This window comes from Nicotiana tomentosiformis, chromosome 12, assembly GCF_000390325.3.
Source record: "Nicotiana tomentosiformis chromosome 12, ASM39032v3, whole genome shotgun sequence".
Lineage (NCBI taxonomy): Eukaryota > Viridiplantae > Streptophyta > Magnoliopsida > Solanales > Solanaceae > Nicotiana > Nicotiana tomentosiformis.
In genome coordinates this window covers 131,939,858-132,084,036 of record NC_090823.1, presented here as the reverse complement: position 1 = coordinate 132,084,036, position 144,179 = coordinate 131,939,858, and the positions used below count along the sequence as shown (strand labels likewise).

Here is a 144,179-nt window from a genome sequence, read left to right as displayed (position 1 = left end):
GAAAAGTTTTATGTGAAAAATAGATTAAAATGTGAATTAGAGCTTTAAAACTCAACTGAAATGACTTTGGTCAATATTTTGAGAAAACGGACTCAGATATGTGTTTTGACAGTTTCAGTAGGTCCGTATCTTGATTTGGGACTTGGGCGTATACCCGGAATCAAATTCCGAGGTCCCTGGCCCGAGATATGGAATTTTGATGAAATATTAAACGTTTTAAAAGCTTAAGTCAAATAGTGACCGGATGTTGAATTATGTGCAAACGATCGGAATAGAATTTTGATGAGTCCAACAGCTCCGTATGGTGATTTTGGACTTAAAAGAATGATCGAAATTTTATTTGGAAGTCCGTAGTGAAATTAGGCTTGAAATGGCTAAAACATGAATTTAAGTTTGGAAGTTTGACCGAGGAGTTGACTTTTGATATCGGAGTCGGAATCCAGTTCCGAAAGATTTTATAGCTCTGTTATGTCATTTATGACTTGTGTGCAAAATTTGAGGTCAATCGGACTTGATTTGGTAGGTTTCGACATCGAATGTAGAAGTTGGAAATTCTAAGTTTCATTAAGCTTGAATTGGAGCATGATTCGTGATTTTAGCGTCGTTTTATGTGATTTGAGGTATTAAATAAGTTCATACGATGTTTTGGGACTAGTTTGGCATATTTGGTTGAGGTCCCGAGTGCCTCGGTTGAGTTTCGAATTGTTAACGGATCAAAAATTAGACTTAAAAAGTTGCTGCAATTTCTCTCTTCTGTTGAATATTCTGGGATGTGATCGAGCCCAGATATCGAGCCCAGGGTCGACGGCCAGGGTCGAAGCCAGAGACGACGCTCAGGATCGATGCCATGATCGAGGCCATGATCGAAGGCCCAGGCTCGATGCCATGATCGAAGGACCAGGCTCGATGCCATAATCGAAGCAATGACCGAGGTCCAGGCTCGAGCCTGTTATCGAAGCCATGATTTAGGCCTAGGCTCGAGGGCCATGATCGAAGCCACGATCGAGGCCCAGTTCTGAAGGCTGCCTGGGTAGATTTATTAAAGAGGGAATTCGTACCATTCGCCATTTTTCACAAACTGGAGCTTGAGCATAGACGATTTTTGATAGATTTTCAAAGAAAGACATTGGGGTAAGTGATTCTAACTCGGATTTGGTCAATATACACGAATATATCATTGTTATCACCATTTAATTAGGGTAATGGGATTGAAATTTGGGAAATTTTTGGAATCTCATAGAAACGAATTTTTGAGATTTCGGTATCGATTCAGAGTCGGATTTGAGTGAAACTGGTATGGTTGGACTCGTAATTGAATGGGCTGTCGGATTTTGTGAGTTTCGCCGGATTTCGAGACGTGGGCCCCATGAGAGATTTTTGAGCTAATTTCGGATTTTATTGAAAAATATAGTATTTTCTTATGAAATTGATCCTATAATTTTTGTTGACTGTATCGAATTAATTATGACTAGATTCGAGTCGACTGGAGTCGGAAAATCGAGGAAAAAACATACTACTTGGTTAAATTGGAGCAAGTCGAAGTAAGTGACTTGTCTAACCTTGTGTAGGAGAAAGCTCCCCTAGGATTGGTATTGAAGTGATAAATTGTAATGTATTGAAAGTCGTGTACACGAGGTGACGAGTGTGTACACGGGCTAAATATGAAAGATTATATTTTTAAATTGTGTAGATAACTGTTGCGCATTAATTAAACTATTTTATTCTGATATATTCTTCATCATTGATTTAATGTTTATATTTTAAAGTTGTTTGACCTTTTCCTGCTAAATGTTTTACCTGTTTAGTTGAAACTTGGTTTCTTTTATTCTGTGCATTATTTAAAGTTGATTTTCTTTAAATTAAATATTATTAATATGAAGTATTTTATATTTTTAAATTTGGTATTGAAGCAACATATTAAAGATTATGAAATATTATTTTGTTGAATTATTTATTCCTGAATATTTTTGTAAGATTTTCGTACTCATTGTGATGGAGCCGTGAGCTCTTTATTGTAGAAAAATATTATTGATGATTTATGTTGGCATGAGCCGTGAGCTATTTATTGTGAAAAATTATTATTGATGATTTATATTGGCATGAGTCGTGAGCTCTTAATTGTGAAAAAATATTGTTGTTGAAGTATTTTAGCAAGTTAAATTATTTGAGCACTTGAGGTGCAAATTGTGATATATTGTGATGTTGATACGCATGCGGTGGTATAAGGTCTGGGTATTGAAACACATACGGTGAGATAAGGGTAGCTTGATACGCGTGACTAGTAGGGGAACTACTAGAAGTCATGCGGTGTGATAAGGATGGTTAAAACGCGGGATGCTATTTCGGGGAAAATATTTTCTTTAAAATAAATTATGAAGGCTCCCACGGTGACATACGAAAATGAGATATTGTGAATTTATTTATGATTTGGGACTACGAGGCGGTACCTCGGGAGTGCCCTTGTTGATATTGATTTATAGCCGCAGTTGTCTTTGATTATTTGTTGTGATTTTTTTTAAAGTTGAAAGGAATTCTGTTTCGATTCCACGAGATATTATTTGCCATTATTTTGTGTAATTAAATGGTGACATGCTACTTGATTCATTTCCATTGTCATTTTATTTTATTATATTGTTAAACATTTTACCATGCAATTATTATTTTCCAGTAGGGCCTGACCTGACCTCGTCACTACTCTACCGAGGTTAGACTTGGCACTTACTGGGTGCCGCTGTGGTGTACTCATACTATGCTTCTGCACATCTTTTTTGTGCAGATCCTGGTACTCCTTACCAGCCCCGACATCAGTGAGTTACCTGTATACGGAGACTTCGAGGTATATCTGCCAGCGTCCGCAGACTCCAGAGTCCCCTTCTATCATTTTTATTTTGCTTCCTTATTTTCTTTAGACCTTAATATATATAAAGACATTGAGGATAAAATTTCTAGAAGCTTGTGACTTATTTCTACCAGGTTTTGGGAGTTGCAATTATTTAAAGTTTCAGATTTCTATTTTTATTCCGCATTGATAGGCTTACCTAGTCTTAGAGACTAGGTGTCATCACGACATCCTACGGAGGAAATTTGGGGTCGTGACAATATCAAAGGTGAATATGGGTTCATTCACCTTCCATGTGTACCACATAAGATGCATCTATGAGATGGTTACATGTACGATTATTATTAACCCGCAACATGGTGTTTGCCAGATAATTTACTCAATAATTTAATTTAGAGGATATTCCATATTATCTATTCAAGACAGTTCATCTTGATAAGTTGGTTTTACATCAGAGTTGGTTTAGCAAAATGATTTATTGAGTGCCTCCACTTAATATCTAAATTATTGCCTATGAGAATAAAGTTATCTATATCAGTTTGATATACGTTATATACAAAAGTATGTTACATTTTTCACTCATAGGTTAGGAACCAAATAATTCCATCTTATTATTATTGATGTGCGGTGTATATTTTGATTAACACCATAACGCACAAAGGTGGATTTCCAAAGTTGAGGAAGCAAGTTAGTTTTTCTAACTTGAGGGGGAGATAGGATAAACAGTCGAAAAAAAGTTACATGGAATGAATTATCATTTGAACCACTAGATCCTCGAATAAGATAATATGAACTTTAAGTTCATAAAAGATAATTTATCTGCAATTATTTCGAAGCATGCCAAACGCATTTGCTGACCCAAAGAAAGTAACTATATTCTCACTGCAAATGCTCCTATTAGAATAAGTTCTGGAAGGACAAAGTATTTGGAACACTTAAAGCGTATAGACAAATTGGTTTCATATAAAATTCTTGATAAACAAGATGAGAAAATTATCAAAATGATCATAATAAGGAGGCAAGTGATCTATAAAATCACATACATAACACTTCATAAAATCTCATGAGAGGTTCAGGTACCTGAAAATATAAATGAAGATATCTCTATGTTATATCTTTATGAAAAATAAGGAGGTTGGAACCGATATAAAATATTTGTCGACGACATCTATGATAACGCTAAATATATATATGAGGATCTTAAGTTTAGAGAAACAATTCAAGTAGAATTAGTTTCATATAAAAGACATGTTGTTTTGGACCTGCAGTTCAAACACTTGAAAGTATAAAGTCAATGGTATGTGCAATCACTTTTATTTATCTTATATGTCTAGCATGACATGAAAACTTGATGTAAATCTAAAGTCTATTTATATGACTTATTTGACTATACTTATATGACAATCCATGAAAGATTTAAAATGTTCATAGCATATACAATTCTTGAAGTCCTGAATTACCATATCCTAAGTGCAATTTGCGCACATATGTATCTTCCTATAACTATAAGCATGGTAATACGATAGTAAGAGTCTTTACCCCTATGTGAAGATATTGAAATGATGATTCCAATAGGATCATATGAAGACAATACATCTCTATCAGGAATGATGATTTCAAGGTAAAACAAATTCATTCAAGTTAATATGGATGATTTGTTTATCAATATTCTACTAACGATCTTTTGAAGATGGTGCACAAGATTAGAATACAAAAGCTCAAAGATGTCAATTTATTATCTCATCTGGAGAGTTAAAACACACTGTACACTTTTTTTCCTTATAAGGTTTTGTCCCACTAGGTTTTTCTTGTCAGGTTTTTAACGAGGGAACCAAAAGGCATATTGTTAGATATGTGTACTATTTTTCTTTCACAAGAATTATTTTTCACTGAGTTTTATTTTAGTTAAGGTTTTAATGAGGCACATTATATATTGAATAGACATTCAGCGGGAGTGTTAAAAATAGAATTGTATTTAAGGTAAATGTCTATATTTTAGAGAGATTTTAGGGTTCGTTACTATTTACCATTAAAACGGTACAGTTGAATTTATACGTGGTTTCTAGACAAGTGAATTAATTTGATCCTAAAAAAATAAAATAATTAAAAATTTATAAAATACTTAGCCTTAAGATGTAGACAAAACAATAGAAGCAGCAGTTCTGGGAACAAGGTTTCCGGGCACAACAACAACGAAATCAAAAACACAAGAAGATAAAATTGTATTAAGCTTTGTATAGAATGTAGCATAAGTTTGCCAGAAAATTCGTGTCCCCTTAAAATAATGAATGAGCTCACTATTTATAGCTATGTCTAGGGAATGAAGTCCTAGGATCGTGCTTTTCTTTAATGTCAATTATGAGGGTCATTGATGAAAATGTAACAGTGAACATAAATGCCATATTCCCTGTAACGGGTAATCGCTCTTACTGCCATGGAATATTCTCTATTAATTGCTAGTGGGCGAAGAGTATTTATCACATCTTTATGAGCGTTATTCTTTCTGGTGACAAACGTAACAATTGCCTCTGGTCTTTGGCCATCCCCCCATCTTGGGTTCCATGTGTCTCGTTTTTGGACGACCACGTGTCATAGAATATTTTACCCTATACAGATAGTTCCCCTACTTTTCGGTGATAAAACTTTGTGTTACCGGAAAGTTGGTAGAAGCACTTTTTTGGCATGAATTACTATAATTCTCTCTGAAGGCTTATGACGGTTGATTAGACGCACGTCTCTCCGCATTTAATGCCCCGAACACGCGTCATCCCTTGATTCAACACAACTTATGCGGATTATCGAAGTAATTATGGCCATGAATTTAGCCATCAAAACTTTTACTTATACGCATCAACCTTTTTCCTTATACTCCATAATTTTTCAAAATTCCCTTATCTGACTTGCATCTTGCTTTTCCTCTTTTCTCTAATTCTCTTCAAACAAAAACCTTCACCTTCTTCCATACAATGGCTTCTTCCTCAAAGCGTACTGGTTTTTCAAAGAACAAGAACAAGGCCGAGGACTCTGCTCCTCCAACAGTGGGATCCATCATTCCTAGAAGTCTTATTACCACAAAAGACTTCGAAGAGAAATTCCCTAGTGCTAACTCTCGTACATGGGCCATCAGTAGGTATCATTCTTCCATCCGTCCTTCTAGCATCTCTGCTATGAAGGAAGACTACCGCTGACATGACTTGGATATTACTGCTCTTGGTCTATCGGGGCGAGTGACCCTACCCAAGGAAGGTTTTACATAATTTTACACGTATCCCTTTACTTTGGGTGTGCTCTCTTTGAGCATAGAGCTTGACTCCATGATTTCGGAGTTTTGCCTCCGCTACCAAGTGTGTTTGGTACAAGTAAGACCTTCTATGTGGAGGACAGTTTCTTGCCTTTGACATTTGTGCTAGGACACTGGAGAAGAGCTAACCTTAACTCATATGATGAATCTCTATTCTCCCAAGTTCTTCTGCAGGGGAATGATAAACCTCTGCGAGCGTGGCCACCATGCTTTGTTATCTAGCATGGATGAATGACAACAACCATGGGTGGATGGAACAGTTCGTTGCAGTTGCCACCAACGACATCATTTACAATGGCTTCATCCTTTTCGATCGCTTTAAACCGCACTCATAAGCTCTTTGTTTTATATTTCCTTTTACTAAATATTCTTCTATAGCCGTATTGATCCTCCATCCTTTGCATGTTTCAGCAACTCGATGGATACCACCGGTGGTTGAAGGTTTGGACTGGTGGGTCCAGAAGATCTTGGACGTTACGACGCTTGAAGCTTCCTTGTGGAAAGAACTGACCCCTAAATATGGGTGGAAGGCCAAAAATCATGGTAATTCAAACTCACCTTATTTCAACTTTTCATGTCAAGAACTTGATTGATCTCTACTAACTTGTCTATGAAATTAGGTCCACCCGCGAGCTATGTTGCTGTTCCCGAGGAGGACGTCTTGGTTGATCCTGTTGATGTAGCGAGGCTACTTAAGGAGGCGCTTACTCGAACAGATGTCTCCGGGCCTGCTTCGGGCACAAATGTTTCTTTATGGAGTCCCCGGCCAGAGGACAAACAACCAAAGAGAAGACGCTCATCTGCGGCAGGGGAAAAGAATAAAAGGGCAAACACTGATGCCCCCGAGTCATCTCCGGTAGTGATGGTGACTGGACCTCCTTCTGGGACGGTCATAGACACCGTGATGATTGACGATGATGAAAAAGCTAGTAATGAGGGAGCTTCTCTACATAGAAGATGACGATCCTCATTATCTCAACAGGATGCTCGACCTATTGAGATAGTTACACCAACCGAGGACGATGCCTCAGCACTTTGGGGAGATTTTGATTTGGTAGTTAATGTCAACTCCCATTTCCAGGCCCCAATTGTTGTGCCTGGTACTGCGAGGCTAAGTACCGGGTCCATGCCGTCTTTGATTGGCAAGCATCCAACAACCAGTACTACATTTCATCCAGCTTGCTTGTAATGATTTGGCTGGTCATTTTGAGTATTATAGCCTAGTTCCCCCACTCACTGCTCATTTTGTGATTTACAATTGTTATGTGACTTGCTGGGATAGTTGGTTCGGGTCCGGTGAGATTTTGGAATGAATTGAAACACTTAGTCTCATGGATGAAAATTTAAGTTGAAAAGGGTAACCGGATATTGACTTATGTGTAAACGACTCCGGAATAGAGTTTTTATGATTTCAATAGCTCCGTATGGTAATTTTAGACTTAGGAGTGTATCTGAATAATTGTTTGGAAGTCCATTGTTGATTTCCTCTTGAAAAGGCAAAATTAGGAAATTGAAGGTTTGGAAGTTTGACCAGGAGCTGACTTTATTGATATCGGGGTCGGAATCCAGCTATGAAAATTTTCATAGGTTTGATATGTCATTTATGACTTGTGTGCAAAATTTGAGGTCAATCGGACTAGATTTGATAGGTTTCGGCATCGAATGTAGAAGTTGGAATTTGTTAGTTTTCATTAAGCTTGAATTGGGATGTGATTCGTATTTTTAGTGTTGTTTAATGTAATTTGAGGCATCAAATAAGTCTGTATGATGTTTTAGGACTTGTGGATGTATTTGGATGAGGTCCCGCAGGCCTCGGGTGAGTTTCGGATGGCTAACAAATCGAAATTTGGATTTAGAACAAAGCTGAAACTTTCAGCCTTCTGATGCAATCGCACCGGCGGAATATGGCTCGCAGGTGCGAGCTTGTAGAAGCGAGCATGGCAGCGTAAATGAGGAAAAGGGAGAGTGGAGCAGTAGCCGCAGGTGCGGGGGAAAATTCCACATCTGCATGACTACAAATGCGGACGACGAATCGCAGGTGCGCTGGTGACCGCAGAAGCGGGAGGCAATGGAGCCTTGGCGAACCACAAAAGAGGTAGAGTTTTCGCAAAAGCGGAACCGCAGATGCGGTTAAATGTTCTGCATAAGCGAAAACAGTGGACATGCTACAAAAACAGAAGGGTGCGACATATTTGTCATTTTGGAGTTCAAAAACACGGTTTGGGGTGCTTTTTCAAAGAGAATTCAGGGGGAATTTTGAGGTTAGTCACTTGTGACCATTTTTAATCGATAATATTGAATTATCATAGAGTATTTCGACTAAATTACGTGTTTTTGAGGTGTAATTCGAGAAATTCGGCCTAGGGATTTCAAAATAAGAATTTAAGATTTAGAGGTCGAGTTGAGGTCGGAATTTGGTAAATTTGGACTCGTGGTTGAATGGGCGTTCATATTTTGTAACTTTGTCGGGTTCCGATACGTGGGTCCCACTGTTGAATTTTGGGTGGATTTTCGAATTTAATTGGGAAATTTAGTATTTTCATATGGAATTGATTCCTATAATTTGTGTTGATTGTATCGAATTAATTGTAACTAGATTCGAGGCGTTCGGAGGCCGATTAGCGAGGCAATGGAATATTGGAATAGAGAATTTGCATGATTTGAGGTAAGTAACAGTTCTAAACTTGATTCTGAGGGTTTGAACCCCTGAATCATGTGTTATATGAATTGCTTGGAGGTGACGCACATGCTAGGTGACGGACATATGGGCGTGCACCATAGAAATTATGACTTAATTGTTTTCGTGGAGTTGCATAATCAAATAATGATGTCATTATCCACATATCCCCGACGTGTTAGAGAAATTTAAGCTCATACTCGTATTAAAGATCATATTTTGGTTATGTGCCAATATTTTAGGACTTACAGGGATTTCTGTTGAATTAATTATTTTAAAAATGTAAATTTCATACTCAGTCATGTTCATCCATTTGCAAAGATATTTATGGGATCGGGCTGCACGCCACAGCAGACCATATTGGCTTTATATATATTTATTATTATATAGATCGGGTTGCACGCCGCAGCAGACCTTATAGGTTTTATTATTATATGGATCGGGTTGCACGCCGCAATAAGCCTTATAGGCGTTGTTGTTATGGGATTGGGTTGCATGCCGCAGAAGGCCTAAATGGCGTATTATAGCGCTTGAGCTGAAGGAGCCCCTCCGGAGTCTGCACCTCCCCCCCCTCCCCCCAATGAATGTAGTTGATATTATGTAGAGTACAAGAGATTTTCATTATGTTGCATCATGTATGACATATACATTGGCATGTAGATGTAGAGATGTCATATTCCTCATATCATTCGGACTTAATCTACTTTTCTTGTATTGAGTTTAACTGTTGAACTTGAAAGCTTGCCTACATTTCTGTACTTTTATTTTCTATGATTGGACTGTAATTATTGAGCTCGTCACTACTTTCAGCCCAAAGGTTAGTCTTGTTACTTATTGAGTACATTGGGTCGGTTGTACTCATACTACACTCTGCACTTTGTGTGCAGATTCATGTACTTTCGGATACAGCAATTGCTAGATTTTGGAAATTTAATCTGTTGGAGACTATCGAGGTAGCTACTTGGCATCCACAGACCTTGTCTCTGTTCCCTTTCAGTTATTTGTGTTGTTTTATATTTTTAGACAGTATGTTTTTTATCAGTCAGATTGTGTTTTCATTTAGATGCTCATGTACTTAGTGACACCGGATTTTGGGAGTATATTGTATAAAGACAGTATTTTGTATCAAATATTTGTGAGATTTTACTCTTAAGTTTATTTATTGTGTTTTCAAACTTAAAGGAATTTGTGGCTTTTCGAGGTTGTCGGTTTGCCTAGTATTAAGATAGGCGCCATCACGACAGGTGAGATTTTGGGTCGTGAAAAGTTGGTATCAGAGCCTAGGTTACATAGGTCTCATGAGTCATGATCAGGTTTAGTAGAGTCTTGTAGAACGGTGCAGAGATGTATGCACTTATCTTTGAGAGGCTACCGAACCCTTAGGAACATTTCACTTTCTTGTATTCTGTCGTGCGAATTTGTTGATTTGGGAAACTAAATTTCTATTATTTTATTCTCTCACAGATGGTGAGGACACGTACTACCGGATCGGATGACCAGCCACTAGTGCCACCAGTTAGGGCCACGGGAGGTCAGGGTCGTGGTAGAGGTCAAGGTATAACTCGTATAGTAGTTAGAGTAGCACATGTAGAACCACCAGTTGCTCCGGCTCAGGAGAAGGTTCCAGATATAATTGAGCCGGCGGGACCAGCTCAAGCACCAGCTACGCCTATTCTGATTTCGGACCTTCAGGAGGCTTTGGCCCTGATATTGACTGTTTACACTGGCCTTGCTCAGGTGGTTTCAGCTTAGGCCATACCAGCCACTTCTCAGGGCGGGGGAGGTACTCATACCCCTATCACCCGTACTCCAGAGCAAGTAGTGCAGGGACTTCAGATACCGGGGACACTACCAGTCTAGCCGGTTGTAGCTGCTTAGGACTATGTGGGTCCTATTATGAATAACGAGGAGCACAAGAGACTAGAGAGATTTGAGAGACTTTGACCTCCATCATTCAGTGGAACTGAGTCAGAGGATGCTCAGGATTTCTTGGACAGATGCAGCAGATTCTTCGTACAATGGGTATTCTAGAGACCAGTGGGGTCTCATTTACTACTTTTCAACTGACCGGGGCAGCCTTCAGATGGTGGGAGACTTATGAGAAGAGTAGACCAGTTGGTGAAGCACCACTTTCATGGCATGAGTTCTCCGTATTATTCTTGGAGAAGTTTAAGCCACAGATTCATAGGGAGGAGCTGCGCACGCAGTTCGAACATCTACGTTAGGAACCCTTATCTATGACCCAGTATGAGATGTGGTTTTCATAATTCGCTAGTCATGTAGTTTGGTTGGTTCCCACTGAGAGGGAGAATATCAAAAGGTTCATTAATGGCCTCAAACAGCAATTCCGTTTTGTTATGACTCTGGGAATATAGAAGGTGATAAATTCGATGAGGTGGTTGATAGTGCTCGGTGACTAGAGATGGTCTGTATTGAGGAGCGTGAGGAGAGGGAGGCCAAGAGGTCTAGTGTCCTGGGTAATTCCAGCGGTGTTTCTTCTAGGGGACAGCCCTATTACAATAGGGTCGTCCTTATAGGCCCGCTCACATGGCTCGTCGAGCTCATCATGGTGCATCAGCTAGCCATGGTTCATACAGAGCTCAATCGGGTCAGTCTTCTCTTAGTGCACTTCCAGCTCAGAGTTTATCTCGTGCACTATTAATTTAGGGTTTATTTGTACCAGGTTCTTCTAGTAGTTATTCTGGTTCTTGAGGTCTGCCTCAAAACTTGCTGCCATTATCTAGGTCATGTGAAGATATTGTCCCCGCCTTTTGCAATGTCAGCAGAGAAGTCAGGCTACGACTCCTGCACCAGCTGCTACACCACCCGCCCAGCCAGGACGGGGTGGGGCTCAGGCAGCCAAAGGTCGCCCTAGAGGGGAAGGTCGATCAGGTAGCAGTCAGGCTCAATTCTATGTTATTCCTGCCACTCCAGATATCGTTGCTTCAAATGCAGTGATCACAAGTATTGTCTCAGTGTACCACATGGAGGCTTCTATATTATTTGACCCTGGTTTCACATATTCGTATGTATCATCATATTTTGCTTGTTATTAGGATATGCCCCGTGAGTCATTAGGATCACCTGTTCATGTATCTACGCAGGTGAGTGATATTATTGTTGTGGACCATGTATATCGGTCATGTGTAGTGACTATTAGGGGATTGGACACTCGATTTGATCTCTTATTGCTTAGTATGGTTGATTTCGATGTAATCTTGGGTATGGATTAGTTGTCTCCATGTCATGCTATTCTGGACTGTCACCCAAAAACCGTGATGTTGGCGATACCGGGGTTGCCGAGGATCGAGTGGAGAGGTTCTCTAGATTATGTTCCCAGCAGGGTAATTTCTTATTTGAAGGCCCAATGGATGGTTGGCACGGAGTGTTTATCATATTTAGCCTTTGTGAGAGATGTTGATGATAACACTCCTACTATTAATTTTGTACCAGTAGTGCGAGACTTTATGGATGTATTTCCTGTAGACCTACCGGGTATGCCACCGGACATGGATATTGCCTTTGGTATTGACTTGGTGCCGGGTACTCAACCCATTTCTATTCCTCCGAATCATATGGAACCGACAGAGTTGAAGGAATTGAAAGAGCAACTTCAGGAACTTCTTGATAAGGGGTTTTTTAGGCCTAGTGTGTCGCCTTGGGGTGCACCAATTCAATTTATGAAAAAGAAATATGGTACTACGCGGATGTGCTTCGACTACAGGCAATTGAACAAAGTTAGAATCAAGAAAAAGTATCATTTGCCACGTATTGATGATTTATTTGATCAACTTTAGAGAGCGAGGGTATTTTCTAAGATTGATTTGAGGTCTGGGTATCACCAGTTAAAGATTCGAGATTCAGATATTTTAAAGACGGCATTCAGGACCCGCTATGGTGACTATGAATTTCTCGTGATGTTTTTTGGGTTGGCCAACGCCCCAACAACGTTCATGCACTTGATGAACAAGATATACCAGCCATATCTTGATTCATTCGTCGTAGTATTAATTGATGATATCCCGGTGTACTCACGTAGCCAGGAGGAGCATGCACAACACTTGAGTATTGTATTACAGAGGTTGATGGAGGATAAACTTTATGCCGAATTCTCCAAGTGTGAGTTTTGGCTTAGTTCGGGGCGTTCGTAAGGCACGTGGTATCCACTGAGGGGATTCAGGTAGATCCGAAGAAGATAGAGGCAGTTCAGAGTTAGCCCATGCCATCTTCAGCTACTAAGATTCGGAGTTTTCTCAGCTTGGCTGGGTATTATCATCGCTTTTGGAGGGCATCTCATCTATTGCATCACCTATGACTAAATTTACCCAGAAAGATGCTCCTTTCAAGTGGTTGGATGACTGCGAGGAGAGCTTTCAGAAGGTCAAGACTGCCTTGATCACAACTTCTATTCTAGTTTTGCCTTCAACTTTAGGCTCTTATACAGTATATTGTGATGCTTCTCGAATCGGTATTGGGTGTGTCTTAATGCAGGAGGGTAGAGTGGTTGCTTATGCTTTGCGCCAGTTGAAGCCACATAAAAAAGAACTACCTTGTTCATGATCTAGAGTTGACATCCATTATTCATGCATTAATGATTTGGAGGAACTATCTCTACAGTGTGGCTTGTGAAGTATTTTTGGATCATCGGAGTCTTTAGCACTTTGTAAAAGGTTAAATTGATTCAGGATCGACTTCGCACGGCACAGTCTAGATAGAAGAGCTAATGTCGACCGGAAGGTTCGCGATATTGCTTACATGGAAGGAGAGAGGTTACTACTCTGAGTTTCGCCTATGAAGGGTGTTATGAGGTTTAGGAAGAAGGGAAAGTTGAGCCATTGGTATATTGGGCCTTTTGAAATACTTAAAAGGATTGGAGAAGTGTTTTATAAACTCGCATTGCCGCCTAGTTTATCGGATGTTCATCCAGTGTTTCATGTATCCATGATCCGGAAGTATGTTGGAGATCCGTCTCATGTTTTGGATTTCAGTACGATTCAGTTGGATGGTAATTTGACCTATGATGTGGAGTTGGTGGCCATTTTGGACCGGTAGGTTCGAAAGTTGAGATCAAAGAATATAGCTTCAGTGAAAGTGCAGTGGAGAGGCCAACCAGTCGGAGACGTTACCTAGGAGACTCAGCTTGAGATATGGAGCAAATATTCACACCTATTTGAGACTCCATGTATGATTCTAAACTCGTTCGAGAACGAATAACTATTTAAGAGGGGGAATGTAACGACCCGACCGGCCGTTTTGAGTAGTACATCCCCGTCCCCTTACTAACTACTCATTTTGTGTTTTAAAGTGGTTATGTGACTTGTCGGGGAAGTTGGTTCGGGTCCGGTGAGGTTTCAGAATAAATTGAGACACTTAGTCTCAAGGATGAAAACTTAAGTTGAAAAGGGTGACGGGATGTTGACTTATGTGTAAACAACTCTGGAATAGAGTTTTGATGATTCCAATAGCTCCTTATGGTAATTTTAGACTTAAGAGTGTGTCCGGATAATTATTTGGAAGTCCGTAGTTGATTTTGGCTTGAAATGACAAAATTAGGAAACTGAAGTATTGGAAGTTTGACTGAGAGTTGACTTTATTGATATCGGGGTCGGAATCTAGTTATAAAACTTTTTATAGGTTCGTTATGTCATTTATGACTTGTGTGCAAAATTTGAGGTCAATCGGACTAGATTTAATAGGTATCGACATCGAATGTAGAAGTTGAAATTTGTTAGTTTTCATTAAGCTTGAATTGGGGTGGGGTGTGAATCATGTTTTTAGTGTTGTTTAATGTAATTTGAGGCATCGACTAAGTTCGTATGATGTTTTAGGACTTGTTGGTGTATTTGGTTGAGGTCCTGAGGGCCTCGGATGAGTTTCAGATGGCTAACAGATCGAAATTTGGGCTTAGAACAAAGATGGAAACTTTCTGGCTTCTGATGCAATCACACCTATGGAATTTGGCTCAAAGAAGCGAGCATGGCAGCACAGAAGCGCAAAAGGGAGAGTGGAGTAGTGGACGCAGGTGCAGGGGAGAGTTCTGCATCTGCTTGACCGCAGATGCGAACGAGGAATCGCAGGTGCACTGGTAACCGCAGAAGCGGAAGCACAATCGCATAAGCGAGTCCGCAAAAACGGACGCACAATTGCATAAGCGAGAGGCAATGGAGCCTTGGCAAACCGCAGAAGTGGTAGATTTTCCGCAAAAGCAGAACCGTAGATGCGGTTAAATGTTCCGCAAAAGCAAACACACTGGACAGACTACAAAAACAGAAGTGTCCGACATTTTTGTCATTTTGGAGTTCAAACACACGGTTTGGGGCGATTTGTCCGAGAGAATTCACGAGAAAACATGAGGTTAGTCACTTGTGACCATTTTTAGTCGATAATATTGAATTATCATCGAGTATTCCAACTAAAATACGTGCTTTTCCTAAAAATTTCAAAATAAGAATTTAAGATTTGGAGATCGAGTTGATGTCGGAATTTGGTAAATTTGGTATGGTTGGACTCGTGGTTGAATGGGCGTTCATGTTTTGTAATTATTGTTGGGTGGATTTTTGGATTTAATTGGGATATTTAGTATTATCATATGGAATTGATTCCTATAATTTGTGTTAACTATATCAAATTAATTGTGACTAGATTCGAGGCGTTCGAAGGCCGATTCGCGAGGCAAGGGCATATTAGAATAGAGAATTTGCACGGTTTGAGGTAAGTAATACTTCTAAATTTGGTTCTAAGGGTATGAACTCCTGAATTACGTGTTATATGAATTGTTTGGAGAGTGACGCATATGCTAGGTGATGGGCGTATGGGTGTGCACCATAGAAATTATGACTTAATTGTTTATGTGGAGTTGTATAATCAAATAATGATGTCATTATCCAGATATCCCCTACGTGTTAGATAAATTTGAGCTGAGACTCGTATTAAAGTGCCAATATTTTAGGACCCACAAGGGTCGTATTGTTGTTGAATCAATTGTTTTAAAAATATAAATTTCATACTCAGTCATGTTCATCCATTTGTGAGGATATTTATGAGATCAGGTTGCACGCCGCAACATGCCATATTGGCTTTATATATATTTATTATTATATGGATCGGGTTGCATGTCGGAGCAGGCCTTATAGGCTTTATTATTATTATATAGATCGGGTTGCACGTCGCAGCAAGCCTTATAGGCTTTATTGTTTTGGGATCGGGCTGAAGGAGCCCCTCCAGAGTCTGCACCCCCACAGTGAGCGCAGTTGATATTATGTTAAGTACGAGAGATTATCATTATGTTGCATCACATATGACATGTACATTGGCATGTAGCCATAGAGATGTCAAATTCCTCATATCGTTCGGACTTAATATACTTTTCATGAATTGAGTTTAACTATTGAACTTGAAAGTATGCCTACATTTCTGTATTATTATTTTCTATGGCTGGACTGTAATTATTGAGCTTGTCACTACTTTCAGCCCAAAGGTTAGTCTTGTTACTTATTGAGTACATTGGATCAATTGTACTCATACTACACTCTACACTTCGTATGCAGATCGAGGTACTTTCGAATACGACGGTTGCTAGATTTTGGAGATTTATCTGTTGGAGACTATCGAGGTAGTTTCTTGGCATCCGCAGACCTTGACTCTCTTCCCTTTCAGTTATTTGTGATGTTCTATATTTTCATACAGTATTTTTTCTTATCAGTCAGACTATGTTGTTATTTATATGCTCATGTACTTAGTGACACCGGATTTTGGGTGTGTATTGTATAAAGACAGTATTTTGTATCAAATATTTGTGAGATTTTACTATTAAATTTATTTATTATTTTTTCAAACATAAAAGAATTTGTGGTTTATCGACGTTGTTGACTTGCCTAGTATTAAGATAGGCGCCATCACGACATGTGAGATTATAGGTCGTGACACTGCTTCTCACTCTTCAACACCATCAGATTCTTCTCCATCTTCACCAACACCAGCAACTGCTACATCACTTCCATCTTTATCCACTCTTCCACCAGCAACTGCTACATCATTTTCACCTTCATCTACTCTTCCGTCAGCAACTGCTACATTATCTTCTGTCACGGCCCGAAATTTCCACCTTAGGGACCGTGATGGTGCCTAACACTCCACTTGCTAGGCAAGCCAACGTTAGAATAATTTTAACCATTTTTAACAATTCAATTTAATTAAATAGTAAAGAAACCAAACAATTGGAGTAATGTCTGAATTAAAGTGAACAAACCTAATAAAAATGATGTCGAAATACCATCCCAGAACTGGTGTCACAAGTGCACGAGCTTCTAGAATAATACAAACACGGGTCTGAATAAAAATAAAATTGTCTGAAAGAAAGCACACAGCTAAGATAAAGTAGAAGGGGACTTCAGAGTTGCGAACGTCGTGCAGCTATACCTCAAGTCTCCTCTGATAGTTGAATCCGAGCAAGTCTACAGTACGCCATTGGGACCAACTCCGGTATCAGCACAAGAAGTACATAATGTAGAATGAGTACAACCGACCCCATGTACTTTGTATGTGTCGAGTCTAACCTCGACGAAATAGTAACGAGGCTAAGGCAGGTCACTTACATTAACCTGTACGCAATAATAATAATAATAATAATAATAATAATAATAATAATAATAATAATAATAATAATAATAATAATAATAATAATAATAATAATAATAATAATAATAACAACAACAACAACAACAACAACAATAACAATAATAATAATAATAATAATAATAATAATAATAATAATAATAATAATAATAATAATAATAATAACAACAACAATAACAAGAATAACAAGAATAATAATAATAACAAGAATAACAAGAATAACAAGAATAATAATAATAACAATAATAATAACAATAATAATAATAATAATAATAATAATAATAATAATAATAATAATAATAATAATAAATCATATCAATAATTGAAGTCAATCTAGCTGTCACAAACAATTATTTCTTTTAGCATTCTGTTGCGGCATGCAACCCGTTCCCACAATATAATCCTTTAATTAAATTCCGTTGTGGTGTGCAACCCGCTCCAACAATATAAACTTAAAATATAATCCGTTACTGCGTGCAACCCGATCCAATAATATAATCTTTCAAATAAATTTCGTTGCAGCGTGCAACCCGCTCCAACAATATAATTTAACAATACTTATATGTAAAACTACTTCAATAAATACCCCAATTAATAGGAAATTATTAGGCAACAAGGTATAAAACAACTATAAATTATGTAGGAAACAAATAAGGGCAATTAACAATTAAATGTAGAATCAGGGAGAAGAAATGCAATTTTAACATATAAAATACTAATTATCAAATAACAATTATAGCACAAAAATCACATAAGCAGGTAGCAATTAAGAAATTAAATCAAGGCATAATAGTTGGCAATAAAAATAAGATAATCAATTAATATAAAAATTAAGTCATGAAATAAGGTAATTAATGAAATACGTAAAAACATGGAAACAGGAAATTTGACGACGTATAGACACTCGTCACCTCGTCTATACGCCGCTACACATGAAATTCACGTAGCACATAATTCAAGAGTTCTATTCCCTCAAGTCAAGGTTAACCACGATACTTACCTTACTTCCCAATTCAAGTGATCACTCGACCACAACTTTTCCTTTCGAATTAGTCTCCAACCCAATCATACCTATCAATTTATTGGCCAACAATTCAATTGGAGCTTTAGAAATTATTCACAATTCGAAAGAGACTTAATTTAAGTCATTTTTGAAAAAGTCAATGGAAAGTCAATGTGGGGCCCACTTTTCGAAACCCGACAAAAATTCACGAAAACCGAACACTCGTTCCGATACGAGTTCAACCATACAAAAATTATCGAATTCCGACATTAAATCGTCTTTCAAATCATTATTTTTTATTTATAAAAGATTTTACAAAACCCCCCATTTTCTTCAATTAAACTCACGGATTCATGATGTAAATAACTATGGAATCATGAAATATAAAAGATTTAGGATAAAGAACACTTGCCCAGCTCAAACTTGTGAAAATCGTCTTCGGTACATTGATCGTACCTTTATGTACAAATGTCCAAATAATGAATGGTTTATCTTTCTGGAAACTAGATTCAAAGAGCTACAACTTTCATGTTTTGATCATCTCCAAATTCCTTATAGAATGCGAGATATAAGCTTCTAAAGTCAGTCATGTGAAGCAGAAATTTCTGCGATGCACATTGCTGTAGCAAAAAAACCAGCAGTTAGAAATGGCTAGAAATGGTCTGAAACGCACCCGAGCCCCTCGGGACCCCGTCCGAACAAATCAACAAGTCTCAAGATATATTACGGACCTACTCAAGGTCTCAAATCCCACATAACAACGGCAAAACTACAAATCGCGCATCGATTCGGACTTGTGAGTTTATGAAATTTTCAATTCTATAACTCGTGCCGAAACATGTCAAATCAATTCGGAATGAACTCAAATTTTACGTACAAGTTCCAAATGACATAACGAAGCTACTGAAATTTCCGGAACCATAATCCAAACCCGATATCATCAAAGTCAACTATTGGTCAAACTTATAAATTCAAGCTTTATAAAATCAGGCCTTTTATTTTTTTTCAAAAACTAACGGAAAACGTGCCTACGCACCTCAGAATAACTTCAAATTTTGTACACAAGTCATAAATATTGTTACAAAGCTAATCAAACTCTTGGAATCCAAATCAGGGCCTGGTATCAACAAAAATCCAATTATGGTCAATTTAGGAATTCTTTAACCCTTTAAATTTCTAGTTTTCATCAAATGACGATAATTCGAGCTATGAACTTCCGAATTTGATTTCGGGCATACGCCCAAGTCTAAAATCACGATACGGACCCATCAGAACCGTTAAAATACTGATCCAGGTCCGTTTGCTCAAAAAATTGATTGAAGTCAACTTAAGAGTGAGTTTTAAAGTACTATTTTATATTTTTATCAATGTTTCACATAAAGGCTTTCCAGAAAAATATATGGACTGCGCACGCAAGTCAAGAAATTTTGAATTGTACTATTCGAGGTCTCGGAGCACAAAATTAATTATTAAATTTAAATATGACCTATCGGGTCATAACATCTCTACCGGCCACACCTGACCACGAAGTAGGTGTTCCTCTTCCCCAATCTCTAGTTCATGGGAATTTGGGGCAATATTATACTGCCCCTTCTGAAGATCCACAAAGGAGGAGGAATGTTACTCTTTCAGTCTCTATCAGATACAACTTGCTATCCTGGCTGGTAGAGCTTGCTAATTATCTGAATCCTTTGGCTTCAGAGAAAGATTGGGAAAAGATTCATGCAATCTCGGGAGAATATTTGTTGAACAACGCCATGCACAACGCAACAGCGGTACGTTTCTTTCTTTCTTTATTACTTCTTCTATTTTTTGTATGAACATACCTTGAATTTTACCCTTCTTTTTCTTTGTAGGCCAACTTTATTGCTTCTGATGGCCTCAGAGGTTGATTCATGAAAAAGAATAGATTACCTCCGCACGGGATCAGCTTTTGGCAGAGCATGAGCAAAATGTCGCTCGCCTTTCGGAATTGGCAGCCAAACCTGCTGAGGTTGTTGTATTGTAGGCTTGTTTGTAGCAAATCGAGAAAGAAGTGGTAACCCTTAGCCAAGAAATTGGCCTGCTGAGGGTTAAATTTGATGAAGCTAGGTCCAAATGGGTTGAAGTCCATAACACTGCTCTTGCTGCAACCGAACGCTAGGCTGCCTCCGTTGAAAGAGTGACCAACTTAGAGGTAGCCTTGAAATCCAAAATTAAAGAGCTTGCTGCTGCGGGGGAGAATCATGCCCAGTCGGAAGAGAAGTACAGGAAAACTATCGAGCATAATAGGCTCTTTAGTTCAACTGTCTGTGACCTTGATGTTAGCCTCAAATCTGCTAGGTCCGTCAGTAAAACCTTTCAGCCGAGGTAACCCAACTCAAAGAAGAACTTAAGTGCTGAGTGGCTTCCCTCGTTGTTGAGAAAACTTACGCTATGTACAACATGAGGAGAAAAACCTTGGAAGAGGCCAAAACAGGTGACATTGATTTTGATGCCGAAATTGCTAAGGCCCATGAGCTTGAATTATCTGCTAAAAGTGGACTCCCAGCGAGGTCTGATGCACTTGGTCCTTCAGGTTCTGAGTTCTCGGGTACTGAAGAAGAATCGGAGGATGATGATGCTGAACGCCAAACTGGTGAAAATGTTGAGCCATCGGTGGGTCCATCTACTTCTCCCGGGGGCGTGGACACTTCACTACCTCCTGGTTCCGGAGATACTGAAGTTTAGCTTTTCTTTTCTTTTTCCAATTCTTGTACTTGTGTCGTTTTGGCATGTTTTTGTTAAAAACGTCTTTTGCTCAAGTATTGTTTGAGTCTTACTTTCATTTGAATATTCATGCAAGTTTTTAATCTTTGCATTTTCTTCCTTTTGCTTAAGAATTTTGCGCAAACTTTTCTGTTTTGCATATTATTATGTGAAGCATTGGGTGTATTCTCCTCGAAAGCATTTTTTGCTCTGGGCATCATCCTTTTTTCGTAAGGGCTTTGATAAGTATTTGCACAAGTTTACTTTTTGCGTCCTTTCGTATACGACTTCAGGTGTATCTTTCCCCGAAGGTATTTTGATTCCAAGCATAAGTTCTTCTGAAACCAACCCTTTAACGTGAGGGTTTTTATAAGAGAGGGCCCTCTTATATTTACGGTGCTCTTGAAGAGGACGTCTCCTATTCATTACGGCACTATCATTTGAAGTACTTGTTTAACTTTCAAATGACAAAGTTAATTCATCATTCAGACAAGAAACAAGATAAAATAAAAGGATTTCATTTCATTTTATTCCTTCTATTTTAAAAAGTACATAAGCATTTACTATGTTGAAAAGAAATTGGCATTACTTGTGGATAAGTTATACAACTTGTTTCTACGGGGTTGGTTGTGCAGTCCCCGATCCCGATAATCTAATTATGTTTCAGGTTTTTCGTTTCCCGATCGTCGTGGCAGTCAAGTTTGCCATATCCTCATATCATTCCTCCCCAGTGTTCGAATGTGAAGAGTGCAAATTGGAACACTCGAGGTTTTGTATCTTCGAAGATTCCACTAAGGAATTGCTAGATAATCCTTAACTTGGTAACACACTTTACTTCCCCTCAGGAATTTATGCTATCATGCGAAAGACTATCTAACAACCCTCTAGTGGTTTGTGCTCGTGAACGGTCGGGTTAGCTTTGCTCAATAGCAAACTTAACTTCCCCGTGGGAATTTTCTATAGAGCAAAATATTATCTAATCGTCCCCGAGTAGATCTTTGCTTGTGTGTATCGCTATTAAAGGTCTTATTGTTATTGTCCTCGTAGTATGCTTTTTGTTGCTGCCTTGTTAAAAACCTTGTCAGAAAAACCCAATTGGGACAAAAACTGAGTGAAGGGAAAAAGAGTGCAGCACATACTTTCTGATCAGATAATGTTCATCAGCAATAATAACTTTTGAGGTGCGCCACGTTCCAATTGCTGGGCAACTTTTCTCCATTTTGGTTTTTCAATCCTTATGAACCTTTCCCGGTGATAGCTGAAACCCAGTAAGGGCCTTCCCACGTTGGACCTAGCTTCCCCGCGTTGAGCTTCAGGGTGTTTTGAGTTACTTTCCTAAGGACAAAGTCTCCTACTTTGAAATAACAGAGGTTGGCTCTTCGATTATAATACTGCTCCATTATCTTCTTTTGAGCGGCTATTCTTATATGCGCCAAGTCCCTGCGTTCATCGAGCAACTCCAAGTTGACTAACATTGCTTCGTTGTTTGATTCTTTATCTGCCTGGAAATATCTCAAGGTGGGTTCCCCTACTTCCACCGAGATTAAAGCTTTTGCACCGTACACGAGGGAAAAAGGGGTTTCCCTTATGCTCGACTTGGTCGTTGTTCGGTACGCCCATAGAACTCCGGGTAATTCCTGGGGTCAATTACCCTTAGCCGCTTCCAACCTTTTCTTGAGGTTTTGAATAATCAGTTTGTTTTTTGACTCCGCTTGACCGTTTATGCTCCGATGATAGGGTGAAGATATGATCCTCTTTATTTTTAAATCTTCAAGGAACTTTGTAACTTTTGCACCGATAAAACGGGGCCCATTTTCGCATGATATCTCGTTTGGTATTCCGAACCTGCAAATTATATTTTTCCACAAGAAATCCACCACTTCGCGTTCTCCGATCTTTTGATAAGGATGTCCTTCTACCCACTTAGAAAAATAGCCAGTCAAAATTAAAACAATATTACCTTTCCAGGAGCCGGTGGCAGTGGTCCGACGGTGTCCATCCCCCATTTCATGAACGGCCACGATGACAGAACCGAATGTAAGGGTTCTGCCGGTTGATGCACCAGTGGTGTATAGCATTTGCACTTATCACATTTTTGTACGAAGTCTTTGGCCTCTTGTTCCATGTGGGGCCAATAATATCCTACCCTTACCAAATTCAGCACTAAGGAATCTGCGCCCATGTGGTTGCCGTATATCCCTTCGTGAACCTCTCTCATGATATAGTTAGCTTCGGATGCTCCTAAGCATCGGGCCATCGGGCCTTGAAAACAATTTCTATACAATTGGCCTCTCTTGAAGCTATATCGCGCCCAAGATGCTTTGGAGTCTTCGGGTAGCTTCTCGTGCTCGAGATAATTGATGATTTCATTTCTCTTATCCCTTTATTTCCATTGATGATCCTAGGTTTTCCAATATGTATGCTTCTGCGTTATCCTCCCTTGGGATATGAGTAATTGACCACTCCCGGAATCGCGCCAACAGAGCCTAAACCTTTACCGTGTATTAATGCATACGCTCCTCTTTGGTCTCGAAGATCCCGTAGACCTGATTTACCACCAGCTGTGAGTTGTATTTGATTTCGGTGACCTTGGATTCAAGTCCCCGAGCTAATTCGAGCCCTGCAATCAAAGCTTCATACTCTGTTTAATCGTTAGTTAAAGGGACCATTCTGATGTCTTGCCTTATGGATTCCCCCGAAGGCATGATTAAGACTATACCGTGCCTGGACCCTTTTACGTTGGAAGCTCCTTCCATAAATAAGGTCCAAACCCCTGATGTCGATTCCGACACCATTACTTCCTCCTTGGTTGCTAGAGGCAATAATCCAGGACTGAAATCGACCACAAAGTCAGTCAAGACTTGCGACTTAATTGCAGTCCTTGGTTTATATTCTATGTCGAATTAACTCATTTCAAAGGCCCATTTGACCAATCTACCCGAGAACTCAGGTTTATGCAGGATGTTTTGCAAAGGGAAAGTAGTCACCACGGCTATCAGGTGGCATTGGAAGAAGGGACTCAACTTCCAAGCAACGACTACGAGAGTTAAGGCTAGTTTCTCCAAATGTGGGTAGCGAGTTTCTACTCCCGTTAAAATTTTATTAACATAATAAATGGGAGATTACGTACCTTCGTGCTCTTGAACTAAAACCGCACTTACCGCAACTTCTGAGACCGCGAGGTAAACTAGCAACGTTTCACCTTCTTTTGGTTTTGGAAGCAATGGAGGGCTTGAAAAGTACTTATGTGAATCCCTCAAAGCATGCTGGCACTCCTGGGTCCATTCGAAATTATTTTACTTTTTGAGCAGTACGAAGAAATGATGACACTTTTCTGATGACCGGGAAATAAACCTTTTCAAAGCTTCCAATCTCCCCGTAAGCCTTTGGACTTCCTTCACGTTTGATAGTTGGTCTGGGATGTCTTCTATGACCTTGATCTTATCGGGGTTTACCTCAATTCCCCTTTGTGATACCAGAAATCCTAGAAACTTACCAAAGCTGACCCCGAACGCGCATTTCTCGGGATTAAGTTTCATATTATGCTTCCTTAGGATGTCAAAAGTTTCTTGCAGACGTTTAAGATGATCACCTGTATTTAAATACTTAACGAGCATATCGTCTATATAAACTTCCATAGTTTTTCCTATTTGAGTTTCAAACATCCTGTTCACGAGTCATTGATAAGTGCTTTAGACGTTTTTTAACCTCGAAGGGCGCTACATTATAGCAATATGTACCAAAATTTGTTATAAATGAAGTCTTTTCCTGATCCTCCGGGTTTATCTTGATTTGGTTTTACCCGGAATAAGCATCGAAAAAACTCATTAATTCATGCCCAGTCATGGCATCAATCATTTGATCGATGTTTGGCAGTGGGAACGAGTCTTTTGAGCACTCCTTATTAAGATCTTTATAATCTACACACATGCGAAATTTATTGTTCTTCTTAGGAACTACTACTACATCAGCTAGCCAGTCTGCATATCTTACCTCTCGGATCAAACCGATATTAAGTAAGCGGGTTACCTCTTATTTGACGAATTTATTCCTGGCTTCCGCAATCGGGCATTTCTTTTGTCTTACCGGAGGTACATTGGTATCCAAGCTTAAATTTGTACGACTACCTCTATTTGTATGCATGTCATATCCTTGCGACTATGCAAAACAATCGGCATTAAATTTAAGAAATTTAATAAAGTCAAACCTCAGTTCTGGGTGCAGTCCTATCCCCAAGTGGAATTTTTTTTCTAGAAATTCTTCGAACAATATCACTTGCTCCAGCTCTTCCGTTGTGGACTTCGTTGCATCCGTCACTTCTGGAACTTGAAAATATCTCGGCACCTGATAATATTCTGACGCCTCTGCCCTCGAGCTAACTTCATCTAGTTCGGGAGTAGGTATTGGTCCCTGTAATTGCTTGCCACGTGTTCCTTTCCTTTGCTACTGGAGACCGAAATTTCATTCATCTCCCTTATCATCGGTTGATCACCCCTTATCTGCTTAATTCCTTCGGGTATTGGAAACTACAGCAATTGATGATATGTTGATGGTACAACTTTCATCTCGTACAACCATGGCCTTCCCAGAATGATGTTGTATCCCAAATCACCATCTACCACTTCAAAAAAAGTTATTTTCATTACTCCTTCGGCATTCGTGAGTAATAGAATTTCTGCTCGGGTTATCACGCTTGCGAGGTTGAATCTAGAGAGTAGATTTGTGGCCAGAATAATGCTTCCGGTGAGTTTAGCTTACTCCAATGCTCTCAATTGTATGATATTATCCGAACTTCTTGGATCCACTAGAACATGTTTAATATTAAAATCTAACACATTTAAAGAAATTACCAGTGCGTCGTTGTGTGGTAGCAGCAATCTGTCTGTGTCTTCCTCTGTAAAAGTGATATCGTCTTCCCAAAGCCTTTTATTATGAGTTATTGATACTTTCATCTTCTTTGCTGCTGAAAAAGGTAACCTAGTTAATCTCGTTCCCTACGAAGATCATGTTGATTGTTTGGCGCGGGGGATCTTCTCCTGCTTTTGAAGGTTCCGCGTTGTCCCAATTACGATCATAATTGTTCTTAGATCGTTCACTTAAGAATTCTATGAGGTGATCATTCTTCAATAATGTTTCCACTTCTTCCCGTAGGTATCGGCAGTCCCTTGTCCGGTGGCTATTTATCCTGTGGTATTCACACCACAAGTTAAGATCCCTCTCGCTGGGATAAGATCTCATCGATTTCGGGAATCGTGCTTCTTTGATATTTCTCATGGCCGACACCAATTTCACTATACTGACGTTGAAGTTGTATTTCGATAACTTGGGGTAAGAAGGATCCCGTGACCCTGGCGCTTCTTTATCCTGCAGTGATCTATTGTTCTAACCGCGATCAGTTCTCCAATCAACGGCAAACTTGTCTGTTATCCGAAAACCTCTGCTGCGGCCTTCGGTCCGTTTGTATGGCAAAAACCGGCCCCTCGAAGTCCGTCTGTCCGTGTCATTATCATCCTTTGATTTTTCCCTCTTCTTTTCTCGTCCTTTGGTCGACGATGGAAAACTAACCTGATCATCTTCGATCCTTATTGTTTATTCGTACCGGTTGTGGACATCCGCCCAGGTCATTTCTTGAAACTCGAGCAAGCTTTCCTTCAATTTCTGGGAAGCGTTTGAACTCCTCGGATTCAATCCCTTGGTAAATTCTTCAGCCTCCCATTCATCCGAGACAGCCAGGAGAAACATTCTCTCCTTCTGGAATCGGGTAACGAACTCTCGTAGCAGCTCGGAATTTCCTTGCGCAATCCTAAATATGTCGGACTTTCGGGCATGTACTTTTCTGGCCCCGGAATGAGCCTTGATGAAAGAGTCCGCAAACATTTCAAATGAGTTTATCGAATGCTCGGGTAATAACGAATACCACATCAAGGCTCCCCTCGTGAGGGTTTTTTCAAATTTCTTTAGCAACACAAATTCAATTTCATGAGGAGCTAAATCATTTCCCTTCATCGCCGTTGTGTAGGTGGTAATATGCTCCTGTGGGTCTGAAGTTCCGTCATACTTTGACACTTCAGGCATTTTGAACCGCTTCGGGATTAACTCTAGTGCCACACTTGGTTTCTATGGCAATTGAGTGTACCTTTTTGAGTCCGGACCTTTCAGCACTGGTGGCGCACCCGGGATCTGGTCCATGCGTGCGCATCCTTGAAAGGATCGTTCTCGTTATTGAGGCCGAATCCGCTCCCCCTGCCCCATCGGAGCCAACTTCACCCCTGAAAGTGTTGTTGTCGACCCTCTGCATTGTTTGATTTTCATGAGCCCCGGGAGGAATTGGATCTCGTTTGTTTGCATTATTCAAAGCTCCCGACAGTGCCTGCTTCAACTCCGTCATAACTTTATCATGTCGCGTGAGGTAGTCTAGAATGATCGCATGTTGATCTTGCAAGACCTTTACCGCGTCAACGACATGTTCCTCATCAACATCATCAAGAGTTGTCTCCCGAACATGTCGAGGATATTGCATGCCATGCATCGGTGTGGCGTCATTCCCCTCATTGTGGGTGTCACAAATTGAGTCCTCGAAATGAGGAATCTCGGGGTTGTGCATGTTGTTAACAGTGCTATCTGCCATTTCTTATGATTTATTTTTTTAAGACAAAATAATCAAAACACGTTAGTAAAAATAGCCGATCAATATAATTGCATGACTATCTAGGCCACACGGTGGGCGCCAAATTGTTTACCCATAAAACGGTACAGTTGAATTTATACGTAGTTTCTAGACAAGTGAATAATTTGATCCTAAAATAATTAAAAAATTATACAATACTTAGCCTTAGGATGTAGACGAAACAGTAGAAGCAACAGTTTCGGGAACAAAATTTTCGGGTACAGCAACAACGAAATCAAAAGCAAGAAGATAAGATTGTATTAAGTTTTGTATAGAATGTAGCGTAAGTTTGCCAGAAAATTCGTGCCCCCTTACAATGAGAACTGAGCTCACTATTTATAGATATGTCTAGGGAAGAAGGTCCTACGATCGTGTCTTTCTTTAATGTCAATTATGAGGGTCATTGATGAAGATGTGACGATGAACATAAATGTCAAATTCCCTATAACGGGTAATCACTCTTAAATGCCATGGAATATTCTCTATTAAATGCTACTGTCGAAGAGCATTTATCACATCTTTATGAGCGTTATTCTTTTCGGTGACAAACGAAATAGTTGCCTTGGTCATCCCCGTTTTGGGTTCCATGTATCCCTTTTTTGTGGCTAAGTCACTTTTCCCTATAAGTATATTGGTTCTGTTTCATTGTAATTCATCACAAATCAATATGAATTTTCTCTCTACTTTTTTCTGCAATATTCTTCTTCTCCTTTCATAACACTTCTCATAATATTTTTTCATCCCATTTAATATTTATCCCATCATACAAAAGTATTCGCCTACACAGAAAACTGGTTAAATGCATAAAAAATTGGGTTAGGATACAGATCCAGTTACATTGTAAAACATTCTCACGTGTATCTATATAAAAATAAAATGTTTCTTTTTACTTATTCCCCTCCTTTCACTAAAGAACATACTGAAAAATAATTTCTTTTTCCTTAAACTAATCCATTTTCCATGTTATGAATGGACGATATTATTTATGAATTAGCCGCAAAATAAAAGGATTAGAAAAAGGGTTAACCCACCAAAAATGTCTCATTACTAAGACGCACGCTTCCCTTTTAAAGCATAGTTTTAAGATTAAAATATAGGGTAGTGTTCCCTCTAATGTATGCCAATTATATATATATATATATATATATATATATATATATATATATATATATATATATAGTGCACGTAACTATGTTGGTTTCCAACTCTATAGTTTATATTTTATACTGCCCCACTATTGTGAATAATCAATCATATTTGGAGTGGATTAATTCTAATTTACTTTTTTAATAGCGTGTTGTTTTATCAACAGCTAGGCCCCTATAATATAGCTAGGTTGTTGACTTAGTTGATGATTTTGATTTGATTGTTCAATGTACCAATCCTTTTTCTTCAATCAGAGTTCACACTACTGAAGAAAGAAGTGACAATAGTAACAATATCCTCGACGAAATTAAAATATATCCTGGATTAAACATAAAATATACAGGATTTAATTTATGTATTGAAAACGTTCAAAAATATAAACAGCTTGATTACCATGATATCATCATCTTGCGTAGGAGTATATACATACAGTAAAATAATCTTAACAGGACGAGGGTCTATGAAAAATAGTCTATTTATCTTACATAGGAGTAAGGATTAGAGGCGAACCTAAAATTTTTATGCGACAGGGGTATATTATTCTGCTCAACTAGTGCCCCTTAAAGATTTTTAGTGTTCAGGGTGTCAACTACTTTAAATTAACTATTTTTAAGATATATACGTATATATATATATATATACAGAATTTCGATCGAAGTTTACGGGGTCCGCTGACCCCTCACCCATACACATGGGTCCGCCCCACATCTCACATCCCAGACACCTCTATCTTGTGTAGCATGTAGGAGTAAGGTTTGGTATATCTCACCTCCCTAGACGTCATTTGTGGGATTATACTGTGTATGTTATTCTTGTATATACACATTTAAATAATCTTGATAGGTCACTCATATTTCCACGTGTTGACACACAGGCTTCTGATAACATTCTGATTGATAAACTTAATAGAGACATATATAGTTGGATCTCTCCATATGGTAAAATTCCTATTTTCATTAGTAAGTTACCTTATGGGAGATAAAGAGAGATGGAAACGACAAATATGGAGAAAATGATCATACAATTTAATATTTTACCATAAGAGACAAAGGTTATTGATTCAAGACTTATTGTATGTAAAATATAATTACATACTTTAGCCCCCCCCCCCCCCCCCCAACCCCCACCCCAACACACACAAAAAAAAAGAATGAAAAAGCAGCAGGCTTGCACCTGCATATTGATCATATGTCAAATAAGTAAAGTGTAACTTTTTTATCATCACCTGAGGACGCATATAGTCAATTAAAATAAAAGTGTAAAATTTCTATCAGCTCAAACTTTTAATTAGGTAATCACACAATTTAATTCCATTACAAAAATAAATGGCGATGAATGAAGAAAGATTTGAAGGTAACGGAGATGTAACCACAATTTCACCATCAAAGATTTATGGAGGGATTGCTAGTACCTCTTCATTTTTTACCAGAAGTTTGGAATTTGAGTCCTAAGAAATAGATTTGCATTTAGTTGTACCTCCGAAGTTAGAACTTTCCAACTCGAATCCAATTAATCGAGTTCCAAAATAAATACCGTACATTATACGGAAAACCAAAAAAAAAATCAGAGTTTCATGAAAACCACAGCTGAAAATTGTGACTTATGATGGCGACGGATCGAATTGAACAGAAAATTAATGGTAACCTAAATATATATGACCAAGAAAAATAGGAAGAATAGGTCTAGATTCATTGGCACCATTTAGAAATCAAGTCCATGCTGTAAAAAAGACTGTGACGTGTCCTTTTGAATTCATTCCCTCTTTTTCTATTTTCTTCTTTAATCAAGTTACATTTGCACTATATACTAATTGGAAAATTCCTTATTAATGAGTTGTCAATTCTCTACTAGGAGCATGTCATTGATTTGGTTTTGGACCTAGCCTTTTTTTTATTGCTTTTCATTTTAAAAAAATAAGTTAGAATAGAGGGCGTGATAGTCCAACTTTACATAGTTTTGTGATCCACCGAACGAAATGGTTCCAGTGAACCGGACCGGAAGAGAGAAAGAATTCTTTTTCAAAGACTACTGGTGAGCTCCGGTGTCTGATATATGTACCAAAGCCCGATTAAATTCGAAATCGTGCAGGAAAATTTCACAATAAGGGAAAAAATTTCCCCTAACAAAAGTGGCTTTATATACAAGGCTCGAGCCTAAGACCTCTTGTTAAGAATGAAAGAATACTTATCACTCCACCACAATCGTTGTTGGTCCGACTGAAGCTTGAGTTTGCCAATTTTAAGAATTGTGATGCTACAAATTTTAAGTAATTGCCAAAAGAGTATGCATATAATTTGTCACCTGTCTACCAATTAACAAGGTGATTTACATCAATTGGTTAAACATTTATTTATGTTAATAGATTAATATTATATTAATAAGGTATGATCATCATTTAAAAAAATTATTATTATCATAAAATCAAAGAACGGTGAAAATCAGAAGAAAAAACTAGCAAGTCTGTCAAATATGAAAGGAACAAGCCACCACTAATAGAACACAAAGTAATGTTTGCTGTTTTCTTTCAAAGTTCAAAAGTAGAGATTAGGTTGCCAAAAATCCCAAATGTATTATTAAAATTTAGTGCTTATGCCGTTTTTCTCTATTTTATATAATGCTTCCAGGTTCTTTATAAAAACAGATTTTTGGGTGTACTAAGTTTTTACTATGCGCGAGTTTTAAAACAGGATATGATCATCTCTAATATGCAATTTTACATTATATTTCTTCAATAGATTATTTTCATTTACAGTTATGCCAATACTTTCCTTTATTTAGAGCTACTATTCTATAACATCAACATTTATAGCTTAGCAATATCAGTGAAAATCTTTTACACAATATGTATGAGTTTGATTTCTATTGTCCTTTTTCCCTCTTGGGAAATAATATGATATAGTCATTCTCAAAATAATAGCCGAATATATATATATTTTGTATATTTTGTATGTTATATATAATATACATACAATTTTTATACACTTTTGTGGCTACCCAATATAAATAGTATCTAACGGGGGCTAAAAGCGATCTTTGACCCCTCTTCCCTTTCCCTTTCTCTTTATGCAATGGAGTAGAAAATTAAAAATAAAAATTCGAAGCAAAATACATGTAATTATAAAAAGCAGCAAACCAAGCCATCATATATCTTTCATTTCTTGAATTGTTTTTCTTCTTCTTGTCTTTGTAGTGATCCTATAGGTTTCAGCCCATTAAACATAACTCTGTAAAGTCAGAGACATCTCATTAATTTCTTTGTGATTGACGGTGCGTGCGTTACCTAGTCAACAAAAGAAGCTTCTAAAGTTAATTAATTCTACTTACGAAAATAAAATAATAGATCAATCTAGGTTGCTTGAGACTAAATAATCATTTTTAAATCCAAAAACTTTTTTATGATACACGCACTTTGCTTTGCTACCACATATTTACCCACAATTAGCTACTTACTTCAAATTCAAAAGGCAAAAAAGCAACAAAAAAAAAAAAAAATCAGTTCAAACGTCTTAGTGGCGTTTGGACATAAGAATTGTGAAATTACGAAAAAGTGAAAAAAAATTTAGTTGAAAATTATTTAAAAATTAGAGTTGTGTTTGGACATGAATAAAATTTGGAATTATTTTTGAATTTTTGTGAGTGCTTTGAAGTGAAAATTTTGTAAAATAATTTTTTGAAGTTTTTCAAATTTCAAAAAATTCTAAAATTCAACTCTCAATGAAATTTGAAATTTAATGGCCAAACACTGATTCTGAAAAAAGTAAAAAAATAAAGTCCGAAAAAAAGGAAAAACTTTTTATGGCCAAACGGGCCCTTAGTAAGAGTTTATCATTTTAAAACTTGCCAAAAGAAATATTTATATTACTGATGAGTCAAACACAAAAGGTCAAAGTAAACAAAGAATAAACTAGTCCCTAGCGCAAGAAATCTAATTGTCCATTATAAGCTGCAAAATATATCTAAACTATTGTTAATAGTAAAAACAAATTGTCATCACCAAAGATGAATTAGACTGATTTTAATTTGGATTTAAGTTATGTACATGGACATTATCAAAACTTTTTACACAATCGTGTATTTGCTTCAAATTGGCTATCATTTAAATTAGGTTACTAATTAACACATATCATAGAAATTTATTTCTAATTATTTTATAAGTGCTTTGATGATATAAATATATTTTATTTATATTGTTAGTGCATCGAACTTTAACCGATCATGGCAAATTGTGGGAAGTGTTTAAATTGTAGCTCCAAAACCTAATTGCAATTCATACAATTTGTAAATTATAAACAAAGAGAGCAGTGGACTTAACATCAACTACCATTAGAGATGCTTCCACGGTTAGCAGAACATCATATCAGAGTTGGTCAAATTTGAAAATTTGAAACTATCTTTTCCAAGGAGTCTCAGTTGATTTCAAAGATGGTCTTCTTAGAAGGCTTTTATTTTTTTTAAAAAATTAATCTAAATAGCCGCTCACCAGGCCGCTTAAACTAAAAATAGTTTGCGGATAAATAATATATGTATAATTCATATATAATATGTATATAATCATGTATAATCTATGTATGCCGACTACCAAAAATAAAAAGTGAATCTAGCCGGTTATTTGTGTGAAGATTCTCCTTTTTTTTTAACTATGTCATTGGACACTTACTACCATATTATTTCAGATTCACATTGTATAGTGCCTATTAAAGAAAAAAGCGCTTGCTACTAAGAATTTTTTTATTTTCAGGTTCTAATCCGAGACCTTTAGTTTAAGAATATGGGGATCTCATCCGGTCATCCATCTCACTACATCCTTAACTTGATGGTAACAGCTTTTTTTTCAATGATTTAATTTTCCCAATAAGCATTTATTAATACTTCTAACCCATCACCCTTGTGACTAGTGATTAAGATTAGCATTATATTTTCCTTATAATGCATTTTTTTTTAGCTCTCGTGGCACGATAACAGAGATATAATGACGACAACAATAATAACAACAAAAAATAACAGTAATATTCAGCACTTTTTTATTTTTTTCAGTTGATTTTTTCTTCTTGAAGGGACCTTTGGAGCAACGGTAAAATTGTCTCTGTATGACCTCACTGGTTTGAGCCATGAAAGCAGCCACTAATACTGGCATTAGATTAGGTTGTTTGCATCACACCCCTTAGGGTACGTGTTTTTCCCGACCCTACATGAATACGAGATATTTTGTGCATCGTACCTTATTTTTGTTTATTGGGGATCACTCTGCACGTTATTGGAAGCTAGAGAATTTGATTTTGAGGTGTTTGAGCATTTAAAAAATAATAAATTTCCTCGTGTTAGTAGCTGCTATATATGTTTGATTAGTTGTCCTAATTTTTTGTGTAACTCTTAAGATCAGTTGTTCCATTATTTGTATATAGATTAATTAGCCACTATTACCCCATGTTCTTACATCTCTTTACTCATATAATTTTTTTGGGGGGTGGGGGGGGGGGGGGGGGGAACTCTTTATACATGCATCTATAAAATTGAATAGTTCTTCCTGGTGATGAACGTACTTATAGGTGTATAATTGTGTACAAAAAAAAAAAAGAGATATATGTGGTGGAAATATACTTTCAAATAATACTCCACTATATACATGTTTACCCGAAAAATGGATAGAGTTGAATTTATACGCAGTTCCGAGGATATGTGGCATAACTTAATACAAAATGCAAGGATAAATAAAAATGTAAATGTAGATTGGAGAGAATGCAAAATAGATAAGGTTATCAGGAACAATGAATCTTAGGATTCAACAAATAGAATTAATATAAGGAGTCTGAAAGAGCGATTTTTTACTGTAGAAGAATATAGCGCTTTTATTACAATGTAAGCCTCAGAAAAAACTTGTCCTACAGAAATGATAACCAAGCCCTTTTATAGTGGAGGGATTTGGCTCTAAGCATAATAAAATAAGCATTCAGTGGGAGACCCATGATAAGTCACCTTTTTCATAATTTCTGCCAAGATTCTCTCTAGTAGGATTGCAACGGCTTTTGTCTTCGGGGTCGATCTTGCTTAGAACCCTCGATTTTGGTTTGAGCTTGATTTCGGCTCGAACTTGTGATCTTGGTTCGAGCCCGATCCTGGTTCGAGCCCTCGAATTGATTCGAGGTCAATGTTGGTTGGTCTCTGGATTATCAGCATGATAGGTCTACTCTACATCATGGTTCAATTTTGATTCGAGCTTGATAATGATATCGAACTCGACACGGATCGGCCTCTCCGAGTTCGAGGTTAGTTTGTTCCCACTTCGGGATCTTACTTCGATAAATCACCGTTCGAACTCGATCGGACGTGCCAAGGCCGAAATCTATTTCGACCGTATACAGATAGTCCCCTTGTTTTTCAGAAAGAATGTGGTGAGAAACGATATGATTTTTTATTTATTTTTTTATTTTTATTTTTTATTTTTTTAACAGCTCGATCGGATTATATCCTGTCGTTTCCATCGGGTTCGACCATGACACATCTAGTAGTTGTCCCGTCGGTTTAGTCTTTCAAGGCATTTAATGCATATCAGGCAGTGGTCGGCCACTGCTGATACTGAACCGCCATCGCTTGAACCTATAAATAACCCTTACTTTTACCTTTTACCACTTTTACATCTTCTATCTTCCAAATTTCCCAAGTTCTTCTTCGTACTCCCCAACTTACCAGTAAATCTGTGATTTCTTTCCGCAAAAACCCCTCTTCAATTCTACCAAATCTTTGCCACTTTCTTCTATTCCTCACCTTTGAATTCAAAAATGGCGAAAACATCGCAAACCATTCCTCAGAAAGAGAAGGCTTCATCTTCACAGTGTGTTGCCGATGAGACACCGGCAGAACCACGGCCTGAGGAGTGTGTTCCCGGGGCGTGTGTCCTTACTTCAGATTTTAAGGTTGATAAAGTTTCATCGGTCCCTGGCCGGTGTGAGCCGGTATCGAGGTACATGTGTTCGATAACCGAGAAACATATCGATCAGCTAAAGAAGGATTGCAATTGGGGTGAAAAAGAAATAATAATTTCTACCCGTGACGAAGATATCACTTCTTACGTGAAAGAGTTTTTGAATGTGTATACTTACCCTTTCACTTTGGGTCCCCTCGATTCCGTCATTATTGACTTCTGTCGATAATATCAGGTAACCCTAGGCCAGGTCTATCCTTCTTTGTGGCGGATCGTTATCCTGATCCGATATTTTGTGAGCAAAATCGAGGGGATGCCGTTCATCCTCGATCATCTTATCCGATTGCACCGTCCTCAACTTTTTCGAGGAGGGTTAATAAAACTCCAACGTCAGGATACCAAGGTTCTGTTCTCGAGTATTGACGAGGACAGGGACCGGGGTTGGATGGGCAGGTTCGTTCGAGTAAGGACTTCGGACCTGATTCCGACTGAAAAGATGCCCTTTTCCCGAGGAGTGGAATATGAAACGTAAGTGTGATCTTGTTGTTGCTTCTATTTTGTTCTTTCATTTATTCGCTTATCGACACTCCTTTTTTTGTGATGTAGCGGTTTCCTGGATGCCCGGAGCACTTCCCGATCTCAAGAACTGGGTACGAGCCCTTGTTTCGACCTCCACATATGCCGAGCGCTCATGGCGTGATTTGCCAAAGGGTCGGTGGGAGGCCAAAAATTACGGTAAGCGCATTTCTAGGACTCTGATGATCCGAACAAGGCATTTTTCAAAATAATTTTTATAAGATTTCCCATATGTAGGTTTGGGTAAAGACGCGGTCTTGAGGCCCTTGTCCAATGAGGAGGAAATTTCGGCCTCTGTCCCAAAGCCGGTGAAGGAAAATAAAAGGAAGAGAGCCTCGATTCCCGAATATCCAAAACCGAAGAAGAGGACGGCTCGTAAGCCACACAAGTATGTCATTCCTTTGACCGTAGAATCCGTTCTACGTCTAAGGGATGAATATGAAGAAGAAGAAGAAGAGAACGATGAGTCCGTGCTGGCGGTCCAAACGAAGAGAACCACCGATGCCTCATCGCCAGCTGGATCGATGATGCTTTATGAGGCTCCGCCTCGAACTGAAGATATACCGGAGAAAGATTCGGGTAGAGTCCCCGAACTATCAGATATCGAAAACGCATCTCATCGGAGTCAACCGGCAGGGGATATGATCGAAGAGCCCCTCGAACCCCTTCAAACCGAGGGGAACGCTCCAAGTGAGTCATTTGGGGCAGCAACGATCGAGGATTCGCCTACCTTTCCTGCTTTTTCCGCAGGGGTGATTCGGGAAGATCAAGCTCTGGGAGCCCTCGATCTAGACAGGCCTCATGATGTTTTCGATGCCAGTGATGAATAGGATCTTTTTCACGGATTGCGACAGGCTTTGAATCAGGTGAGCTTTTAAAATTATTTTGTCGGTACTATCTTTATGTTCATTTTTTGTTAACTTCGCTTCTTGTTTCTTTGTAGGCAGCGACAGTTCATTGAGAACAATGTTCTCGATCCCAGAATGAGCTGCATCGATACGCGACTGACCTACAACGGGCTACTGACGAGAGGAACTCCCTTAGACTTTCCTTAGGACAGAGAGAGGAGGAAATAAAAGACCTCCGAGCTGAGCTGGCCAAGGCTTATCGAGATTAGACCGATTTGTCTGAGCAGGTAATGATGCTTTTGAAAGCCTATGGGCTTGATACCGGAACGATAGCTAACATTTCGGTCTCACAGCTGCAGCAAAAAATCGAGATGATCAGGAAGCTTCGTGAGGAGGTCGACGTGATAAGAACGGAGTCCTTGCGGTGGAAAGAAGGCATGGACCACTTTGCTACAGAAAAAGAGACTGCTCGAGCCCAGTTATCATCGTCCGAAACCCAACTTCAGAAAATGAAGGAAAAAGGCCTGGTTCAAGCAAGAAGAATTGAGGAGCTTGAGGCTCGGTTAGCCTTTGTACTTGCCAAGGCCGAATCCGATGCCGAAAAGGCAAAGGACGATGCGGATGCACTCGTGGTCGTCTATCGGGCCGATGCTGAAGCTGCCCAAGTCCAGGCAAGAGAGGCAGCCGAGTCCGCCGATATTCGAGCGCATTGGGTCGCCGAACTTGCTAAGTGCCGATCCAGAAGGGAAACTCTCGAGGAGATTCATGCTCGTGGCTTCAATCTCGCTGAAGAGATAAAAAGGGCCAAAGAACTCGAAGCCGATGTTGAAGCTCTAGTTTCTGATGGCGATGAAGATGACGATGGGAGCAAGAGCGGATCCGAAAATGGGGGGAAACCTGATAAAGAAGAGACCGCTCCTGGTCGAGAAGTTTAGTTCTTAGTTTTTACGTTGTAATCACCCATGCAGATAAATTTATATACAGACATATCTCCTTTTTTGCTGACTTGCTTCTGTTTTTGTTTCCCGTCTTGCGAGAACTTTATTCACGCCTTATGAATGTTTCCACAATGATTTAAACAACTTAATCAAATTTGGACTTATAGCCTCTGTAACCGAGCGAGTGTTTACTCAAACTTGGGGCAATGTAGCCCTTTAGGCTTATTAGTTGTCAATGATTCGATCTTGAAGAAATATAGCCCGTAGGCGTAATGGTCGAGTGAGTGTTTGCTCGAACTCAAAATAAAAATAGTGAGTGTTAGCTCAAACTCGAAATAAAAGTAGCCCGTAGGCTTAGTCGAGTGAATGATTCGAACTCGAAGTAATGTAGCCCGTAGGCGTAATGGTCAAGTGAGTATTTGTTCGAACTCGAAATAAAAGTAGCCCGTAGGCGTAATGGTCGAGTGAGTATTTGGTCGAACTCAAAATAATGTAGCCCTTAGGTGTAATGGTCGAGTGAGTGTTTGCTCGAACTCGAAATAAAAATAGCCCGTAGGCTTAGTCGAGTGAATGATTCGAACTCGAAGTAGTGTAGCCCGTAGGCGTAATGGTCAAGTGAGTGTTTTATCGAACTCAAAATAAAAATAGCACGTAGGCTTAATCGAGTGAATGATTCGAACTCGAAGTAATGTAGCCCGTAGGCTTAGTCGAATGAATGATTCGAACTCGAAGTAGTGTAGCCCGTAGGCGTAATGGTCGAGTGAATGTTTGCTCGAACTCGAAATAAAAATAGCCCGTAGGCTTAGTCAAGTGAATGATTCAAACTCGAAGTAGTGTGGCCTGTAGGCGTAATGGTCGAGTGAGTGTTTGCTCGAACTCGAAATAAAAATAGCTTGTAGGCTTAGTCATCGAGTTTATCTTAATTCTGATTGCATAATAAATCTCAAAATAGAGGAATTTTCATTGGATATAAGATGCCAATAAAGAAGAGAACTTTCTTCGCACGTTATTACACACCTGGGTTCGGGCCAATCTATATGAGCATGGTTCGCTTCGACCATTTGGCTCTTACAATTTTTCCTATTGGGACCCTGTTGTTGTGAAATAACTTTCTTGAGAGACCTCGGATATTGTTGTAAATGTTGCACGATCAATGGTTGCCTCATTAAGAACCTTGCCGAAAAACCCATTCGGGATAAAACCGGTCTAAGGGAAAAAGAGAGCAACGCGTGCTTTCAAGCGAGAGATCCGTCTTAGCCCTTGTTCGGACTTCTGCAGGGGTCAGTTTTGAGATATAAACGAATATGGAAAGGTTGTACCTTAGTAGTAGTACCGTTTTAGATGTGATACATTCCAGCTGCTTGATAGCTGTTTGTCGTTTATAATGTCGAGCATGTACGATCCCTTTCTGATTTCTCGAGCACCTGATATGGTCCTTCCCAATTCGGTCCTAGTTTCCCTTCATTCGGATTTCGGGTATTGATGGTAATTTTTCTCAACACTAAGTCCCCAGGCTTGAAATGGCGGAGCTTGGTTCTTCGATTATAATATCTTTCGATTCGCTGCTTTTGGGCGGCCAATTGGATGAGAGCAGCTTCTCGTCTTTCGTTCGATAGTTCGAGGCTTGTATTCATAGCCTCGTTATTTGATTCTTCCATCGCGAATCAAAATCTGGAACTGGGTTCACCAACTTCGACTGGTATCAATGCTTCGGACCCATATACTAAGGAGAATGGGGTCGCCCCCGTACTGGATTTTGACGTTGTCCGATATGCAAAAAGGACTTCGAGCAGGATTTCTCTCCATCTCCCTTTAGCATCGTTCAACCTCTTCTTTAAGTTTTGAATGACAGTTTTGTTTGTTGATTCGACGTGCCTATTCCCACTAGGTGGCATAGCGTCGATAGTATCCTTCTTATCTTGTGGTCTTCGAGGAATCTTGTTACTTTGCTGCCAACGAATTATTTTCCATTGTCACATACTATTTCGGCGGGTATCCTGAATCGACATATGATATGATCCCAAATAAAGTCTATAACTTCTTTCTCTCTTATTTTCTCGAACGCCTGCGCTTCAACCCATTTAGAAAAATAGTCAGTCATAAATAAAATGAATTTGGCTTTACCTTGGGTCGATGGCAGAGGGCCGACGATATCCATTCCCCATTTCATGAATGGCCACAAGGATAGGACTGAGTGGAGTTACTCTCCGGGCTGGTGGATCATCGGTGCGAACCTTTGACATTTGTCACATTTACGAACAAATTCCTTCGCATCTTTGCCCATATCGATCCAATAATACCCTGCTCTGATTATTTTTCGAACTAATGTATCGGCTCCAGAGTGATTCCCGCAAGTACCCTTGTGCACTTCCCGTAGGACGTAATCGGTATCCCACGGACCCAAGCATACTGCCAACGGTCCATCGAACGTTCTTCGGTACAGCGTTCCGTCCGAAGCCAACGTGAATCGAGCAGCTTTAGTCCGTAGGGTTCTGGAATCTTTAGGGTCCGATGGGAGTTTTCCGCTTTTCAAGTATTCAATATACTTATTTCTCCAATCCCAGGTTAAGCTTGTAGAATTTATCTCGGCGTGACCTTCTTCGATTATCGATCTCGAAAGTTGAACAACATTCCCCGAGCCCGTATCATCTACCTCGACCAACGACCCCAAATTCGCAAGCACATCGGCCTCATTATTCTGTTCCCGTGGTATATGCAGTAAAGTCCATTGTTTGAAATGGTGCAAAGTGACAAGCAGTTTATCTAAATTCCTTTGCATTCTACCTTCTCGAACTTCGAAGGTTTTGTTTACTTGACTCACCACCAGCAAGGAGTCACAATTGGCTTCAATGACTTCTGCTCCCAAGTTTCTAGCTAGCTCGAGACCTGCAATGATGGATTTAAACTCGGCCTCGTTGTTAGTCAACCTGATAGTTTTAATAGATTGCCTAATAGTGCTACCTGTGGGTGGTTTCAAAACTATGCCCAGCCCGGACCCTTTTACGTTCGAAGCCCCGTCCGTAAAAAAGATCCATACCCCCGATGATGTACCTGATTTCAACAGTTCTTTTTCGACTTCGGGTACGAGGGTTGGCGTGAAATCGGCCATGAAGTCTGCTAAAATTTGAGACTTGATGGCCGTGCGGGGTTGATATTCGATATCGTACCTACTGAGTTCGACGGCCCATTTGGCCAATCGGCCTGATAACTCGGGTTTGTGCAAAATATTACGAAGCGGGTAAGTCGTTAACACACATATGGGATGACATTAAAAGTACGGCCTTAACTTTCTTGAGGCGCTTATCAGCGCAAGCGCCAATTTTTCTAGGAGCGGATATCTAGTTTCCGCTTCTCCTAAGGTTCGACTCGTATAATAAATGGGGAACTGCGTACCTTGCTCTTCTCGAACTAGGACACCGCTTACAGTGACTTCCGATACTGCCAAGTACAAACAAAGTTTTTCATCTATTTTTGGAGTGTGAAGTAGTGGTGGGCTTGATAGATATCACTTTAGTTCCTCTAATGTTTGTTGGCACTCCGGGGTTCAAGCAAAATCGTTCTTCTTTTTTAGAGAGAAAAAAATATGTGACTTCGGTCAGATGATCTTGAGATGAATCGGCTTAAGGCTACAATCTGACTCGTTAGCCTTTGTACGGCCTTCACGCTGTCCACAACGACGATGTCTTCGATGGCGTTGATTTTATCGGGGTTAATCTCTATTCCCTGATGTGACACCATAAAGCCGAGGAACTTTCCCGAACCGACCCCGAAAGCATATTTCTCGGGGTTGAGCTTCATGTTATATTTCTTTAAAATCTCGAACGTTTCCTGCAAATGAGTCAAATGGTCCTCTGCGCGCAGGGACTTAACTAACATGTCGTCAATATAAACTTCCATTGATTTTCCTATTTGTTCTTCGAACATTTTATTTACTAGGCATTGGTAAGTAGCCCCTGCGTTTTTCAGCCCGAAGGGCATCACATTATAACAATACGTTCCATATTTGGTGATAAATGAAGTCTTTTCCTAGTCCTCTGGGTTCATCTGGATTTGATTATACCCGAAATAGGCATCGAGAAAAGTGAGGATCTCGTGGCCGGTCGTGGCATCGATCATGCGATCGATATTGGGCAGCGGAAAGGAATCTTTGGGGCATGCTTTGTTCAAATCCTTATAGTCTACACACATTCTAAGTTTGTTCCCTTTTTTAGGGACTACAACTATGTTGGCTAGCCATTCGGGATATTTTACCTCCCGAATGGACCCTACTTTGAGAAGCTTGGTTATCCCGTTCTTTATGAATGCGTGCTTTCTCTCGGACTGGGGTCTTCTCTTTTGCTTCACCAGTCTGAACGTGGGGTCCAAACTTAGCCGATGCGTCGTTATGTCCGGCGGGATCCCTGTTATATCCAAATAGAACCAGGCAAAACAATCGATGTTATCGATAAGAAATTGAACGATTTTCTTCCTGAGTTCGGGGCTCAACCCCGTTCCCAAGTATACCTTTCGCTCGGGCCAGTGCTCGATTAATATGACTTGCTCTAGCTCCTCGATTGTTGATTTGGTGGCGTCGGAGTCATCGGGAATCAAGAAAGATAGAGGGATCCTTTGATCATCATCCTCTTCGATTTTTTGGGTTGTCTGGCTAGGTTGAAGCCGATGTCTGTGATTGCTATCTGGTGTCCCGTTCTCCTTCCGGACCCGATCTTTTTATCGGCGAAAGTGATGACATTGGTTTAGCTTCGTCGACGGTAAATATTTCCTTTGCGGCTGGTTTTTCTCCGTACACCGCTTTGACACCTCCCGACGTCGGGAATTTGAGGGCCTGGAGTAGGGTCGAAGGCGCAGCTCTCATATTGTGGATCCATGGCCTTCCGAAAAGGGCATTATATCTCATATCGCCTTCGATCACGTGAAACTTTGTTTCCTGGATGGTTTCGGCCACGTTTATTGGTAGGACTATCTCACCTTTGGTGGTTTTGCATGCCATATTGAACCCGTTTAGGACCAGAGTTGCGGGTACGATCCGATCCTGTAGGCCGAGCTGCTCTACTACTTTCAACCGGATGATGTTGGCCGAGCTACTTGGATCGATTAACACACGCTTAATTTTAGTTTTATTCATGAGTACGGATATTACCAGTGCGTCATTATGAGGTTGGATGACCCCCTCTGCATCTTCATCATCAAAGGACAGAGTCCCCATGGGTGCATAATCTTGAGTCCGAAATCGTTTTTCCCTCACCATCGATGTTTTAGTGCGTTTAAGCATTGGTCCCTAAGGGGTATCGATGCCGCCGATGATCATGTAGATGACGTGTTGCGGTTCTTCTTGCTCGTTTTGCTTGCTGAAATCCCTGCTTTTAAAATGGTTCTTCGCCCTATCACTCAAAAATTCCCGAAGGTGCCCTTTGTTAAATAAGCGAGCTATTTCCTCTCTTAGTTGCTTGCAATCTTCCGTTCTGTGGCCATGGGTACCATGATATTCGCACGTTTGATTGGGATTTCTTCGAGCAGGATCGATCTGCATTAGTCGAGGCTATTTAGTATCTTTGATGCATCCGATGGCTGACACGAGAGCGGATGCACCAATGCTGAAGTTATATTCTGATAATCGAGGTGCTTCTATAGGATCGGCATATTTATCGAAGCCGCTCTTACTCATAAGCCCCCAAGAATTTTGTCCTCGATCAATCCTTTGATTGTTCCGAACTGCGTTGCGTGTTGAACCGTTGTTCACCCGATCTGCGACGTACGGTCGATATCGGTCTCTGTTCGACCTTTGTTCTCTGTCGATTTCCTTTTGGTTTTTAATAACTGTCCTGTTCTGATGAACGGGTCCGTACGGAGCTCCCAACTGATCATCTTTGACCCTAATTTTCGATTAATATCGGTTGTGTACATCTGCCCAAGTTATCGCTGGATACTCGATCAAATTTTGTTTCAGTCGATGTAAGGCTGGCAAGTGGGCCGGTCCAGGCCCGGGACCGGGGGCCAAACGACTAAACGGGCGAGGACCGTTTGGTCTAGTTTTAGCGGGCCTAGTCCGGTCTCGTGGGCCGGTCCTATGATTTGGGCCCGTCAGGCCCGGGACCGTTTAGCCCATCAGGCCCGGGACCGTTTGGCCCGCCAGGGCCCGGGACCGGCCCGGTCCCTTAGCGGGCCAAACGGTCCCAACGGCTATTTAGAAAATAGCTGTTGGGCAACCCAAAAATAGCCATTTAAACGTCCACCCCCTCACCCCTCCAAACTTTGTTTTAATCCCAAACTTTTTATAATTACATTTTTTTCCTATTTTCAACTATAAATACCCCATCATTATTTCATTTTTTCTCACAAAATCATCAATCTATCACAATCTCTCTCTAATTTACTTCTATAATTGCTACTATTTCTTACTTTATTGTTACAATTTGTGAAACAATTGTGAAGTTGGTGAATTGAAGTCTTCAACGATAATCAATTTCCAACAAGTTGTTCGTCAATTCGGTAAACTCGTTCCAACTCTTAAGTTTTAATATTATAATTTTATTTGTTTTATTTACTTTGCTTGATTAATTAAGATGGTTTATTCCTTAAAAAATATGTTTAGTAAAAATAAGGGAAAATTGAAGAGTGGTGAATCTAGTGGCCAATATGTTCCTCCTCCACTTCCCCGGCTCCCCGACCCAAACATGTTACCCGTCCTACACCTCCTATTCTTGATAGCGATAATAGTTTATTACAATTTACCGAGAGTCAATTTTGCCATAATATTGCACCCGTGAACAATTAAACCATGAATATATGAATGCTCTTTATGGTAATCCAACTATTGATGAAAATGATGATGAAGAAATAGATTTTGATGAAACGCAACCAGATGACTATACACCCACTAGTCCTGCTCCTGAAGTTAACCCAACTAATAATAATCTAGATGATCCCCCGTCTGACCCTCCTATTAGTGCCCCTACTTTTCTAGACAGCCTTCTAAACGGGCAGAAACATCCCTTGTTTGGCAATTTTTTACTCAACTAAGAGAAAAAAATAGGGCTAAGTGTAAAACTTATGGCAAAGAGTTAGTTTTTCAATATGTTGGAAGTCGGGGGGGACGGGAAAGAAGTTTGACTAGACACATATTGCTACACCCTCAAGATAAAGCTAGATATTTTCGTATGAAAGCTTTGGCTGAGGGGACAAGTGCACCTAGTCAGGCTGACCTTAGTACCGGGTCAAATCAATTTCAACCGGGAATTAACACTGTTACCGGTGGTATTTTATATTATGATCCAAAAAAAGATCGGGAAGAATTGACAAAAATGGTTACTGTTATGTGCTTACCCTATAGTTTTCCTTCTAACCCCCACTTTGTGCATTATATTAGAAAAGTTTATAATCCTACTTATAAAAGTTTTCCTCGCACAACCGTAAAGAGTGATATTTATAAATATAAACATGAATATGAATAATATTTGCGCTATTTATTTACTCATATAAATTGTCGTCTTGCTATTACAACTGATATTGATAAAAGTGGTAATGACTGTGATTACCTTACTGTTACCAGTCATTGGATTGATGAGCATTGGATAATGCAAAAGCGCATTATTGCTTATAGAATAATTAATTCGCGTCACACAGGGGCAGTTTATTTCTAGCACAATTGCGGATATTTGTAGATATTTTTGCATTAGTGATAAAATAATGTCAGTTTCAATGGATAATGCTACTAGTAACACAAATGTTGTAGCCTTGCTTACCACTACACTAACCCATGTATTTAGTAAGAAATATCCGCACGATTGCGGATATTTGCCGATGTGATGTTGTTGAACTTAGCTCGTTCAACCCTTGGGTGAAAGCTTGTACGGCCCAATCGTCTGTGACCGGGAGTAATTCCATGCGTTCCATTTGAAATCGGGATATGAATTCCCTAAGCATTTCATCGTGCCTTTGCTTTACTTTGAAGAGGTCTGATTTCCTCGTTGCAACCTTTATGGTACTAACATGTGCCTTTACGAACGAATCTGCTAACATGGCAAAAGAATCGATGGAATTCGACGGTAAATTATGGTACCATATCATCGCTCCCTTCGAGATAGTCTCCCCGAACTTTTTCAACAACACGGATTCAATCTCATTGCCCTCCAAATCGTTGCCTTTTATGGCACATGTGTAAGAGGTGACATGTTCGTTAGGATCTGTCGTACCATTATATTTGAGAATTTCGGGCATACGGAATTTTTTGGGGATTGGCTTCAGTGCCGCGCTCGATGGAAAAGGCTTTTGTATGAATTTTTTCGAATCAAGCCCCTTTATCATTGGTGGAGCCCCCGGGATTTGATCGACCCTGGCATTGTACGTTTTCACCCTCTTATCGTTAGCTTCGACTCGTTTTGTGAGTTCCTCGAGCAATTTAGTAATTCCGAGAGTGGTCCCCGATTCTTGCTCGTTAGATTTCACTATGGCAGGCTCTATTCTGGGGGCGACTTCTCGAAGTGGATTGGAATCCGGCCTGCTTTGTGCGCGAGTTTGGCTCTGTAGCTGAGCTATCGCTACTTGTTGGGCTTGTAGCATCTCGAAGATCATACGTAAGCTGACCCCGATTTCCCTCGCATTTTGGGTGTCTCGGGCTACGGATCGAGTACCGTAATGAATGCTTCTTTTCGGTTCGTAATGCGGGTTCGCTTCCAAAGCTATTTGTGAATTGACATCCAATGATATTTCGGCTCAAATTTTGGGTACTTCGATTTGAGCCTCGGGTGCCAAGTTGTTGGTTTTATCTTGAAGGTCGGCTTCGTAATTGATCAGTGAAGCCATTTGATTGGTGGTTATTCATAGCTGATCCGAAATTTAAGATGTTTTCGGAAATAAGTGCAAAGCACAATGGCGTATTTTTTCAGATTTGTATCAAATGACCACTGTTATCCTCGGCCCCACTGTGGGGGCCAAACTGTTTACCCGAAAAATGGATAGAGTTGAATTTATACGCAGTTTCGAGGATATGTGGCATAACTTAATACAAAATACAAGGATAAATAAAAATGTAAATGTAGATTGGAGAGAATGCAAAATAGATAAGGTTATCAGGAACAATGAATTTTAGGATTCAACAAATAGAATCAATCTAAGCAGTCTGAAAGAGCGATTTTTTACTGTAGAAGAATATAGCACTTTTATTACAATGTAAGCCTCAGAAAAAACTTGTCATACAGAAATGATAAGGAAGCCCTTTTATAGTGGAGGGATTTGGCTCTAAGCATAATAAAATAAATATTCAGTGGGAGACCCATGATAAGTCAGTTTTTCCATAATTTCTGCCAAGATTCTCTCTAGTGGGATTGCAGCGGCTTTTGTCTGCGAGCTCGATCTTGCTTAGAACCCTCGATTTTGGTTTGAGCTTGATTTCGGCTCGAACTTGTGATCTTGGTTCGAGCCCGATCCTGGTTCGAGCCCTCAAATTGATTCGAGATCAATGTTGGTTGGTCTCTGGATTATCAGCATGATAGGTCTACTCTGCATCATCGTTCGATTTTGATTCGAGCTTGATAATGATATCGAACTCGACACGGATCGGCCTCCCCGGGTTCGAGGTTAGTTTGTTCCCCCTTCGGAATCTTACTTCGATAAATCACCGTTCGAACTCGATCGGACGTGCCAAAGCCGAAATCTATTTTGACCGTATACAATACAAACTTAAAAAGAGCATTTTTCTATTGAAGAAAAATGATGTTCTTGTGATAGAAAATTGGACTCAACAACTTGTATGTAGATGTTCGTCTGTTATATCTTGAAGCGGACAAGTCAAGAGTATTACTACATCTACTGAGATATGATAATGCACTCTCTTTAAAAATAATAAAGATATTTGCAGCTCAACTTGAAATAATTTGTTCTTGGAATTCTCAAATTTACTTGTAATTTTACAAATACTAACAATTAAAAGATAAAAAAATTCTACGCTTTAGCCAAATGGTAGTGAACGACGACTCTATTTTTGCACTAATTGCTAATGTTTACTACTCCATATTATAATACTATCATTAAGTTGTCTTAGCAAGAAGGAAAATGGAACAATTCTGGACTCGCCCACAACTATGCGTCCTTTGGATCTTTCGCCCGCCCGCCACCAACAAAAGCAAGCTAGCCCCTTATGTTGGAAATTTGGGGGAAGCATTTTGCATCGTGAAAGATTCAATCTTGCTTCTCTAAGGACCACATATCTTCATTAATGTTCCACAAATTTTCGAAAATATCTCCACTTTCCATCCATAATTGTATGTTTTGTTGATCCATTGCTTGGAAATCTTCGTAGCATAGTTGATTACTATGATTAACTTGATAATAATCTGGCTTAATAATGCTAATTTGATTACCAGGGTAATCGTAGCAACAATCAGACAGGTCAGAGAGTGGTGCCACGTTGGAATTCTCGGTTTCAAAGCTCGTGCTTGGATTACTGTTGTTATTATTGTTGTTGTTATTGGCCAGTTGAAATGGCTCGAGCTCATTGATGTTCGTATTCGGACCGGGCTGCTGAGCCACTTCACTACAAGAATTACTGGGAATTTTGGCTGCTTGAATTCTCTCAATAAGCCTTGGCATCCAAAGATAACGTAGTGTATCTTTAAATTGTTTGCTGTTGACATCACATTTTAGTTGTTTGGCATGCTTTTGAACTCGGGTTCTCCAGTAATTCTTTATCTCGTTGTCAGTTCTTCCTGGCAAATGTTGAGCTATTTTTGACCACCTACACTCAAAAAAAAAAAAAAAAAAATATACCAAACTCGTTATTAGTTGAATAATAGAAATGAATAGAAAAGTAGACAATCCAGATTGTAAGTTCTAGTAATATTACATAGAGTTTAATTTTCTATATATATATCAATACCGTAAAAGAATTTTTCAAAAATTTTTACCTTATCAGGGTGTGTAATTGATAACTACACGTAATCTTTCATTAAAAGTGATATCAGTAACGCATATCTACTGCAAATCCACAATATCTTGATAATATAAACACTCTTTATAATGTCAGACTATATATATAGACAACTGAAGGATGACATACCGATTGCCCCAACGAGAATGAAGTTCAAGAATCAAGAGTTGTTCTTCAAGAGTAATATTTCCTCGACGAACATCTGGTCGAAGATAGTTTAGCCATCTCAACCTGCAGCTTTTCCCCGTTCGTCTCAAACCTGTTACATTCCAAGCCATATAATAATTGTGTAAGTCTCTCACTTCTGAGCTTATTGTTTAAGGGAAGCTCGGTACACAAAATATTCCGTATTCACGCAGGGTCCGAGAAAAGGTCGCACCCCTAGCTAAGGGTGTGCCATAAACAACATACCCTAATGCAAACATTAATGGTTGCTTCCACAGCTCGATCGAACCCGTGACCTATATAGTTCACACAGAGATAACTTTATCGTCACTCCAAGCTCCCCTTTCTCTTAGATTATTATTTACGTGTAAATTATGACAAACGACTTGTTAATACCAAAAAAGACTTCTCTAGGATATATGTTAAATCTTTCAAATATTCAGTGATGAGTATAGCAAATATGTTGTATATAGGAATTAAGATTAAATTATTTACCAGCGCAGCGGGCGAGGGAATTCCAACGACCTTCACCATTTAGAGCGATGTAATTGATAAGGGTGAAGTCTTCTTCAACAGTCCATGGACCTTTTCTAAGGGCCATTGTTTCAATTTACTGTAAATGAAGAAACTGATTGATTGATATAAAAAGGACTCGATAGATTTGTCCAGTGTTAGAGAGAGTGAGATATTTAGAGATAGAAAGAGAAGGATGAGATGTATTGATTATTACACGAGGACATAGAGGAAGAGGTGGGACGTTATATATAGATTCATACAAAGTGAGTAGTTTGGAAAATGGACGGGATCCTAAAGTAACGGTAAAGTTGTCTTTTTGTGACCTATAGGTTACGGGTTCGAGTCATGGAATCAGTTATTAATAATTGTATCAGAATAGGTTGCCTATATCAAACCACTTGTTGTACTGACATTACTCGAACCCTGCGTGAATACATGATGTTTCCGAGAAAAAAAGGTGGTTTGGAAATTAATGAACAAAAGGTGGCATTTGATTTGGTGAAACTCTTTATTTTTATTCCCATTTTTTAATTCTAAAGTTTAAATGAAGCATATAGTATATTAATACGACCTATTAATTAACTCGTTTTGCAGCTTTGAATTTGCCCGTCTTAGCATATATTAAATTATTACTTCAGTGGAAATCATGTATAGAGAGATTTATAGATACCACTTTACCATCCAAGTGGGACTTTCGGTGCGAATAAAATTAGTCGGGCTCAAAAATAAGTATCGATTACTTAAGAGAAAAAACAAAAAATAGAGGTATTATTGATGTTTTTGACTATCTAATTTCATGTGTCGATGTTTCTTAATTCATCGCTTGAAAATGCTTGAAAACATAATAAAATGTTTATTGATATTTGTTCGAGTTGAAAGTAATAATTTTAATTAAATCCGCATCATTTGTATTAATGCAATATGCAGCCCTAAAAGAATTTGAAGTTCTTGCATTTTTGTATTAATACAATACGCAGCCCTAAAAATTTAAATAATTAAAGGTTCCTACATTCTTCAAATAGCACCAACTCAACAAATTCTTTAATGGAAAAATGATAATGTATAGACGTCTCAAAATAATATACAATATATATATATATATATATATATATATATATTGTATGTTATATATAAAAAATTTATATACTTTTTCGCCTACCGAATGTAAATAATTTTTTGTGCGGGCTAAAAAGTAAAAAAAAAAAAAAAAAAAAAAGCCCTTCTTAATCGGCTATTTGCCTATTCTATTTCTAACCAAAAGTAGCTAGCCAACTGTCGTTTTGTGATGCCTCGTAATTAAGTAGACATCTACGTATAGCGTTTGCAGTAGACATATTTATATATGTTTTAATAATAGTTTACTCGTATTTTATTGTTCTTTGATTGTATTTTACAGTGAATATGTCCAACTTAATTTAATTATGGTTTTGCACTTAAGATGAAAAATATGACTACATAAGGGTAAAAAACTTATTTTCATCTCGTGTTTATACCAAAATGTATTAATTTAATATAATTAAATGATAAATTAAGATAAAAATATGTGCTAATTAGTTATCATTTAATAACAACCAAGTTTGTAAGAATATATCATTTTTATGCATTCCTTCCCTTTTCCTTTTCTTTTTCCATCTTTCAATCAAAAAATAATAATAATTGGAAAATTCCCCATTAATGAGTTGTCAATTCCTAATAATTACTAGGGGTACGTGTGTTTTAACAAGTTAAGCAGTACTATTCTATCCGATCAGGATATCCTGGTTTTTATTAATTTAGGGTACTGTAAAACATATTTACATAATCGAATTACTTTAAAACTAATTGTAAGCAAATGTTTAAACTAAATGAGAGTTAATAAATAGAATTAAAGTTATCATAGATTAGCTCCCGTTTGGCCATAAATTTTGACTACTTTTTCCAAAAAGAATATGAAAACATTATTTGTTCATGGAATATAATCAGTTTTTGGATGTAATTTTTTCTTCCACTCATAAAACTTCAACTTTTTTTTCAAATAAAATGCATGTCCAAATACAACTTCAACTTTCAAAAATTATTTTTCAACACAACTTCAAAAACTCTTTTTCAAGTTTCAACCAATTAATTTATGTCCAACGTTAACAAAGATTTACCGATGGTCTCATTAAAAACCATATTCTCTTAATTATCGGAATGAGAAGGAAAAGAAGCACCTACGAAAAGCATGCATCAATTTTAATTGATGAGTTAAATAAAAGGAAGAAACTAAGGCGTGCTTTAATGTATAAATGTTCAAGAACAATGTAAATTAGAGGATCGAAGAAAAGTTTGTCTAAGTATGAACAGAACAAGCCACCTTATAATAGATCAACACAAATTATTATTTAGGGGCGGAGCTAAATTATTAAGTATGGTGCGGTAATTTGTTCAAACTTTATATTTATAATAAAAAATTTATTAAATATATTTAAATATTTAATTACGAATTCAATAATTAATATGAGTTATGAATTATGTAATAGGTTCGGAACTCTTAAATTTCAAATTCTGATTCTGTAGGTAGATTTCTTACTTTTGTTTTTCATTGTCACCCTTCAATGTTCAAACAGTAGACATTAGGTTGCCAAAAGCACCAACATGATTATTATTAAGTAGTACTTAATTATTCCATTTTTCTACTTTTATCTAATGCTTTCTCATGCTTCACATACCACTTTGCGGCTTCTATTAATTAATCAACTACATCTAAGTTAATTTAGTCAATTATATGAATCGTTTATAGTTATATATTCAATTTTTTTCATATCAGTCTGTCTCACTCATAAAATTTATCATAATTAAACAATTTTTGCCATATTTCTTAACCAATCTTTTCTTGTGTCCAAACTTGGGTTCAGTTATAAATATCTAAGCCTTATTACTTTAATCAACTCACGAAGCACTATACATTTGAGAATCTAAAATTAATGCAATTGAAAGAAGCAACTTAATCACTATGTTACATATCTTAATGTGCTTATTTTCTTTCTTCTTCTCGATTTCTATAGTGTTCTCAAGTTAATATTACAAAAATAACTGGACTAACAATCAAATATATATATATATATATATATATATATATATATATATATATATATATATATATATATATATATATTATCTTTTTCACTTTGTTCATCTCTTCTTTCCAATATTTTAAAGATCTGGATCTTTCCTTAATATCTCTTTCTTTAACCTCACCCTGGCCCCAGGTAAATATATTTGCCCATTCTAACACCTTTTATGGCAATATTTTGGGATTTTTTAACCGGTCTCTCCTAGGAATTTACAGGTTAATCCATTAGAGTTATTAAGAAATTGGAAAGATAAACATATACTTAGAGTATTTTTTGATTATGTACAGCTAAGAAAACATAAAATAAAGCTGAAAATATATGGACATAATATAAAACTATAAATAAGTCGGGGTAATGAACAGTAACATAATTTATATAAAAATTGTAACTTACATGTTTACAGGAGAGAGATTTCCCTTTCGGTGAACCCGAAAGAGTATTGAGGTCTTGGAATTAAAAACTTGCACATTGGAACATATCGATTTATTTATTTTACGGACTCAAGATAGGAACTATTATAGCATACATACGGAAATATTTTTACAGAGGGGTTGTGGATGGAAAATGGTTGATGAAGGTAATGGTGAAAGAGAGTGTTTTTCTACTGATTGCTCTTCAAGTTATGAAATAGAAAAACTAGGAGACCGATTTTTAATTTTTTAATTTTTTCACTCTGTTCATCTCTTTTTTGAGATGAACAGAGATTTTAGGACCATAAGTTTATGAAACAACATTATTTTGCTAGATATATAAATTATTACCAGCATTTGATATATCTTACTCTAGACAGAATCCAAAATAACATAACTTCAGTAACGGAGAACATATATTACATACAGACAATACGCAATATAACAATCAAATAGAGAAGAACATAAATGGACTAACAATCAAATATATATATATATATATATATATATATATATATATATATATATATATATATATAAGCTATTAGATTTACGTGAATTCATAACCAACCTTCTAGATCAGTGATCTTAGGTTTCAATCCTAAAAACATAATCGATCGAGAGTCAAAGACCATGTGTGTAGTTCATGTGTGTGAGTCAACTAGTCAACAAAAGAAGCTTCTAATAATGGTTCTTATTAGTTAATTTAGAGATTAATCTAATTTGCTTTAAACTAAACAATCATTGTCAAATTACTTAAATCCAAGAACCTTTTTAAGGTACATGAACTTTGCTTTGCTACTTTCTTTACACGCAAGCTAATTGCTCACAATTCAAAAAGCAAAACTCTGTTCAAACGATAGTAAGAGCTTAGCGTCTTAATTATCGGAAAAAAATATCTATATTATTGATGGGTCAAACACAAAGTCAAAGCAAAAATAATGAATTAGTTCCTAACAGAAGAAAAATATGTCCTTATACTTAGTATTATAATCTGCACAGTATGTCTAAAATATTGTTAGAGGCAAAAAGAACAGTCAACACAAAGGATGTATTAGGCACCCAAAGGTGCGGTCCCCTGGTTAATGAAATGGGTTGAGAATCATAAATTTCAAGTTCAAATTTAACCAAGGCAAAAATATTAGGTGATTTTTTTTTCATTTGTTTAAGTTTTGGTAGATAGAGTTACCCGATATATGTGCTTGTGTGAGGTAATAGATACCCTGTGAAAATCAAGGTGTACGCAAGCCAGCTCGAAGATCATAGTTATTAAAAAAAGGATGTAATAGACCCTAATAAATTTGTGGGGGGTTTGGGTGGGGGGGGGGGGGGGGAGTTTTGGTCGAAGGTCAACAAATTAAACAATATTATCTTTTGAAATTGAACTTAGAAAAAGATCATGGAGATTTGCAGGAAGTAAATGAAATTGCAATGTAACCTAATTACAGTTCTGAAATTTATAAGAAAAGAGGATTAGACTTTGTATCAACTTCTGTTTAAGATGCTTCTGTGGGCAGTGACCAAGATATTTGCAAATATCACATATGATTGAGAAAATAGTACATATAATAAGAACTTATGCTAATTTGTTTGGCGGTTACATATTTGGCCAGTAGTCGGTCCTAGTCAAAAATATAAAAAATATATATATAAATATATATATTATTTGTATACCGTACATTAATATACATAAAAAATTATATTTTATCGGCTATAATTTTTAAAAGCGGTTACAGTGAATAGTTTTCCCAATTTGTTTGCTTCCAAACCGTAGTGGTACGAGTTTTTAAACTGGGCTGCAATTTGGTTCGACAAGTTGAGCTGGCCCAATATTCATATCTCAACTGCAAGATGGAAACATGTAGGGCTTTCTCAAGTGGCCCACTTTGGAATCTACCAGTTAGCTCTTTAGGGCTGGAGAACGTATTTAGGAAAAATGACACTGTATAGCCGGGGGAAGTGCACAGTTAGCTACTAATTAGAGATATCTTTATTTTTTAGCCATTATTTAAAATATATTTACTCTTTAGCCAATGCTTAATAAATTTTTACCTGCCCGGACGAAAATACCCCTGTGCTAGACATTGGTGTTGTGTGAATATTAAGGACATGGTGTCCTTAACTTCATTAATGCTGTGTAAATATTAATGACAAAGTGTCTTGTATTTGCGCCTTCCGTTGTTAAATTTTAGGACATCATGTCCTTAACTTCATATGTGCAGTGTAAATGTTAAGGACACTATGTCCTTAACATCATTTATGTAGTGTAAATGTTAAGGAAACCATATCCTTAATATTTACACAGCACTCATGAAGAAAGGGTAACAACGTCTTTTCGTATTAATTTTAATAGAGTAGTGGCTATTTTTGCTCAGCATTAAAAATACTGGATAAAAACTAAATGCCATGTTAAAAAATGGCTATCCCACGCCATTTCTACGTATAGCTGCTGTAAAAATAATAGCCGAAAAAATATATAAAATTTATAAATTTTTTGTATATATATACATTCTGTATGTTATACACAAATATTATACATATTTTATATACTTTTTCGGCTACCAGATATAAATAGTTTCTGGTGCGGGCCCCACGTATTTATCTAGAGTCATCTATTCCTGATTCAGCAGCCTTGATCCCAAGACTCGTAGCATCTTAAATATATATTTTAACCTTTCTAAAAAGTAATATATATATATATATATATATATATATATATATATATATATATATATATATATATATATATATATATATATATATATATGTATGTATTTTGCTCCAGAACATGAGAAGAATGTTAGGCTATTCATTTTTAGTCCTTGCAACTTAATGTAAGACTAAAAGTGCTTGCTTATAAATGTATCTCAAATGTGGTATTATTTTGTTTAAAATAACTAGTGATATTCCTACATTTATCAGATGAGCATGTGCTTCGTGAAAAGAAAAAAAGATATGAAAAAACAGATTGACATGCTGAGATAGGGATTTCATTTTGCAAAGATATGAGAAATATTATCATCTCTTAACTAAACACTGTATTTCTGCAAAAGGATGTTTCCACGGGCTCTTATAACTTCCTAATCACAGCAACAACGCTTACCATTGCACCAACATTCTCCTTCTCTAGGCCTAAAAACTGTCTACTTTTATTTCAGTTTTTGGCCGAGAGAATACAGTTAGCATATAACCAAACCAGCTCGATTCCCCTGTATCTCTATCTTGTGTTGAGGTGAACATGAAAGAACCAAACAAAAGAAGAATGTGCTACAGAAAGGGAGGATATGAGTTCCAATATCATATTAAAAGAACCAAACAAAAGTCAAGTATCATCTCAATAAATAGCAAAGGAAATTGCCAAAATCATATGAGAAGATAACATGTCTGAAGATGCAAATTCAATACAGATGACAGAACTCTATACCTACAAACAACATTATACAATTCCCTCAACAAAGTGGTTAAAAATATGAGGTAAATTCATTTTGATTCATGAGTCTACAGCTGGAGGAATTTCACTCAAATCCAGTTCCTCTGCAGGCAGTTCGGAGTCAATCCACTCTGCAAAGTCATAAAAGAAACGACTAAGATCCCAAGATATTCTAACCACATAAAAAAAGGAAAATTTTACTTTAAATTCTTTTCATGCTTAATCTGACAGCAGAGGAGGAGCCTTGGCGTAACTGGTAAAGTTGTTGTCATGTGACCAGGAGGCCACGGGTTCGGGCTGTAGAAACAGCCTCTTGCAGAAATGCAGAGTAAGGTTGCATACAATAGACCCTTGTGGTCCGGCCCTTTCCCGGACCCGCGCACCGGGCTGCCCTTTTATTATGAATCTGACAGCATTGGAAGATAAACTGTCCCACATTCTCATTTACTACACCTCTATAGTCAAACATTGACATTGGAGAATCCCATGGGCTTCTAGACCAATTCTAGTTGGCAGACAGGTTCGAAAATCAGAGGAGTATGGGGTCGCTCCTTTCCCGCCAAAGTTAAATACTAGGCTTTGTCCACAACACGGTTCAAACCCGTGATGTTCACCTAATTCACACATCTATAGCGTTATACTGCTAACATTCGGTGGAATTACTTGATCTATCCTAGGAAATCCTGTTATTCTCTCCCATGTACCCCTACTTAGTCCACTTTAGACGTCCATATACATAAGTAAATGCTCCATCGAAAACAGTATAGACTCCATTACCAGAATCGTTTCTTCAATGCTAATCGAGAACCCATCAGAAAAATGAAGAGTAAGGAGAGACTCAGCTTTTTTAAATCACAATATGTATTACCTAAATGCCTGCACTTTGGAGCAATTATAATGGCAAATACCTGAGGCGAACCGTAGCATATCCACGCAATACTCAATGGGTATCGGTAAGACAACAGTAGGGAAAGGAGTTTTCAATGATTTATCTATTCGATCTCATTTTGATGTTCGTGCATGGATTGGCGTGAGACAATGCTTTCCAAATCAAAACAATGGGAGTCGAAAGTTAAATACTAGGCTTTGTCCACATCAAGCAAATCTTTGGTTCAGGATTCAAGTTAAGCAAAACATAATCTACTTATTAAGAACGACATGGTGGGACGTGATGATGAAAGGTAAAGATCATTAGAAGATCTGACTAAAGTCTTCTTTGGTGAACCCAAAGTCATCATGATTGTCGGGATGGGAGGCATCGGTAAGACAACAGTAAAGAAAGAAGTTTTCAATGATTTATCAATTCGATCTCATTTTGATGTTCGTGCATGGAATGGCGTGAGACAATGCTTTCCAAGTCAAAACAATGGGAGTCGAATATTGTTGACCACCCTTTCCTAAAACTAAAAAGAGTCGACAGACTCTTCTATTCTACTCTCTATGGGAATCTGAAGTTGTGAGGACGAGCTACGCACTTAGTTCCCTTCGTTCCTAGAGAAGGGCCTTTTTCCTCTGTGTTCCAGACCCGAATGTGGTTCCGGATCTCTTGCATCATATTTGCTACCGCCTCAGGGTCAAGAGGAGGCAAATGCACCCAATCTCTTCCAAACCGCGAATATGGTTCCGGATCTCTTGCATTATATTTGCTACGGCCTCAAGGTCGAGAGGATGCAAATGCCCCAGTCTCTTCCATACCGCGAATATGGTTTCAGATCTCTTGCATCATATTTGCTACGGCCTCAAGGTCGAGAGGAGGCACATGCTCCTTAGAACAGTCCTAGCCTTTGTTCTGCAAATGCTCCTCAGCCTTTTCTAGAACTCAAGGTAGAGAGGAGGAACATTTGCGGAACAAAGGCTAGGACTGTTCTGAGGAGCATTTGCCTCCTCTCGACCTTGAGGCCGTAGCAAATATGATGCAAGAGATCCGGAACCATATTCGTGGTATGGAAGAGATTAGGGGCATTTGCATCCGCTTGACCTTGAGGCCGTAGCAAATATGATGCAAGAGATCCGGAATCATATTCGCGGTCTGGAAGAGATTGGGTGCATTTGCCTCCTCTTAACCCTGAGGCGGTAGCAAATATGATGCAAGAGATCCGGAACCACATTCGCATCTGGAACACAGAGGAAAAAGGCCCTTCTCTAGGAACAAAGGGAACTAAGTGCGCAACTCGTCCTCACAACTTCAGATTCCCATAGAGAGTAGAATAGAAGAGTCTGTCGACTCTTTTTAGTTTTAGGAAAGGGTGATCAACAATATTCGACTCCCATTGTTTTGACTTGGAAAGCATTATCTCACGCCATTCCATGCACGAACATCGATCGAATAGATAAATCATTGAAAACTTCTTTCCCTACTGTTGTCTTACCGATACCTCCCATCCCGACAATCATGATGACTTTGGGTTCACCAAAGAAAACTCTAGTCAGATCTTCTAACGATCTTTCCCTTTCATCATCACGTCCCACCGTGTCGTTATTAATAAGTAGAATATGTTTTGCTGAACTTGAATCTTGAACCAAAGATTTGCTTGATGTTTGTTTGCCTTTATCTTGAATCTTTGTCGACTCTTTCTGGACCCGATCAATATCCTCTGCTACTTTTTGCAGGCTAACAGAAAGCATTTCATGTGCCTTTTCTTTCTGCATTTTATCATTTGCCATTGTAGCTTTTGTGCTAACAAATGTGTCCTTCTCCAAGAATCATTGCATTCCTCAAAGTTCTTGAGAAATACTTCAACGGGACTAACTTTTTCACGAAGAGAGAAATTCTTCTCTGTGGTCACAAATTAGAGATTGCATTGGCGAATTAGATGTCAAGAAGCGAAAATAGCATAAGCCATATCTGCTGCATTCCCGTTTGTATGACCTGAAAGCTGCAAATTGCAAGAGGTCAATGGTGCTATAAACAACACGATTTGCGAAGTTGAGAAAAGGTGCGAGAAAAACATACTAAAGTTCCACAATGAACTCTTTCCACTAGGTACAATAAGTTAGAACTTTTATTTGCTAGAATCATGCCTAGTGAAGTAAAATGCTAATATGTTACACTCCAATTAAGATTCATTTGTTTGAGAAGTGAACTTCAAATGTTGATGCACAATTTTCAGGTACGCTTGTCAAAAGCCAAAAGAAACACATTTGACAAATGAAAACCATCAGTGCAACTTAACATGACAGTGTAAATAATTTTTACACTAATAGTGCAATTTAACACATGTTACCATATATTAGTAGTTACTAATCAATGTTTATTAAATAATGACCTGATCGCAAAAACATTGTCAGTGGATAAAACTTAAACTCTAACGATACGAGCAGTAGAAGTCTACAACAATCTTCAACTCTCAAATCGTGAATTTCCCTTTTTTTTTTAAATCAACCGTTAACATCTTGGTATATAACTTTTTAGATCTCTATCTTTATGTCCTCTTCCAAAAGATTGGATGTATCCTAAATATAGACTAGTACTATATCTAGTGCAATTAAGGAGCTAAAGCTTTGATTAGCCACTAAAAAGTGTTCTTTTGCTCTGAATTGCAATAATTACTTTGAGAAAAGAAAATAAGAAAAGCGAATATGAGTATCAAAACACAAAGGGGTAAATTTAGCACAAAAGATACAGTACATAAACAAAGATAAAATCAAGAGGAAAATGGCGTACCTCTGAGAGTGGCTGAAATGGTGTCTGTAATCTAGCTACCAACCAAGTTTTCTACATGTAACTGAATAAAGAAAGAAAGAGAAAGGTTGCCTTTTTAAGAAATGAGATGAGAATTATATTCTTACTTTAAGCTCACATTTGTACATAGTTTTCTTTTTCTTTTCTTTTTTTACTTTTTGTTTAAAAAATTGAAAATATTATTTGTTCATAGAATTTAATCAGTTTTTGAAAAAATTTCTTCCACTCACAAAATTTCAATTTTTTTTCAAATAAAATGCATGTCCAAACAAAACTTCAACTTTCAAAAATTACTTTTTATCATAATTTCAAAAACTCTTTTTTTTAAAGTTTCAGACAAATCTATGATCAAACGCCTACTAATTTTTAAGTATTACGATGAAATAGTTTGATTTGATATAAACATTTGGTGGAGATAAATATAACGGGATAAATTAGTTGGATTAAAATTAAGACATATGAAAACTTATTGAACCAATTAGACTTATTAGAGTTTAACTAATCTCTAATGAAGGACCGTCAGTTAATAAGGCCATATGTGTGCTACTTTGTAACAGCAAGGATATAATTGACATAAACTATTAACAGGTGACATGTGTAGAACATTTCACAAAGTTTTAGGACAAATTTGGACCGTTTCCTTTATCTTATTGAAGCAAATTAACAGATTTGTAACTCCTATTTAGTTAGAATAACTGAAAATTCGTGAACAATGAAATCAGAATAAAACCAATGAATTCAAGTTCGATAATCACTGATAAGAAATATCCATTGAACAAAACAAATCTGTAACACAAGTAGATGAACTATTTTAACATAATACATGTTAGATTTTTGGGAAAATACATAAAATACTTACGAACGACCTAATACGCCTTAGTAATTGGTATCATCTACGATATCACCTTACACAACAGCTTGTGCTAGTAATTGGTATTACCAGAAACAAAAAGTAAATGCTAAAAAACAAATACCCCCCCCCCCCCCCCCACAACAAAACATACACGCACACAATCAACCACAAATTATCTTCCAATGCTTTCAGACCAAGACTGAACTGGCATCAACATCAGCAGCATTTATATCAGGTTACATCTCATCTTTATTATGGAAAAAAAATGCAGAAGAAGAGTATTTATATGATGTATTTGGGATCCCAAATAAAGGGGAAAAAGCGCTGCTCGAGTAAAGACGGCAACAAGAAGCCTATTCTAAGCATTCAAGATTCTCAAAGGAATAACAAAAACAAGACTCCCGAGTATATAACACAAGTCTACATGTGAATGGGCTTGTCATAAGTGGCCATGGCTGCTTCTTTGAGTGCCTCACTCATTGTTGGATGTGCATGGCAAGTACGAGCAATGTCCTCACTTGATGCTCCATAATGCAATGCCAGGACAGCTTCGTGAATAAGCTCCCCTGCATTAGGTGACATAATATGGACGCCCAATATCTTGTCGCTCTCTTTCTCAGCAAGTATCTTAACAAGTCCCTCAGCATCATCGATTGCCTTGGCTCTACTGTTTGCTAGGAAAGGAAATTTGCCAACACAATAATCAACTCCGAGTGACTTTACCTGTTCCTCAGTTTTCCCAACAGAAGCCACCTCAGGGTGAGTGTAAACGACACCAGGAACCATATCATAGTCTACATGACCCTCCTTGCCTGCAATGAACTCCACACAAGCAACACCATCTTCCTCTGCCTTGTGAGCCAACATTGGCCCAGGAATGACATCACCAATTGCATATACCCCCGGGACATTACTGGCAAAACGTTCATTGACCAAGATTCGACCAGCCTTGTCAGTTTCAACACCTATTTTGTCCAATCCAAGCCCTGAAGTGAATGGAACTCTTCCAGCGGAAACAAGGACTACATCAGCCTCAAGGATAGTTTGATCACCACCAGATGCAGGTTCAAGAGTCAACTTCACACCATCACCTGCAGTGTCAACTGACACCACCTTAGTCTTAAGCATGAATTTCATCTTTTGCTTCTCAAGAGCACGCTGGAATTGCTTGCGAACTTCACCATCCATGGTTGGAACAATATCAGCTGCAAATTCAACAACAGTCACCTCTGAGCCAAGACGGCCCCAGACAGATCCCATTTCAAGGCCTATGTAACCAGCACCTATAACAACTAGTTTTTTTGGAATTTCAGTCAAAGCTAACGCCCCAGTAGATGATACAATTCTCTTCTCATCAATGGTTATACCAGGTAGACTTTTGACATCAGAACCAGTTGCAATAATAATATTCTTGCCTTTAACAACGGTGTTATCGCCATCAATGGTGTTGACAGAAATTTCAGTAGGGGAGAGGAGTTTACCATAGCCCTTAACATAGTTAACTTTGTTCTTCTTGAATAGACCCTCAATACCTCGTGTTAAGTTAGACACAGCTTTATCTTTTTGTGCCATCATGGCAGGAAGATCAACCTCAACAGAAGAGAACTTCACACCATGATTGGCAAATGAATGCTGTGCTTCATGAAACATGTGGGAGGAATGAAGAAGTGCCTGTGCACGATAAGTGAGAACAATGTTATAAAATTAGACGTAAACACGAAGTAGCAGACTTCAAAAAACTGACCACTAAAGCTTCAAAGAAGACTCATCGACAAGATAATTTGTCATAAACCTTGGGCCGTGATGTCACATTAACAGCAGCAAGTACCAGCGCTTAAACTCCCATGATTATAGGTCATCAAAAGACATAGGGGAAAGACATTATTAAGTTCGGTCATAAGACAATTATCATATGCGCCCTATGGGTACAAGTTAATAAATCTGTCACTAGGTTATAATTATATATAATCACCAACCAAAATGTCCTCTCAGGAAAGTTACGTCACTGCATTTGCAAAAAGGACCCACCACTATTCCACATATAAGGGCATCAATGAAAGCAATGTTGGGCACATATATACCCATCTACTAAGTTGGAGGCACAATATGAGAAACCACCTTTAAGTTGCATCCTTCAGTAGCCTTGGGAAAAGGTAGAGAAGGGAACAAATAAAGAAAAGCTATCTGAAAATAAAAAACTAAACTGGGATACTGTGCCTTCTCATGTTATGGCCAACTCAAATAGAAATATCCCGACAATGTGGAAGTTTACAATAAAAGCAGGAGCCCATAATTTTCTGTAAGATACATGACATCACCAAGTTGGAAATCAAAAGTTCAATTTCCCTTTCAGTAGTTTCCCGTAACTCAATTCTCCTCAACTGAGTTTCTAAGAGGCTCTCAGTTTCTTCCATGGTCTTTCCCATGAATTGCCTCAATCTGCTTTCCATAGGCCTAAATCAAATACTCTCTGGTGTTCCTATATCCTGCAGCTGTCTGAAATCACATATCATTCGGGGAACTAGTATTAGGTTCCTCCAAAATCAATCAGCTCGAACAGGGCTTTCGGTTCTAGTAGCAGTTGCAAATCATATTTTGTACTAAAAAGGAAATTGTTGTAGATCATCAACAATAATGTCCTTATTGATTTGTAGCATATGCCTAAGCAATATAATCAACATCTTCAAAAATAATACAAAAAAAGGAAGAAATAATTTAATCACCGCAGAATGGTCAACACTTGCATAATGTTTGGTGTTTTTCCTTTAACAACGGTGTGGCAGTTTTACCGCACCTCGAACATTTAAGCGGTACCTCCTACCTTCCACCAACACACTATGGGGTAACTCTGCCCACTAACGCTTAGGCAGATAGGAAGAAATTACAGACAATTTTTTTGTGTTTCCTGGAATTTAAGCCGTTTCCCATGGTATTCACCCACTTCATTGACTATTAGTCCATACTCTTGGGCATATTTGGTGTTTGCTTCTTTTAAATTTGTTTTGTTAGCACGAAGAGACAAAAGCATGTACAAGATTTTATACAAGCGAGTTTGATCAGAGATTGAGGCAAGACCACCACAGAACCTACCAATAGAAGCGGCACTGGGCATGGCAAGCAGGTTTTTCCCACACGCTCTTTTTCTCTATGTTTACTATAGGTCCTATGCTAATAGGAGTCTTTTAGCAATTAGCCCTATTAGAGATTTTTATGCTCACAAAAAAATATAGAGATCTTCTAGTACTTTTTATTTTGATTTGTATTTTGTATATTATTGGCTTTAAACTAATTTAAATGAAGAAAAATGGTCACCAAGAGTTCATATAACCGACCCCAACTTGTTTGAGACAGAATTGTAGTTGTTATTGTTGTGTGGCCTAAAAGTACCATCACTCTGATTTCTGAGACTGCTTTTTCTTAAATTATAGTTGGGTAAAACAGCGTCATTTTACGTTCCATTTCCTAGTTTGAGACAAAAAAAGATACTTTTGGTAGAGAAGTATCATATTATCTTGACCTAGTTGAGATATACTCCAAAAATTACTAATTAACTAAAATATATTACAATCTTTAAAAATTTATCAATTATTTATATCTGATAACCAGAACTAAACTAATAATTCTAAACAATTCTTTCAAAATAATGAATTCTATCAAAAAACTCTTTAAAATAATAAACAGAAGCAGCTTCCAGAAATCTTATACAGCAACTATATCCTTACAATAAGTTTCAATCAGCAGCCGAGCCACACCAGTAAGGCACATAGTACACATTTAATTCACTCAATCACCCAAGTCAATTACCCAACTGATGTTTGACAAACATTCTAAAGCCACAATAACGAGTGCATGAACTCAATATTGTAAAGCACGCAATTTGCTCAATGTTTATGAGTGCAATAAACTCTGCCTAGGTGAGCTTCACAGAGTATAGCCACTGCCAAGTCGGCAAAAGAAAGCAGGATACAGTATGTTGAAGCCAGTAAAAATATTCTAATTATGATCAATCTTCTAAATCATATAACCAAATCCAACTTATTTGGATTCATATAGCTGTCATTATCTCGTTTAGGAGTGAGGTGTAGTTGCTACATAGAATCCAATGCAAAATTCTGTCAATTGGGGTAATTACCCCCTGCTAATTAAAGACGCATAAACACAAACTAAATTCGCACGCACCAGTGGTGGAATCAACAAACAATATGAACATTAATATTTTTTTTAAAACTGAACTTTATGAAAATGAAAAAAAAACAGAAATAAAAACACAGAATCCAAATCTAGAAACTAAAGGTTAATCAATCAACAATACCTCAATTCCAAATTAGTTGACATCCGATATTTAATCCTCTGTATGCGTTCCGCATGTTTTAAGAAAATTCATCTTAATTTGATTATTTGACTATTACTAAGCTCGATTAGAGATTAAATGTAGAAATTCCAAAACAAAAAGTCGAGAAAATACCTTAGAAGGAATACAACCAACATTAAGGCAAGTACCACCAAGGGTACCACGTTTCTCAATACAAGTAGTTTTCAGCCCGAGCTGAGCGGCCTTGATCGCCGCCACATAGCCGCCGGGACCACCGCCGATTACAACGACATCGTTTTCATCTGATCCTGAAGCGAAGCCTCTCGTAAGAGAAAATGAATACTTGGAAGTGCTGTAGAGAAATCGGGATGATAAAAATGTTGTCGCCCTCCGTCTAGATAAGGTCGAAATCGTCATTTTCCGTTAGATTGAATAATGGAATCGTGGATTCCGATGAATTTTCCGTTAGGTTTTTGGTCAAAATTGGAGATTCACTGCGAGCTGTTGAGTTGAGGAAGACGAGTTTTTTCTCTTACTGCAAAGTTGATTCGCTCTTTTTAGCTTGGGTGTGAATTTGCTGCGATGCAGTGTAGGGAAATACGGTGTAATTCAGTACGGTCACCGTGTCCGGATTACATATGTATATGTATAATTAACGTATAATTTTTGTATATTACTAGAAAAAATAAATAATGAATATGATGGTTATTTGTATAAAGATACCTAGAAACAAGTTATGTTCACAGATTGAGGAGGCATGACTTATAATACATCAATTAATAGCGGGCTAATATAACAGAGACATTTAAAGTTACCACGATTTTTTATTTAGACGCATTAACTAGACCTTGTGCCGAGCAGTCCCAAAGTGTACCAATCAAATATATTTCGTTAATATGCTGATAGCATAAGTTGTACTTATATAATGCTCGTGTTCATTGTCCTCTACTGATGTCCTGGGAGTATTATCAGCGCATAACTATATGTTCATTAACACTTTCATCTCTTATTTTCTCTATTTTCACTTTAAAAACCTACTAATTGTGATTCATTTCCAAACTATTAATCACATTAGCGAAATATGTCTGATACTTTAGGTCTGTTACAGGTGTTCAATCGGAACAAAGCCTACTTGAAATGTCTAAATAGAAAATCGTGAAACTTTTAATGTCTCTGTATATATTCAGCCTAAGTAACACATAAATTATATGTTTGGTTTAAAATCAATATACAACTTATAATTAGAATATACATTTACTTCTTTAACAAAGTAAAAGTTTCTTATCATTGTAAAAGTTAGTTTTATCATTTTCATGTGCTAATTTATTGCTCAAAAAAATATTATGTAGAATTTTAATCTCTATTTGTATTCTTATTTCACTTTCGTTTTTTTTTTTTGCGTATAAAATATTACTATATATTTCCTCCATAACTTATGATGGGTATCACCGTATCACTTGCGATGAAAAGCAAAACAGCATCCAAATGTTATAGCTAGCGTTGAATTTTATATGAAGATTGTATTTGTATCTCCTTACCTAACCAACCAAATAGCGAGAGTCAAAAGAGGTACATTTAAATATGGAGGAACATTTTTTTCGTGAAAAGATCTTACTTGAAAAAACATTTTCGTAAAAGTGCTTTGCGTGAAAAGTATTTACATGTTAAAAAAGATTTTCTAGTTGTTTCTCAATATTTGAACTTTGATAAGGTATAAAAGTATGTGACACGTAATAATTGCACAAGATCCTTTTTTTTTTCAAGTCGACTCATTAATTTTCTTTAAAATCAAAGCTTATAGAGGTATGTTCGACTCACTAATTTTCTTTAAAACCAAACCGCAAAGATGTATACAAAAAGCTTTTAAGTCCAAAATAAACAAACATTGAAAATACCTTTTTGGCTTGCTTATATTCGATCATTTACCTTTAAGGCTATAAGAAAAGAAGAGCGAAGAAAAATTTAAAAAGTTGTAACAATTGAATTTAGCAGGTTCCCCCCACGACTTGTCTTTACTTGTGTTTAAAAATACTTTGGAATTTTAATAAAAAATCAAAATTAACTAGAAATAACAATAAAATGATTAGCATTAACAATAAATAACAATATTAAAGAAGAAAAATTAAATTTGTTTTCTGAGTTAACATACAACGACTAAAGAATACCAAAGTAAGCATTTTGCTTTTCTTTTCCTCATAATGCTGAGGCATGATATAAAAACATCAAATTCGTTGGAAAAAGGAAGCCAAAAGGAAGAAACTTACACTGTATTTGAAGCAATACCAGCCAACACCACCCCAATCCGAAAAACAACCTAAAATTTGGTATCTTAACCTCGTACTCCACGAAAAAAATAGAACATTCACAAGGAAACTCATTTTCCCATCAACTTTTGTAGGACCAAGTAAAATACTAGTATAATGCAGGGAACCAAGCCAATGCATACTCACTTAGGAACATTTTTTCCAGACCGACTGGCCTCATCGCGCTGGAAAGCTCTAGGATCAAGCGGAATTGTTCCAATCGTTAGGAAACCAGAAGACTCGGCCTGTCCATTAACTTTAACAGGCATAGATCCCACAGTGACAACATCAACTGACTGGGTGCTTGCCATTGTGTTACCAGTACTATGTACATCCAGGGGCTGCGATTTCGACTTTTTAGGGTTAATAGTTAGTGAACCAATCTTCAGGGCACTCTCACTGTGTGGACCACCTTCAGCCTCCAGTTTGTCACCGTCACTTGGATTTTCTTTGTTGGCTTTAGCATTTGCAGAATCCAGCACTGCAGGAACGGTCATTTTGTCACCATCATTTGCATTATCTTTGTTGGCTTTAGCATTTGCAGAATCCAGCACTGCAGGAACAGCCACTTGGTGTTCACTAAGCTTCGAAATCTTCTCACCTTCATTGGAAGGTAAACCAAAAACGGAATTTAGCTTGCGAGGAGGATCTAATACAGGCACAAGAAATGGACTTTCATAGCTCCTGATTAGCAGCTTGGCTTTCTCTTCTTGCAAGAGTTTCTGTCTATTTTCGTAATACATGAAGTCATCTAGTAATGATGTCCTTGACGCATAATCCTTGAATACTTTCAACATCTCAATGCCTTTCTTGTAGCGTATCTGCACATTGACAAAGGATGTCAGATTTTTTCAATTCCTTTTGCTGCAGCGTATCATATTCACACAAAAACAGGATTTTCTAAAACGTAGAAGCCAATCTCAGTAAAAAGAAATGTGAGACAATGGCCCCATGCCAGATTTAAATAACATCATATACTATCAGAGACTAAAGATTGAGAATTCTCGATTTCATTGGCCAAGAGAAAACAAGTAGATAGAAAAGAATCTCCAGTATGTTCTGATATCAATTAGTGCAGGAGGCAGTATCATTATCTGCCTTCTGGAGAAACCCTATGAAGGGCAACCAAGAGACAGAAAACACGAAGCAAAGAAGAGCAGTACAAGTATTTCATGCTGGTTAGACAGTCTATCAAACCACTATCATGATCCATAAAACTTAAAGGGTAAGTTACCAAAATATATGCAGTTTCTTCTGACATGGCTTTTGTGAAATTTTCATTGACATTGTTACATCTTTAACATTTACAGTGATATAGCATGAGTTATGGAGGCTTGTGGACATTCCCTTTCAGTTGCTAGATAAAGACAGATTTCTTCAACAAATGAAACTAATTTTAAGTTTTATTACACTCCCTCTGTTCACTTTTACTTGTCCACTATGGACTTTGCACACCCCTTAATAAATAATAAATGAAGTGCATAATTTACCACGATACCCATATTAATTGATGCATATTTTAATAAATTTGAGAAAATAATTTGAAATAAGTAATTATTACCATGGGTATAAATGGAAAAAAGGAATTGTCTTCTCTTGATATGCAAAAAGTGACAGGTAAAAGTGAAAATCTATTTTTAGAATACTTGACAAGTAAAAGTGAACGGAGGGAGTATAAACAAAAAGGTACAATGACGATTATCATGCATGGTGTTCACGAAACCACCTTATCAAATTCTCAAATAACTATGCTTTTTCGATCCCTTCAAATCTGTATACACATAATGCTGTTGTCAAAAGAGGAAGACGCAAAAAAATAGAGAGGATGGAAGAGGACGAGAAGATTGTCGTGTTGTTCAATTTTTGTCAAGAGAAGATAAGGAAGAAGGCAAAAAGTGGGGGTTATAAAAACTGCTGGGCAACAAAAAAAACAAGAAAAATATATTATCATACACAGCATAAAGCATGCAACTGAAGGCGAAGGAAACAGGGATAAAATAAGTACTGGAAAGCCAAGAAAAGTTCATAGCATTGACAGACAAGAAGATAAAGAAATAAAGATTTGTCAACACTTGTCTGCATATGACATAAAAATAAATTGCAAAAGTTACTCAATGACAGTGATAGTTGAGATCAATTACTGCGTGTCACCTCTATTGGCTCCAAAAGGAGAAGATAGAACAGAATAAAAGAGAGACCACACGGGGGAAAAAAGCAGAACAAAGGAGAGGAAGAAGGGAAGGAAAAAATCATTGACATTAAAATTACAGAAATGGAAAAGAGAGACAAGAATCAAGTTCGTTTAGTAGCAGGTTCTATGGCATTGCCAATACACGTTCATATAGTTAACCAGCTCGAACAGAAAATTATTTCAGGCTGACACACTGATGGAAAAATGAGTAGCAAACAAACTATATGTTGCATCGTCCAGAATTAAACAACAAACCTCTTGTGTGTCTCTGCTGTTAGTTACTGGCTTGTTCTCATTGTTCTCTAATATAATATGCCTAAAGTTAGGGTTTGGGACATCCTTTATATAGTGCCACTTGACAGGGAAGCTACCACTCCACTTATCTTGCTGCCAGAAATCCATGTCCTTATAGAAGTCTACAGGACCAGTCATTTCAGCAACACCACAAAACTGGCCACTTGCATTAACCTTCATGTTCAAGATTCAAAAACAATACTAAATTAGTTGAGCTTATGTGAACAATGAAAACATTCATGCATCAAGCAGACAATTACCAGAGGAGATAAAGTATTTGGCTATAACATTTGCTGCTTAACTGCTGATTAGACCTAGTGGTAGAAATCAACTAACCGAGAAAAATAGGAATATTGGGCAGCCTCTTGGATCTCTAGCAGCAATTCTCTGAGCGTCTTCATAAGCACCATACAGCTTTTTGTTACCATTAGGGGTGGATGACCAAACATTGTACTTTATACTCTTGTGCACATCATCCTCACTATATGATTTGATTACAAAAAACTTCGCGTTCACAAAATCCATCAGAAAATCACCTCTATTATACTCATCAGCATGAATAACAATATTCCCCTGCGCATCAACATTTCCTGCTCTTGTAGTGTAGGCCTTCACAACCAATTGCTTTTTCGTTTTTTCATTTCTAGGTCCTCGATTCTGTTCGGTCAATGTATCAGGACTAACTTTCCCACCATTTGGGGCTATTCCATTTAGAAACTTTGGCCTGGCTTTATCTGTATTAGCTCGCTCATGAGCACCTGATCTGATATTAGACAAGTCATTTTCGGAGGGAACAGGAGCTCTCAGTTGGCCAGGATTTGACAAAGCCTTCCCATGGATAACGCTTCCCATAGCTTGAGCAACTTTACCCTATAAAAGGTTTCACATAGAAACTCAGAAAGTGATGCATGAGCCATACTCCCATGAAGAGGAGAAAGAAAAGGTAAATGCCAGAATATCTACAATAAACAGAAGTGCACCCTAGAAATTAGAAGAAAAAAATAACGAACTAACCCACATAAAAGCAGTCCAACCCTATTGGACACCTTACAAACTCAGAGAAAGTTCCTTACCGGGTGTACTTGAGAGGATGGACTGGAAAAACCATACGATGCAGGCTGTTTACTAGATCCAGCATTAAGCTTTGCACTTTCAGACCCCCTGTTTGATGCATTTTTATGACCTGACGCTGGCCCTAATGGAATTGGGGTAAACATTGGAGATGTTGGAGATAAATTACGTTTAAGACGAAGACCATCAGCTCTGTTAGTAGTAGATATAACACTATCCATTATTGGCTCTGCAGCATTCGCAATAATACCAGATGTAGATGGAACCACCACGGGAAAACCAGGGTTTTCATAAGAGGGGATTGTGTAGTAATGTTGTGGCCCTGCACATGGAGCATCAACTCCTACAACAGCACCAGGAATGTAAGGGTTGTATGGGTTATATGGAGACTGTGCACATCCATAGTTAGGTGTATAATATACATAGGGGAAACTTTCAGTTTGAGCATCCTGAAACAAAACGAACAAAGACAAGTTACAAAATATATTCAACACAGACACTGCACTGCAATAAAATCAGCTAATTCTTGATGTACTTTGGTAAACTAGGTCCAAGGATGAACTAACCATATACTGAATATCTTGACCATCCAGACCAAAAAATCTTTGGTGGCCATCCCAATCACCGGAAGATTCTAATCCTGACCAAGTAAAACATTAATATAAGTTGATCCAAATGTCATTGTCATCTTAAGTTGATTTTCAGTATCACACCTGTACAGAGATAACCATAACTAGTGGCAGATGGATAATATAATCCCTGATCAACAGCAAATTCAGGGGCTCCTTCATTATACATAGCTTCAAGGTTTTGAAGCAGCGGACTGGTGATCTGCAGGTTTGCCTCAGTACCCTGAATCTGGTAACACAAAAAAAATACCTTTATCATTTGAACCATCACATTCTAAATAAAGTGATGCTGAAAGTCACTGGACATTTTTGTTTGTGATGGAAAAAAATGTATTAAAATCCCGTAGAATGTGATGCTGAAAGTCACTGGACATTTTTGTTTGTGATGAAAAAAATTGTATTAAATCGCGTTACTAATCAATAATCGTTACTACTTACCATATAAGCATCCACATGTCCTTGCTGAGGAAAAGTATATATTTCCATATCAGGACTGCTACCCTTCATAGAAAGGAAGTAAACCAAAAAATGTAATAAGTGTGTGTCACTCTAGCAGGCAATTTTGACCCAAAAAGGCAGCAAATTAGAAGAAGATAGTCTCTGCCATTAAAACTGTAGAAAATTGAGTAGAAACAGAAAAGACAGCAGCAAATATTGAAATTATTTCAAATGAAAAAGAAAATGCAGAAATTCCTCAGAAGTACTAGAAAACAAACAAAAACCTAGTAAACAACCCACAAAGGCAATAATGAAGGAAACCTAAAAGGCACTACCATCCATCAACTTCATCAGCAAAATGTGATACTACAAGTTTGATCAAACTCTTACCCCAACACTCTAATGCATCCAACTCACTAAGCCCAACACCCATATGTGCTCATAATTCGCCACATCAATATCAAGACTGGCCTCAACTCAGTTCATGTAATGAAAACAACACACTTGAAAAACAAACAAAACTAACCACAAATATGCTCCAAACTATAAATCAGAAACATCCCCGTATGCCATGTACAACCAATCAACCAACTACATCCCAATCCCAAACTACCTAACATCAGCTACACAAATTCTTGTCCTAGTTAGACTATTTTTAATCAGGCTGGCCAACCTACCGCAACCTTACTCCTATTTTTGAGCTTGGGACCGGACCAACTATATTCGCGAAGCTCATCTAACCACACTGAATTTTCACTTAAGCACTAGAAGTAAAATTATTAAGTTCGAAATCAGAGCTGAAATTGTTAACGGGAGCCCAACCCCAGGCCCAATCGTAGATCATACCCGGCAGCCCACTTAGTTTTTAATACAACTTTTATATCTTACAGTTTAGTCCATGTATTCTTTAGTAATAGCTCATGTATATAAAGTATGAGAACACTCTAGAAAGAGACACATTCATTTTTGTATCAAATACTTCTGAACATTGACGAAATAAACTCTCTTCTCTCTTTCTATATCTAGGGTTTTCTTTGTGAAATCCTTTCTGATACAGCTCGAATTCTCACATTAACAGAAATGGCATGAACGAGTAGCAAATTAGGAATCCCATAAAGCAGCACACTCAAATCTTAGCACATAAAATATGTTTAACCGAATAAAACAAAAAGAATATAAGACGGGAAAAAAACATATCCCATCTAAAATATTACTACCACGCCTCAATCCCAAAACTAGTCGAAGTCAATTATATTCCGCCTATTAAACACAACAAAAAACAAAGAACATATTCTGTCTAAAATACAACTACTATGCCCCACTCCCAAACTAGTTGGGGTCTATTGCATTCCGTCTATTAAAAAAGTCTGAACGTTATATACTCCGCAGTGTAGGCATCAAATACTGAAGCACAACAAAGTCCTAAAAATACTAAATTAATAGAAATTTGCTTACTTGAAATGAAACAATACCTATACTACATTCCATCTATTAAAAAATAATCTAAGATATATATAAAAAAACCATTATATGCACCAAATATTGAAGCACGATGAAGTCCTAAAAACACTAAATTAGTAGAAATTTGCTTAATTGAAAAGAAACAACACCGATACTACATTCCGTCTATTACAAAACTAAACTCTATATACTCCACAGTATAGGCACTAAATACTGAAGCACAATAAAGCCTGAAAAACACTAAATTAATAGAAATTTGCTTAATTGAAAAGAAACAACACCGATACTACATTCCGTCTATTAAAAAACTAACTTTATATACTCCACAGTATAGGCACTGAATACTGAAGCACAATAGTCCTATAAATACAGAATTAATAGAAATTTGCTTAAGTGAAAAGAAACACATTCCGTCTATTAAACGAATATAATTTTATATTTTAAAAAAAAAAAAAATAGGCACCAAATACTGAAGCAATACCGAAAAATCTAGACTTTATATATATAAAAAACAGCGTAGGCACCAAATAATGAAGCACGACAAAAATTTGCTGAATTGAGAAGAAAAAATACCGATAGCAGAGCAGATTCAACACATGGTTGACTTGCAGAACTGAAGCAGGATTAAATTGAGGAACTTTTGGACCAAAAAAGGGAATGCCTTTACCATTATATAATCTCTAATCTAAAGTTGTCGAATAATACATGGTTTAGGAGAAAAAAAACCCTAACCCTAGATTGAAAAAATTATTGGCGGCCTTTTGGAGAATGAAAAAATTGGAATACGCGAATTAGAGAGAGAAAGGGGTGGCTGGGTCAGGGATGGGTGGTGTAGAGGGGGTGGGTGGGTTGATTGCAGAGGCAGCGGTGCACGAATGTTTGGATGAGGCCTTCCACAAAGCGATTTAGTTTTTATATAGGTTGTGGAGGAAAAGAAAATGGAAATAAACGACGTCGTTTTAGTTCTGTAGAACCATCTAGTGCCTAATGAACTTATTTATTTAAAAAGGAATAAAGAAAGAAAATACAATAAATAAATAAATAACGAATCACCTAATGGGCTAATGGCACATACTCGAGATGGGGAACATGTTTCAACAAATTTTTATTAAGATTCTAAATTTATGAGTTATGGGCAAACCCCACATTTCATTATTTTAATGCTTTTTTTATTTGGAATACTTTTGCTTTCAGTAATATTTTTTATTTCGAATACTTTTTCTTTCAAAAATATTTTTAATCTACAAAAGTGAAGACAAATACAAGTACACTCCTGAGGATTCTAATTCATATTCACGCGTTTCATTAATGGATAGCGTAAGGATATGTCGCTTTGCAAGTTCTATAATGTCATCTCTAATTCATATTCACACAAGTATTCCAAATTTTATTTATTTGTTTTACTAATCGACATTGTAAGTGGTGGTGGTAAAATAGATTAAAAGTGGTTATCTACCCATATTATCCAGTAAAAATGTGTTTGATAGTATATTTTTTTTAAAACGGGTCAAATATAGATAAGAACTATATTTATCCACTTAGAAAATAGATAACCAATTGATAACTAATGAGTTTACTTTTACATTTGTAAAGACTCAAATTGAGTGTTTCTCAAGCTTGGGAGACTAAGAATTCTCCCAAAAGTGATCATATTCAAAAAATCATATATAATATGGGTTAATCCATTTTCTGTCTGTATTAAATATGTGTCAGGTTGGATAATTTATCTGTTTTTGCATTGCCCATTTTTTTATCCGCTCGTACTTGACTGTACCCGCATGTTTGCTACCCCTAACTGTAAGTATAACTCACTTCTATGGACGCAATATGTTATGATATATTTACAACAACAATAACAACCCAGTAAAATCTCACTAATGGGATCTGGGGAGGGTAGTGTGTGCGCACACCTTACCCCTACCCCGAAAGAGTAGAGAGGCTATTTCCGAAAGACCCTCGGCTTTAAAAAAAAAAGACAAAATGGCAAAAAGAAGACAATATTAGTATCACAACAACAATCATATGATAAATATGAACACCATGAAATCCAGAAGAAAGATGCAAAGTAAAGGGAGACAATATTAGTAAATATTAGTATCACCACAACAGTCATAAGAAAAATAGGAACACCATAAAATCTAGAAGAAAGATGTAAAGCAAAAGCGATAGCTAGTAAATAGGACCTGCACTGAAAAGCGAAATAGTCAGCCACAACATTCTCACTAGTTATCTTAAACAAAAACCCTACATGGCTAGTCCCACCATATTACGAAGTAAGGCACGACTCAGCTACCTCCTAACCTACAACCCTAATACTCGACCTCCACATCTTCCTATCAAGTGTCATATCCTCGAAAATCTGGAGCCTCGCCATATCCTGCCTGATCACCTCTCCCCAATACTTCTTAGGCCGCCATCTACCTCTTAGCGTGCCCTCCGTAACCAGCTGCTCACACCTCCGTACCGGAGCATCTGGGCTTCTCCTCTGAACATGTCCGAACCATCTAAGCCTCGCTTCCCGCATCTTGTCGTCAATGGGAGCCACATGCACCTTCTCCCGAATATCATCATTCCTAATCTTATCTATCCTAGTGTGCCCGCACATCCACCGCAACATCCTCATTCCTACTACTTTCATCTTCTGGATATGTAAGTTCTTAACGGGCCAACACTCAGCCCTATACAATATGGCTGGTCTAACCACCGTTTTATAAAACTTACCTTTGAGTATCAGTGGCACTCTCTTGTCACATAGGACTCCAGATGCTAACCTCCAATTTATCCATCCTACCCCGATACGGTGTGTGACATCCTCGTCGATTCCCTCCCCCCCTCCCTGGATAACCGAACCAAGGTACTTGAAGCTGCCTCTACTCGGGATGACCTGCGAATCAAGCCTCACATCCACGCCCACTTCCACTGGCTCATCGTTGAACTTACACTCCAGGTATTCCATCTTCGTCATGCTCAGCTTGAAACCCTTAGACTCAAGAGCCTGTCTCCAAACCTCCAGCCTCTCGTTAACATCCGCTCGCGACTCATCAATCAGAAACTATGTCATCGGCGAATAGCATGCACCATGGCACATTCCCTTGAATATGGTGTGTTGACGCGTCCATCACCAGGGCGAATAAGAATGGACTGAGCGCAGAACCTTGGTGTAACCTCATTACAATCGGAAAATGCTTAGAGTCGCCTCCTACTGTCCTAACCCGAGTCTTAACCCCATCATACATGTCCTTAATCGTCATAATGTAGGGAACCGACACACCTTTTGCCTCCAGGCATCTCTAGAGAATTTCTCTAGGAACCTTGTCATACGCTTTCTCTATGTCAATAAACACCATGTGCAGATCCGTCTTCCTCTCTCTGTATAGTTCCACCAAACTTCTAACAAGGTGTATAGCTTCTGTAGTCGAACGACCCGGCATGAACCCGAACTGGTTGTCGGATACAGACACTATCATCCTCACCCTCGCTTCAACCACCCTCTCCCACACTTTCATGGTATGACTCAGTAATTTGATACCTCTATAATTGTTACAACTCTGGATATCACCTTTGTTCTTATACAATGGAACCACCGTACTCTACCTCTACTCATCCGGCATCCTTTTCCCCTTAAAAATAATATTAAACAACCTAGTCAACCACTCCAAACCTGCTATCCCCACACACTTCCAAAATTCCATCGAAAATCTCATCTGTCCCGGTCGCTCTGCCCCTACTCATCTTACGCATAGCTCTCATGATCTCCTCAACCTCGATACGCCTGCAATACCCAAAGTCACGGTGACTCTCGGAATGCTCCAATTCGCCTAGCACAATATCTCGATCCCCTTCTTCATTCAGAAGTTTATGAAAGTAAGTCTGCCATCTCCTCTTAATCTGGGCATCTTCCATCAATACTCTACCATCTTCGTCCTTGATGCATCTCACTTGGTCCAAATCCCGAGCCTTCCTCTCTCTCAACTTGGCCAGCCGGAATAACTTATTCTCTCCACCTTTTCCCCCAATTCCTCGTACATACGACTATAAGCCACAGTCTTAGCCTTTGTGAGTGCCAGCTTAGCCTCATTCCTAGTTTCCTTATACCTATCCATGCACACTCGCCTCTCCTCCTCACCTATGCTCCTCACTAACTTCAGGTACGCCGCATTCTTTGCTTTCACTTTACCTTGGACCACTTCATTCCACCACCAGTCTCCTTTATGCCCACCAGAGACGCCCGTCGAGACCCCTAACACCTCTCTCGCAGCCTCCCTAATACAGTCTGCTGTCGTTGACCACATAATGCTCGCGTCACCACTGCTCCTCCAAGCTCCCATAGCCGACAACTGCCCCTCCAATGCTTGGGCTTTATCCTTAGTTAAGGCTCCCCACCTGATTCTCGGTCTTCCTCGAGTAGACATTTTCTTCCTCTTTAACATAATACCAACGTCCATCACCAAGAGCCTATGCTGCGTCGCGAGTATCTTACCCGGAATCACATTGCAATCCTTGCACAACCCTATGTCACATCCTTGAGGAGGAGATAGTCAATCTGGGTCTTCGCCACCGCATTTTGAAAAGTAACCAAATGCCCCTCCCTCTTTTGAAAGCTAGAGTTCGCAATCACCAACCCAAAAGCCTTAGCGAAGTCCAACAATGATGTACCTCCTCCGTTCCTCTCCCCAAAACCAAAGCCTCCAAGCACCTCGCCATAACCACCTGCGGTCGACCCAATATGCCCATTGAAATCTCTTCCCATGAATAACTTCTCAGAAGGCGGAACCTGACGCACAATCTCATCTAACCCTTCCCAGAAGCGCCGTTTAACCTCCTCGTCTAGGCCCACATGCGGCGTATAGGCGCTAACGATGTTTAGGGTGCACTCTCCAACCACCAACTTAATAGCCATCAATCTATCATTCACTCGTCTAACCTCAACCACAGATTCTCTAAGTTCCCTATCCACCAAGATGCCCACTCCATTCTTACCTTTCTGGACTCCTGAGTACCAAAGTTTATACCCGTCCACGTCCCTCGCCCTCGACCCTACCCACCTTGTCTCATGGACACACGCTATATTGACCCTCCTCTTCTGGAGGATCTTCACCAACTCTATAAATTTACCCGTCAATGTACCTACGTTCCATGACCCAATTCTCAACCTACAGACACTCTTGTTCCCTTTACCTCCCTTGCCTCCCGCCCCACCCCTAAACCCTGCCCTACCTCCCGCCCCACCCCCCGTTCAAAAATCTTATAACCACATATAATAGTAGGAACGGAGGGAGCATGTAGGATCACATTGAACATTTTTTTTAATAAAAACACAATAACAATAACAAATTCAAGAAATATAATAGTGGGGAAGTCATGGAAAAAAAGCAGTAACATCAATAACAAAAAAGAAAGAAAGAAAAGAAACAGTTCTGGATATCAACAATCTCCTATCAAAGTTTACATCATCGGTAAGCTGAATATGTGCCCCAAAAAAAGATTAAAATTTTTTACAACTTGTTTGGATTGTTGTTACATATCGTTTCATAATGTATTGTATTGTATTATACTGTATTGTTTGATGAATACAACGTTTGGATAGATTGTATCGTTTGTCGTCGTTTCATGATGTCGCGCACCAACAATATGAAGAATAAACTTGTAACATTATTAAGAAAAAATAGGATACATAGTAGAATTATTATATAGAAAAAGTAGGGTAAACGATAAAATATGATTATTTAATAATAATGAAGGGCAAGATGAGAGAAAAAGTAAGAAAACGATGTCACCGCACCAAATTTATCGTTCCATAAAGTGACACCTTTCGTCGTTATGTAACGATAGATTTAACGATACGATACAATAAAATTTAAGTAACAATCAAAATAAATATTGTATTTAAAGTAAGAATAATAACTTATTTGTCAATCTCGTGATTGGCCACTGACAAGCCAGCAATCAGCATCAATCCCCAAGCTTCTACATTTCCCAAAGTGCTTGTCTACAACGCTACAATTTTAACGGAATTAATAACAACGTGAACCAATAAGCAAACGCCAAAATAAGATCTCTTTAGGTTCTCAGTTCCCACAAATAGAAATAGACATATATAAAAGGAGTCCCTCTCAACTTAATTATCTCTCTTTCCGTGCCAGAGCAGAGGGAAACGCGGCTAAAGGACAGCTCCATTTCTAGATCTACGCACTCAATTCTCCGATCTCCGATCTCCGGTAAGCCATTTTCGTCTCTTCGTCGTAGACATTTTACATACATGCGCGTGTAGATCTACCTTATATTTGCTCTTAATTTGCTGATTTCTAGATGTTATTCCGGTGCTTATAGAAAATTCGTTAATAGATCGATGGATTTTCTGGTTTTGGATTTGTTTAGCAAATATAAAAAATTCACAAATAGCAACTTTTCAGCTCCTGTAATTGACAAATAACTGTTGTCCTGGAGTTTTGAGTTTCACTTGTATAATTTGAAACTCCAAAACAGTGGCTATTTTTCAAACATAGGATTAAAAAGAGGCTAGTCGGTGCTATTTCTAGAATATGAATAACAAATCAGCAACAATAATGAAATTTGTTGGAGGCTGGTTGGAATTGAACTGCTAAGGAATAAGGTCACAATATGTTTTCCGCTTATGTTTGATTTATATCCTGATATGATCATTATTCAATATACTTTTCACCAATTGCAGAAGTATCTTGGGTAGTGGGAGTGCAGAGCCAGGAATTCTGATAAGCGGATTCAGAAAAAATCCATAAATGCCACTTCTGATATTTGAACTTGCATTTCTCTTATGTTAAGGGGATTCAAAATTTCATATATGTATAAAAAATATATTTTTACCCTATTTATGCCGTATAAATTTCCAACAATATTCAATTGAACTCTCTTCCTTGCATCTGGTTCCTGCGCAATCATTGTTCACAAAAGAAATATATGCACACACACATGAAAATCTTTTGAGATATATTTTGTCTGCATCAGTCATCAATCATCATAGAGGTTTATTGACATTCTGCACCCATGATTGGTTCTGACTCTACGTCTTCACATATTAGTGAAATGCTATTTCGAACAGCTCTAGAAATAGAGAGCTGTAAAATGATATTTACACGGTCAATGCTGTGCAGAGTTTTGATTTAAATTCTGCTGGATGTACAGTGTGGTTATTAAAGTTTACAATATTTTAAAATTGTCATTTCCTGTCTAAATATGACATTTATATTGGTTTCTAAGAATATCAGTCCCTAAATAGTGCTTCTAATGAGTTTGTCTGGGGATTGATAAGGATAACATGAACACGACCAGGTCTTCCAATTTTATTTGAAGAGTTGAAATGTGGCTGTGTTCCACAAAAATGAACTATTCATGTGTCCTACCTTGGGGATTTCTTATACATGACTTTGAGATTGCAATTCTTTATACGTCAGTATTTGACTCGATAGAGAAGTGACAGAACTACAGTATGAAAACATGAAACAGCCTAATTAAAGACCGGTTTTCTGCATGAATGTACAACAAAATACAAAATGAAGCTTACTGCAAAAGCCACACGCAACAGAGGAATTTTCCTTCTCTATTTGTTCTCTTTGGATATTAGTTGCATTCCTATATTCATGATGAGCAGACCTAGTGGATTTTCTGGATTGATCCTTCTGATTTCTTGAGAATTTCTTGTATTCTTCAGTTATACAGAGATGGGGCTGTCTTTCGGCAAACTTTTCAGTCGCCTCTTTGCTAAGAAAGAAATGCGTATTCTTATGGTTGGTCTTGATGCTGCTGGTAAAACCACAATTCTCTACAAGCTCAAGTTGGGGGAAATTGTTACCACTATCCCTACTATTGGTACGCTTTCTATGAATTCTGATTTCTTTTCATCTCATGAGTTGCAGCTTACAATGGTATATAATTTTTGACTTTATTCTGGGATATACTACTTGAAAGTAAATTATGTTGATCTGTATAGCCAAAAAGATTGGTAGGTGAAAATGCCTCGAAGTCTTGCAAAATCCCTTGAGATCATTTGCATCAGCATGTGTTTTGAATGGGAAAATTATGTAATCTTTTGGGATTCAGTATCGTATCTCTATGGGATTAAATAACTTTTGATGGCTGCAGTTTTGGCTATGCATATTCATCAAATGTTTGTCCTATGCGTATAGCTGAAGTTCCTTCTTTGATCATGCTGAGTTTGTCAGTTTTTGCTATGCAATTGTTCTTTTCAACAATGTACTTTTCTATCGGTAGGCTTCAACGTGGAGACTGTTGAATACAAGAACATCAGCTTTACCGTGTGGGATGTTGGAGGTCAAGACAAGGTACAAGAAATTCTACTGTCATGATAGCTTTTTAGACAAAACTTCATCTGGAACCTTGTAATTCTCCATATTCTTTCGGTTCAAGAAACACGGAGTTAAAGTTTATGCAACAGGTTGATTCTTGAAAGAGTTGAAAAGTAATACAGATTTGTTTACTTCTTTATGATCTGCTTGCAGATTCGACCACTATGGAGGCATTATTTCCAGAATACTCAAGGTCTCATCTTTGTCGTTGACAGCAATGACCGAGACCGTGTAGTTGAGGCAAGGGATGAGCTTCATAGGATGTTAAATGAGGTACTATCAACATTTAGAAAGTGAAGTTAGAGGAATCTTTCTTAAATTAGACATATGACTAATAAACCTAGGATGTAGCATAGCGGTCTTGAATCCTCATTTCATTTCTATGCAGGATGAATTAAGAGAGGCTGTGTTGCTTGTTTTTGCAAACAAACAAGATCTTCCAAATGCAATGAATGCAGCTGAAATCACCGATAAGCTTGGCCTTCATTCTCTTCGACAACGACACTGGTAAAATACATTGATACCGCCATTTGTGCAGTCTGGTCCTAACTAGCAAGGAGCGCATAAGGTAGGACTGTCATCTAATGCTTTCTCCTTCTTTCTCTCAGGTATATCCAAAGTACGTGTGCCACTTCTGGAGAAGGGTTGTACGAAGGACTAGATTGGCTTTCGAACAATATTTCAAACAAGGTATGTGTTAAGATTGTGTCACCCTACACCTTGGCAGTCGAACCCCTTGCCTTCACCATCTTGCCGGCTTTTCTTTTCACATTTCTAATTTTATCCTTTCTGGTCCAATTTCAGGCATAGGGCATCCCACGAGGTTGCACTCCAGCCCACGTTCCTTAATTTGGAGTACAGACGTTAAACACCATAGCTTTTATCATTATCTCTTAGTTTGGTGGTTTAGACTTCTGTTTCATATCTGTGGTCATAGAAGTGATTAAACTCTGAAAATCACCCGCCTTTCTTTCATTTTTGGTTTTCTTATTAATGACATCTCATTGTCAACAATACTTGTGGGTCAGCTACCACATTGCTGGATGTGCACATTTGTGATGTAAACATATTTAGTACAATATTGGCTTTTGTATCCTATTGGAGCTACTTTAACCATCTTGATGTCTTTGTTATATTTGATACTGCGACTGTTACACAAAGAAAGCAAAGCTCAGTAAAGCAAACACTTGAATTTTGCGATTGCAATTTGCAGGTATCCTTACGACTGTTTGCCAGAAAATCAACGTAAAAGAAGATGAATATTAGCTTAGTGTGATTGACTATGAGAATGAGTTTAGCAAAGAACTCTGCGCTTAGATTCATAATTCCAATCAGTTACTTGTTTACCATTTCTGTATTTCTGCATGCAATAATCCTACTATTCTCTAGGTTTTCCTAAGTTAGAGACTTATGTCTAACTTCCTTTTTTGTGTTCTCAATTAACTCGCAATACTTGCTTGGATCGTTGATAAACTTGGTAAAGTTTTGTTCTTTTTCCTTGTCCATTGTGAGATATTGAAGATCAACCATAAGTCTCTACTTTTCTTGGCTTCTTTCTCTAACTATTATAATTTTTCTTCATCTCGTTCATCGTGTATTCTCGTACTAGTACCATTTAAAATGAGCTCGCCAGCTGATTCAATTTGTTAAGCTAAATCTAAATCAATTGGTTGTGTTTGTTTAGGAGATGATTGCTACAAAGTTTACCTTTTGGAAATTACTTGAATGTGTGTTCTCTCCAGCTTTTGATTTGTGTTTGACTATGTTAAAAGTACTGGTTGTGACTCATCTCATCGCCTTTTGATGCAACTCTAATCAAAACATCACACTATGCAATGTTTCCATCTATATTAGACAACGTAAAATGTACATACACAAGGTAAAGAATAAAAATGGAGAATGTGTGCAGGGTACCAAAACACAGTAAAAGTGGCTTTTAACATTTTAAAAACATACTAAATGGAATAGACATGGAATATTTCCATATTTAGAATGTATTCTTAAACTGTCTTATCTCAGTTTTGCAAAGTATAGTCGGTTTCAAATGATGAAACACTTGTCATCACTTTTGCAACATCAATGGTTTTTATTTTTTACTAGGTCAAAAATGAATGGAATGACAATGAGTACAGAAGTTCTTTTATTTCTCAGTTTGATTACAAATTAATATATGTGTGTATGTACACAATGACATATATAAATAAGGAAGGTAAAAAAATGCTCTACTCTATGAATATCAGTTTTTATGATCAGAGGTATCTTTAGTGGTAGTGTTCTTTCTAAAGGGAGAATAACCTTTCTGCAATACTTTCTCGACTTCCTCGAATTGCAAGCCTTTGGTTTCAGGAACAAGGAAGAAGATGGCGACGAGTCCAAGAAGTGAAAACCCCGCGAATAGGAGGAACGTGCCAGAGGAACCAAGATGTTCAGTTAATGTCAAGAATGTTAAGCTAACAATTAGATTTGAAGTCCAGTTGGAAACAGCAGCAATGCCTCCACCTATTCCGCGGAATCTTAAGGGGTAAATCTCAGAGTTGATAACCCATGGTATTGTTCCCATACCTGGGGAGTACACTATGATGTATAATCCGAGAAAAATGACTGCTAAGAATCCGAACTTGCTTGGACAACCTTTCGTGTACCAAACGCGTTTCTCTGCTTTGCAAGCTCCTTCTAGTGCATCTGTTTTTGCTATACATGCTCCAGGAGCATACTGCGTATTAAAACAAATAGTTATGTTAGTAGAACAGGATAGACAAGCACTTGTAAGAGAGCGACTTTTATTAGCACATAATAGTATTTACTGTTGTTAATTATAATTTACTGTAGCTTATATTTTAAATTTATCTTGTTTCCAATATTATAGGAATTTGTTATTTAGTTCCTTGATTTCTGGTTTGTTCCACTATAGAAGGAATACTATCTCAGTAACTCTGTTATAGGCTTGTGTATATATTGAGTTTATAGTCATTCAATAAAATCATCTTTCTTTTGTTTCATCTTGCTCAGTAATTATATGGTATCAGAGCAGTCTCCTAGACTCTCACGAGCTTTTTTTCCGATCTTCTGACTACCACCACCGACACGCACTTAAAATGGCCCTCAATATAACAAATGCTGACTCCACTAGCAGCAACTCTAGTGTTATTATTCAGTTCAATCCTGTGTCGCAGCTGCCAATAAAGCTTGTTGGCAGCCATAACTTTGCGACATGGAAAGCCCAGAATTCCATGCTCATGCGTGGGCACAATCTGTTCGGTCATCTTGACGGTTCTTCTCCCACTCCTTCGACAACTATCACACAAAATGATAGGCAAGTGGAGAATCCAAACTACAACATTTGGTTCCGTCAAGATCAGTTGATCCAGAATGCCATAATGGCTTCTGTCGATTCAACAATAGCCGCAACTGTGGCTGCTGCCTCCACTGCTAAACTTGCCTGGGACTCGCTCCATATGGCTTATGCCAACAAGTCCCAAACGCGAGTCTTTAGCCTTCGCGATCAACTTGCACGACTGTCCAAGGACTCTCGCCCAGTCGCCGAATATCTCCATGAAGTGCGCTCTCTCTGCAAAGAGCTTGCCACTGCTGGTGCTTCAATCTCTAATGATGAGTTGATTGTGAAAATTCTGAGTGGCCTAGGGCCAGATTTTCGTGAGATTTCCGCTGCAATCCTTGCAAGAGATTCCATCATCTCTTATGAGGAGCTATATGCCAAACTGATTGATCATGAGCTCTTTCTCAAACATGAAGAAATGAAGAAGGAAACAACACCAATTACTGCTGCTATGGTAACTCACAACAGATCCACCAATTCCAATAATCGCAGTGCTCGTCGACCCAACAACAACTCACAATGGCATTACAACAATCGTACTAATGCGCCTTCTCAAGGACGTTACATCAATAACTCTGTTCGCTGTCAGTTATGCAATAGACAAGGTCACACTGCAAATGTTTGTAGGTTACAGTCTCATAATCATTTAGAGGCAAAGGCAAATTTTCTTTCAGGTATGCAAGCTGCACCCAACCAATGGATTGTTGACTCCGGTGCTACTCATCATGTCACCACAGAGCCTACTAATCTTGAAGAATATAATGGTCCAGAAGGAATAGCTATGGGCGATGGTAAAAAAATCCCAATTACTCACCTTGGTTCTACTGAATTAGTTGCATCAAATAATGCTTTCAAACTAACTGATACTTTGTGCGCACCTGCTATCAAACAAAACATTGTCTCTGTGTCAAAATTTTGTCAAGATAATTTGACCTCAATTGAATTTTTTCCATTTTTTTTCTCTGTGAAGGACTTGAAAACGAGGACTCCGCTGGTATCTGGTCGGAATAGGAACGGACTCTATGAATGGCCCAACTTCACTGTTAATAAGCCTACTGTTCAACTTGCCTCTACAAAGATTCCTCGTCAAATCTGGCATCGTCGCCTTGGCCATCCCCACTCAAAAATCTTGAACTTTGTTTTGAATAGATTTTCTCTACCAGTTTCATCAACAGACAAGTTTACTTTATGTAATTCTTGTTGTTCAAATAAAGTTCAACGTTTTCCATTCAATTGTTTGTCTCTAATTAGTACTGCTCTACTACAGATTCTTTTTAGTGACTTATGGGGTCCATCACCCGTCTTTTTCATTGATAAAAAATGATATTACTGTATCTTTATTGACCAGTACACCAAATATATTTGGTTGTACACTCTTAAAAATAAACATGAAGTGCTGGACATTTTTTTCAAGTTTCATCCCTTAGTGGAAAACTTTTTCAAAAAGAAAATTGTCTTTCTTTATACTGATGGAGGAGGTGAATACAAAGGTCTTAATACATATCTCAATTCAAACGGAATCGAACACCTTGTATCACCTCCTTATACACCACAAAGAGTGGCCATAGCTGAGCGTCGTCATCGGCACATTGTTGAAACTGCCAAAACTCTTTTACATGAGGCATCCTTACCTTTAAATTTTTGGTCGTTCGCTTGTCAACACGCTGTCTATCTAATTAATCGACTCCCCACACAACTTCTAAACAATAAATCACCATTTGAAAAATTATTTGGTGTCACACCCAGTTATGATTCACTTAGAACTTTTGGTTGTCTATGTTATCCATGGCTTAAACCTTACACTAAACATAAACTTGAGCCTAGGTCAACTCCATGTGTCTATTTAGGTTTTTCTCAGGTTCATTATGCACACCAATGTTTTGATCCCACTAAATCTAAACTTTATATCTCAAGATATGTAAAATTTTTTGAAAATATTTTTCCGTTTCAAACAATATTCTCGCAGTTAAAAGATAAGTCTTTTACACCAATGTGGGAGGTTTCTGATAACACTCCTACTCATTCTCCAATTCAAACTCCTCATATTTCTCCACTTCCTTCTCCTCTACTAGTTCGAGATAATTGTACCAGTGGCCAAACTAGTGAGTCCGTCTCCTCTGGCCAGAATCATGCGCATTCCACGGGTTCAGGTAATTCACTTTCTCTGCCTTGTCCTTTCCCTGCTTCTTTGCAGCAACCTCAGTCCCTTATCCCTGCAAATAATCCAACTCCCCGTATTATCACCTACCAACGTAGAAACAAAAACCAAAACCTACCACCTACTTGTACAACTTCTCCTGCACAACCAACAAACTTGCCCTCTCATTCACCACCTCCACATACTTCTCCTTCTCTGCCTCTGCCCCCGCCTCCACCTCCTCATTCAACCCGTCCAACGACATGATCACAGAACAATATTTTCTATCCCAAGAAACCATTCAATTACCTTGTCCAACTTCCTGCTGATGTTACCCCTCATACCTTCAAGCAGGCTCAAAAGCACCCAGAGTGGAGGTCAGCTATGAAAGCTGAATTTGATGCGTTAATTCAGAATCAAACCTGGGAGTTAGTTCCTCGAGATTCTAATAAGAATGTTGTTAATTGCAAGTGGATTTACAGGATCAAAAAGAAGGCAGATGGTTCGATTGACAAGTACAAAGCTCGTCTGGTTGCCAAGGGGTTTACTCAGCGACCGGGTCTTGACTATCACTGCACGTTCAGTCCGGTTGTCAAACCCACAACTATTCGTGTTGTTCTTTCACTTGCAGTTCAGCGAAATTGGGTCTTACATCAGTTAGACGTCAACAATGCTTTTTTACAAGGCATACTTGAAGAAGAGGTTTTCATGAACCAACCACTTGGATTTGAGAATGCAGCTTATCCCTCACATGTTTGTCGTTTGCGTAAAGCCATTTATGGTCTCAAGCAAGCCCCTCGCGCTTGGTACAATAAACTGACAACCTATCTTTTCTATATGGGGTTTGTTAAGTCTCACTCGGACCCATCTCTCTTTGTTCGGCGTGACTCTAATAGTGTTGTGTATATTTTGGTCTACGTAGACGACATCATCCTTACAGGAAATATTTCTTTAATGGTTCATCAGGTTATCTCTTCATTGGCCTCCCATTTTTCACTTAAAGATCTTGGCCCTTTATCCTACTTTCTTGGAGTTGAGGTTCATCGAAATGCCAAAGGCCTATTTCTCTCACAAGCAAAGTATGTTTCAGATCTTCTCCATGACCTTCTGATGCAGGACTGCAAAGGTGTTTCCACGCCCATGAGTTCTTCTCAAAGTCTGTTGCTAAATGATGGTACTCCATCTCATGACGCTACAGAATATAGGAAAGTAATTGGCAAGTTGCAATACTTGTCTTTTACCAGGCCTGATGTTTCTTACTCGGTGAACAAATTGTCTCAATTCATGCATGCTCCATCTGAAACTCATTGGAAGGCTGTCAAGCGACTCATTCGTTATCTCAAAAGTACTGCTAACTATGGCCTTCAAATATCTCCTACCACAAGTCTTAATCTCTCTGTTTTTTCTGATGCTGACTGGGCCGGCAACCTTATTGATCGAAGTTCCACCACTGGTTATATTATATTTCTTGGCCTTACTCCAGTTAGTTGGTCCTCAAAAAAACAACGCACTATTGCTCGCTCATCCACTGAAGCAGAATACCGGGCTGTTGCTAGTGCTGTTGATGAGATCACTTGGGTCAAAAATCTTCTCAGAGAACTTCATGTGAATATCTCCACACCTCCAACAATCTTTTGTGACAACCTCGGTGTCACCTATTTATGTGAGAACAATATTCTTCACAGCCGCATGAAGCATATAGCTGTTGATTTCCACTATGTTCGCCAACAGGTTCATGATAAGCGTCTTATTTTCAAGCACATTCCTAGTTCCGACCAATTGGCTGATGCTCTCACCAAGCCACTTCCAAAAGAGTCATTCCATCGTCATTTGTCCAAGCTAGGTATTGTTGCACACCATCTAACTTACTTGAGGGGGGTGTATTAGCACATAATAGTATTTACTGTTGTTAATTGTAATTTACTGTAGCTTATATTTTAAATTTATCTTGTTTCCAATATTATAGGAGTTTGTTATTTAGTTCCTTGATTTCTGGTTTGTTCTACTATAGAAGGAATACTATCTCAGTAATTCTGTTATAGGCTTGTGTATATATTGAGTTTATAGTCATTCAATAAAATCATCTTTCTTTTGTTTCATCTTGCTCAGTAATTATAACTTTCAAAATCTAAAACTGCTATAGTAAAGAAGAACGAGAGTACCTCCCAAAGGTTCTATCTATTCCGTACATATCTAATTTATCTACTCATTTACTTTTTCTACTCTTTATTGATTTATATACTCATCAGCCATCATCATCGCGCCACACCTAGAATTTCTCAAACCACACCATCAGGGATTGCTTCAATCTGTATATGGCTTTCTTCAATCTGCATATTTTATGTGACTAACCCTTCATTCCATATCGGGGTATCTCTACATGTACATCTCCTAGTGCAAGTTCCCCTCACTTGTAGACTCTAGTTACATGCAGGGGCGGATCCACCATTAAGGTACCGGATTCATCTGAACCCAGTATTTTCGACGCGGAACATAAATTTATGTGTAAAAATTCACAAATATTGCAACAAATAGTAAATAACTTTAAAAATAATGGGTTCAGTGCAAAAAATCTTAAAAGTTGAACTCATATAGTTTAAATCCTGGATCGGCCTCTAGTTACATGAATCTTAGCATATGACCTAAACATGTCTCTGAAATTACCCCTAATGTTTAAGTTTGCCTATAATTTAGCCACCTGGATACTTGCACAAATCATGAATCTAGCCACATAATATCCTACAAGTCACATGCATCTAGGACTCAATTCTAAGATACTCAAAACTACTAGTTGAATAAGTTATAGATTCCAAGATAGATTTTATTGCTGACTTACCAGGTCATTGGTATTTGAACAAAATCCACAATCAGCTTCCTTAGCCAAGCATTTCATGCAATTCCAGGAGGATGGATTAGGGGAATTGGCATAGGCCTTACAAGTAGCATTGCCAAAATGGGCAGATTCATTGCTGCTGATTGCTGGTGCATGAGCGGACGCTTGGAAGAAGACAACGGACAACACAACGAGACAAGAAATAATACCCAACATAGAGATAATCATGAGTCTCCTCCTACCATATTTGTCGACAAACGCCACACTAACTATGGAGCCAACAGCATTGAGACCAGAAGTGATAAGTGATAGTGCGACAGCAGTTCTATTGGATGCAAATCCAGCAAATTGGATGATAGTTGGACTGTAATACATGACAGTGTTGATACCGACAAATTGTTGAGCCACTTGAACACAGATTCCTGCATAGAGTGCTCTTCTACATGCTGTATTTCCAAATGCTTTCTTAATTTGAGTAAATGTGCTACTTCCGATGGAACCTTCAATCGCCTTTTCTTCTTCAATTGATTTCTTCATTGCCTGCATTTCCTCTTCTACTTCCTCTGCTGAGTAAATTTTCGCCAAGATTTCCTTCGCCTCGTCCACTTTCCCCTGATATATATACCAATCAAACATCATTAGTACATAAATTTCACCAATATTTCCTTGGTGTACTTCCACTTTTCCCTAATATATACCAATCAAACGTCACTAGTACATAAATTTTCGCTAAGATTTCTTGGCCTCGTCCACTTTTCCCGAATATATACTAATCAAACATCACTAGTACATAAATTTTCGCCAACATTTCCTTGGCCTCATCCATTTTTCTTTAATGTTTAGCAAGAGCTTAAGTTCTATTCACATACTGTATAATTACACAATCATTTCATTTATTAGTGTACGTAACTTTAGATTCTATGTATCAATCAAGCATTGTTACTACATCAATTTCATTGCAGTAGAGTTTATACAATTGGTCAATCGATCAAGTACCTTTCTGTAAAGCCATCTTGGAGACTCAGGAAGGGTGATCATGAGCAAAAACTGAATAACTGCCGGAAGTCCAGCAATGCCAAGCATCCAACGCCACGTTCCTTTCACCTGAAACAAGTTAGACATTATTTACAATGGTTCTCAAAAACACAAGAGAAGTTGGAACGAGATCGATGCAGTTGCCCAGGCATCTAATGCATTTAGTACATATCAAAAGGAAAAGATAGTGAAATAAAAAGTTATAGCAATTACATGAGTGAAGGCAAGATTGATTAGATATGAAATGAATTGTCCTCCTGTAATGAGGAAACCATTTGTGCTAACAAGTGCACCTCTGATCTTATGAGGAGAAGCTTCTGATATATAAAGAGGAGCAGTCATTGAAGCCATTCCAACTCCCAAACCGACGAATATCCTTCCAAGAATTATCACCCAAGGCGCCGGGGCAACAGCCATAATTATTGCACCAGCAAAGAAGAGGACATCAGCAATGAGAATTGAGAGTTTTCGTCCAAACTTATCATTAAGCCAACCACCAGTGGCTGCACCAAAGATTGCACCAGCAACAGCCATACTAACAATAGTTTCTTGCAACCATGTTTTCTCGTCGACATCATTAAAATCTTCCCTTATGTAAAGAAGTGCACCAGAAATAACACCAGTGTCATAACCAAAAAGAAATCCACCAATGCCAGCTGATAAAGCCAGCTTCATTATATAAGGAGTTTTCCATACTGCACTCCAACATTCTGTGAATTCTGTTTTATCTGCTTTGTTTATTCCTCCCTCTACCATTTTATTTACTTATTTGCATTCAACAATCTCCTCACTATAGTAGTTTTTATTGTGGAAAAGTGAATTCCTTGTTGCTTGAACTACAAAAGAAAGATGTAAATGGATTCCTTTTAGGGTACAGATATTCCAACCTTTATAAATCTGCATTAAAAACAAAAGTAGAGCGAATTACAACAACAATAAACTCAGTGTAATTCTAATAGTGGGGTCTGAGGAGGGTAGTGTGTACGCAGACCTTACCCCACCTTAAAGGTAGAGAGGTTGTTTCCGATAGACCCTATGCTCACGAAAGACGAAAAGAAAAGCAGTAGCACCATGCAGTAACAACAACAAGATAGTAAGAAAACGAAACGAAAGGAAACAAGTAATACTAAAAAGATCTAACAATAATAGAATACAAGACTAACATTAAAACTCTCGACTACAACTACAATAACCAGAGACGATCAAGATTTAAATTCGATGGGTTCAATATTTATATTCTCAGCACTTAATCTATTGCACTTTTGCAATTATGGGTTCATAACTAGCATTTATTAAAATTTTAGTGCTTTTTCATATATGCATTTATGGTCCGAGTAAAAAATACTGAGTTTAATTAAACTTGTTGGGACTACACTGCACCCGCCATCAATAATAACTACGCCTCGATCCCAAGCAATTTGGGGTTGGCTATATGAATTGTCACACTATCCATATCGCTCCATTTAAGCTCATCTCAGATCATTAAGAGACGGACGCTACATATAATCAACGGGTTCGGTTAAAATCAACAATTTTTACACGAAGCATAGATATATATTATTAAAAAAATCACTAAAATATTAATACGAACCTATAATTACAAAAGATTGTGTTGCGTTCAATAATGAGAACACAAATATTGAATTTATCAAATTTAAATCCTCATCCGCCTCTAACTCCAATATTACAGAAAGAAAGAAAAAAAGAAAAATAACCCATCTGTTCCAGTTTATGTGAACCTATTTCCTGTTTGGTCCGTTCCAAAAAGAATGATCCCTTTCTAAATTTGGTAATAATTTAGCTTAAACTTACAATTCTACCCTTAATGAGAAGTTTTTATAACCACTCAAATACTGGGGGCTTTTTTGACTTGTTTAGGACCACAAATTCCAAAAGTCTTCATTTTTTCTTAAACTTTGTGCGCAGTCAAACAAATTCACATAAATTGGAACGGAGGGAGCATATATATATATATATATATAATACAGAATTACAGAAAAAAATGAAACCATATATATAACCATTGAGCTATTTACTTTTGAAGAGAAAAACCAACTTAATAGAAAGACGTTAGCTGAATTTTTTAACAGGTATGAAAATGCAAATGTTTAAAAATCTGCATCAAAAACAAAAGGTTACAAAGAGAAAAAAGTAACCTTATATTTACATGAAGAGATTCAGAAATGAAGGTAGAGGGGAAGGAATATAAGCTTCTAATTTCTTGTGGTTGTTTATAATATCCATTTAAAGACTGGTCGTTGAGCAAAAATAAATTATTGCCATTAATTTTGAACAAATTAAAAGAAAAGAATGGTTTTGCAATGGCCTAGACAACCAGCGACTGTGGATATTTATTTTTTTAGACAACCACTTATTACTCATTTTACACACAGATATATCGGGAAATCTAAGGTTTACCTACACAGATTATAATGCGGAGATTCATAGGGGGAATAAGAATTACTCAATTATCGTGATCTGATTGGATGTTTTAAGATATATATAATCCAAGTTACGTGCTTGATTTAAATTGGATAAAATTTAGTTTCACGTAGCAATATTGACCTATATTTGATCACTTTATATTGCAAACTATTAGCATGAGATTGAGTTTAGATGGAATAAAGTGGTTTTTGCGGATTCATATAGCTAAGACCTCGACTTGTTTGAGATATAGTAATTGTAAGTGAGAATTCTGGTGATTGTTAGAATTTCTTTGTGTTTCAATACTCGGACGGATGCTTCAAAATTCTAGGAGCGTTTTTTAAAATTTTAACACGAGGCTATTTTTCAAAAAAGAATTCTAATAGAGTCAAAATATAAATAGTGATTTTTAAAAAGGTCTATTCAGCATAACTTTTAGTATTATTAAATTGTCAAAAGTAGGCACTTGGTTACATGAGCATTGGGTCAAATGCAAATAGCCTGAAATTAATACTATTTTCAGTCCCCTATCAGATTGATTTATTTAATCAAAATGTTTTTTTTTTGGTTCATGCAAAACATTATTATAACAGATTTTAAATTTAAAAGGGTAACGGTTTGTTTTCAAAAAAAGTGGTTGCTGCAAAGTGCCTCTTCCTAAAGGTTGTAAAAAACATCTTTGAACATACTCCTAAAGATATTATAAATACTTGGTACTGCTCCAAAACGAATATAACAATTGCAAAATTGTTTCTACTTTTTTTTACAATTCACAAAAGTTTATTGTCGTGGGAAATCCGAGTTAATTGCTGAAATTGGCTTAAATCCTTAAGGACAATGATTCCGCAATCTATTTTTCTAACATCTATAACTATCATTTTTCAATGTTTGCAAATAATGGAAGTTTTTTTAAGAGAAAATTAAGGTATGTTAGAATATACGAGACAAATAGATAATATCTTGCACTACTTTTTAGACATGAGAATCTTATTCTAAACACGTCTAATCCTTATAATTTTGAAGTAAACACGGGTAGAATCTTAAGTTTAACAAGTGTTGCCCCTCGCTTGCCCCATGGGTAACATTTTCGATTTTTGACCTTAAAGGTTTGTTCATGAGGCGAGCGAAGGTCAAAAAATCAAGAAACCACCTACAAACGCTTTACGCCCAATCATTCTGGATAACGCTTGCATTCTCTGTATTACCGCGGCTGCTGGCACAGAGTTAGTCGATGCTTATTCCCCAGATATCGTCATTGCTTCTTCTCTGGGAAAAAAAGTTCACAACCCGTGGGCCTTCTACCTCCACGCGGCATTGCTCTGTCAGGCTTTCGCCCATTGCGGAGTCTAGGCCGTGTCTCAATCCCAGTGTGGCTGATCATCCTCTCGGACCAGCTACTGATCATCACCTTGGTATAATTTCCGGAATGCATAAATGGAAACAGGAAACAAACGAGAGATAATAAATAAGATATGATCAACTAAACAAGTGATTGATTAGAGAATATTTTTGCATTTATATGTGATCTAATTCGCGTATTGATAATTTATTTTGAAATCATTACAAAATAATATAAAGATGATGAAATATAAGGGTTTTGAGTTTGAGTTTGACCACCCATTATTTTTTGTCACTGTCCTCATTTCTTATAACCAGTTCAAAATAAGACTTAAAACATAGTATAACCAGAGTTATAATAAGACATAAAACATAATATACTCACACAACTTTTTGCAAGAACATAGATCCTAGCAATAGAAACAAGACCAGCAATTCACACAACTTTTTGCAATACTAGAAAGTGAAACAAGAGAAATATAGAGAGTAACAATGATTCTGCAACCCCAGTGCAAAATAAGACATAAACAGAATTACAGACTTGCTAATTCATCTAATCTATTTACAATCCAAGAGTGCTAGATCAAAGTTAACCACTTAATTACAGTTGCATGCCAAATTAAAATCTTCAGTTCAAGTGCCTCTTTCCATGCATCTTGTGACTCTCCCTCTACATTCAGCTCTGCAAATCAAGCAACTTCCTGCAAAGAAAGTAAGAAACCATGAAAATGGCTTTCAATAAATTAGTCATGCTTTTCACCTCATCGTACAATTTACCACGTTAGTCATTGCAACTCTCACCAGTATTGCAATAAGCATATAACAGAAGTGGATCATCATACGAGTTATCTATTGGTCCTGTGTGACCTTAAAAGAATTTAGGCAGCAGTGACTGACTTCCAAAACACAATCCTCAAGAAGCTCATGAAACAAGATCATGAATCACCAGCACCTGATAGCAATCTTCTCCACGTGGCAGTCAGTCACTGCTGCTAAAGTTCTCCCTGCTTCACACCACAATATAAAAAGAATCATAAGAAAATTAGACAAGTAAATATATAGAAAGATTACCATAGTCGATCAATTTTGCATTTCAATATCATAATCCTATCAGCTAAAGGACTAAAGCATGCATGGCCAATGATACTACTCAAAAATTAGCCAAGGACTAATTTCAATTCTTTCTGCAAACCAACTCTACTTAAACAACATATACTCCACTAAGTTCAAATCTCTGTATTAAAAGCTGCCTATAACTGCTCATTTTTTAGGGACAGAATAGAAATGGACATGGAAACTAATCAGGAAGACCATAGCATGCTTTAGTTGGACAGCTATACTGGAGGCCTGCTTGAGACAAGATAACCTTTGTAAAAGAGGTTTTCCGTTGTGCAACACGTGTTTCATGTGTCAGCAAGAACCTGAATACGCCCACCATATTCTTCTCCATTGTAAAGTTGCTAGAGATGTCCTGAATATGTTTTGGTGTATTTTAGATGCTTTGATGCAATCGCCAAATAGTCTCCTAAAAGTAAGATGACTTTCATATCTTTTTTGCTGGTCTAACTTATAGTATGTACTTAACAGTTAACAACTCAGTAGATTTTTTAGCTCCTGAAACTGCATCTAAAAGATTTAACAGTGCAACATTCAGCGGTGCAAGAGCAGTATCAATACTAATACATGTTTTCTAATTCTGTTTGATTCCCGTAATAGGCGTTTTCTCTTCTTCTAGAGTGAAACCGCCTGGCTACTAATATTCAGGATAAATAGGACACCTTCAAGATCTGTTAGCGCATTGATAGAGACTACATAAATAGGACTTTACCCAGAGGCGTATGCAGTAAGCTATGGGTTCAATTGAACCCATAGTTTTCGCTCATACCCTGTATTTATGCCCAAAACATCATTAAATTTGTACAAATAATAACTTTTGAACTCATTAAATTAGATGAGATGTGGCAGAATTGCGAATCTGAACCCATAAAGTTTAAATCATGGATCCGCCTCTGACTTTACCGACAAGTAAAAAGGCAAAAAATGATGTAAAAATCCAAGTTAGTATTGTGACGTTAGTATATTGACAGTTCGATGAAAACACGAGTCCAAATTTACATCTAGAGAGTATCCTCTATATAGTTTTATTTCATCAAATATAGCTCGCTAGTTTAAGAAAGTGTAGGTCTACAAAAGAGAAAATTTGAAAGAAATGATGAAATACCTAAACCAGCTGAATTCCCAGGTTGGTCTGCACGAGAACCTGAAGATATAAGAATCTGCCATCCTACACAAGCATTTCAACGCATTAGTAATTGGAACATAAGCTAAAAATTCTTATGAAAATAAGATTAACTGAAAGTGAAAATCGAAGTTCATACTTCAACAAGCACCTCTCTTGTCAAGAAAGCAATGAGATGGGAAAGTACTCTAGTGCAGAAATGTAGTGCAGAATCAGGAGGGTAGTTGCTTCTTACCATTTTAGTGATCTGGATCCATATTTGGCTTCTTAAGTTGAAGACATCTCTTCACGATCAATGAAGATTGAAGGTATGTGTTTAATCTTAGACCAATCCTTACCTTGAAGCTTAAGACAACGTTTCTTTAATAGTGGACAATTTGATATAGCAAGAGATTCCAGCTTTGATGGAAGTTTTCCCTTAGGAAATGACTGAAGCTCATAACAATAAGAAATATACAAAATTTTGAGAGCGCTAAGAAGTGGAAGCATGGGGATTGCAACAAGTTTAGGGCAGCATATCACTGATAACTGAAGGAGACATGGAAAATCCCCATTCTTCACGCCTGTCCATTTTTCAAGTTTTGGCATTCCATCAATTTTTAATTTTTCAAGCTTTGGAAATGCAGGTCCTACTTGACTCCCCCCATATCTACAAAAGCGACTATCAATAGATCTTACCCCATACATGCGAAAAAGGAGAAGAGACTTAAGTGACTGTAGACCTCCAAGGAATGGCAAGTCGATACAACTTTTACACTCCAAGAGAGTGATACTCACAATGTTGGACAAATACGAATTACTCATCCATGTAGGAAAACTAGAGCCATTATAGAAAGATATCTGTAACTCTTTGAGGCTCAAATGAGGCTGAAGATATTCCAATATCTCCTCAACTAAAAAAGGGAAATCATCTTGATGATGTTCCCATTGCAACTCCAACTTATCGAGATGTTTCTTGTTTAGCTCAACTTCTCTAGCCTCTTCGACACTTGAAATATTCTCAAGTCTTGAAATCTGAATTGACCCGCAAAGATCAGTGAGCTGCCTCAACTCTCTCACACCATAACCTTCCCCCTTGCCAAGAATGAACCCTTTAAGTGTCTGAAGGCGGGTCAGATTACCCATTCCAACTGGCATTGACCTTAGTTGGCCAACAATGTTAAGATCCAAATGGCGCAAATTAACCAACTTGCTAGTACAGTATGGTAATCTCGAAAAATTAGAACAACGCTCCAACTTTAGTATTTGTAAATACCAAAGCCTACCTATAGATTCAGGAAGGAGTCTAATAGGTGTGTCGGAGACATCAAGATAACGCAAAGATGACAAATAGCTAATGGAATTAGGCAACTCAGTTATGTTAGTCGCATGCAAGTCCATAGTTCTCAAGTGTTGCATCTTGAGAAAGAGATGATCAGGTACTCGCTTGAAGGAATGTTTATGGCGACAGGACAATACAAGGGTGCGCAACTGGTTGAATTTTTGGAGAGTTTTGAGAGTGTCTTTTCCAAAGCTCTCAGAGAGTAAGAATAATTTTTGGACTTCTTCTGCAATACTACTCAATTGTGCTTCTTGTACCCACGAGTTTGAACATGAGGACCCAACTTTGTATTTTATTCTTCCGGTGGCCATATCAAATCTTGATTGCACTATACGATTCACCTTAAGCATGTCCTCGAAATACTTGTTAGCCACAATCTCCACTCCCCGCCCATACTCAAAATCAAAGAACCCTTGTGCAATCCATAATCGGATCACCTTATCCTTGTCAAACTCAATATTAGAAGGCCAGAGAGAATAATAATCAGTTAGGCGATCCGGAAGCTCCTCCAAGTTTAAATGTTGGGATATGATGGTCGCTTCAAAATTGTTGCTCAATCCCTCGTTACATGTCATCGCCCTAATTATCTTGACAAGTATGTATACTCCTCGAAATATTCTGCAAATCTGAATAAGATGACAAATTTATATCATAATCGTACTACCACGATAACAAAATTTGCAAGAAAACATAAAACATGATGCCGAACCAAAGGGAGAGAAAAATCAATAGCAAAACGGTCAAGTAGTTTCACTTAATTGTGATAGCTAGTCCTTTACTCACATTCTATCCCAACAAATGATACAAGAGCAACATCTCAAAATGCATGTGGAAGGACTAAATAATTTGTTTAATGAGAAAAGGAATATTTTGATGAGAAACAGAGAAGTATTTGTATGATTACTGGTCCTCTTAAAGAAAGAACTAGAATTAGGGGGAAAAGGTTAATATGAGCGAACAGGGCTGCTGAATCTATCTCCTTCCAATTACTTGATGTCCATGGACAAAAGCCCTATTGTCGAGCTAGACAACCAATTCCCTCAAACTGATTAGTTTACCCTGGAACTGATGGTGCAACAAGAAGAGACTTTTTTCTGAATTAAACTCGGAGTGAAGTGCACTTCAGCTTTTAAAGATTATCCAAATGACACTCCAGCATCAAATATCAGAAAGTTCATTATTTTTTAGAACAATCTCTAGCACCAAATAACGTAAAAAGTTTGTCCAAAATATCATAATGTTATTATATGCCACCGTTTCTCAAACAATAACTTGTTTAATTTCAATTAATTTTTTTGCACATCTTTCAATCACAAAATTCAACTTTTCACATAATTAATACTCTCCGTTTCAATTTACATGACACACTTTCCTGATTTAGAATGACACATTTCTATATTTAGAAACAATTTAACTTTAAACTTTTCATTTTATTTTTACCTACTTTATCCTTAATGAAAAGCTTTTATAGCCACACAAATATCATGGCCCCACTAAGCTTTTGCTCCTTAAGCTTTTAGCACCACATGTTTCAAAAGTCTTCTTCTTTTTTCTTAAACTTTGTGCCAAATCAAACTACATCATCTATATTGAAACGGAGGGAGTACTATATAGAAAAAAGAAAAAACATAAAACAATAACCTTCATTGTATGCAGGTGTTGCGGGAGAAGAGGAAGAGGTTTCAAACAATTACATCCCAAGCATGTATGGCAATTGTGCCCTCCCCCGAATGTTGAAGAATCATCATCCTGAATTAAACTCGTGTTAAAAGTTTATCCAAATAACACGCTAGCACCAAATATCATAAAGTTTACAGTTCCTCTAGCACCAAATAACGTAAAGCTTATCCAAAATATCATAACTTTATTATAAGTCACAACTTCTAAAGTCAGAACTATTTTGCATCTTACTGAATGCTAGAAGTAAAATAAGCCCAACTCTAACTAGCTTCTTACAACTAATAGCTCAATTATAAGTAAGGTAATGGGCTCCGAAATGTTTTATTTGGGTTTAAGTATCTCACATATGGCACAATAGATGAAACATAGATTAAGCTCACTATATGGATATAAATAAAAAATAAATAAAAAGGGGCAGCCTGGTGCACTAAGCTCCCTCTATGTGCACAATATTATATGGATATGATCCAATTAAAAGTAGCATTTGGTTTACACAATATTATAAAAAGCCAAGAAGGAAAGCAATATCAAGTTTTACAAAGCCATAATCCTCACAGTAGTAAATTGTCAATAGTTGCAAGGGAAATTAGATGAAAATAATATCAACTAAGACAAATTATCCAAAAAATTACCACATATTTCGTTAGTATGCATGGAAAACTTGGAAGCAGCTTCCATTTATCTCCTCATTTTAAGACCCATTTGTCACAAAACAATCCACATTTTCAAGTCAACTAAGATTGAATATTCTTACCAATTGTTATGATTTCTCAAAAAAAAACATGTTAATTCAGAGGACGCTCAACTAAAAGGATGAAGTGTCTAAATAAGAAACAGCTACAACTTCATGCTAAAGAGATAGAAGTGCCTTGTACAAAGTGTAATAACAACACATCACCTATGCTTTTGCAATTCCTAAAAATTAATGGATATAGAATAATTGATTTCTTCCAAACCAATACTTAAGAAATCACTTAAATTAAGTATCTATAAAGTTCTCTTTAAGTGCATCCTTCAGATAAAAATAGCAATGGCCTAAATAACATCAAGGCCACCACCATCATACTTCTGGAACTTCTTTAATAAAATCGCTTTTCAAGCAATAACCTGACCAATTTCAAATCAGTTTTGTGCACAACTATCAAAAAAAAAAAATTAAATTTTTCACATAATTAATGTATAAGAAAGAAGACAACAACAACGACGACAACAACAACAATAACAACCCAGTAAAATCCCACAAGTGGGGTCTGGGGAGCGTAGAATGTACGCTGACCTTAACCCTACCTTGGAGTGATAGAGAGACTGTTTCCGAGAGACCCTCAACTCAAGAAGACTAATGTATAAGAAAGAAGCAAAATAGAAAACAAAAACCTTCATTATTTGCTGGTTTTGCAGGAGAAAAGGAAAGGGCTTCTGATAACTAGAATCTCTTTGAACAATCTCATGAAGTAGAATCACTTCAACACTGTGACCAACAAGAAAATGGGAACAAATTAGTACTTGATAAGCAACTATCCGCAAACTAAAAAAAGAAAGATAAAAAGCACCAAACATTTCACTACATTACAATATACAAGAAACTTCGATATGTCCAAAGTAAACATACTAAATGCTACTCCAACAGCATCAGTGATGAGCCCTAGATAACGTGTTTCTTTTACCTTTGCTTTCCTATTCTTAAGCAAAATGAACGAAGAAGAGGAGCAGGAGACAAAAATGGCTCCAACTTTTGCCCTAAAAATCGAATTGTCCCTCAACTTTCTCAAATAGACATTTTCCTCCCTTATGTCTTGCGTAATACTACATTTTGTCCTTAACCTTTTTAATCCCCTCTCAAATACACAGTCTAATGTTATAGGATTATAAGATATTATATTTTTTTCTTAAATTATGTCATACTTTATTATAAATTGTTATCTAATTTCAGTTAAAATATAAATACATTTTTACTTAAATATATTTTCTGCTGTTTTATAATCTTTGTTTGAACATTACTATATATGCTAAATTTGTACTTATACTCCACTTCCTCCGTTTATACTCTATTGTTTACTTTCACATATAATTTATGTTATACCAAATTTATTCTAAATTATACATTTAAGAATAAATAGAGCAATCCTGTTGTGAATTTGTTATAAAAATTTACTGCTTTTAATATTACATACGTTATATGTATTTATATTCGCTCTCTCTCTCTCTCTTCTATTGTCAAATGCAAGTAGAAATTTGATTTTTTTCATTGTTGATTGCTATCAAGTGACTGATACAAGCAAATTATTTTATTTTGGACGAATGGAAAGTCAAGTTGAAATGAAAAGAAAAATGTAGGATATTTACCTGGAAATCTAGCTATATGCAGGAATGCAGTCACATATAAGATGGAGAGACACCTACCGATCTAGCTTAGTTTCTCCATATTGCAAAATTTAAGACTAATGTATAACACTAAAGTCCCAAATCCTTAAGGTGGCGATCGATACCCCTTTATTTCAATCCATGTATTCTGAGTAATGCATACAAGTGTACAAATTACCATCAAATGAAGTGTTCAAAACTCTGCAAACACAGATATTAGCTTCCCTGTTTGGCCATTCCACACATGCACTGTCTCATCACAGGAAGCTAACCTTCCACTGGATGCAAATGAAAGATAAATGTACAAAACTTAAAAATAAGACTTAAAACATAGTATGGCCAGAGACTTATAATAAGATTTAAAACATAATATAATTCACACAACTTTTTGCAATACTAGAAACTGAAACAAGAGAAATATAGGGAGTAACAATGATTCTGCAACACCGGTGCAAAATTAGACATAAACAGAATTACAGACTTGCTAATTCATCTAATTCTTTTTACAATCCAAGAATGCTAGATCAAAGTTAACAACTTAACTACAGTTGCATGCCAAACTTTAAAAACTACAGTTCAAGTGCCTCTTTCCATGCATCTTGTGACTCTTCCTTTACATTCAGCTCAGAAAATCAACCAACTTCCTGCAAAGAAAGTAAGAAACCAGATTGGTTATCATAAGAAAAATTAGACAAGTAAATATATAGAAAGATTACCATAGCCGGCCATGTTTGCATTTCAACATCATAATCCTATCAGGTAAAGGACTAAAGCATGCATGGCCAATAACACTACTCAAAACTTTGGACACTAAACCATGCTCATACCCATGTGGAGTTCATAAGTAACTTATGGGTGGAGTTCAGATCAAACATCGATCAGTATAAAGGTGGGAAATGTTGAGTTTACCAGCTTTTGGAGTGATAAACAATTTACCTTTGAAGATCACCTATCTTGATCTATATCAGCAGGCTAAATTTCCACAAGCCACACAGTCAAGCACATCACTTTTCGAAGAGATCTGCACTAAATAGTCTGGTAGATTTCTTTAAAAGATTGGAAATGTAAATTTGGAAAGTGTGGTGCTGTACAGGTAATGGAATTTTCAGTCAAAGCTGCCTATAACTCATTTTTTAGGGAAAGATCTCATCTCCTAAAATTTAGATGCCTTTCATATCCTTTTTGCTGGTCTAACTTACACTATGTACATAACAGTGACCAACGCAGAGATTTTTTAACTGCTGGAGCTAACTTCTTCCGTATTTTGCAACCTCTAGATGCTATTTTAGCCGTTATGTCTATATAAGCAACATATCAGGGCAAAATTTCTGCATAGATAGCAATGTGCCAATGCCACACCATGTAATTAACTCAAAAATTGAGGTGCAGATTTAATAGTGATATGTACATTCAGCGATGCAAGAACAGTATCAGCACTAATATAAGTTTTCTTGTTCTATTTGATTCTCGTAAAGGTGTGTTTTCTCTTCCCCTGGAATGGAACCACCTGGCTAACTATATTCAGGATAAGTAGGATGCCGTCGAGATCTGCCAGTGCATTGATAGAGACTACATAAACAAGACTTCACCGACAAGTAAAAAAAGGCAAAAAAGATGTTAAAAGTATCATGACAGAAGTATATTGACAGTTTGATGAAAACATAAGTCCAAATGAAACATGGGTATTCTGTTGCTGAACCACAAACATAACATCAAAGCAATAGAAAGTACTAAGCAATCTGAGAGATACCTTTGAGAAAATGGGCAGCATAGCAGACCAATCAAAGCTCCATTATTCATCAGTGGTACGAATCGTGAGGCCTGGTATTCCTCTTGTCTTTATCCAATCCTCTTGATCTACTTGACATCGAGCTGCAACAATTTCACTTCCTCTGACATCTATCTTCCGGAGAGAAATAGGCATCCTTTCTGGCAATTTCCCTACTGCCGGGCACTTTTTGATCTTTAATATGGTGAGAGAACCGAGGATGTCAAGAGAAGGTAAACTTCTTAGGCTGGGACAATTTTTGCATATGAGAACACGAAGAGAAGGCACGTCCCCAGATATTAAATCCACCAATCTTGTCAGCGTCAACATGTTCCAAAATTTGAGTGACTTCAGTGATGGGAATCCCTGAAAAAAACCAGCCTGAGCTTCTCTTACCAAAGGCATATCTTCAATGCAAAGAGATTCAAGGAGCTGGAGATGTCCAAGAACTGGGAGCGACGGGCAATCATCACAGCCCTTCAAGTGAATGCTTTTAAGATTGAAACCTGAATCGATCAACCAACGTTGAGGAAATTCACAACCATAGTAGCCTGTTATTACCAATTTCTCCAGATTTTCATGAAACTTAACGTGACCAAGGACAACTAGTGTATCATGCCCAACTCTACGAACGACCCATTCCAACTCAAGTTCGTTGAGCAACGACATCATGTGTAAGTTGGCCTCTAATACCTGAGTTTCATCTTTTACATTTTCAAATCCGAAGAGGTGAAGTGATCCCTTGAGAAATGTCATTTTCTTTAGTTCCACAATAGTATAACCTTCAGCTTCACTAACCACAAATGTAGACAGGGTTTGAAGATTTGTTAATTCTACAAATTTTGATGGCATGTTCTCTATTCGCCAACACTTATCAAACTGAAGATGCCGAAGGTTTCCCAGATTCCTCAAACTTGCAGGGAGATAACAAAGTTCTTTGCAACTATTCAACTGAAGTGTCTGCAAATAAAAGAGTGTACCTATTGATTCTGGTATACGTCGTAAAAGATTACCAGATAGATTAAGGTAACGAAGGTACATTAAATTGTCAATTGTGTCTGGCAGCTCAACAATGTGCCCATGACTCAAATCCAGAACTCTTAGCAGACTAAACTTTTGGAGGAGATAAGTTGTTGCCTCACCAACACCTGCGTCGACATTCCGACATGTCAAGAGGAAGGTCCGCAATCTTTCACACTTGGGGAATTCCTCCATAGATTTAACTGACACCAAATTGTTGCAACAGAGCGACAAATGACGAATGCTTCCAAGTGAAGGGGAACATGTTGGATTTTCATCCTCAATCTGCAAACATATGTCTGTAGAAATAAATTGAGCCATCTCGCGAAAGAAGTCATGCATTTTGTATATCTTCTTCTTTTCTAAGTAAAAAAATGACCTCCCAGCTAGATCCTTAAAGTACTGCTTACCAATGCATTCCAAAGTTATTTCACCCATAGGCTGAATGAGTCCTTCGGCCAACCACATCAAGACTAAATTGTCCTCTTCAAACTTATAACTTGCAGGGAATAGAGCACAGTAAGCAAAGCATTTCTTCAATTCCGCAGGAAGACAACGGTATCTAATTGCTAGAGATGGAAAGATAGCATCTCTACACTGAGTCAAATCCCACAAATCACTTTTCAAAATCGCATCCCACTCCTCATAAGGAAGGCAACTCATTGTACTCGCAAGCACATTTGCCGCCAAAGGCAAACCTTTGCATTTTTTAGCTATTTCCAGCCCTATTGCATCAACATTCTCCCCTGCGCCAATAATGTTGTTGAGAATTGCCCTTTGCCTTATTATATTCCAGCAGTCCATGTCATGTAAAAAATGTAGGAGGTACGGGTCTGAACCAACAACATTTGATACTCTTCTACTTCGAGTAGTAATAATAACCTTACTACCATTGTAACCAAATCTTAAAGGAGCGGATAGGATTTCCCAATCACTGTCCTTCTCGCTCCAAAGGTCATCTAACACAAGCAAAAATCTTCTACCACAAAGCAATTTCTGAAGTGTTACTTGAAGTGGGTCCAAGTCCATGAGTGTGCAACTTGTCTTGGTGGCTGACTCAATGATTGATTTTGTGACTCTAACCACATCAAAATCCATAGATACCGAGACCCACATCCTCAAATAGAAGGACTTTATGACTTGTTCATCATTGTAAACAAGTCGGGCAAGTGCCGTTTTGCCTATCCCTCCCATACCGACAATGGGAATTATGGATAACTTGTGCCTAGGCATATATATATCACATAGTAACTTCTCTACAATCTCTGCCTTTTGAATCTCTCTTCCAACAATTAAGGATTTACCAACAAATGAAGTGCTGCTGGAGGATGTCACTACTTCTGTAGTCTTTTCAGATTTGTGTGATTCAAAACTCAAGAGTTTGTCCATTTCCCCTGCAAGATCTTCTAACTTTTCTCTCAATTTGCTAATTTGACGCGGCACGTTTAGTTTGCCCGACGACAAAATTTTCTTGCGTAAAGGGTGTTCTTCTTGAGATGAAGAAGCATTTGCTGCAACTTTGACCCTATTATGATGATCCAGTTCTAATGAAATCTCATCTAGGAGATCATCAGCAAAACAGGCAAGTGTCTTGATATCTTCGAGCCAGAGCTCCCATGCCTTTTTGCTTCTTTCGCTTGAGAAACAATTACAATGGCCATCCTCCACCCACTCAATCATAGCCATTACTTTTGAGACGCATCTTTCTAACCTTCGTAACTCAGCATCCACGTTCCATAGTTTGCCAATTTCCGATACAGCAAACTTGGCTATGCCTTCAAGTAGTATTAAGGCTGCACCAGCAATAAACCCTGACCTCACCTCTTCTTTGAAACCCATGCCCACATTCAAAATGCACGCCTGACATAAAATCAACCATTAGCTACTACAAGCGGTGAAAACAAACCCACAATATTGTTCCATAATACGTAGTAAAACAAACCCATAAAGATGAAATCTTTTCTTTATTTAAAAGAAACACATTGGACAGATATAAGCAAAATGCAGATCAGTACAACCATGCATAATGTATAATGGTATAAGTAAAATACAGGAAAATGAAGACAATAAATAGGCACCTTTAAGAAATGCAAGATGAAACACTACTCTCACTGTCTCCTGCTAGCTCGTTCGAGAAACATTACTCCCTCTGCCTCCTCCTAGCTCGCTCTTTGGACGAAATACCCTAGTATTTCGCACCCTGCGTATCTTTTTCAAGAAGGATATTTTCTTCTCCCCAGTTACTAATAAGCGCGCCTATAAATATCCTTTTAATTTATATGAAAATTTACTACTCAATACTTGACGTACATTCTATATGTTGAGCATTCTTTCCTTTTTTTCAAAATAGAACTATAAATTTATACTAATAGTTAGAAACAAAAAACAATTGTTTTCCTTTTCCCTCACAACACATATCTTAGTAGAGAGCACTCATTTTGTCCTAGTTTATGTGTTAGCATTTTGGAGTTCGAGAGTCAAACTTATTAATTTTGATCATGAGTTCGGATATAGAATATTTATTTGAAAAGTCATCCGATAATTACAATTGGTGTAATTACACAATATAGTAATTACGATGACATGTTTGTTTGTCATAACGTAATTACAATGTAATTACAAGCGTATTTTGATTGCACAAGTGTAATTACATAATTATATTTAATTTTAAATAAAATAATTATCAAAACTTAAAAGTTAATATAATAAACATATGCCTATAAATGATTTTTTATAAGTATAAATGATAATTGGTATATAAGATGCATATTTTTTGTTGAATATACATTAAGCAGTAATCATATATTAATTACTAATCTTGTAAAAATAATTGATATATATATTTTTTAAATTAATAATATTTAGGTTAATTAATTATAAAAACTAAAAATATAAATTTTGTAAGAACATCATGTAATGCATGTTTGATAAAATAAATTAATATTTATAAATATAATGGCATAATATTATTCAAATATTTGACAAAACTAATCTATTACTTCTAACTAAAAAATGAACATCATGCAATGTGAAGTGTGTGTGTGTGTGTGTCTATATATATATATATATATTTATATATATATATATATATATATATATTTTAATATATGTCAAATTCCAACATAATAAAAATAAGTTCCAATACAACTTAAGATTAGGAAACATAATAAGTTTAAAGAAATTTTCAGAAACCACTATTGTTTAGTTGCTATTAATTTCCTATAGCTGTCATTTATATAATTACTTCCTATAGCTACTATTCAGTTGTTACGTGACTGTATTTGCTATATTCGCGCTATTGTATTTATGAATGCAGTAGCAGAAATCGCCTAAAAACAGGGAAGTCTAGCTGTGCGCGACTGTATTCACTGTATTCGCGCTACTGTATTCATGAATACAGTAGCGTAAATCGCCTAAAAATATGAGTCCAGTTGTTTAAACGGAAAGAGGATCAATTGACGTGTATCATTCTTTATTTAACTCACCAAAATCAATTCTAAAAAAAAATCATTGCTACTATGCTGTATTCCATGTATTTATGCGGCTTTATTTATAAATATATTGAGGTAGAAAAAATAAGGATTACAGATGTTTAATTATGTATTTCATGTATTCGCACAAATGTATTTATAAATACAGTGAGGTAATCCGCCTAAAAGAAATAGTAATTACAGGTGTTTAATAACTGAAAGCACAATATTGAATTATATTCAATTTCACTATACTGAATTTAATTGTATTCAAGCAATACAAAATCAAGAAAATAGGGGGCATACCGTTCTATTTAATTTTATTGTATACATTGTATTCAATTCACAGATATTCAGTATTATACATTGTATTTAATTTACCGTATTCAATTCGACTGTATTCAAATAACATAAAATCACAAAAACACATTGATATTCGGTTGTATTCAAAAAATACAGACCTTCGGAATACATAAATACGGGCGAAAAATAATATATTTATACAAAAATACAATATATTTGAGTGAATTTATACATAATGCAATGTATTTGTATCATTGTATGTGACTAAATAGTAAAGAAGAGAAGAAAGTTTGCCGGAGATGGCGTTTTTCGGCCAAGCAAAATACTGTATATACTGTATTAAAACTAAAAATGGAGACCAACAAAAACTCGACCCTCAAATCTTCTCCGGCATAGAAAATATTGCAGTATCCGCCGTTCATGTTACACTACCCATGCTCTACTCGGATTATTCCGACATCGATTTTTGCTCCCCGCACAGTGGCCCCAGCCTCAGAGCGACGAGCTCCTCCTTGCTATGGAGGAATCTGATTTTGAAGAAAAGGTTTGTCTGTCCCCCTCTTTCTCCCAACAGTTTTAGAAATATTTTTAATTGCAGTAACCCTAGGGGATTCGGCCAGAGAATTCACGATTAGAAGCAGGTATTATGCTCGAAGAGAGAGAGAGAGAGAGAGAGAGAGAGAGAGAGAGAGAGAGAGAGAGAGAGAGAGAAGAAAACTTTTGTTGAGGTTTTGAGAGAGAATTGTGTGTTAATTGAAAGAAAGAGAGAAAACATAAATAGCGTATTTCACGCCTTAATGGTAGTGTATATCATAAACACCTATTTTGCTATAAAATATAAAAAGTAGCTATAGAAAATAATATTTTAAAATAGTTTTAGACTTTTTGTTTATAATAAATAGTGTGTATACCTTTGCTATAAGAGGAAAAATTTCCATAAGTTTATAATATCATTCAACAACGAATATAGAAAATACTTAAGGTCCTAAGTTTATACCAAATTTAATTACATGGTGGCTTTCCAAACAAGCCCTAAGTTTTTTGGAATAAAACTTATATATGAGAGAAACTACTTAAGAAGTAATGTAAGCCACTATAATCAGCAATTCAAAATATCTAAAAGACATCTAAAAAATTACGATAAAAAAAAACTCTTTGGACTCTCAAATCCGAACACTGTTACATAAATTGGGATGGGAGAGTAGCCGATCCTAGGTTTATTGCTTTCGAATTTAGTAAAACTTTGATTATGAAACATTCGTTTACTACATTTAGTTATACTCTATTTTATTTAATTTTATGTGAATCTATTACTATTTGGGAAGTCAAACAATATTTTCTTTATCAATATTATTTGTATATAATTTTTAAATATTTGAATTGTTAACCATGTGACGTATAGTATTTTTTTAATGTAATTTTTAAATATGTAAATTTTATTTTAAAAAATTAAAATTATGTCTAAATTCACATTGAAAATTAATCAATTTAACTCTCGTACTCCAAAAAAGTTCACGTAGACTCGAATGGAGAGAATAATAGTTTTAATTTGTTGTTTCTCATGAAAAATATTAACTACAAATTTGGTATAAATGACTTTGTTACATTTTTTCTAGTGTTTGATAAATAAATAAAATATTATCCCAATAATATTCATATATATAGTTAGGCAAACATTATTAGATAAAGGTTAGGAGGGGGTGTTGTTTGGGGGGGGGGGGGTGCGAGGGGAGGGGGATTAGGGTGCGGGCCGAGAGTTGGGTGTTGGGGGATGAAGAGGAGATAATCAATTTGGATTGCCACTTATGGACCTCGTTTGTTATTATTATTATTTTTTTGGTAATTATGAATTTGGGAAAAATTATGTACTCCCTCCGTCTCAAATTATTAAAAATAGTTGTCTCAAATTATTTGTCATTTTAAAAGTTAAAGACAAAATAGATTAATTTTTTCCTTTTTTACCCTTAGTAATAATTGTTCTTGAAGATAGAGATAACACATAAATAAAATAAATATTCAATAAAGAGAAATTATATCTTAAGACATAAATAAGGGTAGAATAATCTAATCTCTTTCCTAATTAATATTTTTAAGGGGCGTGTAAAGAGAAACACGACACATAACATGAGACGGGGGAGTAATTATTCACCCCTATAACAGACCTCATCTTTTAAACTGCTAACATCTACCTTCACCTCACCCCTATTATATTTCTCTATCAATATCACTAATGGTAATAGTTCAATTGTTGCAACTATCCATCTATCTTGATATTACAACTTCCTTTGCAATGGATAGAAAACTGATTCATGCTTCTCAGCTCTTCGTATGTATATCTAGTTGCTTCAAACACTTCTCTTGCCCGCCCACCCAGAGGTGGAGCTAGGATATAAATCGTTATCCTTTTAAGTTACTGAGTTCTAAATAAATGATCCGTATAACTTCAATGAATATCTTAAGAGAAATACATAATTTTAAAAAAGCTACTGAGTTCGACTGGATCCACATTTCACACTCTGTTCCGCCCCTGTCCTCATCATTGTGTTGGATTAATCTCCCACGTCAGATTGTCTTTGATATAATAGGTACGAATCCATTGGATCCACAGCCTATCCATTGGACCTCGTTTTCCTTTTTGCATTTCCTGATTTTTAAGGAAATTATTTTCCTAGAGAAAATATTTTTCATAACATGTGGATTAACCAAACGTGAAAAAATTAAAATACCTTAATGTTTTTATCCAAACCAAACACACCCTTAGTTTCAGACTTTCAACATGTTTTTGTGTTCCTTGCCTGGCCTTTTATATTTATTATAGTCTACAATCATGTTGTTACGGCAAAGGATGAACAAAAATTTAGAGCTCTGATTGAGACACTAGAAATTATATGTTTGACCAAGTTTTCAAAATCTACTTATTTTGAAAAGTATTTTGTTAGAAGTACTTGTCGAAAAATACTTTAGAAGAGTAACAATTTATGTTTGGCTAATGCAATCGTAGTATATCGAGCTTCTCTGTGTGTCCAAGCTTCTTAAAAAAGAACACAACGTTGAATTTGTAACCGCACCTAAATGAGACAAACACTGTTAAAAAAATAAAAAAAATAAAAAATATATATATATATATATGTCTGATTATATATGGTATTGCAAATTAAACTATTCTGGGTCTTTAAGATTTGAGGGAAATTATGTTGTATAATTATGCGACGTTCATTATATGAATCTTTTGTATTTGTATTTATTCAGATCAGTTTCATTCGAAAGAATTATTATGATTAAACAATTTTTTCTATATCTGTGAACCAATCATTAGGTGATTTTTTCTATGTTTATCCAATCATAGTAGATAAAATTACACGTACCTTGTGCTGGTGGGAGATAGTGGATATTCCATGAAATTAAAGTTTCATTTAACTGTGACTAGTGTTTTTTATTGTGTTAGTACATACACAAATTTGTAGAATGCAACAACAATAGCAACAACGCATATAATATTCAGAACGATGAGATTTTCTATCATATTTTTCTTTTGTTTTTTTATGCTTATTCTCGGTGGTCTTTTTCCTATTTTGTAAAAAGAGATTCAATGACCAAAGAAATAAAAAAAAATAAGTAAAAGACATAATCGAATATGATAGAGGTGTCCAATGAGAACTCATGTTAATTTGTTGGGCAAAGATCACTTTTAGATCGCCGTCGAAATTATTTATATCCGGTAGTTATAAAAATATATAAAATTTATATATCTTTTGTATATAACATTAGGGGTGTTCATAAAAATCCGAAAAACTGAACCAAACCGAAAATCGAACCAAACCGACCAAAAAAACGGACACTTTTGGGTTTGGGTTAGTTTTGATTTTGAATTTTAAAAACCGATCAAATTAGGTTTGATTTTGGTTGTAACCAAAAAATAACTGAAAAAATCGAACCAAATCGACTATATAAGTAGTTATTTAAATTTATTCTTACACCTATAAATACATATGTATATTTTTATACAAAGTTCCTAAAAATTTATGGTAGTTATTAATCGTTTGCACTTTTAGTCTAGTTCTTTGCTATTATAATAATCTGGTTCTTTGACTTTATATTCTAGTTTGATTGGTAGTTTTCTCTTGCTAAGTACAAGAATCAATTTCATGTGATAAATAATCTATTTCTAATTGAGTCCTTAAATTATTCATCACTATTTGATTATCATCAATATATCTTGGTAAATGATAGATTTCTCAAAGAGCAATTGGCTTGATAGTATTACGTTGAAAATATAGTCGCTGGAATATGTGTTTGGTAGTGTATGTCTCTTACTTAAGAAAAAACCGATAAATAATAAAAAAAAGCCGACAATAAACCGAATCGATAAAAAATCGACATAATTGGTTTGGTTTGATTTTGTTTCAATATCTGAAAAAAGATTTACTTGGTTTGGTTTCTTTTTAGAGAAAAAACGATCCAGACCGAACTATAAACACCCCTATATAACATATAGAAATGTATATATATAACTTCCGTGACTGATTGTAACCCAACCTGCCCAACATCACACATTTTCCCCTACTCTTCATAACGCATCACCTCCGTTTGCTTGGCATTCTGAATTCTGCTGAAATTATCCAATTAAAGTAGCAAATACATACATAAAAATGAAAATGTTATATTTCTGTGACTTCTAAATTTTAAAATTTACATACGTAATTACAAGAGTGAATTCTTTGATATGTGGGGAGGGAGAACACATTCTTGTATCCTATAAAGCAGGCAGAGTTTCTTTCAAGTCAATATAGTAGAACTCAAAATCTTCTTTGGAACTCAACTTCTTCATTTGCACTATGGAAACAGAATAAGACATTTTTGTCCAAATCTCTGATAAATTTATGCTTGATTATACCTGACATTTTTTTCCTGTCCTCATTTCTTATTCCCAGTTTAAAATAAGACTTAAAACATAATATAACAACACAACTTGTTGCAAGAATATAGTTTCTTAGCAAGGGATCAGCAACTCACAGCTTTTTGCAATACTAGAAACTGAAACAAGAGAAATATAGGGAGTAACAATGATTCTGCAACCCCAGTGCAAAATAAGACAAACAGAATTACAGACTTGCTAATTCATCTAAATCTTTTTACAATCCAAGAATGCTAGATCAAAGTTAACAACTTAACTATAGTTGCATGCCAAACTTTAAAAACTACAGTTCAAGTGCCTCTTTCCATGCATCTTGCGACTCTCCCTCTACATTCAGCTCTGCAAATCAACCAACTTCCTGCAAGGAAAGTAAAAAACCATGAAAATGGCTTTCAATAAATTAGTCATGCTTTTCACCTCATCGTACAATTTACCACGTTAGTCATTGCAACTCTTATCAGTTTTGCTATAAGCATATAACAGAAGTGGATCATGAGATCATCACACGAGTCATCGATTGGTCCTGTGTGACCTTAAAAGAATTTAGGCAGCAGTGACTGACTTCCAAAACACAATCCTCAAGAAGCTCCTGAAACAAGATCATGAATCACCAGCACCTGATAGCAATCTTCCCCACGTGACAGTCAGTCACTGCTGCTAAAGTTCTCACTGCTTCACGCCACAATATAAAAAGAAATGAGATTGCACTCCTTCCTCTAAGCATTTCCATATGATTTTCTGAGTTTCTATTTCTTTGTTCTGCATTGTTTTAACTTCAAACAAAGCAACTGTAAGTGTGATTTGCTACCGAACTTTGTGTTCGCTGAAACACTGGGGTTTGAAGTACCGCTACATCAGTGTATGATTCGTTCTATCCTGGAAGGAAATAATCCATAACCTTGGGTACTAGGAGGGGATTAAATTCCTTAAGGAAACACTGTGAATTCAGTGGGCTCGAATTAATTACTGTTTTATTACGATAACTTATATTTTCCAGAATTATTATTTACAAATATAGCAATATTGGCGGGACTAACAAGCTTAAGGAATTTAATTATTTATTTCTGTATTTGTGTTATTCTTATTATTCTACAAACTAAAACCTTTGTGATTTTGTGTACTCCCGTTTTGGAGAGTAAAGCCTTCGTGGCGTTTTGTTAGAGATTAAAATCTACATGGTTTTTACTCCAGTTTGAAAACGTTTATTAAACGTTTGTTTGTGTCATTCTTTTACAGAAAAAAATCACGACTGAAAGCGAAAACCAAGCTGTTTCGACGGTGACTGCCAACGCATCGACAAGCCGAACACCGGCGTTGGCACCGGCAGAAAAATCCGAAAAATTTTCTGGGATTGATTTCAAGCGCTGGCAGAAGATGATGTTCTTCTACTTAACTACGTTATATCTACAGAAGTTTATCAAGGAAGATGTTCCTAATCTGCCAGAAAAAACTCAAGAGAATGAACGCTTTCTCGTGATTGAAGCGTGGAAGCATTCTGATTTTTTATACAAGAATTATATTCTTGGCGGACTGGATGATAATCTGTATAATGTATACAGTGGCGTGGAGACGTCAAAAGAATTGTGGAATGCACTTGAAAAGAAATATAAAACTGAAGATGCCGGGATGAAGAAATTCGTTGCCGTAAAATTTTTGGACTACAAAATGGTAGATAGCAAGTCTGTTATTACCCAAGTTCAGGAATTGCAAGTGATTATTCATGATTTACTTGCTGAAGGTTTTGTCATCAATGAAGCATTCCAAGTAGCAGCAATGATTGAGAAGTTGCCTCCGTTGTGGAAGGACTTCAAAAATTATTTGAAACACAAACGAAAGAAAATGTCCCTTGAAAATTTTATTGTTCAGTTGAGAATCGAAGAGGACAATAAAACTGCTGAAAGGAGAGGCCGTGGAAATTCAACAATAATGGGAGCAAATATTGTTGAAAATAACAAAAAGAGGAAGAAGGCTTCTGTTCCGAAATACAACCCAAGCAAGAAGCGGTTCAGTGGAAACTGCTACAACTGTGGAAAAATCGGACACAAATCTACGGAGTGTCGTGCTCCAAAGAAAGACAAAAAAAGGGGTCAAGCAAACATGGTAGTAAAGCATGATGATGTTGATAACTTGTGTGCCATGCTTTCTGAATGTAACTTGGTGGAAAATCCTAAACAGTGGTGGTTTGATTCTGGAGGCACTCGCCATGTTTGTGCAGTTAGAGAAGCTTTTGCTACTTATGCTCCTGCTGGACCCGGAGAGACAGTTTATATGGGAAATGCTTCAACAACAAAAGTTGAAGGATATGGGAAGATATTTCTGAAAATGACTTCTGGCAAGGTCATGACTTTGAACAATGTCCTTCATGTTCCCGAAATGAGAAAGAATTTAGTCTCTACTGGACTTCTTGTTAAGCACGGTTTTAAGTGCATTTTTGTGTCCGACAAGGTTATCATAAGTAAGAATGAAATATTTGTAGGAAAAGGTTACCTCACCGAGGGCCTTTTCAATCTGAATGTAATGGTTGTGGAAAACAATAATAATATTTCAGCTTCTTCTTACTTATTTGAATCAAATAATTTATGGCATGTACGTTTGGGTCATGTCAATTATAAAACCTTGCGAAAAATGATTAACTTGGAAGTACTGCCTAAGTTTGAATGCGAAAAATTAAAATGTCAAACATGTGTGGAATCTAAGTATATTAAACATCCTTATAAGTCAGTTGAAAGGAATTCAAATCCTTTAGACTTAATTCACACAGATATTTGTGACATGAAGTCAATACCATCTCGCGGTGGAAAGAAGTATTTCATAACTTTTATTGACGATGATACTCGATATTGCTATGTTTACTTACTGAATAGTAAAGATGAAGCAATAGACGCATTCAGGCAATACAAAAATGAAGTTGAAACGCAACTTAACAAGAAAGTAAAAATAATAAGAAGTGATAGGGGTGGTGAATATGAATCTCCTTTTGAAGAAATATGTTTAGAATATGGAATTATTCATCAAACAACAGCCCCTTACACGTCCCAATCTAATGGGATTGCGGAAAAAAAGAATCGCACATTAAAGGAAACGATGAATGCGTTGTTGATAAGTTCTGGTTTGCCACAGAACTTGTGGGGGGAAGCCATTCTTACGGCTAATTGAATATTAAATCGAGTGCCCCATAGCAAAACACAATCCATTCCATATGAAAAATGGAAAGGAAGGAAGCCCAACTTGAATTATTTTAAAGTGTGGGGGTGTTTGGCAAAAGTACAAGTTCCTAAACCCAAAAGGGTAAAGATAGGACCGAAAACCGTTGATTGTGTTTTCATAGGATATGCGACAAATAGTAAAGCATATCGATTTTTGGTTCATAAATCAGAAAAATCCGACATTCATAATAATACGGTTATAGAATCAGATAATGTTGAGTTCTTTGAAAATATATATCCATATAAAAAGGAATGTGAGTAGTTTGGTGAAGGATCTAAACGATCTCGGGAAGAAACAAAAGAAAGTACATGTAATCAGGAGGATCCAAGACATAGTAAACGTCAAAGAACGTCTACTTCATTTGGACCAGATTTTGTGACTTTCTTATTGGAGAATGAGCCTCAAATATTTAAAGAAGCTATGACTTCTTCGGAATCATTATTTTGGAAAGAGGCAGTCAATAATGAAATAGAATCCATATTGAATAACCATACATGGGAATTGGTTGATTTTCCTCCTGGAAATAAACCTTTGGGTTCTAAATAGATTTTTAAGAGAAAAATCAAAAATGATGGCACTATTGATAAATTCAAGGCAAGACTCGTAGTCAAAGGGTATAGACAATGAGAAGGTCTAGACTACTTTGATACATACTCTCCAGTTACAAAAATTACGTCCATACGGATGTTAGTAGCATTAGCTGCAGTGTATGGTCTTGAAATTCATCAAATGGATGTTAAGATGGCCTTCTTAAATGGAGAGTTGGAGGAAGAAATTTACATGGAACAACCTGAAGGGTTTGTGGTTCCAGGTAAAGAAAAGAAGGTATGTAGACTTGTTAAGTCTCTTTACGGACTAAAACAAGCACCCAAACAATGGCATGCGAAATTTGACCAAACAATGTTGTCAAATGGTTTTAAGATAAATGAATGTGATAAATGTGTGTACATTAAAAATGTTCCAAATCACATAGTCATTGTTTGCCTATATGTGGATGATATGCTGATAATGAGTAATGACATTGCCAACATAAATGCTACTAAGCGTATGCTCAATAGCAAGTTTGATATGAAAGACTTGGGAGTTGCTGATTTAATTCTGGGAATTAAGATCCATAAGACTCCTCAAGGTCTGGCATTGTCACAATCTCATTATATTAAGACAGTACTTGAAAAATTCAAGCACTTGGGCTTTAAAGTTGCAAAGACTCCAATTGACGTGAATCTTGCATTAGCAAAGAATAAAGGCCAAAGCATATCACAATTGGATTATGCTCGTGTGTTGGGATGCTTAATGTATATCATGAATTGTACACGACCAGATATAGCTTGTGCTATAAGTAAACTGAGTCGATATACGAGCAATCCAGGCCAATCTCATTGGATGGCAATGAAACGAGTTTTGGGATATTTAGAACATACCCAGAACTTTGACTTGCACTACAGTAAATTCCCTGCGGTGATTGAGGGATACCGTGATGCAAATTGGATCACCGGTTCAACTGATTCTAAGTCCACGAGTGGATATGTATTCACTATTGGTGGAGGAGCGGTATCTTGAAAGTCGTCCAAACAAACATGTATTGCCCGCTCTACAATAGAGGCTGAATTCATAGCCTTAGATAAAGCCGGTGAAGAAGCTGAATGGCTCCGGAATTTCTTGGAAGACATTCCATTTTGGCCCAAACCGTTGGCACCAATATGCACACATTGTGATAGTCAAGCGGCAATTGGAAGGGCTGGGAGCGTTATGTATAACGGAAAATCTCGTCATATACGACGAAGACATAAAACCGTTAGGCAATTACTCTCTAGAGGAATTATCACGATTGACTATGTAAAGTCAAGTGATAATGTGTCGGATCCACTTACAAAAGGCCTAACTAGAGATGTAATTGAGAAATCATCAAGGGGAATGGGACTATGGCCGAGAACAAGTCATTGTGGCGGTAACTATACCTAGAAGACTAGAGATCCCAAGATCTAGGTTCAAGGAGATCAAACAAAGTCATTAATGACGGTTCAATATTGTCAAATAATATTTTAGTCCGTTCTCGTGATAAGACAATGTTCAGTACCAAGGATAAAGCATTAAGGCTTTTTAATGATTTTTAAATTTAATACGGGGTATATCAAATAGTGTATCTACAGGATGACACGTTTAGGAATCACCTATGTAAGTGTGAAGTGTTAGCCGCTTCAAGGAGAACTTTGTAAGGCCAGTTCTCTACGCACTTATGAAACCAGGCGGTATTCATGGCTGAAACGAACACAACAATGAGAACCAAAGACGGTTAAGGGTTGATTGTGTGACTTATGGTTGTCTAGGTATACACCAAAGATCGACGGTTCAAAGATATTAAATCTACCGATTGACCGAGTATATCCGACATAAGTTCACTACGGAAATTTCAAAGGGAAACCTACTTATCCAGATGCGATTAATCCTTGCTTGCAAATCACACAGTTTTTCCATGCATACTTCCGTGATATAGCCATTCCCCATTCATGTGAGGGATTGTTGAGGTTTTTGTTATTTAAGATGAAATAGTCTTAAAATGAGGGTGAATGGGAAATGGAGGAAAAATAAAATTTTTGAGTAAAATTTTAAGTTTTTCCCTCTTGACAATGAAACATTGTCCCATATTGGAAGAGGAAAAGATTTTTGGTGGGTATATATATAATTGCTCTTCTTGTAGCTCTTAAAGAGTTAAGAAGAAAGCAAGCCTCGCGTCGTCGTCGTCGTCGCTCGCTCGCTCGGCTCGGCTTCTGCTTCGGCTCCAGCTGCAATAGCAGCCGCCTAATGCTCTTCCCACCATGGCCAAGTGCTTGCTCCACTGACTGCTATAAATATGTGCAGCAGCTGTTGAAGAAAAATATACAAACCAAACTGAAAACGCTCAACTTTGGCTATACATTGCACTCCTTCCTCTCAGCATTTCCATACGATTTTCTGAGTTTCTACTCCTTTGTTCTGCATTGTTTTAACTTCAAACAAAGCAACTGTAAGTGTGATTTGCTACCGAACTTTGTGTTTGCTGAAACACTGGGATTTGAAGTACCGCTACACCAGTGTGTGATTCGTTCTGTCCTGGGAGAAAATAATCCATAACCTTGGGTACTAGGAGGGGATTAAATTCCTTAAGGAAACACTGTGAATTCAGTGGGCTCGAATTAATTACTGTTTCATTACGATAACTTATATTTTCCAAAATTATTATTTACAAATACAACAATATTGACGGGACTAACAAAGTGCACTTCAGCTTTTAAAGTTTATCTAAAATGACACTCCAGCACCAAATATCAGAAAGTTCCTTATTTTTTAGAACAATCTCTAGAACCAAATAACGTAAAGAGTTTGTCCAAAATATCATAATGTTGTTATATGCCACAGTTTCTCAAACAATAACACTACAAAAAAACTGGCTAATTTCGTCTAGGAAAACTGACCAAAATCGGTCGGAATTTGAGAAAAAACGATCGATTTTCGACCGCTTTTAATTAGTCAGAAAAATGATAGTCGATAAGGTGTTGCGACCGAAATCAGTCGAAATTTTCCGACCAAAAACAGTCGGTATTAATTAATTAATTTTTTTTCAAATACCGACCGAAATCGATCAAAATTTTAAATATATAATTATTTATAAATTGTAATAAACCGACGGAAATCGGTCGACATACTAAAAAATAAATGAGATTTCATTTGAAATTGTAATAAATCGACGGAGATTTCATTTGAAATTTCCGACCGTTGAATTTCTGGGGAAAAAATGAGATTTCCGTCAATTACAACCAATATACATCCTATAATGACAACATAACATTGCTGCCATTCAACAACAATTAACCAACAACAATGCTAATAACAACCACAACCACAACAATAACGCTAATAACAACAACGCCAACCATAACAATAACTATACAAATGTTCAATAACAAAATACTACCAATTAGAGCCTAAAACAACCAAAACAGTCCTCATTATGAACTACTACCAATTAATTAGAAGCAATACCATTAGTGGAATATCAATTTGGAATGCAACAACATGGCTATCAAACCAGCCAAACAAGCTTATAAACTAAATAACATGTCTCTCAAAGTACTTAAACCAAAACAGCATCAACACATAAACTAATTGAAACCAAACAAATAAACAATAGAAGTGATTGACCAAACTAGTAAAAAGGAACGAAATAATATAGCTACCTTAATTAATATAAGCTACTAACTATCCGAAACTCATCGATCACTCTCATAATACAACGGATAGTCATAGAGGTATAAACAAAGAAACAAAACTAAACTTTAAAACGAATCATTTCAATTGAGTAGGTGAACAAATTTTTTATATACTAAGGTAGTTATCATTTATGGTCTGAAACCCCAAGAAAAGCTCTAATTTCCTCTTAGTGTCCCTCAAAAAGTTCATTAACTAATAATATTTGTTGTTGCTGAAGAAAAAAATTACTTTAGATTAAGAAAAAAAGTCAGATTTTGCTGATATTTGTCCTGTGCAGATTAAAATTACCCACCGCACAGAAGGAACCTTGAAGAGCACACCCGTAAATGTACCCCTCCATAAATTTAACAAGTTGCTCTCGTTAATGGGACTTACATTGAAGAACTACATTACAATATCCAAGAAACTTAGATATGTCCAAAATAAACATATGGGGGAAAATCATATGTGACAGTTTTATTGGCAGAATATTCCATGTGCAAAAAATTGTGAATTTTAGGATGCACAAGCTCAAATAAAACATCAGATGTCAATATAGGGATACACCTCGCAAAAGGTAAGTGTGGTTTGTCTAATATCTATTTTTCTTCAACTAAAGCTATCTTCCCGACCCAATATGCCAAGTCCGCGTAAAAACAAGTTTCATTCAAGATGATACTTTTCTCTCCTTAGATTTTATTTACCTTAAAAAATCAATTATCCTCTGTTTGGCATATGAGTTTCTTATTAGACCTCGTGTCAAACCTAATCAACAACAACAACCCACTATAATCTCACTAGTGAAGTTTAGAGAGGGTAGTGTGTACGCAGACCTTACCTCTATCCTGGGGTAGACCTGGGTTAGAGATACTGTTTCCGATATACCCTCGGCTACCTCCCTCCAAGAACTCCCCACCTTACTTTTGGGGTGACTTGAACTCACAACCTCTTGGTTGGAAGTGGAGGGTACTTACCACTAGAGCAACCCACTCTTATCAAACCTAATCGAAGTAAATACCTTGAGCTAACTTTTGCTCACATTTGCTATCATTCTAAGGAGGAAACATTAAAAATAAAATAAAAAATAAAAAAACCTTGACAGACATGCAAATAGAAAAAGGAAAAAAATCCTTTTTTAATGTTCAAACAAGCAATATAGTGTGGTGTATGGAGTATGGACTGTGATAATTGTGATGGGGGGATAGATTGTTCGACGAGCTATAATCGACTGGTATCTCTAAGAAAGAATCCCATCACCTACCAGTAACCAATGAAAAAGAGCCTCCTAACTCAAACAACACGATACTAACAATAAAAAACTTGCAATTTTAACCTTTTATGTCTAACAAATCTAAATACAATGATGCAGCATATTACTGTAGCACTAGTGTTTACAACTTGTTTGGATGGTTATTATATTGTATTGTATCGTATTGTTACTTTAAATACAATATTTATTTTGATTGTTACTTAAATTTTATTGTATCGTATCGTTAAATCTATCGTTACGTAACGACCAAAAAATGCCACTTTATGGAACGATCAATTTGGTGAGGTTGGGTCGTTACCTTATTTTTTTTCCATCTTGCCCTTTCTTATTATTCAATAATTCTATTTTATCCTTTACCTTACATTTGTATATAATAACTCGACCTCGTACCTTACTTTTGCTTTATCATATTATATTACAAGTTTATTCTTTATATTATTGGTGCATGACATCATGAAACGACGATAAATAATACAATATATCCAGACATTGTATACATAAAAAATGTTACAGTACACTACAACAATAATATACCTAGTATTATCCCACGCTGTGGGGATACAATACACTACAATACAATATTATACGATACATAACAACCATCCAAACAAGCTGTTAGTACATGATATACAACGGGAGCCACGATGCACTGATGAACAGTGACACATCAGTTACCATATTATCATTGGCCCAGTAGCTACCACCATAGGGTCAAATTTGTTGTCATTCTTAGGGGAAAACATTAAAAATAAAAAATAAAAACTTGAAAGGCATGCAAACAAAAAAAAAATATTTTTTAATGTTCAAACAAGTAATATAATGTGGTGTATGGAGTATGGACTGTGATAATTGTGACAGCCGACTTAGAGTTTATAAAAGTAAAATATTTATTCTTCTACTGTCTGGTGAATAAAATATAAGTAATTCTAAGTAAGAGTTATTACAGTTTTCCGCTTATTCTCATAATCAAAAGGGTGCTTCACCATGTTTCTTCTACCAAAATCCCTTAAGTTAAAAAAATTTGAACTACTCCAATTGCATCAATGTACTACTCCAACTGTATTACTGATGAGCCCTAGAAAATGTGTTTTCTGTTCTTTTTCCTATTCTTAAGAAATCGTCAAATAACAAGAGAAAAAGGAGACAACAATGGGGTCAGATGCAAATACAAAAATGGCTCCAACTTTTGCTCACGTTTGCTGTCATTCTAAGGAGAAAATATTAAAAATAAAATAAAAAATAAAAAAATCTTAACAGACATACAAAAAAAAAAAAATCCTTTTTTTAATATTCAAACAAGCAATATAGTGTGGTGTATGGAGTATGGACTGTGATAATTGTGATAGGGGGATAGATTATTCAACGAGCTATAATCGACTGGTATCTCTAAGAAAGAATCCCATCATCTACCGGTAACCAATGAAAAAGAGCCTCCTAACTCAAACAACATGATACTAACAATAAAAAACTTGCAATTTTAACCTTCCATGTCTAACAAATCTAAATGCAATGATGCAGCATATTAGTGTAGCACTAGCGCTTACAACTTGTTTGGATGGTTATTACCTTGTATTGTATCGTATTGTTACTTTAAATACAATATTTGTTTTGATTGTTACTTAAATTTTATTGTATCGTATCGTTAAATCTATCGTTACGTAACGACCAAAAAGTGCCACTTTATGGAACGATCAATTTGGTGTGGTTGAGTCGTTACCTTATTTTTTTTTTCATCTTGCCCTTCTTTATTATTAAATAATTTTTTATTATCCTTTACCTTACATTTGTATATAATAACTCGACCTCGTACCTTACTTTTGCTTTATCATATTATATTACAAGTTTATTCTTTATATTGTTGGTGCATGACATCATGAAACGACGATAAATAATACAATATATCCAGACATTGTATACATAAAAAATGATACAGTATACTATAACACCAACAACAACATATTTAGTATTATCTCACACTGTGGAAATATAATACACTACAATACAATATTATACGATACATAACAACCATCCAAACAAGCTGTTAGTACATGATATATAACGGGAGCCACGACGCACTGATGAACAGTGACACATCAGTTACCATATTATCATTGGCGCAGTAGCTACCACCATAAGGTCACATTTGCTGTCATTCTAAGGGGGAAACATTAAAAATAAAAAATAAAATAAAAATAAAAATTTGACAGGCATGCAAACAAAAAAAAAAATTATTTTTTAATGTTCAAACAAGCAATATAATGTGGTGTATGGAGTATGGACTGTGATAATTATGATAGCCGACTTAGAGTTTATAAAAGTAAAATATTTATTCTTCTACTGTCTGGTGAAGAAAATATAAGTAATTCTGAGTAAGAGTTATTACAGTTTTTCGCTTATTCTCATCAGGTGGATCAAAAGGGTGCTTCACCATGTTTCTTCTACCAAAATCCCTTAAGTTAAGAAAATTTGTACTACTCCAACTGCATCAATGTACTACTCCAACTGCATCATTGATGAGCCCTAAAAAAGGTGTTTTCTGTTCTTTTTTCTATTCTTAAGAAATCGTCAAATAACAAGAGGAAAAGGAGACAACAATGGGGTCAGATACAAATACAAAAAATGGCTCCAACTTTTGCTCACATTTGCTGTCATTCTAAGGAGGAAACATTAAAAATAAAATAAAAAATAAAAAAACCTTGACAGACATGCAAATAGAAAAAAAAATAAATCCTTTTTTAATGTTCAAACAAGCAATATAGTGTGGTGTATGGAGTATGGACTGTGATAATTGTGATAAAGGGGGGGAGGATAGATTGTTCGACGAGCTATAATCGACTGGTATCTCTAAGAAAGAATCCCATCACCTACCGTTAACCAGTGAAAAAGAGCCTCCTAACTCAAACAACACGATACTAACAATAAAAAACTTGCAATTTTAACCTTCCATGTCTAACAAATCTAAATGCAATGATGCAGCATATTACTGTAGCACTAGCGCTTACAACTTGTTTGGATGGTTATTACCTTGTATTGTATCATATTGTTACTTTAAATACAATATTTGTTTTGATTGTTACTTAAATTTTATTGTATCGTATCGTTAAATCTATCGTTACGTAACGACCAAAAAGTGCCACTTTATGGAACGATCAATTTGGTGTGGTTGAGTCGTTATCTTATTTTTTTTTCATCTTGCCCTTATTTATTATTAAATAATTTTATTTTATCCTTTACCTTACATTTTTATATAATAACTCTATCTCGTACCTTACTTTTTCTTTATCATATTATATTACAAGTTTATTCTCTATATTGTTGGTACATGACATCATGAAACGGTGACAAATAATACAATCTTTCCAGACATTGTATACATAAAAAATGATACAGTACACTACAACAACAACATATCTAGTATTATTCCACATTGTGGGAATACAGTATACTACAATACAATATTATACGATACATAACAACCATCCAAACAAACTGTTAGTACATGATATACAACGGGAGCCACGACACACTGATGAACAGTGATACATCAGTTACCATATTATCATTGGACAAGTAGCTACCACCATAGGGTCACATTTGCTGTCATTCTAAGGGGGAAACATTAAAAATAAAAAAATAAAATAAAAAATAAAAAAACCTTGACAAGCATGTAAACAGAAAAAATAATCCTTTTTTTAATGTTCAAACAAGCAATATAGTGTGGTGTATGGAGTATGGACTGTAATAATTCTGATAGCCGACTAGCACATCCGACTTAGAGTTTATTAAAGTAAAATAATTATTCTTCTACTGTCTAGCGAAGAAAAAATATGTGATTCTGAGTAAGAGTTATTACCGCTTCCGCTTATTCTCATCAGGTGGATCAAATGGGTGTTTCGCCATTTTTCTTCTATCAAAATCCCTTAAGGTAAGAAAATTCGTACTACTCCAAATGCATCAATGTACTACTCCAACATCATAAGTGATGAGCCCTAGAAAAGGTGTTTTCTGTTCTTTTTCCTATTCTTAAGAAATCGTCAAATAACAAGAGGAAAATGAGACAACAATGGGGTCAGATGTAAATACAAAAATGGCCCCAACATTTGCTCACATTTGCTGCCATTCTAAGGGGAAAACATTAAAAATAAAAAAATAAAATAATAAATAAAAAAACCTTGACAGACATGCAAACAAAAAAAAAAAAATCCTTTTTTTAATGTTCAAACAAGCAATATAGTGTATTGTATGGAGTATGGAATATTATAATTGTGATAGCGGGGGGGAGGGGGGGATAGATTGTTCGACGAGCTATAATCAACTGGTATCTCTAAGAAAGAATCCCATCACTTACCGGTAACCAATGAAAAAGAGCCTCCTAACTCAAACAACATGATACTAACAATAAAAAACTTACAATTTTAACCTTCCATGTCTAACAAATCTAAATGCAATGATGTAGCATATTACTGTAGCACTAGCGCTTACAACTTGTTTGGATGGTTATTACCTTGTATTGTATCGTATTGTTACTTTAAATACAATATTTATTTTGATTGTTACTTAAATTTTATTATATCATATCGTTAAATCTATCGTTACGTAACGACCAAAAAGTGTCACTTTATGGAACGATCAATTTGGTGTGGTTGAGTCGTTACCTTATTTTTTTCTATCTTGCCCTTTCTTATTATTCAATAATTCTGTTTTATCCTTTACTTTACATTTGTATATAATAACTCGACCTCGTACCTTACTTTTTCTTTATCATATTATATTACAAGTTTATTCTTTATATTGTTGGTGCATGACATCATGAAACGACGATAAATAATACAATATATCCAGACATTGTATACATAAAAAACGTTACAGTACACTACAACAACAACAATAACAACAACAACAATAATAACAACAACAATATACCCAGTATTATCTCACACTGTGGAAATACAGTACACTACAATACAATATTATACGATACATAATAACCATCCAAACAAGATGTTAGTACATGATATACAACGGGAGCCACGACACACTGATGAACAGTGACACATTAGTTACCATATTATCATTGGACAAGTAGCTACCACCATATGGTCACATTTGCTGTCATTCTAAGGGGTAAACATTAAAAAAAAAATAAAAAAAAATAAAAAAAACCTTGACAGGCATGCAAATAGAAAAAAAATAATATTTTTTTATTGTTCAAACAAGCAATATAGTGTGGTGTATGGAGTGTGGACTGTGATAATTGTGATAGCCGACTAGCACATCCGACTTAGAGTTTATTAAAGTAAAATAATTATTAAGGTAAGAAAATTTGTACTACTCCAATTGCATCAGTGATGAGCCCTAGAAATGGTGTTTTTTGTTCTTTTTCCTATTCTTAAGAAATCGTCAAATAACAAGAGGAATAGGAGACAACAATGGGGTCAGATGTAAATACAAAAATGGCTCCAACTTTTGCTCACATTTGTTGTCATTCTAAGGGGGAAACTGTCACGACCCAAAATCCTAACCTGTCGTGATGGCGCCTATCTCGATACTAGGCAAGCCAAAAATCTCTATAAACCACAATTTCTTTTAAGTCTGAAAATATAATATTTAAATATAATACATAATCTCACAATTACTGATACGAACACTCCCCAAAACCTGGTGTCACTGAGTACATGAGCATCTATTATGATCACAAGTCTGGAAAATACGGTCTATAATAGTCTGAGACCAAATACAGTAAGCAAGGAGATAGGGAAGGAGAGGCAATGTTTGCGAAACACGACAGCTACCTCAGATTCTCCGGGAAATCAACTGCGCAAAAGAATCAACACCCGCTATGTCTAGGAACACCTGGATCTGCACACGGAGTGCAGGGTGTAGTATGAAGTAACAATAATAAATAAGAAACTGAAGATAGTGACGAGCTACACAGTTACAGTTCATTTTCAGTAATTCCAGCAGAGAGTAGGCATGCTTTCAATTCTAAAAGTTTAAGTCAAATCATTTTTATATAGCTCAAGTTCATGTGATCCAGATATAAAATCTTTCAGAGAATTTCACATCAATGACAAATAGCAACTAGTGCAACAATAAATGAAAAGCAAGTACAACCCCTCAGGCAACAAATACTCAACCCGTCACAACCGCTCAACCACTCAGCTCTCACCCTCAACACTCACACTCAATGGGTACCCGCGCTCACTGGGGGTGTACAGACTCCGGAGGGGATCCTACAGCCCAAGCGCTATAATCTGCACGGCCAACTCACGTGGTGCACGGACAACTCACGTGCCATAGTATCAATATCTGGATCCGAATAGCCAACTCACATGTTGCACGGACAACTCACGTGCTATAGTATCAATATCTGGATCAGCACGGCTAACTCACGTGCTGCACGGATAACTCACGTGCTATAGTATCAATATCTGGATCCGCACGACCAACTCACGTGCTGTACGGACAACTCACATGCTATAGTATTAATATCTCACAATCAGGCCCTCGGCCTCACTCAGTCATAAATCTCTCCAGTCTCTCGGGCTCTCAATAATCATGAAATCAGCCCAAACAACAATGATATGATGTATCAATAATGAAAATAGAGACTGAGATAAAATAAAAAAGTAAACTGTGACTGAGTACCAAACAATAATTTAGCAGATAATTCAACATGTACATGACCTCTGTGGGTCCCAGCAGTACCAACATATAGCCTAAACATGATTTCTTATATGTCTTAATGTCAAATTTCCACCACACTATAATGACCCAACCGGTTATTTTGATTTTTAGAACTCAGTTCCCCTAAATAAAACTCCCTGTATGTGCTTTTATTAATTTATGACTTATGGGGATGGTTGGTTCGGGATTTGGAAGTGTTCGGGTTGAAATCGGAACACTTGGTTCCTTTAGTTGGCCTTAAAATGCTAAGTTTGACTTCGGTCAATATTTTGAAAAAATGATCCTGGAATAGAATTTTGATGATTCCAACAGCTCTGTATGGTGATTTTGGACTTAGGAGCGTGTTCGAAATTTTATTTGGAAGTTCGTAGTTAAATTAGGCTTGAAATGGCTAAAATAGAAATTTAAGTTTGAAAGTTTGACCGGGGAGTTGACTTTTTGATACTGAGTCAGAATCTAGTTCCGAAAATTTTCATAGCTCCGTTATATCATTTATGACTTGCGTGCAAAATTTGAGGTCAATCGGACTTGATTTGATAGGTTCCGGCGTCGTTTGTAGAAATTAAAAGTTTCAAAGTTCATTAGGCTTGAATCTATATGTGATTCATGTTTTAGTGTTGTTGGATGTGATTTGAAAAATCGACTAAGTTCATATGATATATTAGAACTTGTTGGTATATTTGGTTGAGGTCCCGAGGGGCTCGGGTGAGTTTCGGATGCCTAACGGATTATTTTTGGACTTGGCTTGATAACTCAAGTTCTGGTTTCTGCAGGTTCTGGTTTCCTTCTACGCGATCGCGTGAGAAGGTATGCGATCGTGTAGGGTTAATTGGCAGCTGAAACTTTGTGCTATGCGATAGCATGGGCGAGTCCGCGATCACGTAAGTTTGACAGCCTGTGTTATGCGAACGCGTGGCTAAGACCGCGTTCACGAAGAGGAAACGAAGCAGAACCTGTCCACGTGCTTAACCCTTCACGATCACGTGGATGAGTATGCGATCGCGTAGGTCTAGGAAGGCTGTGTTTCGCGATCGCATAGAGTTATCCGCGATCGCATAAGGTTAATTCTGGGCAACCTTATTTTGTTCTTCGTGCTCGCGTGCCTTTGGCCGCGATCGCATAGAAGAAATCGCTTGACAGAATGTTTAAGTTCTGAAATTTTTAACGAATTAGAACTCGGATTGAGACGATTTTTGAGATATTTTTAGTGAAAACATTGGGGTAAGTGTTCTTACCTCAATCTTGGTTAGATTACCCGAATCTATCACTCTTTTTAACATCTAACTGGTGATTTAAGTTGGAAATAAATTGAAAACCCTCTTGGATAGAATTAAGGATTTGAGGGTCGAATTGTCATTGGAATTTAGTCATTTTGGTATGGTTTGTTGAATGGGTGTTCATATATCGTAATTTCCGCCGGATTCCGAGACGTGGGCCCCATGGACAATTTTGAGTTAATTTCGAATTTTTATTAAAAAATATAGTATTTTCTTATGGAATTGATTCTATAATTTTTGTTGACTGTATCGAATTAATTATGATTAGATACGAGTCGATCGGAGTCAGAAAATCGAGGAAAAGGCATGCTACGTGATTAAATTGGAGCAAGTCGAGGTAAGTGACTTGTCTAACCTTGTGTGGGGGAAATTTTCCCTAGGATTGGTATTGAAGTGATAAATTAAAATGTGTTGAAAGTCGTATACACGAGGTACACGGGCTAAATATGAAAGATTATGTCTTTAAATTGTGTAGATCATTGTTGTATATTAATTAAATAATTCTACCTTGTTATATTCTTCATCATTTATTTAAATGTTTATAATTTAAATTGCTTGACCTTTTCCTGCTAATTGTTACCTGTTTAGTTGGAACTTGGTTTCTTTTATTCTATGCATTATTTGAAGGCTTATATTCTTTAAATTAAATATAATTAATACGAAGTATTTGACATTTTAAATTATGTATTTAAGTAACATATTAAGGTTTTTGAAATATTATTTTGTTGAATTATTTATTCCTGAATATTCTTGTAAGATTTTCATACTCATTGTGATGGAGCCGTGAGCTCTTATTTGTGGAAAAATATTATTGTTGATTTATTTGGCATGAGCCGTGAGCTCTTTATTGTGAAAAATATTGTTGTTGAATTATTTGGGCACTTGAGGTGCAAATTGTGATATTGATACGCATGCGGTGGTATAAGGTTTGGGTGTTGAAACGCATGCGGTGAGATAAGGGGGTTTGATACGCATGGCTAGTAGGGGGAACTACTAGAAGTCATGCGGTGTGATAAGGATGGCTAAAACGCGAGATGCTATTTCGGAAAAAATATTTTTTTTAAAATAAATTGTGAAGGCTCCCGCGGTGAGATAAGAAAATGAGATATTGTGAATTTATTTATAATTTAGGACTACGAGGCGGTACTTCGGAAGTGCCCTTGTTGATATTGATTTATGGCCGCGGTTGCCTTTGATTATTGTTGTGATTTTTCTTAAAGTTGAAAAGAATTCTGTTTTGTTTCCACGAGGTATTATTTTCCATTATTTGGTGTAATTAAATGGTGACATACTACTTGTCACGCCCCAACCTCGGGGAGCGCGATCGGTGCTCAACCGAGTGAACCCGGTCGAGCAAGCCTATTAAACCTTTCCTACCCGACTCATTCATAATCCAAAAAGGGAATGCATCACCATTTGTTAAACATGGGAGATATCAGTTATATAAATATATATACGTTGCTAGTTTATTTTTTTAATTTATACATTATATCATAGTTAAGTTTCCGAAAGCACATACAGTTTACAATTTAGTGGAAAAGAGTTTCAAAATACAACTTGATCCAATGACCACCCCTACATCCATACATGACCCACATAAACGTCAACGGAGCCTCTAAAGGTACAAAAGACTAACATGACAATGCCGGCAACAAGGCCCCGACTATACCTCAAAATGTGAAAACTTATACAAAAGAAGAACTACATGACCCCTGGAAGAAATGGGGCTCACGAAGACTGCTCTGAGGAGAGAAAGAGAGCACCACTATCCGTGATCGGCGCTATCTGCGATGGAACCACCTACATCCATTCAAAGATGTAGCCCCTCCGGGCAAAAGGGGGCGTTAACACTGTCGAATAGTACTAGTACGTAAGGGCAAACACCAATCTTAGTAGAATGAACAGTGAAACAAAGAGGAGACAGTCATAATAATCAAAACGTTCATCACAAAATACAAAGAAACACCAAGTAAGGATCACATACTTTCCGAGTTAATGTTTCCATCTTTTTAGGTTAATAATCTTCAGTGCCAAGTGCCACAACTCACAATGCCACAGTGTTTTTACACGGAGTCCGGTTTCGACGTGACCAGCTAAGCCATCTCAAGTGAGACATATCCATATCCAGAATATAGATCAATAATTCCAACACAAATGCCACCATGTGTACAACATGGTGTCCGATCTCGGCCCGATCGGCTAAGCCATCTGACTTGAGACATAACCTCTTCCAATTGTTCACTCAATTCATATTTATTTCCCATCTTTCATTACATGGCACAAACAACCTCGTTTATTAAGTAGCTCTTGGCACTTGGGCACATTTTATAATTTAAGTCTTTCCTTTTTATTCGTTCAAATAACATCATCATTCATATCGATAAATACCATCACATAAGGCATTGCACACATAAGGGAAAGAGCTTGAAAAATCATAATTACGTTCTCAAATAGCATGATGACATGGTAAACATCTAGAATAATTAGGGAGCATGAATCTTTCAACCCAACACACTAAGGCAAACAATTCTAGTCTGATCAAGTCGGAACTTACACCAATTATTCGAACACCAGGAGTTCGATTCTAAGAAGAAGATAATTAGCCATACATATCTCAATCGAGCTTCTTTGGTTCTACAATTATCCGAAACTCTTAGAAACCTTAATCTATTTTTAGCAATATAACAAGTTGAACCAAAATTAGGAAGACATTCATGGTTTTAGCCCACTTGAACATTTTATCAAATACTAAGTATGTATTAAGGTTTCAAGGTTCTTTTCATGGGAGGTTTCATCTTTCATAACTCATTCATCTCCATTCTTAGCTTACATTCTCCCTACACCCTTTTTATCTTACATGCATGCAATGTAATCAACCCCCATCCCCATGAAGTATCATACTAGTACCCCATTATAGCTATGTTTGGAATTAAGAGTTGGGGTGATGAAGTTTTACCTTTTAGGATGAAGAATTTGGTGCCCTACTTGAATATTTCCAAAGCTTTAAGTGATGATTGAAGATCAATTTGATGAAAACTGGGCCCTCTCTCTAGAACTCTCTCTCTCTCTCACTCTAGAAAATATCGGAAAATGGGCTCAAACTGGTCTAAAGGGGTGTTTTAATGGAATGGGGGTCAGGTTTTAAATTAAAAAAATGGGTACCCCGACACAGGCCTGCGGTCGCATATACGATCACATAATGGTTATGCGGTCCACAATGTGACCGCAGAAATATCTCTCAGGGGCTTGAATTTTCTGACTATGTATGCGACCAGTATGCGGTCCGCATACCTGTTCTGAGGTCGTATAATGCACCGCAAAACTCCCCTTCGCAAAAGTTCAAGGCAGATATGCGATCAGTATGCGGCCCGCAAAGTGATTATGCGATTGCATAATTTGGCCGCATAACTGGCCTCAAAATTGGCCAATTTTCTGCTTTCTGCGGCCATTATGCGGTCTGCAGAGTGGTTATGCGGCCACATAATGGGCCGCAGAAACGTGTTCTTAAGAATTTTTACTTTAATAATGCAGGAATCTATCTTGGCACCACGAAACCCCGAGTTTTTGGTTAAAATTTTTACGGGTCCTTACATCCCCCCCCCCACTTAATATCATTCGTCCCCAATGATGATCAAGGTTCACTTAACACAGTTTCAGTTATACCACATACCATCAGCCCCAAATTTGCTTAACTTCCTAATTTTTTGAAAAGTTTTGCCAGAGTTTCCTTTGTATTTAGGCCTATCCACCTGCCAGAGTGCCCCCGAAACACACCTTAGCAACATATATAGGATTAAATGACACAACAGAACTATAACAACCCGGCCAATCATTTAAGAGTAATAGCCCCGATCCCCTATTAACTGCTTTCCCCAAATCTTTTTCTGCTATTGTGACTTGCTGGGATGATTGGTTTTGGGTTTCGGAGTATTTTGGGACACTTAGTCCCTAAATGAGAGCGCCTTAGGATTTGGACCGTAGTCGGAACTATGTGAAGACGACTCCAGAATGGAATTCCGTCGGTTCCATTAGCTCCGTTAGGTGATTTTGGGTTTAGGAGCGTGTTCGAATTGTGTTTTGGAGGTTCGTAGCTCATTTAGACTTGAAATGGCGAAAGTTAAATTTTTTGGAGTTTTGGGCCGGTAGTGGAATTTTTGATATTGGGGTCGTTTTCCGATTCCAAAAGTTGGAGTAGGTCCGTAATGTTAATTATGACTTGTGCACAAAATTTGAGGTCAATCGGACGTGATTTGATAGGTTTCGACATCGGTTGTAGAATTTTAAAGTTTCAAGTTCTTTAAAATTGAATTGGAGTGTGATTCGTAATTTTTACGTTGTTTGATGGGATTTGAGAGCTCGACTAAGTTCGTATGGTGTTTTAGGATTGGTTGGTATGTTTGGTCGAGGTCCCGGGGGCCTCGGGTGTGTTTCGGATGCTTAACGGGAAGAAATTTGGACTTAGGAAAATCTGGTGCCTTTGCTGGTTCTGGTGTTTCGCACCTGCGGAAAATAGACCGCAGGTGCGCGAGCCGCACATGCGAAGATGGAAGCACAAATGCAAGAAGTCGAGAGTTGGCCTGGGGTCGCAGGTGCGAGGAAGTTCTGCATCTGCGATGCCCGCAAATGCGCAAGGCTGTTCGCAAATGCGCGAGTTGCGCAGAAACAGAAGGGATGTCCGCAGGCGCGAGTGCGCAGGTGCGGCCCTTTCGTCGCAGGTGCGAAGGCAGAGGGGGTAAGTGATTTGTGCAGATGCACACATTTTCCGCACAAGCGCACCCGCGGGTGCGAGCCCAGGTTCCGCAGGTGCGGAAATACCTGGGTAGTGATTAAAACCGAAGGGCTTCGCGATTTTTATCATTTTTGGCTTTGCAAACTCGGGTTAGGGCGATTTTTGAGAGCATTTTCGAGGCATTTTTAGAGGTAAGTTCCTTGTACTTATTTTTGGTCAATAATCTTGCCTTGCCATGTGTTTTCCCACCTAGTTAATGTGTATATAAGGTGGAAATTGGAAGTTGGAGGCTAGGGATTTGGAAGTTTGAATTGTGGATTGGAGGACCATTTGGTGTCGGATTTTAGTAAATTTGATATGGTTAGACTCGTGAGTGAATGAGATTTCTAGTTTCGTGAATTTTGTTGGGTTTTGAGATGTGGGCCCGGGGGGCCGGGTTTGAGCCAATTTCGGGTTTTTGCCTAATTTTGTAGTTTTCTTGTGGGATTTATTCCATTAGCGCGTATTGATGGTATTGTACTGTTTGAATTGATGGCAAGAACGTGATATCAAGTTGATTTGAACGGTTCGAGGTAAGTGGCTTGCCTAACCTTGTGTTTGGGACTTTCCCCTTAGGATATCTTGATATTATTTGGTGTCGGGTTAGTGCGTGCTGCTAATTCTAGGAGACTTCAAGGTACTTCTGCTTGCGTCCGCTGATCTTCGGAGTCCCATTCTGCTCCCTCGCCTAGATACTTTCTTTATTATCCTCAGACTTTTGTATAGAGCTACATAGATTATAGCAGCTTGTGACTTAGTGATATTCCGGGTCTTGGAAAATTATTTTGTATATGCCGAGTGGTACTACTCTTGGCTATTTATAATATGCTGTTTATCCTTAAAATGTTGTGTTTTCTTTATATTTTTTGCAATAGTAGGCTTACCTAGTCGTAAAGAGTAGGTGCCATCACGACACCTTACAGAGGGTTAATTTGGGGTCGTGACAAGTTGGTATCAGAGCACTAGGTTCGTAGAGGTCGCGAGTCACAAGTCAGTTTATTAGAGTCTCGCGGATCGGTGCGGAGAGGTCCGTACTTATCTTCGGGAGGCTATGTTACTGTTAAGAACAATCACATTTCTTTGATTTCCTTGTCGTGCGAGTTATTGACACCAAAAAATCTAAGATTCTATTCTATTCTTTCTCACAGATGGTGAGGACCCGCAATGGGAGGACCGACGATCATGCACCCAAGCCCCCTGCCAGAGCCACCAGAGGTCGGGGTCGGGGTAGAGGACGACCACGCGGTGCAGCCCGAGCACCTACGAGAGCTGCGTCAGAGGAGCCCCCAGCAGCTCCAGCTGGAGGGCCAGCACCTGAGATCTTTATTGCTACTCCATCCCTCCAGGAGACTTTAGCTCAATTCTTGAGCATGTTCAGCACTCTGGCTCAGGCCGGACTATTTTCGATAGCTCCGGCTACATCTCAGGCCGGGGGAGGGGCACAGACTCCCGCAACCCGCACTTCTAAGCAGAGGGTCCAGGTTGATCAGGCCCCAGAGTATATTCCTATGCCCCCAGTGGCTCCGGTTCAGCATGAGATCAGGGTAGTTGCTTCTGAGGCAGAGCAGCTCAGACTTGAAAGGTACAAGAAGTACCACCCACCTACTTTCAGCGGACTAGATTCAGATTATGCTCTGGGTTTTCTTGAGGAGTGTCATCGTATTCTCCACACTATGGGCATTGTGGAGACGAGTGGGGTTTCTTTCACCGCTTTCCAGCTAAGGGGAGCAGCATATCAGTGGTGGCGTGCCTATGAGCTGAGTAGTCCGGATGAGGCAGCCTCACTCACTTGGACTCAGTTTTCAGAGATGTTCTTGCGTGAGTATGTTCCTCAGAGCCTTAGGGATGCTTGGCGTGCAGAGTTCGAGCAGTTGCGTCAAGGTTCTATGACTGTGTCGGAGTATGCAGTCAGTTTCAGTAGGTTAGCTCACCATGCGTCGGCTCTGGTTGCTACAGTCAGAGAGAGGGTTCGTCGTTTCATTGAGGAACTCCACCCCATCATTGGAGATAGACATCACTTATCAGCACGCAGTGAGCATTTCCAGGAGAGTGGAGGGCATGTTCGCCCGTGACCCAGAGGAGAGAGAGGCCAAGAGGTCTCGAGAGATTGGTCATTATTCAGTAGCTCGTGCACCAGCAACACGCTATGGTAGGGGTTTTGTGAGTCGCCCTGTTCATTCAGCTTCCAGCAGCCAGCGGTGTCCTAGCTCCTCCTAGACCTCAGGAGCCTTATTATGCACCGCCAGTATCTAGTATGCCTCCTACTCGAGGTGCTATTACCGGCCAGTCCAGCAGGCCAGGTCCAAGTCAGTCTCAGCCGCCGCATCCTCCGAGATGTTGTTTTGAGTGTGGTGACACTCGTCACCCGGTTAGAGATTGCCCCAAAGCCAGGATGGGTGCACCTCCACAGAATTTATCAGCCTCCACGTGCTCCATCGGGTCCTCCGGCCATTCTTCCAGCACCGGCTGCCACCCTACCTCCTCAGCCAGCTCGAGGTGGAGGTCGAGGAGGTCGAGGTCACCCAAGAGGGGGTTGCCAGGCTAGGTACTATGCCCTTCCAGCCCGTTCAGAGGCTGTTGCTTCAGATTCAGTCATCATAGGTATCGTCCATGTCTGTCATAGGGATGCATCAGTATTATTTAACCTAGGCTCTACGTATTCATATGTGTCTTCTTATTTTACTCCATATTTGGGGATATCTCGGGATTATTTGAGTTCCCCTATTTATGTATCTACTCCTGTGGGAGATTCTCTCGTTGTGGACTGCGTATATCGGTCGTGTTTGATTGCTCTTAGTGGTTTTGAGACCAGAGCCGATTTGTTATTACTCAGTATGGTAGATTTTGATGTTATCTTGGGCATGGACTGGTTGTCGCCCCATTATGCTATTCTTGATTGTCACGCTAAGACCGTGACGCTGGCTATGCCAGGTTTGCTGAGATTAGAGTGGAGAGGTACCTTAGAGTATGCTCCCCGCAGGGTCATTTCATTTCTTAAGGCTCAGCGAATGGTTGAGAAGGGGTGTGATGCGTATTTGGCCTATGTGAGAGATGTCAGTATTGATACCCCTACAGTGGAGTTAGTTCCAGTAGTGAGGGACTTCCCAGATGTGTTTCCAGCTGATCTTCCGGGTATGCCGCCCGACAGAGATATTGATTTCGGCATTGATTTGTTGCCGGGCACTCAGCCCATCTCTATTCCTCCATATCGTATGGCTCCTCCTGAATTAAAGGAGTTGAAGGAGCAGTTGCAGGAGTTGCTTGATAAGGGCTTTATTCGGCCTAGAGTGTCACCTTGGGGTGCTCCGGTCTTATTATTAAAGAAGAAGGATGGTTCTATGCGTATGTGTATTGATTATCGGCAGTTGAACAAGGTTACAGTGAAGAACAGGTACATATTACCTCGTATTGATGACTTATTTGACCAGTTGCAGGGAGCCAGGGTGTTTTCCAAGATTGACTTGCATTATGGCTATCATCAGTTGAAGATTCGAGAGCCGGACATCCCGAAGACTGCTTTCAGTAATATATATGGTCACTATGAGTTTCTTCTCATGTCATTTGGGCTGACCAGTGCCTCGGCAGCCTTTATGCATTTGATGCACAGTGTATTATGGCCTTATCTTGATTCCTTTGTCATTGTGTTTATTGACAACAACCTGGTATATTCCCAGTCTCGGGAAGATCATGAGCAGTACCTGAGTACTGTGCTTCAGACTTTTAGCGAGAAGAGGTTGTATGCAAAATTTTCTAAGTGTGAATTCTGGCTTGATTCAGTGGCATTCTTGGGCCATATAGTGTCTTGTGATAGGATCAAGTTAGAACCGAAGAAGGTGGAGGCAGTGCAGAGTTGGCCTAGACCGTCATCAGCTACGGAGATCCGTAGTTTCCTTGGTTTGGCGGGGTATTACCGTCGCTTTGTGGAGGGATTTTCATCCATTGCAGCACCTATGACCAGGCTAACCCAGAAGGGTGCTCCGTTCAGGTGGACCGAGGAGTGTGAGCAGAGCTTTCAGAAGCTCAAGACAGCTTTGACTATAGCCCCAATATTCGTATTGCCTACAGGTTCAGGGTCCTACACTGTCTATTGTGATGCCTCGAGGATTGGCCTTGGAGCGGTATTGATGCAGGACGGTAGGGTGATTGCCTACACGTCTAGACAGTTGAAGGTGCATGAGAAGAATTATTCAGTTCATGATCTCGAGTTAGCAGCTATTGTTCATGCCCTGAAGATCTGGCATCATTATTTGTATGGTGTTCCCTGTGAGATTTACACTAATCACCTGAGTTTGCAGTACTTGTCCAGGCAGAAGGACCTTAATTTGCATCAGCGGAGGTGGTTAGAGCTACTTAAAGACTATGATATCACTATATTATACCACCCGGGATAGGCCAATGTAGTGGTTGACGCCTTGAGTTGCCGGGCAGAGAGTTTGGGGAGTTTGGCATATCTTCCGGCAGCTGAGAGGCCCTTAGCCTTAGATGTTCAGGCCTTAGCCAACCAGTTCGTGAGATTGGATTACTTCAGAGGTTAGAGATCCCAGAGTGGAAGTGGGAGCGGATCACCATGGACTTTGTAGTTGGACTTCGACGAACTTCGAGAAAGTTCAATGCTATTTGGGTGATCGTGGACCGGCTGACCAAGTCAGCCCATTTTATTCCAGTGTTGACTTCTTACTCTTCAGAGAGATTGGCTGAGATTTATATCATAGAGATTGTCCGCCTTCATGGTATTCCAGTAACCATAATTTCAGACAGAGGTACACAGTTCACATCCCAGTTTTGGAGAGTCGTACAGCAGGAGTTGGGTACTAGGGTAGAGCTGAGCACAGCCTTTCACCCTCAGACGGACGGGCAGTCCGAGCGCACGATTCAGATTCTTGAAGATATGCTCCGTGCCTGTGTGATGGAGTTCGAAGGGTCATGGGACCAATACTTTCCACTTGCAGAGTTCGCATACAATAACAGTTATCAGTCCAGCATTCAGATGGCGCCGTATGAGGCTTTGTATGGTAGGCGGTGCCGGTCTCCAGTGGGATGGTTTGAGCCGGGTGAGGCCTGATTGTTGGGCACAAATTTGGTCCAGGATACCCTGGATAAGGTGAAGGTGATTCAGGAGAGACTTCGCACAGCCCAGTCCAGGCAGAAGAGTTATGCAGACCGTAAGGTTCGTGATTTGGCATTTTATGGTTGGTGGGCGGGTCTTGCTTCGGGTATCGCCTATGAAGGGTGTCATGAGGTTCGGGAAGAAGGGCAAGCTGAGCCCTAGGTTCATTGGTCCTTTTTAGATATTGCGGCAAGTTGGGGAGGTTGCTTATGAGCTTGCCTTGCCTCCCAGCCTAGCAGGAGTTCACCCGGTATTCCACGTGTCCATGCTCCGGAAGTATCACAGTGATCCGACTCATGTATTGGATTTTAGCTCAGTCCAGTTGGACAAAGATCTATCTTATGTTGAGGAGCCAGTAGCCATTTTGGACAGGCAGGTCAAAAAGCTCAGGTCAAAGAATATTGCTTCAGTAAAGGTCCAGTGGAGGGGTCAGCCGGTCGAGGATGCGACTTGTGAGACCGAGCAGGATATGCGCAGCCAGTACCCTCATCTTTTCACAGTTTCAGGTATGTCTTTATACTCGTTCGAGGACGAACGATTGTTTTAAGAGGGGGAAAATATAACAACCCGGCCGGTCATTTGAGAGTAATAGCCCTGATCCCCTATTAACTGCTTTTCCCAAATCTTTTTCTGCTATTGTGACTTGCTGGGATGATTGGTTTTGAGTTTCGGAGTGTTTTGGGACACTTAGTCCCTAAATGAGAGCTTAAGCCTTAGGATTCGGAACATAGTCGGAACTATGTGAAGACGACTCCAGAATGGAATTCCGTCGATTCCTTTAGCTCCGTTAAGTGATTTTGGGTTTAGGAGCATGTCCGGATTGTGTTTTGGAGGTTTGTAGCTCATTTAGGCTTGAAATGGCGAAAGTCGAATTTTTGGAGTTTTGGGTCGGTAGTGGAATTTTTGATATCGGGATCGTTTTCTGATTCTGGAAGTTGGAGTAGGTCCGTAATGTTAATTATGACTTGTGCGCAAAATTTGAGGTCAATCGGACGTGATTTGATAGGTTTCGAAATCGGTTGTAGAATTTTGAAGTTTCAAGTTCTTTAAAATTGAATTGGAGTGTGATTCGTAATTTTTGCGTTGTTTGATAGGATTTGAGAGCTCGACTAAGTTCGTATGGTGTTTTAGGATTGGTTGGTATGTTTGGTCGAGATCCCGGGGGCCTCGGGTGTGTTTCGGATGCTTAACGGGAAGAAATTTGGACTTAGGAAAATCTGGTGCCTTTGCTGGTTCTGGTGTTTCGCACCTGTGGAAAATAGACCGCAGGTGCGCGAGCCGCACATGCGAAGATGGAAGCACAGATGCGAGAAGTCGAGAGTTGGCCTGGGGTCGCAGGTGTGAGGAAGTTCCGCATCTGCGATGCCCACAAACGCGCAAGGCTGTTCGCAATTGCGCGAGTTGCGCAGAAGCGGAAGGGATGTCCGCAGGCGCGAGTGCGCAGGTGCGACCCTTTCGTCGCAGGTGCGAAGGAAGAGGGGGTAAGTGAGTTGCGCAGATGCGCATGTTTTCCGCACAAGCGCACCCGCAGGTGCGAGCCCAGGTTCCGTAGGTGCGAAAATACCCGGGCAGTGATTAAAACCGAAGGGCTTCGCGATTTTTATCATTTTTGGCCTTGCAAACTCGGGTTAGGGCGATTTTTGAGAGCATTGTCGAGGCATTTCTAGAGGTAAGTTCCTTATGCTTATTTTTGGTCAATAATCTTGCCTTGCCATGTGTTTTCCCACCTAGTTAATGTGTATTTAAGGTAAAAATTGGAAGTAGGAGGCTAGGGATTTGGAAGTTTGAATTGTGGATTGGAGGACCATTTGGTGTCGGATTTTAGTAAATTTGATATGGTTAGACTCGTGAGTGAATGAGCTTTCTAGTTTCGTGTATTTTGTCTGGTTTCGAGACATGGGCCCAGGTGGCCGGGTTTGAGCCAATTTCGGGTTTTGGCCTTATTTTGTATTTTTCTTGTGGGATTCATTCCATTAGCACTTATTGATGGTATTTTACTGTTTTGAATAGATTCGGTCCATTTGGAGTTGGATACTCGTGGCAAGAACGTGATATCAAGTTGATTTGAGCGGTTCGAGGTAAGTGGCTTGCCTAACCTTGTGTTGGGGACTTTCCCCTTAGGATATCTTGATATTATTTGGTGTGTGGGCGCCGTGTACGTGAGGTGACGAGTACGTACACATGCTATTATTGCAAAAATCATGTTTAACCTTTTTAAATCATAAATTGTTTCTCTTATTAATTGTACTAATATGTTTAATTGTGTAGTTTAGACTAGAAAAGCATGCTTACGTGTTTTAACTAACTAATTGACATTCTGTGCGTTATGTTCAGTTAAGTCCTTATTTGCCTTATCTGTATCCAGTATAAACTGTATAACTCGATGTCATACCTGTCATTTCATCTTGCGTTGCATATTTACTTTGGGACTACAGACGTATTCCGGGAGATCCCCATGTACTGCATATTTACTTTGGGACTACAGACGTATTCTGGGAGATCCCCTTGTACTGCATATTTACTTTGGTACTACGTACGTATTCCGGGAGATCTCCCTATACTGCATATTTATTTTGGGACTACGGACGTATTTTGGGAGATCCCCCAGCACTGCATATTTACTTTGTGACTACAGACGTATAACGGGAGATCCCCTTGTACTGCATATTCATTTGAAACTACTGGACGGTATCCCGAGAGATTTACCACTGTGTTTACCTTGTTTTGAGCCGAGGGCTCCCTTAACTGTTAAATTTTCGAAAATTTTCTTTAACTGTGTTACCGTAAATTCTACTTATATCTTTTACTGTTTAATTTATTATATTTATTGCGGTAGGTCCTTGACCTGACCTCGTCACTACTCGACCGAGGTTAGGCTTGGCACTTACTGGGTACCATTGTGGTGTACTCATGCCCTTCCATGCACATGTTTTCGTGTGCAGATCCAGGTACGAGCTATCAGCCTTGGGATTAGTGCGTGCCGCTAATTCTAGGAGACTTCAAGGTACTTCTGCTTGCGTCCGTAGATCTTCGGAGTCCCCTTCTGCTCCCTCACCTAGATACT

General features: G+C 37.5%; 7 protein-coding genes and 2 long non-coding RNA genes across 14 annotated transcripts; 1 reads left to right on the top strand and 8 right to left on the bottom strand.

Moving 5' to 3' along the window:
* Window positions 1-48,137: 48,137 nt before the first annotated feature.
* LOC104091595 (transcription factor MYB78-like) lies at window positions 48,138-50,101 on the bottom strand. Its single transcript, XM_009596962.3, has 3 exons — window positions 49,860-50,101; window positions 49,329-49,458; window positions 48,138-49,007 (listed from the first exon to the last, which is right to left on the bottom strand). Exons 1-3 carry the CDS (start codon window positions 49,963-49,965, stop codon window positions 48,452-48,454), a joined length of 792 nt encoding a protein of 263 aa, XP_009595257.1. The 5' UTR covers window positions 49,966-50,101; the 3' UTR covers window positions 48,138-48,451.
* Window positions 50,102-56,650: 6,549 nt separating this feature from the next.
* LOC104091596 (uncharacterized) lies at window positions 56,651-58,291 on the bottom strand. The gene is made up of 2 exons (XR_685189.3): window positions 57,724-58,291; window positions 56,651-56,946 (listed from the first exon to the last, which is right to left on the bottom strand). It is a non-coding gene; the product is annotated as an uncharacterized lncRNA (long non-coding RNA).
* Window positions 58,292-59,259: 968 nt separating this feature from the next.
* Window positions 59,260-60,581, bottom strand: LOC108944336 (uncharacterized). The gene is made up of 2 exons (XR_001968350.3): window positions 60,480-60,581; window positions 59,260-59,691 (listed from the first exon to the last, which is right to left on the bottom strand). It is a non-coding gene; the product is annotated as an uncharacterized lncRNA (long non-coding RNA).
* Window positions 60,582-61,522: 941 nt separating this feature from the next.
* LOC104091597 (dihydrolipoyl dehydrogenase, mitochondrial) lies at window positions 61,523-66,209 on the bottom strand. Its single transcript, XM_009596963.4, has 2 exons — window positions 65,816-66,209; window positions 61,523-63,021 (listed from the first exon to the last, which is right to left on the bottom strand). Exons 1-2 carry the CDS (start codon window positions 66,077-66,079, stop codon window positions 61,771-61,773), a joined length of 1,515 nt encoding a protein of 504 aa, XP_009595258.1. The 5' UTR covers window positions 66,080-66,209; the 3' UTR covers window positions 61,523-61,770.
* A 1,536-nt stretch (window positions 66,210-67,745) lies between these two features.
* On the bottom strand, window positions 67,746-74,939 carry LOC104091599 (YTH domain-containing protein ECT4-like). Of its 3 annotated transcripts, none has more exons than XM_018769261.3 (8): window positions 74,623-74,939; window positions 72,589-72,750; window positions 72,235-72,379; window positions 72,088-72,161; window positions 71,524-71,970; window positions 70,787-71,320; window positions 70,412-70,624; window positions 67,746-68,786 (listed from the first exon to the last, which is right to left on the bottom strand). In XM_018769261.3, the coding sequence occupies exons 2-8, from the start codon at window positions 72,655-72,657 to the stop codon at window positions 68,109-68,111; spliced, it is 2,160 nt and encodes a 719-aa protein (XP_018624777.1). In that variant the 5' UTR covers window positions 72,658-72,750; window positions 74,623-74,939; the 3' UTR covers window positions 67,746-68,108. The 3 variants fall into 3 exon arrangements, with proteins under 3 accessions (XP_018624777.1, XP_018624778.1, XP_009595259.1); XM_018769262.3 differs by having other exon boundaries at window positions 72,088-72,155; XM_009596964.4 differs by having other exon boundaries at window positions 72,589-72,651.
* Window positions 74,940-78,017: 3,078 nt separating this feature from the next.
* On the bottom strand, window positions 78,018-78,494 carry LOC138903415 (uncharacterized). Its single transcript, XM_070191388.1, has one exon. It carries the CDS (start codon window positions 78,492-78,494, stop codon window positions 78,018-78,020), a length of 477 nt encoding a protein of 158 aa, XP_070047489.1.
* Window positions 78,495-79,963: 1,469 nt separating this feature from the next.
* On the top strand, window positions 79,964-83,507 carry LOC104091600 (ADP-ribosylation factor 1-like). The gene is made up of 7 exons (XM_009596966.4): window positions 79,964-80,267; window positions 81,737-81,894; window positions 82,297-82,367; window positions 82,545-82,664; window positions 82,780-82,898; window positions 83,000-83,081; window positions 83,196-83,507. The coding sequence occupies exons 2-7, from the start codon at window positions 81,747-81,749 to the stop codon at window positions 83,199-83,201; spliced, it is 546 nt and encodes a 181-aa protein (XP_009595261.1). The 5' UTR covers window positions 79,964-80,267; window positions 81,737-81,746; the 3' UTR covers window positions 83,202-83,507.
* Window positions 83,508-84,505: 998 nt separating this feature from the next.
* Window positions 84,506-94,046, bottom strand: LOC104091601 (inositol transporter 4-like). 4 transcript variants are annotated; one of them, XM_018769263.3, is made up of 5 exons: window positions 93,901-94,046; window positions 91,947-92,569; window positions 91,695-91,802; window positions 90,702-91,310; window positions 84,506-85,104 (listed from the first exon to the last, which is right to left on the bottom strand). In XM_018769263.3, exons 2-5 carry the CDS (start codon window positions 92,487-92,489, stop codon window positions 84,628-84,630), a joined length of 1,737 nt encoding a protein of 578 aa, XP_018624779.1. In that variant the 5' UTR covers window positions 92,490-92,569; window positions 93,901-94,046; the 3' UTR covers window positions 84,506-84,627. The 4 variants fall into 4 exon arrangements, with proteins under 4 accessions (XP_018624779.1, XP_009595263.1, XP_009595266.1 ...); XM_009596968.4 differs by having other exon boundaries at window positions 91,947-92,630; window positions 93,890-94,033; XM_009596971.4 differs by having other exon boundaries at window positions 93,890-94,004.
* Window positions 94,047-95,930: 1,884 nt separating this feature from the next.
* LOC104091602 (putative disease resistance protein RGA1) lies at window positions 95,931-107,723 on the bottom strand. Its single transcript, XM_033654914.1, has 7 exons — window positions 104,906-107,723; window positions 102,400-102,472; window positions 102,110-102,203; window positions 100,697-100,804; window positions 97,970-99,681; window positions 97,717-97,779; window positions 95,931-96,196 (listed from the first exon to the last, which is right to left on the bottom strand). Exons 1-5 carry the CDS (start codon window positions 107,721-107,723, stop codon window positions 98,002-98,004), a joined length of 4,773 nt encoding a protein of 1,590 aa, XP_033510805.1. The 3' UTR covers window positions 95,931-96,196; window positions 97,717-97,779; window positions 97,970-98,001.
* Between the last annotated feature and the right edge of the window lie 36,456 nt (window positions 107,724-144,179).

What these genes read in the sequence shown, in the direction of transcription:
- LOC104091600 (XM_009596966.4), top strand. Translation starts at nt 81,747, where the DNA reads ATGGGGCTGTCTTTCGGCAAACTTTTCAGTCGCCTCTTTGCTAAGAAA. An exon ending in TACCACTATCCCTACTATTG is followed by an intron (nt 81,895 to 82,296) that starts GTACGCTTTCTA and finishes TTCTATCGGTAG; the next exon opens with GCTTCAACGTGGAGACTGTT. An exon ending in TTCATAGGATGTTAAATGAG is followed by an intron (nt 82,665 to 82,779) that starts GTACTATCAACA and finishes ATTTCTATGCAG; the next exon opens with GATGAATTAAGAGAGGCTGT.
- LOC104091597 (XM_009596963.4), bottom strand. Translation starts at nt 66,079, where the DNA reads ATGACGATTTCGACCTTATCTAGACGGAGGGCGACAACATTTTTATCA. An exon ending in TTGGTTGTATTCCTTCTAAG is followed by an intron (nt 63,022 to 65,815) that starts GTATTTTCTCGA and finishes TATCGTGCACAG; the next exon opens with GCACTTCTTCATTCCTCCCA.
- LOC138903415 (XM_070191388.1), bottom strand. Translation starts at nt 78,494, where the DNA reads ATGGACGTTGGTATTATGTTAAAGAGGAAGAAAATGTCTACTCGAGGA.
- LOC104091601 (XM_018769263.3), bottom strand. Translation starts at nt 92,489, where the DNA reads ATGGTAGAGGGAGGAATAAACAAAGCAGATAAAACAGAATTCACAGAA. An exon ending in TCAATCTTGCCTTCACTCAT is followed by an intron (nt 91,803 to 91,946) that starts GTAATTGCTATA and finishes AACTTGTTTCAG; the next exon opens with GTGAAAGGAACGTGGCGTTG. An exon ending in CAAGATGGCTTTACAGAAAG is followed by an intron (nt 91,311 to 91,694) that starts GTACTTGATCGA and finishes TATATATATCAG; the next exon opens with GGGAAAGTGGACGAGGCGAA.
- LOC104091602 (XM_033654914.1), bottom strand. Translation starts at nt 107,723, where the DNA reads ATGGGTTTCAAAGAAGAGGTGAGGTCAGGGTTTATTGCTGGTGCAGCC. An exon ending in AATACCAGGCCTCACGATTC is followed by an intron (nt 102,473 to 104,905) that starts GTACCACTGATG and finishes TTCGATTTTTAG; the next exon opens with GGCAAAAGTTGGAGCCATTT. An exon ending in TTAAGAATAGGAAAGCAAAG is followed by an intron (nt 102,204 to 102,399) that starts GTAAAAGAAACA and finishes TGTTGGTCACAG; the next exon opens with TGTTGAAGTGATTCTACTTC.
- LOC104091595 (XM_009596962.3), bottom strand. Translation starts at nt 49,965, where the DNA reads ATGGCCCTTAGAAAAGGTCCATGGACTGTTGAAGAAGACTTCACCCTT. An exon ending in TTCCCTCGCCCGCTGCGCTG is followed by an intron (nt 49,459 to 49,859) that starts GTAAATAATTTA and finishes GGAATGTAACAG; the next exon opens with GTTTGAGACGAACGGGGAAA. An exon ending in CATTCTCGTTGGGGCAATCG is followed by an intron (nt 49,008 to 49,328) that starts GTATGTCATCCT and finishes TTTTGAGTGTAG; the next exon opens with GTGGTCAAAAATAGCTCAAC.
- LOC104091599 (XM_018769261.3), bottom strand. Translation starts at nt 72,657, where the DNA reads ATGAAGGGTAGCAGTCCTGATATGGAAATATATACTTTTCCTCAGCAA. An exon ending in GTCAAGATATTCAGTATATG is followed by an intron (nt 71,971 to 72,087) that starts GTTAGTTCATCC and finishes GTTTTGTTTCAG; the next exon opens with GATGCTCAAACTGAAAGTTT. An exon ending in CAATATTCCTATTTTTCTCG is followed by an intron (nt 70,625 to 70,786) that starts GTTAGTTGATTT and finishes TTGAACATGAAG; the next exon opens with GTTAATGCAAGTGGCCAGTT.